The 144179-nt window shown below is 43.2% G+C and overlaps 1 protein-coding gene across 1 annotated transcript; it reads left to right on the top strand.

Moving 5' to 3' along the window:
• The first annotated feature begins 50970 nt into the window (after positions 1 to 50970).
• On the top strand, positions 50971 to 126793 carry ACER1 (alkaline ceramidase 1). The gene is made up of 7 exons (XM_073600093.1): positions 50971 to 51093; positions 54715 to 54811; positions 105101 to 105215; positions 105428 to 105566; positions 120445 to 120582; positions 122441 to 122578; positions 125407 to 126793. The coding sequence occupies exons 2-7, from the start codon at positions 54716 to 54718 to the stop codon at positions 125582 to 125584; spliced, it is 804 nt and encodes a 267-aa protein (XP_073456194.1). The 5' UTR covers positions 50971 to 51093; position 54715; the 3' UTR covers positions 125585 to 126793.
• Positions 126794 to 144179: the final 17386 nt, after the last annotated feature.

Here is a 144179-nt window from a genome sequence, read left to right as displayed (position 1 = left end):
CTGTGATCTGAGTGCACCAGGATTCAGTGCACCAACAAATGTGAGTTTTATGATTTTACTAGATTTATTTGTAATGGTTTTTAAAAGATTCAGCACTACTGTATGTTGGTCCTTTCCATTTTATTCTGAGCATTACTGCCCAGGATTACCATAGGACACATTGCAAGCATCTGCCAGGATTTATTAGTACTACAGATTGTTGCAAGCACCAACAGAGGATCCTAGAGGATTTATATACCCCTTAAAGAGGAAGGAGCGTGGTGACCTGCACGAGGTCTAGAGTGGAGGTGAGCGCATATGAGTGAAGGAGGAGGGACACTGGAGGTGTTTGCGTGCCTGCACAGTATCTACGAATTCCCTTCTGCTTTGGTTTTTTGGACTATATTTCATTATGCCATACCTACTCACCTGATAACGGCTCATTTATATTACGCTCTTTACTCGTAGACACTGATATTACACTGGTGGTTTATTGGTTTTTAATCATTACTATTATCTTCACGTTGCTTAAAGGGACACTTATGGAGTTGTTTTCATTGTTTTTAAAAGTGGTGTTATCCCCATTGGAGGATACACAGAGTATAGAGACCATTTATTTGTATAATCATTAGGGTAACGCTTTACCACTACTAGTGAAACACTCCATGGTATTTTTAAGAGGCATGGTGAGCATTTTGAAGATTTCATTTCTTGCCACAGGTGTTTGGAAAATGATATTCCCAACACGCAGTCTGGGCATACTTAGAATTTCACCCCAAAACACATTCTGCTACTCCTCCTGAGTATAGGCATACCACATACTGTATGTGAGATTTTTTAACAGCCTTGTTGCATAGTAGGGTTCAATATCCAAGAAGCATTTTCAGGCTTTCAAGGGACATAAATTACACATCTAATTTACTGACTACCCTATCACATGTGGCAGCACTCAGGAACACTTTTGCTGGCTTACACTGGTTTAGTGACAGTATGACTGTTTTGTCAGTGATCAAGAATAGGGATGTGCCGAATGGACCCCTGTTCGGTTCGCACCAGAACATTCGAACACCACAAGTTCGGACCCGAATAACGAACCCCATTAAAGTCAATGGAACCTGAATGTCAAAAATCAAAAGTGCCCATTTTGAAAGCTTATATGCAAGTAATTGAACATGCAATGGTTATAGGGGTCCGGGTCCTGCCCTGCGTGACATGTATCAATAAAAACAAGTTTGTGAAAAACGTAATTTTTAAATGAGCAGTGATTTTTAAATTTTTAAAGTGAAAGCATAAAAATGAAAAAATCCTTCCAATATAGTGCCTGAGGGGTCCCCTTAGTCTACCTGTAAAGTGGCAGATCTGTACCATGTCCAGAATCTGTTGCAGTAATAATTGCATTTATAAAGCAAAAAATAAATAAATAAATATCCCCTGCAAGCTGCCTTTATTTTGCTCAGCAACAGCTGGGAGCCAGTGTGTATGATGAGGCCACAATGTAGTGCACTGGGAACAAGATTAGAGATTTTTTGGATACATTCTGGTGTCACTTTGATTTTGGATAGAAGTAACGGGTGCGTAAAAATTGGTCTTTGGGTGTCAGTGGCGCCTTCCCATCGTAACCCTATAGAGGTAATCTTGATGAAAGCAAGAATTGGCTTTGCTGTAAAAATTGCAATCATATGCACCTGTCAAACAGGTGCAGAAAAACTGGTCTTTGGGTGTCGGTAGTGCCTTCCCACTGTAACCCTATAGAGCAGTGGTCTCAAACTGGCGGCCCTCCAGCTGTTGTGAAACTACAAGTCCCATGAGGCATTGCAAGGCTGACAGTTACAAGCATGACTCCCAAAGGCAGAGGCATGATGGGACTTGAAGTTCCACAACAGCTGGAGGGCCACCAGTTTGAGACCCCTGCTATAGAGGTACTCTTGATGAAAGCAAGAATTGGCCTTGCTGTAAAAAATTGCAATGATATGCACTTGTCAAACAGGTGCAGACAAATTGGTTTTTGTGTGTCGGGGACGCCTTCCCACCATAACCCTATAGAGGTGCTCTTGATGAAGGCAAAAAAAATTGCAATGATATGCACCTGTCAAACAGTGGCTGAAAAATTGGTCTTTGGGTGTTAATGGTGCTCAAGAAACCTATACCAAAAAAACATTCTTCCAGGTGAAATGATTGAACACCCTCAAAGCTAGCAACTTCGAAGTCCTGCTGAGATTCCACATCCCAAAAAGACTTATTCAGTGACATCGGAGCTTCATAGCTGGTAATCCAGTACTGATTAATTTTTATAAAAGTCATACGGTCCACAGAGTCTGTGGACAGATGTGTTCTATGATCAGTAATGAAACCTCCTGCAGCACTGAATGCCCATTCTGAAAGCACACTAGATGCAGGGCAGCCCAACAACTCAATAGCATATTGGGCAAGTTCTGGCCAGTGGTCTATTCTCATGACCCAGTAAGCTAGTGGATCGTCAGCTGGAAATCTCTCCATCTCTGTTTTGGCCCCGAGGTAATCATCCACAATGTGATGCAGACGCTGCCAATGGGATGTGGAAGCTGACAGCCCTGGGCGGCGAGGACTATAAAAATTCTGAAATGCCTCACTTAGGCGGACGACTTCTCCAATGCTCCTCTCTTGACTAACAGAAGACTCAAAACTACTTTTTCCATGACACTGTAACCTGCTGGAGTCAGGAAAAAATGTTCAATAAAATCCTCTTTAATGTGTCCTCAAGAGATTTTATCTTCTGCACTCTCTGTGGGGACGGGATGAGTTCTGAGACCTTCCCCTTATAATAGTGGTCAAGGAAGGTTGCCAACCAGTAAAAATTGAAATAACACTCCTAAAGCCACATCCGTATAAACTTGATTGGAAGAGAGAAAGGGCAAAGGGACACAGGGCCCGAATTCAGACTTTACAGGCAAAATGGACCATGGTATAGTACAAAAATATATTTTATTAACAATAAGTCATATCAAACAGGTCAAGTAAAAAAGAATTAAAAACATAAGATAGGCATATGATAGTAATCAGTATCTAGTGTAAACAAGAGAGTTAACACCAAATAAACGTCAGTGAACCCCTGTGCATCAACGTGTTTTGCTGGTTTGCGTCGTCAGGACACACTTGGGGGTAGTTGGAGGGAAGAGGTCTCACTATCCAAGATAAAATAAATCCATCAGACATTATATTACAAGATATGATAAAAAAAACTTTCAAACATTGCTATATCCAGAGGACATACGCACATCAGATACAAATAGCTACCTTGTCAGCATAGAAGTATCCCGACACAGAGAGCTCCCAGATGATCACCCAGGAATCACAGTGTAAAGCAGGAGGCAGTTTCTTACTAATACCAGCGACCGTGTACAGGGCTGCAATAATCAGCATGTTAATCCAAGTTACTATCCAAAGAGCAGCCAAATTGAACATTAAAATAGGTGATAGTATATAAAAGACACACCTGATGGCGTAAAGATATATAGATATGAATGTAAACTCATATGGTTCACCAGAGGAGGAAGGAGATACACCATAAGTATCCAGATAATTCAAGGGGGAGAATAATAGAGAGGAGAAGGATAGAACAAACACCCTTTCACCAGTTTTCAGTCCACAGTAACAGTGGCTTCAACAATAATCCATATAGACAAACATATATTCCTTCCAAACTGGATATATCGAACTCTCCTACTCACCTGCCCACAGTCAGTATAACTTTAAAGGCTCCATAGGTATATTTAAATAGGTTGCAAGGATAGAAATAAAAAGAAGAACAAAGAAGAAAAAGTCATCAGGATATTGCTCAAGCAGCTAATTAGATCAAAGCAATGCAGCACAAGATGCAAGTTGTCCAGCAGCTTACCCATAGTAGCATGAGGTTCAGTGCCTTCCCCCAGGAACAAACAAACCACACTGAAGGGGTTCCTGGGAACTATTTATATCTACCCCTGCTCATAGGCAGCTGTAGATCCCATCGGGCGCAACCCGACCACACAGGCACAGACAGAGAAGGGGAGAACCCTCCAGTCCGTACACGCCCAGGGGGAAGATACATGCTGGCCAAACATTAAAGAGGGAGTCCACCTGAAAAAAAATTATTAAAAGCCAGCAGCTACAAATACTGCAGCTGCTGACTTTTAATAAACGGACACTTACCTGTCCAGGAGTCCAGCGATGTCGGCAGCCGAAGCCGAGCAATAGCTCGGCTCTTGGCTGCTGCCGCCATTCTCGGTGAGGGAATAAGGAAGTGAAGCGTTGCGGCTTCACTTCCCGGTTCCCTACTGCGCATACGCGAGTCACGCTGCGCGTCCTAAGTGGTCCCCGCTATCTCATGGGACCTGTGTGTTTCCCAGGAGACAGCACGGGGGGATGTGGGAGGGGGTGTGACTCCCGCGGGAGTATATTCCCGGAAGTGGGTGCAGATACCTGTCTAATACAGGTATCTGCACCCCCTGAAAGGTGCCAATTGTGGCACCGGAGGGGGGGAGGAATCAGATGAGCAGAAGTTCCACTTTTGGGTGGAACTCCGCTTTAACCCACATACATGGGAAAAGATCCCATAGGGGAAAACAGTGTCAGCAATGCTTAAAACATCCCTATGACAGAGCAATAGAGCCTCGGTATATAAAGCCAAAAATTGCAGCCCATCACATAAAAAATGTTATAACACATAGACGCATACTGGTATATCTCTTGTCATTGCCCAGAGCATCAAATAACCAAATTGTTAAAGGATGGATAATTAAGAAAAAGAAAAATACCATCCCATATGAATGTGACAAGGCAGTAACGAAAAGAACGTATGTCCAATGGATATAGCAAATACCAATAAAAAATATACTTAACCCAATTATAACTATGTATTGTTCCACATACAGTTTTCATTATTGTCCATAATGTATACATACACATATATCATGTTACATATTTGTATACTGAATATATATTAAAAATAATTTTTATATACTGAGTACCTGATATTGGTACAGATCAAAAGACAGACTTATGCAGGCAACTAGAATGGCATGAAGGCTAGATAGGAGGGACGAAAAGAACAAGGATGCAAGACTTAAATATGCAACATCCACGTGGCACTGTTGCCTAAAAAGGCACACGAGAGCAATAGATTCAACACGCATCATATAGACATATAATCGTGCAACAACATATTTCCTTATCCGCTTATTATTAGAGAAATGATCTAAAGCTTAGAACATCATTTAGTCCCGGAAATGATGTGGCATGTAAGTCATACACCCATTTAGTTTCTTTCTGTAGGACCCGCTGATCAAAATTGCCTCCTCGTGCGTCCTCATAAATCCTATCGAGGGCGGCAAATTTGAATACATGGGGGTCATACTTATGTTTAAAGGCCACATGGTGGCCTATGGCTGTGTTTAAAATGCCATTCATGGCATAGTAAATATGGTCTTTCATTCTCTTCCAAAAGGGTCTGATTGTTTTTTCAGACCACTGTGTGGCCTTTAACCTCCCTGGCGGTATGATTATTTCGGATTTTAGGTGCTGAAAGCGGTACAATTATTTTGCATGGAAATTTAGCGTTTTATATTGTAGGCCTGTAATTCTTAACAATAACACACTTAAATCTGTCCACCAAGAGTCTAGTAGATATCCCCGGTATGATGAAGTTTGAAACACAAAAACATAAATTATAATATAATAAATAAATATAAATAATTAAAAGTAATAATAATATAATAATAATAAAATAAATGTCCCTACGATTCACTATCGCTCAATTCTGCAAGTGTTCTAATTTACTATCGCTGGTTTCTAGCTGGTCTAAAGCCACTTTTGACGTAAAGGGACACTTTTTGGTTGCTATGGACAATCTCAAGTTTCCAGGCAGAAAGAACAGTATATATAATATAAAACTGCATGCAGGGCATTGGACAAAGCACTGGGGACAAAAGGGATGTAAAATAATTTCATACAGTACTGTAATCTGTAAGATTACAGTACTGTATGTGTTATGATTTTTACTTTTTTTTAATTTGCCGTCAGGCTCCCTCCCCATGCATCGCGACGCTCGCAGGGAACGGAGCCTGGTACAGAGAGGCTTGGGAGGAGGACAGAGCCCGCAGACACCGCGGGGGGACATTGCGGGATCCTGGGGACAAGGTAAGTAACACCGCACCAGTGTGGCTCGGGGTTACCGCTAATGGTGCTGAAATTTAACCCCAAGCCACACTCGTGAAAACCGTCAGGGAGGTTAAACATAAATATGACCCCCATGTATTCAAATTTGCTGCCTTCGATAGTATTTATGAGGACCCACGAGGAGGCAATTTTGATCAGTGTGTCCTACAGAGAGAAACTAAATGGGTGTATGACCTACATGCCACATCATTTCCGGGACTAAATGATGTTCTAAGCTTTAGAGCATTCTTCAATAATAAGCGGATAAGGAAACATGTTGTTGCACGATTATATGTCTATATGATGCGTGTTGAATCTATTGCTCTCGTGTGCCTTTTTAGGCAACAGTGCCATGTGGATGTTGCATATTTAAGTCTTACATCCTTGTTCTTTTCGTCGCTCCCTTAATGTTTGGCCAGCATGTGTCCTCCCCCTGGACGTGTACCGACTGGAGGGTTCTCCCCTTCTCTGTCTGTGCCTGTGTGGTTGGGCAGCACCCAATGGGATCTACAGCTGCCTGTGAGCAGGGGTAGATATAAATAGTTCCCAGGAACACCTTCAGTGTGGTTTGTTTGTTCCTGGGGGGAGGCACTGAACCTCATGCTACTATGGGTAAGCTGCTGGACAACTTTCATCTTGTGCTGCATTGCTTTGATTTAATTAGCTGCTTGAGAAATATCCTGATGCCTTTTTCTTCTTTGTTCTTCTTTTTATTTCTATCCTTGCAGTCTGTTTAAATATACCTATGGAGCCTATATAGTTATACTGACTGTGGGCAGGTATAGGAGAGTTCGATATATCCAGTTTGGAAGAAATATATATCTGTCCATATGGATTATTGTTGAAGCCCCTGTTACTGTGGACTGAAAACAGGTGAAAGGGTGTTTGTTCTACCCTTCTCCTCTCTATTACTCTCCCCCTTGAATTATCTGGATACTTATGGTGGTCTCCTTCCTCCCCCGATGAACCATATGAGTTTACATTCATATCTATATATCTTTATGCCATCAGGTATGTCTTTTATATACTTTTGCCAATTTTAATGTTCAATTTGGCTGCTCTTTGGATAGTAACTTGGATTAACATGCTGATTATTGCAGCCCTGTACACGGTCGCTGGTATTAGTAAGAAACTGCCTCCTGCTTTACACTGTGATTCCTGGGTGATCATCTGGGAGCTCTCCATGTGGAGATACTTCTATGCTGACAAGGTAGCTATTTGTATCTAATGTGCGTATGTCCTCTGGATATAGCAATGTTTGAAAGTTTTTTTATCATATGTTGTAATATAATGTATGATGGATTTATTTTATCTTGGATAGTGAGACCTGTTCCTTCCAACTACCCCCAAGTGTGTCCTGACGAAGCAAAACAGCGAAACGCGTTGATGCACAGGGGCTCAATGACGTTTATTTGGTGTCAACTCTCTTGTTTACACTAGATACTCATTACTATCATATGCCTATTGTATGTTTTTAATTCTTTTTTACTTGACCTGATATGACTTATTGTTAATAAAATATATTTTTGTACTATATCATTGTCCATCTTGCCTGTAAAGTCTGAATTAGGGCCCTGTGGCCCTTTACCCTTTCTCTCGTTGCCAACCAGTAATCATCCTTCTCCTTTATGCCACGTATTCTTTGGTCCTTTCGCAGGCTTTGAAGCATGAGGTTGCCGTGCGCCTCAAATTTGCTGAGGCTTGAGAAGCAGACGCCTCGGTCACTCAGAATGACAGCATCTGGAACTTCCTCCTATCAGCCACGTACTACTCCCAAGAGTCCTGGGGTTGGAAAGCCATCGCTTACAGATTGACGCATCTTCGAAGCCTATGAAAGTGCCAGAATCCTCATCCTCCTCCCCTCTCTCCTCATGTGTGTTCTGTGACATAGGAATGATGGTGTCTGGATAAAGTGGGCTGTAGGTCTGTCACATGGGCCTTGAGAGGAAAAGAAGTCCTCTTCCTCCTTTCTGCCTCCAGTGCCCTGTCCATAATGCCATGCAGAGTCTGCTCCAGCAGGAACACAACAGGGATTGTGTCACTGATGCATGCACTGTCATGGCTCACCATCCTTGTGGCCTCCTCAAATGGTGACAATACAGTGCATGCATCCTTAATGATCAGCCAATTGGCGTGGGGAAAAAAAGCCGAGGCTGCCTGAGCCTGTCATCGTGCTGTACTCGCAAAGGTACTCGTTGACGGCCCTCTGTTGCATTTATAGCCGCTGCAGCATTGCCAAAGTCGGGTTTCACCTGGAGGACATGTCAGAAATCAGGCGGTTTACGGGCAGGTGGAATTCCCGCTGAATTTCAGCCAACCGAGCACTGGCTGTGTATGACCGCCTGAAATGGCTACAGACTTTTCTGGCCAGGTTTAGCACATCTTGCAACCCTGGGTACGTATTTAGGAAATGCTGCACCACCAAATTGAAGACATGTGCCAGGCATGGCACATATGTCAACTTTCCCTGTCTAAGGGGGGACAGGTGGTTTGAGCCATTATCTTACATCACCATTCCTGGCTCCGGCTGGCGTGGTGTGGACTACCTCTGGGCCTGTCCCTGCAGAGCTGCAAGATTCTCTGCTCCGGTGTGGTTCCTGTCCCCTAAACACACCAGCTGAAGCACTGCAGCACCTTTTAGCCTGACCCCTGGAATAGCCCTTTGAATGCTTAGGGGGTACCTGATGTTCATAGGACAATTCTGCAGGGGAGGGCATGGAGGTGGCGGAGGAGGAGGGGGTAGAGCTCACAGGTCTGGCATCATCATCACAGCTGTATGGAGACATGGGGGCCCAACAAGCTGCAGCACCGAGCCCTGTCCTGCATCCTTTCGAGTTGCAAGCAGCGTTACCCAGTGTGCTGTGAATGAAATATATCATCCCTGCCCATGCTTGCTGGACCATGTGTCAGCAGTAAGGTGGATTTTACGGCTGACTGCCTTGCTCAACGATGCCAGAACATTCCCGTCCACGTGATGGTAGAGGGATGGGAAGGCCTTGCATAAAAAAAGAAGTAGCGACTGGGAACCTGCCATTGTGGTACAGCACATTGCGTGAATTCACGGAAGGGGGCAGAATCCACCAGGCTGAATGGCAGAAGTTGGAAAGCCAACAAGCTTACATTTAGGGACTGTATTTTTTTTCCTGCTGCAGCAGATAGGGCAGAGAAATTTGCTACGGTCTACAGCTGGTGGTGTGCTGCTGGCAGATGTGCTGCTAGGACCTGGGACACCCTGTGCTATACCATCATCCCTGTCAGTGGAGGCTGCTGAGGGGTAATGACTCGGTATAGCAGGGGCAGACTGAAGTGGGTAAGGAAGAGGAGGAGGAGGGACAGATTTGTGCCCCTTTTTGTGTGGCTTTTAGGTGCTTTTGCCAACAGGCTGAATGGTTGGAAGTTAAATGCCTTGTTAAGCATGTGGTACCCAAATGGCTGGTGTTTTTGCTATGTTTGATGTGCCTGAGACAGTTTGCAGATAGCAACAGTGGGATCTGCTGCAGATGTGCTGAAGACAGCTGAGCTTTGGGGAGTGGGCCGGGAGATAACAGCTGCCGAATGTGATGGAATAGGGTGGCTGATGTCGGCCTCCTTGGGGTTGTACTGCCTCACCTTCCGTTTCCTCCTCTGCTCTGTCTGGCACCCAAGTCACATCAGTGACATCATCATCATCTTCATCTCCTCCATCATCATCATTACCACTGGAGACAACTTGGCAATACACTGTGGCTGGGGGACATGAATGCCAATTTGTCTACCAGTGTTCTCCCCTCTCTATAGGCTTATGTTCCTGTCATCCTCAACCTCAGAACCAACATTTGAATCCAGTAATGGCTGGGCATCCTCAAGGTGCAAGTGGCTGACGCTGTGGTCAAATAACTGAGCTACCTCCTCCATGGCTGATGTTGGGGCTATGGCAGGAATAGATGTAGACAAGGAGGCAGGTTTATCCACTCTGGCAACTGCAGGGGACTGCACACTTGTCTCTGCTTGCCTGACATATGATGAGGAAGGTTTAATAAGCCAGTGCACCACCTCCTCTGCATTCTGTGACTGGATAGCATGGGAAAACTCACTAAATAGAGGAAATGATGCCCTGCCTGAGGACTGACCACCACGTCCACCTGGACACATTTGTTTCTAGCCCCCTTACAGCCCAAGGGAACGTCTGCCTCTCCTTGTCCTCCCAGACATTATTGGGAGGGAGGGGCGGTGCTTAAAAGTAAACGTAAAGAAGAAGTGGAAATCTGTACATAGATTAATTAATGTAAAGTGGTGTTTGGTGCACTTTAATTTGAGTACTCACACTACACAGACACACTCCACGAATACGCTATAATATACTGCAATATAATGCGCCAAACGTACAGTGACGCACAGAACTATATGGCATTAAACTTGCAGTAACGCACACAGAAGTAAATGGCCTTAAACTTGTAGTAACGTACAAGACTATATGGTGTTAAACTGGCAGTAACGCACACAAAACTATATGGCGTTAAACTGGCAGTAACTCACACAGAACTATATAGCGTTAAACTGGCAGTAATGCACACAGAAGTAAATGGCGTTAAACTTGCAGTAACGCACAAAACTATATGGTGTTAAACTGGCAGTAACACACAAAAAACGATATGGCGTTAAACTGGCAGTAACGCACACAGGAATAAATGGCGTTAAACTGGCAGTAACGCAATCAAATAGACTGTGTTCAACCGTCACTACACTGGCGCTATCTGAACTGTCCCTACTCTAGCTATACACAAATGTAAAGGTTACTGACACGCTCTCACTACACTACAGTGAAACTATCTGACCTGTCCACACTCTAGCTGCACACTATGCAAAGCTGAATGATGGTCCTCCTTACTACACTCACACTATCCCTAGACTGATACTAAACTAATATTCTACACTGACAATTGAAGCAAAATAGTACAGTATAGCACACTAACTAATAGCACTGAACAGAGCCCTGTTCTATCTCTCTCCACGCTGAAATCACACTGAAAATGGCTGCAATTGAAAGAATATTTTTATACTGTGGGGTGAGAATGAGCCATGATTGGATAAAGTCATGATAACAGTGTCCAATCATGACTCTGACAGTGCTCTATGCCCTGATTGGCTGAAGCTTTCACTGCTTCAGCCAATCAGGGCTTGCAATGCACTGAACAGCCCTGCAATGCATTGTGGTCGGTTTGGGGGGCCGAACGGATGTTCGCCGAACTATGAAAGTTAAGCCCGAACTTATGCTGGGGCCGAACCGTTCACCCATCCCTAATCAAGAACACTGTTGCTGGCTTACACTGGTCCGGTGACACTGGCCCTGAGGTGGCAGCAATCAGGAAAATTGTTGCTAGCTTACACTGGTCTGGTGACATTGTACTTGTGTGGCAGCGATCAGGAACACTGTTTCTGGCTTACACTGGTCTGGTGACATTGAGACTTTGTGGTGGCAATTAGGAACATTGTTGCTGGCTTACTTTGGTGTGGTGATACTGGAACTGGTGTGGCAGTAATCAAAAACACTGTTTCTGGCTGCACTGGTCTGGTGTGGCAGTGATCAGGAACATTGTGGCTGGCAGCACTGGTCTGGCAACACTGAATGGTGTGGCGATGATCAGGGACACTGTGGCTGGCTGCGCTGTTATAATGACACTGGTCTGGTGGTGATCAGGAACACTGTTGCTGAATGAATTGGTCTGTTGACAGTGGGACTGATGTGATAGAGGTCAGAAACACTATTGTTGGCTGCACTGGTGTGGTGACACTGTACTGGAGTTGCTAGTGAACAGGGACACTGGCTGGCTGAAGTGGTGTCTCTGGCAACACTGGGACTGGTGTGGTTAGTGAACAGGAACAATATTGCTGGTTTACACTGGTCTGGCTATGCTGATCCTGATGTAGCGATGAATAAGAACCCTGTTACTGGCTTACACAGGTCTGGTGATGCTGTACTGGTGTGGTAGCAATTAAGACCACTGTTGCTGGCTTATGCTGGTCTGGTGACACTGGAACTGGTTTAACAGGGATCTGGAGCACCGTTTCTTGCTCCACTGGTAAGGCAGTGATCAGAAACACTGTTGCTGGTTGCACTGGTGTGGCGACACTATGACTGGTGTGACGATGATCAGGGACATTGTGGATGGTTTCACTGTTATGGTGATGTTGTACTGTTGCTGAGTGCACTAGTCTGTTGAGACTGGGACTCCAAACAGTACTGCTGGCTCCACTGGTGTGGTGACACTGCACAGGAGTTGCTATTGAACAGGGGCACTGGCTTGCTGCAGTTGTGTGCTGACACTGTCCAGGTGTGTTTAGTGATCAGGGACACTGGCTGGCTGCATTGATATAGGGGCACTGTACTAGTGTGGCTAGTGATCAGGTACACTGACTGACCTCACTGTTATAGTTACATAATTAGTCTGGCTGAAAAATACACAAGTCCATCTAGTTCAACCAATAAAAGGGGAAAAAAAATATGCAATCCTACATATACAATCCTATACACAGTTAATTCAGAAGAAGGCAAAAAACCCCAGCAAAGCATGATCCAATGTGTTCCAGCAGGGAGTTCCACATCCTTACCCCTCTGATAGTAAAGAACCCCTTATGCAGGGTTTAGGGTTAAGCCACTTCTCCTCCAACTTCATTGAGTGGTCACGTGTCTTCTTAAAGTGGAGGACCGCCCAAAAAAAAAAAAAAAAAAACAGCAGCTACACATACTGCAGCTGCTGGCTTTAATAATAGGACACTTACCTGTCCTGGAGTCCAGCGATGTCGGCACTGCAGCTGATGTTTCCATCAGCTGAAGGGTGCTGCCGCCGCCATTGCGGGTAAGGGTACCCGGGAGTGTAGCCTTTCGGCTTCACGCCGGGAACCCTACTGCGCATGCGCGAGGCCCTGCTCCTCTCTCCTGTACCTCCCAACTGCCACACCCCCTTAAAGGAGAATAACCCAAAAAAAAGGTTCATTAAATCCACAAGGGCTTTTTTTTACCACTACTATTCCTTTATATTGGCTTTTAAAAATTAACAAATGCAGCAATTTAGAAATTGGATGAAAGGTTTAGCACTGGGAAACACTTTTTTAAAGATAAAGAGCGCATTTTATATACAACTATATAGATCAGACCAAAATGAGGAGGAAAGTGGGACAGAGGGACATTGCTCCAAATCAGGGACAGTCCCTCAAAATCAGGGACAGTTGGGAGCTATGCTCTCTCCTACTGGTCCGGCAACAGGGGAAGGAGGAGGGAGCCCCAGCCATGATGTCAATAGCCGCGGCTGAGGCTCCTGGAAGTGGGAAAGGATACCTGTCAAAGACAGGTATCCTGTTCACCCCCCCCCCGAAAGGTGCCAATTATGGCACCAGAGGGGGGAGGAATCAGATGAGCGGAAGTTCCACTTTTGGAACTTCTCCGCTTTAAGCTCACTGAGACTGAATAGTTTTCTCCCTATGCTAGAATTACCATTGAGATATTTGTGTATCGCTGTCATTTCTAACCTTAAGCGATTTTTCTCCAGGGAGAATAAGTTCAATGCTTGTTGTTGCTCCTTGTAACTGAGGTCTTCCAGCCCCCTTATTAGCTTTGTTGCCCTTCTCTGGACACTCTCCAGTTCCAGCACATCCTTCCTGAGGACTAGTGACCAGAACTGGAAGGCATACTTAAGATGTGGCCAGACCATTGCTTACACTGGTCTGGTGACACTGTACTGATGTGGCAGCAATCAAGAACACTGTTGCTGACCCTGGTCTGGTGACACTTGGACTGGTGTGGCAAGGATCTGGAACACTGTTTCTTGCTCCACTGGTCTGGTATGGTGGTGATCAGGAACACTGTTGTTGGTTGCGCTGGTCTGGCGACACTGTGACTGGTGTAGCAAAGATCAGGGACACTGTGGCTGACTACACTGTTATGGTGACACTATACTGGTGTGGCGCTGGTCAGCAACAGTGTTGCTAAAAGCACTGGTCTGTTGACACTGGGACTGGTATGGCTGAGATCAGGTACACTTTTGCTGGCTGTACTGGTATGGTGACACAGTACTGGAGTGGCTAGCTATAAGGGACACTGGCCGACTGCACTGATGTGGTTACACTATGCTGCTAAGTGTGGGGGGGAAACAGAACACTGGCTTTAACATGCAGCCTTTGTTTAAATGTATGATCACTTTGATTGGTCAAAGCGATCGCATGGTACTTTGCCAATTTCCTTGGCAATGTACCCCGCTCTGTGATCTGCTGTGTCCTTCAGACACAGCAGATCAGAGCACACTGTTGCATGCGCTAGGGGGCTCAAACAAGCAGTGTAAAAGGGAAGCCATTTTAAATGCCCTTCCACCCTCAGGCAACAGCCATCCAGCTGTTTATGTACAACGGCTGGACTGCAAGTGGTTAAACAAGCAGTTAACCATTGCAGTGCTGCTACAGACCTCCTGCAATGGAGGATTTGTAAAATTTCCCAAAGCTGGGCTTTAAAGTTATTTATTAGGTCATAGACGACCCTAATAGAGAGGTATTTTTCAAATTCCTACTTTGTATAGGACATTTTCCAATACTGGACCTAACTTTCCCTGACTATTCACACAATCACCTTTTAATCCTGGTAAGATTCCTTATCTTTCAAAAATTTTCGTCAAGGTACTCACCAAGGCCGAGATACTGAGAGCGGCTCCCCTTGCAGCTGAGCATACTCTACCCCTGAAGGTGGTAGAGAGGGTATAGGGCACAGAGAGGCACAGTTTACCAGCAGGTAGGTGGGTCTTGAGTGAAAATCTCCCGTAGAGCTGAGATGCCGTGCAGGAGTAGACTTGACACCAAACTGGAGTAGGAAGTCCGGTTGGGGCTCAAACCCAACAGACCCAGGGTAGTGGCTGGGACTTTAGGAGGAGGCTGGGGTTCAAGCACAGGAAGTCCAGCAGAAGCAAGTTCTTAATACAAGCCGGGGTCATACACAGAAAGCAGGCCAGTAGAGTAGTCCTTTAAACAAGCCGGGGTCATGCACAAGAAGCAGGTAAGTAGAGGAATCCTTTAAACAAGCCAGGGTCATGCACAGGAAGCAGGTAAGTAGAGAAGTCCTTTAGGCAAGCTGGGATCAAAGTGCTGGAGAGGATCAGAGCAGGTCAGGGTCAATCCGGGTCACAACAGGTAAACACAGGTTAGCAGAACTTGAGACAGGAACACAGGAAGCTGAGAGACAAACCAGCAATTAGACAAGGGGCTGGTCAGCCTTTTATAGGCCAGCAAGGGGGTTGTCACGTTAATGCGTGCTTCAGTGTGAACGTGCCAGCGCCGTCACACTGTATCGCACACCCGTATGCGCCGTCCCACTGAATCGTGCACCCGCATGTGCCGGAGCGCTATTCTACCGCACAGGCGCAGGGAAAGTGCCGATACTGGCAAGTCCGGCTCCTGCTATTTCTCTGAGAGTTTTGTATACTTTTACTGGGATAAACCTTGGATTCCCTTATAGGTAAATAGTATGAACTCTCAAATTTATATTTTATATATCCAAATCAAATGTCATGCCTTTAGAATATCCCTAAAAGGGCCGGTTCACACCTGAATCGTACAGGAATGTAGACTGTGTGTTACTGGGGTACAGTGGAGGCTGGTGAAGTTTTAGGATGGGGGGGGGTGACCCTGCCCGTTTGACTCCTCCCACTTCCCATAAGCTCCACCCCTTATATAATCCACCAACTCTGTCCCCTGTATTCCACTTGCTTCCACCCATAGTGTCAGGAGCATAGAGCTCAACATCACAGGACAGAGTATACAGCCCCAGCATCACAGAACAGGAGTATACAGCCCCAGCATCACAGAACAGGAGTATACAGCCCCAGCATCACAGAACAGGAGTATATAGCTTGGCCTCACAGATCAGGGTATATAGCTCAGCTTCACAGATCAGGGTAAGTAGGTATACATCATCTGTCCTGTATACAGCTAGCTGGTAGTAGTAGCAGTAGTGATGATGGTGGTATTATTAGTAGCGATGGTGACTAGTAGTAGTGAGTCAGTGACACCTCCTGATTGGACATACATGGTACTGGCAGAAATCCCCAAAATGTCACCCATCCTCATGCTTCAGGCCATCCGAGTGATCATCCGCCCTGGCCTGGGCCTAGTTTGAGTGGAGAATGACTGAGAAGTGCAGGGAAGTGTGTGCAGAACGGAGGGGCGGCTAGACTGAGAGAGTATGAGTGCAGTGCAGAAGTCTGAGCCTGAGGCCCGCGGCGCTGGCATTTACCATTACAGGAATCACAGGCGCTGCTCAGGCCTTCCTCAATCCACCGCACACAGTCTCGCACGCACAGTCGACGCCACTACTGGGGTACCATGCAATCTGGTATAGGCAAATGCACATTTGGAGTGTGCTTCAGAATATATTTACACCTACAGCAGATCGCACAGGCAGTGCGTTTTAAAGTGACTGCTGATTCTAATGTTTTTCCCTCTCCAAAGAATCGCAATCTATCCTCAGCACGAACTGAATGAGGCAGGGACTGGATTTGAGACATCAGTCTTTATAGGATGTTTGATTTAATTAAATTAACTCACCTGCCTAAAGATACTGGCAACTCCTCCCATGCCTTTTAGTAGCTTTAGGCTGGGTTCACACCTATGCGAATTGGATGCTCTAATAGGCTTAAAAATATGTGGGATTGTGGCGCAGAGCATTGCGCCATGAGCCCACCCAGGTGTTACAACAGCGAATGAATATTCGCTGTTGTAACACTGATTCTCAATCCGGCCAACCAGAAGTGGGTGTGAGAGAGAACTCCCGATTGTCCGCCAAGAGCCATTGCCCGTGGAGAGCAGGAGAATGGGAGAGCCACCCCCACCGAGAGCCCGGGAGAAGCTTTGCATAGATGGGGTAAGTGCACCAGTCCGTCCCGCCAACCGTCTGACCCTGTTTGCTGCCCCCCATAAGAAAATTACCACCGGCCACCACTGCCTAGGTCGTTGCTAAGGATGTTGCTAAGAGAAGCCTAGCTGCTTTGAAATGAGTTCTGAAAAACTGAGCTCAGCGCTACTGTATCGGGAGAGAAAAAGTGTGAGTGGATCAGAGAAAGAGCACACTCCTGTGATGGTGAAGGTGAACATGGGTGTAATCTTTGTGAGAAACCTTGTGCTGCACATTACCCCTTTTCTCGGCTGTCTTATCTAGCTGTAGCTTCACATTCTGCCCCCTCAGCAAGTATGTAATTGCTTTCGGGGCTTTTAGATGATCTGAATAACTGCCACTTCTCAAAAGCATCCCACAAAGCTCCTCCACTCCTTCATCCTATGGCGCAGCCGGGTGCGTGATCTCAGGAGCTTGCTTCTGCTCCACACTGCACACAAATCGAAAGGAATTGGGCCTCACTCCAATGATGTTAAAGCATCCAGTATACATAATCATCATGCAAACTGCACAAGCTGCACACACATGAAACCTTCCTCTAGAGGCCACTCTCCCAATGTGTTTCACGATTAAGCCCTTCAACAGCAGTAGATCAAATGATTGACTTCTGTTGAGCAGGGACGGTCACACACTGATTATAGAAAAAAATTACACATTTTCAGGCATTCAGCGTTTCTTTATGTCTGTAAACGCTGCCCCGTGTTAGCCTACGTGCACATCAGGCATGTAGATCCATATTTCAAGAGATGTTTAGAGGCACACAAAAAAAAAATGCACCAACGCTATGTTCTGAGAGGAGCTTAGCATAATTTACATGTGCATAAATGTAACTTAATAACCAGAATAAATTAATATACTGATCAGTAAAATGCATTCACGGTCAATGCTATACATGCATAAACAAGTGTATATATGCATACTAAGGCTGGCCATACATTATACAATTTTCCTTTAGATTTACCAAAACCATATAATATGAGATCAAACCTAAAAACTTTCATTTTGTATGCAATCAGGCAGGCCCTTGTGCTACATAGTTGAAGGTAAATGTAAAGGAAACTGAATAAGAAAATTGTATAACATATGGCCAGCTTTAGAGGCATTTTTCCTGCCAAGTTCTGGCAGAAAAAGCCCAGCATATTTTGAGCATAAATTCATATTCCTGTGTGCATGGGGCCTCAAATTTGGCTTGTTCCTGCTGAACAGGCCGAATTTTGACCAGTGTATGGCCAGCATTGAGAAAGGTAGCCTTTGAGAAAGCCTTGACGGTGCAACGTGTGAGGCTAGTGGTGAGGTCATCACGGTGAGCGGAGTCTGGATGCCTTATATTGGAATATGGATATGACATGCCTTGTTTTATCTGCTGAAATGTGAGTGTTTTTTTGTTTTTTACCATTCTCTATAAAAATTGTGAGAACGATCTGCGCTATCAGTGTCTTTCTGCTTCCCACATATTATCTTCCCGTTGGGAGACAGCCTGTGAGTAAAGAGGAAGACTGGAGAAGAGTTACATTTGCACACATGTAAATATAGAGCAGTTGGTGTGCATGGTGTGGAAACTGGAGCTTTCTTGCACTGTCCGAAGATCGACCTAATTGCAATAGGAGTTTGAACAAAAATTGAATGTTGTATATAGGACTTATTTAATTTATAGACTTCTTTTTTTTATTTATTTATATAGATTTTTTATCACTGGGATATATGGATTGATTAGATTATGCTATTATTTATTTATTTAACGATTTACATGATTCATTGCACATTTTTTGCACATTTTTGAGGTTTATTGTAGATGTATTGAGGTTTGATCTACTCACTGATTTATCATATCTTAACAAATATATATATATATATATATATATATATATATATATATATATATATATATATATATATATACATTGCCTTGCAAAAGTATTCACCCCCTTGGCATTTTTGTTTTGTTGCCTCACAACCTGGAATTAACATGGATTGTTTGAGGATTTGCATCATTTCATTTACAGAACATGCCCACAACTTTAAAGGTTTTTTTTTTTTTTTTTTTATTGTGAAGCAAACAACAAATAGGACAAAATAACAGAAAAAGTCAATGTGCATAATTATTCACCCCCCTAAAGTCAATACTTTGTAGAGCGTTTTGTAGCTATCACAGCTCCAAGTCACTTTGGATAAGTCTCTATGAGCTTGCCACATCTTACCACTGGGATTTTTGCCCATTCCTCTTTGCAAAACTGCTCCAGCTCCTTCAAGTTGGATGGTTTGCGCTTGTGAACAGCAATCTTTAAGTCTGACCACAGATTTTCTATTGGATTGAGGTCGGGGCTTTGACTAGGCCATTCCAACACATTTACATGTTTCCTCGTAAAGCACTCAAGTGTTGCTTTAGCAGTGTGTTTGGGGTCATTGTCCTGCTGGAAGGTGAACCTCCGTCCTAGCCTCAAATCACACACACAGAGTGGTACAGGTTTTGCTCAAGAATATCCTTGTATTTAGCACGATCCATCTTTCCCTCAACTCTGACCAGTTTCCCAGTCCAGACTGCTGAAAAACATCCCCACAGCATGATGATGCCACCACCATGTTTCACTGTGGGGATGGTATTCTTTGGGTGATGTGATGTGTTGGGTTTGCGCCAGACATAGCGTTTTCTTTGATGGCCAAAAAGTTCAATTTTACTCTCATCAGACCAGAGCACCTTCCTTCATACATTTTGGGAGTCTCCCACATGCTTTTTTTGCAAACTCAAAACGTGCCATTTTGTTTTTTCTGAAAGTAATGGCTTTCTTCTGGCTACTCTGCCATAAAGCCCAACTCTATGGAGCGTACGGCTTATTGTCGTCCTATGTAAATATACTCCAGTCTCTGCTGTGGAACTCTGCAGCTCCTCCAGGGTTACCTTAGGTCTCTGTGCTGCCTCTCTGATTAATGCCCTCCTTACCCGGTCCGTGAGTTTTGGTGTGCGGCCGTCTCTTGACAGGTTTGCTGTTGTGCCATATACTTTCCATTTGGGTATGATCGATTTGATGGTGCTCCTAGGGATCATCAAAGATTTGGATATTTTTTTTATAACCTAACCCTGACTTGTACTTCTCAACAACATTGTCCCTTACTTGTTTGGAGAGTTCCTTGGTCTTGATGGCAGTGTTTGGTTAGTGGTGCCTCTTGCTTAGGTGTTGCAGCCTCTGGGGCCTTTCAGAAAGGTATATATGGTATAAAGGTGTATATGTAATGACAGATCATGTGACACTTAGATTACACACAGGTGGACATCATTTCACTAATTATGTGACTTCTGAAGGTAATTGGTTGCACCAGAGCTTTTTATGGGCTTCATAACAAAGGGGGTGAATACATACGCACATGCCAATTATCAGTCTTTTTTTTCTGAAAAATAGTTTTATGTATATATTTTTCTAATTTTACTTCGCCAACTTAGACTATTGTGTTCTGATCCATCACATATAATTCAGATAAAAACACATTGAACTAAAGGCTGTAATGTAACAAAATAGGTAAAAAGCCAAGGGGGCGAATACTTTTGCAAGGCACTGTACACACACCATATCACCAAAAGTATTGGGACACCTGCCTTTACACGCACATGAACTTTAATGGCATCCCAGTCTTAGTCCGTAGGGGTCAATATTGAGTTGGCCTACCCTTTGCAGCTATAACAGCTTCAACTCTTCCTGTGAAGGTTGTCCACAAGGTTTAGGAGTGTGTCTATGGGAATGTTTGACCATTCCTACAGAAGCGCATTTGTGAGGTCAGGCACTGATGTTGCACGAGAAGGCCTGGCTCGCAGTCTCTGCTCTAATTCATCCCAAAGGTGTTGAGGTCAGGACTCTGTGCAGGCCAGTCAAGTTCCTCCACCCCAAACTCGCTCATCCATGTCTTTATGGAACTTATGGGCTTTGTGCACTGGTGCGCAGTCATGTTGGAACAGGAAGGGGCCATTCCCAAACTGTTCCCACAAGAGAGGCAAGGCCTGACCTCACAAAAGCGCTTCTGGAAGAATGGTCAAACATTCCCATAGACACACTCCTAAACCTTGTGGACCGCCTTCCCAGAAGAGTTGAAGCTGTAAATTCACCCTGTCTTCTTTTTCTTCCACATCTCAGAAATACTAGCAAAAAATTACAAGAAGTTGCTCCTCTGCTACCTTTTTAATGCCTCTGATGCCACGTACACACAAGCGGACTTCTCGTCCTCCTGAACTCCGAAGGACTTTTCGACGGAGTTCTGACGGAGTTGTGATGGAGTTCCAACGAAACGGACTTGCTTACACACGATCACACCAAAGTCCGATTGTTTCGAATGTGATGACGTACGACCAGACTAGAATAAGGAAGTTCATAGCCAGTAGCCAATAGATGCCCCTGCGTCCGACAAACGGATTTTTCGATAGGAATCGAGTCCATCAGAAAGATTTGAAACATGTTCTATTTCTAGGTCCGTCGGAATTTTCTACAGAGAATGTCCGATGAAGGTCCGATGAAGCCCACACACGATCAGAATGTCCGACGGAATCGTTCCGTCAGACATGTGCCGACCAGTGTTGCCAACCGCCCGTAGATTTACGGGCAGCCCGTAAAAACAACCCGTTTTTCGGGGCGCCCGTGAATGCCCCTTACGGGCACCGGTGCCCGTAAAAATGATGGCCGCGAGCCGGCCACGCAACTGCGCATGCGCCGTTCCGAAGCCGGCCGGGCTCGGGAAAGCTCGTACGCGCTCGGCCGGGCGGCGCATGCGCAGTAACGTAATACCGCCGCCCGGCGCCATTTTCGAATCGATCGAGCGTGGCGGCAAGGCAAGCTGACAGCTGAGCTGAGCCAGGCGACGAGGCGACTCTGTCCTGTCATGCAGTGCATGACTTGGCTGGCTGCACACACAGGAGGTACGGAGAGTGAAGCTGTGGGGGGGATGGGATTGGGATCTAAAGGAGGACATTACTGGGACTGGAGCCGGGAGAAGTAATATGATGGTGAATAGAGCACATCAGTCTCTGTCCCTGGGCCCTGGCTGCATGGCATATGCAGGGGACAGAGACTGATGTGCTCTATTCACCATCATATTACTTCTCCAGTCCACATCAGATTCATCAGTGTGCTGTGTCCTCCTCCTGTACCCCTTTCACCTCTCCACAGGTCAGGGCAGAGGTGAAAGGGGTACAGGAGGAGGACACAGCACACTGATGAATCTGATGTGGACTGGAGAAGTAATATGATGGTGGACAGGGGAGGAGGCTGCTGTGAGGATGTGTCCTGTCCGCAGTCTTTGTCCACCTCCTGTAGTATGTCCGCAACCTCTGTCCCCCTCCTGTAGTATGTCTGCAGCCTCTGTCCCCCTCCTGTGGCATGTCCGCAGCCTCTGTCCCCCTCCTGTAGTATGTCCGCAGCCTCTGTCCCCCTCCTGTGGTATGTCCGCAGTCTTTGTCCACCTCCTGTGGTATGTCCGCAGCCTCTGTCCCCCTCCTGTAGTATGTCCGCAGCCTCTGTCCCCCTCCTGTAGTATGTCCGCAGCCTCTGTCCCCCTCCTGTAGTATGTCCGCAGCCTCTGTCCCCCTCCTGCAGTATGTCCGCAGCCTCTGTCCACCTCTTGTAGTATGTCCGCAGCCTCTGTCCCCCTCCTGTAGTATGGCCGCAGCCTCTGTCCCCCTCCTGTAGTATGTCCGCAGCCTCTGTCCCCCTCCTGTAGTATGTCCGCAGCCGCTGTCCCCCTCCTGCAGTATGTCCGCAGCCTCTGTCCACCTCTTGTAGTATGTCCGCAGCCTCTGTCCACCTCTTGTAGTATGTCCGCAGCCTCTGTCCACCTCTTGTAGTATGTCCGCAGCCTCTGTCCACCTCTTGTAGTATGTCCGCAGCCTCTGTCCACCTCTTGTAGTATGTCCGCAGCCTCTGTCCACCTCTTGTAGTATGTCCGCAGCCTCTGTCCACCTCTTGTAGTATGTCCGCAGCCTCTGTCCACCTCTTGTAGTATGTCCGCAGCCTCTGTCCACCTCTTGTAGTATGTCCGCAGCCTCTGTCCACCTCTTGTAGTATGCCCGCAACCTCTGCCCACCTCTTGTAGTATGCCCGCCGCCTCTGTCCACCTCTTGTAGTATGTCCGCAGCCTCTGTCCACCTCTTGTAGTATGCCCGCAACCTCTGTCCACCTCTTGTAGTATGTCCGCAGCCTCTGTCCACCTCTTGTTGTATGTCCGCAGCCTCTGTCCACCTCTTGTAGTATGTCCGCAGCCTCTGTCCACCTCCTGTAGCATGTCCGCAGCCTCTGTCCACCTCCTGTAGTATGTCCGCAACCTCTGTCCACCTCTTGTAGTATGTCTGCAGCCTCTGTCCACCTCTTGTAGTATGTCCACAGCCTCTGTCCACCTCTTGTAGTATGTCCGCAGCCTCTGTCCACCTCTTGTAGTATGCCCGCAACCTCTGTCCACCTCTTGTAGTATGTCCGCAGCCTCTGTCCACCTCTTGTAGTATGCCCGCAACCTCTGTCCACCACTTGTAGTATCCCCGCAGCCTCTGTCCACCTCTTGTAGTATGCCCGCAACCTCTGTCCACCTCTTGTAGTATGCCCGCAACCTCTGTCCACCTCTTGTAGTATGTCCGCAGCCTCTGTCCACCTCTTGTAGTATGTCCGCAGCCTCTGTCCACCTCTTGTAGTATGTCCGCAGCCTCTGTCCACCTCCTGTAGTATGTCCGCAACCTCTGTCCACCTCTTGTAGTATGACCGCAGCCTCTGTCCACCTCCTGTAGTATGTCCGCAGCCTCTGTCCACCTCCTGTAGTATGTCCGCAGCCTCTGTCCACCTCCTGTAGTATGTCCGCAGCCTCTGTCCTTCTCCTGTAGTATGTCCGCAGTCTCTGACCATCTCTTGTCTCTTATCATGTCTGCAGTCTTTGAGGGGATCCTAGAAAGGATTCAAGAGTGGGAGTGCTGCCGGGATGGGGGTTACGGGAAGAGACAGACACGTGTGGACTGTGGAGAGGAGACTATAGAATAGCCACCAAGCTGGAGCCATCTGACTGAGCCCTGCTGGGTGCACCTGAGAGGAGGTCAGTGACAGTCCTGCCAGGCCAGTCTGGGGGGGTCACTGATGTAAGGCGGAATTGAATACAATAATGTAAGGGGGCACTGATATAAAGGTTCCCCCCCTATATTAGTAATCCCCCTTACCTTAGTGTATTCACACTGCGGAAGGTGGTCTCTGGTCACCATCCTGCAGACTCTGATGTAAGGGAGAACTCTCTGCTGGCTGGGTTATAGTAACCTGACCTTCATGTAAATTGAGAAATATGTTTTTTGACTTTTGTTTAACTTAAACACATTGCTAATAGCACTAGCTATGTGTTTATAGTTCAAATATTAATATTTGCAATGTTTAGCACTAAAAACAGTAATTCTAGGTACTTTTTTTGCATTGTCAGTAAAAAATGTGGATCTGCCAGTAAATTTCATGGGTTTTTTTTGCCAGTAAAAAAATGGGCACCGTTTGTAAATTTTGACGTTCTGCCAGTAAATTTCACTTCGGGGGGTTGGCAACACTGTTGCCGACGTTTCTTCAGCTGCTGTGCTGTTAGCGGCGGCTCCCGCGCAAATGCGCAGGAGTGACATCATCGCGGTTCTGACCAATCACAGCGCCGGATCCCAGAATTAACTCCAGGACGACACATCGCCAGTCACAGTGGTGTGCCGGGACCACTGCAACAGCATCATTCTAAGGTAAGTAAATTAAAGCGGCATCGTTCTAAGATGGAAATTAAATTGTTGCTCCACCCAAAAGGGGAAGTTCCACTTGATGGCCTCCTCCCCTCCGCTGCCGCATGTAGTGTACCCACTCACACTTCCAGCTCAGTTCACCGCAGTGAATTGAAGTTGAGCCCCTCTTCTTCCCCCGCAGCCTTCTGGGACACTTCACAGGTCCCAGAACACTGCGGCCCATTCACAAAGCGCAGTGCTCTTCGCGCATGTGCAGTAAGAAACCTCACGGCCGGTTTCCCTTAGTCAAGATGGCGGCGCCAGGACCCGATAGCCAATTAAAGAATCGGCTCGGGTAAGGACACCTCCTGGATGCCTGGACAGGTAAGTGCCCTAATATTAGAAGTCAGCAGTTACAGTATTTAAAGCTCCTCTTTAAGTAGATGAGGCTGGGGTAGGTGTTATAGATAATATTTAAGTATCTACGATTGGGATAATATCAGAATATATAAGATATATTTCATAAATTACAGATCCCCACCTTTGTGATATTACCAGGGTCCATAGGTTTGGAAACTGCACTACATCCTGGAAGGGTAGATCTTAGCTTGAATGTGAATTTAATTTTGGGAGCAAAATGACTATGTGGTTTAAATATGGGGTGTTTTTTTTAGATATTTACAGGTTCCTCATTTTTGGGGGTCTATCAGTGTTAGACCCAACTAAAGACATTAAGGCCTCATGCACACTGGACATTAAAATAACGTTATAAAAAGGTCAGTAGCTTTGCAGTGAGTTTTTCCAACATTTTTGCGTTTTTTAGCATTTATTAGCGTTTTTTAGCGTATTTCCGCGTTAGCGTTTTAGCGTTTTATTTTTATTGAGGAAATTTTTTTTTATTTTTTTCAATGGATCAAAAACGTTAAACGCTGGTGAGTAATGGTTTTAAGCGTTTATCAGAGTTAGAGCGTTTTTACAGCTGAAAAACGTCTCTCAGAACCCACTAGTTTTGTTTTTTTTTTTACTGCTCAAAAAACGCCACTGCCCAAAATGCTGATAACAGCCTATGTGTGCATGGACACATAGGATAACATGATGGAGAGTTTAATGACTGTAGAAAAAAACGTCTACAGCCAAAAACAGCTGCTGTAAAAACGTCAAAAAACGTTAAGTGTGCATGAGGTCTAAATCATGGGAGAGTAGGTAACCTTAATACTAGAAAATAGATTGTTTATAGATCAGGCTATATAAAGATTGGGGACAAGGCCAGATTAACATAGGGGCTATTGGAGCTGCAGCCCCAGGCCCCTTACCTTAAGATAGGCCCATTTGCCCAAAAAAACAAAAAAAAATGATCGACTTCGAGGGTCGTAGCTCGGCCACCAGGGGTCACAGAGACTATTTTGGTAGTAGATAGCTGAAGACCTACCACACCACTGGTTAAAATTTGGGGCTCCTATCATCTATGGTTCTGGACACACGGCTCCTTGCGCAGCCAGTCAGAAGCTACATACAGAGCGGCCAGTTTAAATACAAGCTGGCACACTCTGTTTGCAGCAGACTGAGAGGATGAGCTCACAGTGCCTCTCCTCACTTCTTGTCAGAGGTACTGAGCTCAATGGACAGCTTGGAGCCTGCAAAGTTTGACAGGCAGCACCGCCTGTCAAACTCGCCTATTGATTTCAATGGGGCCACTCCGCAACTGCAAGCCAAACTCGCTCGCAGTAGCAGCATAGTCCAGCAATGTAAAAAAAAAAAAAAAAACAAGGAGGCGGCAGTAGCACCTCATGAATGCCTGTCAGCTGCTGCTATACCACTCGTTGAAACGCAATCCACCACAGATCACTTTTCAGAGGGCAGTAAGCATTACCACAAATGTGAAAGAAACTTGAAACACATCATCCATTTCACACTCACCACCAACCAGGTCACTCCCCAGCCACTGCCCATGTTAGCCACCTCTTTTGTATGACAGGTGACCATTTCCTAACCTGCCGATGACAGACCCCACTCCAAAAGATATCACTCCCAGTTACTCCCCTCACCCGCTGATTGATATCCCTCCATGACCACCTCACACCCCCCTGCTGACAGACCTCTCTCCCCAGCCTGTCCCCACACACCCTCTCACCTGCTGACCTGTGGATGGGGGAATCACTCCCGCAGTGTTATTGTGTTCTGCCAGTGGGTAGCCTTCCCTACCCACACAATACAATGATCAGTGTTGCTAACTATAGCTGGCCGCACTGATTGTTTTGGGAAAAACCTGACAGGCTGTTTGTACTCAAGTCGATTAATAGATTGACTTGTGTACAACCAACTATGGCTGGTCTCTGCTTAATTGGCTTAATTTTTAATCCATGTATGGCCCGCTTAACCACTACGCAGCCCCTTAACACCCTTCCACAAACCTTTACATTTTTCCTTCCCAGATTCCTTCATCCTCCTCACCTGTACATAGTGCCCGCTGTCATACCCTCCACACTCCTCTCCTGTACATAATGCTCACTGTCATACTCTCCACACTCCTCTCCTATACATTGTACCCACTGTCATACACTTCTCTCCTATACATAGTGCCCACTGTCATACCCTCCACACTTCTCTCTTATACATCGTGCCCCCTGTCATACCCCACACTTCTCTCCTATGCATAGTGCCCTCTGTCATACCCCCCACAATCCTCTCCTGTACATACTGCCCACTGTCATACACTTCTCTCCTGTACATAGTACCCACTGTCATACCCTCCACATTCCTCTCCTGTACATACTGCTCACTGTCATACCCTCCACGCTCCTCTCCTGTACACACTGCTCACTGTCATACCCTACACATTCCTCTCCTGTACATACTGCCCACTGTCTTACCCTCCACACTCCTCTCCTGTACATACTACCCTCTGTCATACCCCCCACACTCCTCTCCTGTACATATTGCCCACTGTCTTACCCTTGGCACTCTTCTCCTGTACATACTGCTCACTGTCATACCCTCTACATTCCTCTCCTGTGCATACTGTCCACTATCATACCGCCCACTGTGATACCCTCCACACTCCTCTCCTGTACATACTGCCCACTGTCTTACCCTCCATACTCTTCTCCTGTTGATACGGCTCACTGTCATACCCTCCACATTTCTCTCCTGTACGTACTGCTCACTGTCATACCCTCCACACTCCTCCTGTACACACTACCCTCTGTCATACCCCCCACACTTCTCTCATGTACATACTACCCACTGTCTTACCCCCCACACTCATCTCCTGTACATACTGCTCACTGTCATACCCTCCACATTCCTCTCCTGTGTATACTTCCCACTATCATACCATCCACACTCCTCTCCTTTACATACCGCTCACTGTGATACCCTCAACACTCCTCTCCTGTACATACTGCCCACTGTCATACCCTCCACACTCCTCTCCTGTACATACTGTCCACTGTCATATCCTCCACACTCATCTCCTGTACATATTGCTCATTGTCTTACCCACCACACTCGTCTCCTGTGCATACTGTCCACTATCATACCGCCCACTGTGATACCCTCCACACTCCTCTCCTGTACATACTGCCCACTGTCTTACCCTCCATACTCTTCTCCTGTTGATACGGTCACTGTCATACCCTCCACACTCCCCTCCTGTACATACTGCCCACTGTCACACACCCCTCTCCTGTACATACTGCCCACTGTCTTACCCTCCATACTCTTCTCCTGTTGATACGGCTCACTGTCATACCCTCCACACTTCTCTCCTGTGCATACTGCCCACTGTCATACCCTCCACATTCCTCTCCTGTACATACTGCTCACTGTCATACCCTCCACATTCCTCTCCTGTGCATACTGCTCACTGTCATACCCTCCATATTCCTCTCCTGTGCATACTGCCCACTATCATACCATCCACACTCCTCTCCTGTACATACCGCCCACTGTGATACCCTCCACACTCCTCTCCTGTACATACTGCCTCCATTATACCCTCCACACTCCTCTCCTGTACATACTGCCCACTGGCATAACCTCCACACTCCTCTCCTGTAAATAGAGCCCACGGTCAACCCTCCTCACTCCTCTGCTGTACATACTGCCCACTGTCATACCCCCGACACTCCTCTCCTGTACATAGTGCCCACTGCCATACCCTCCACACTCCTCTCCTGTACATAGTGCCCACTGTTATACCCTCCATGTTCCTCTCCCTCACCTGCACATACTTTCTACTTTTATACCATCCATACTCCTCCCCTATGCCTCTTACCCACAAAAACAGTTCTTTAAAATTATATTGAATATCCTCAATGTTACCAGCTCTAGAATGGGCACACTTTTGTTAGTTCAACTAAGATCCGCTATTTTTAGCACCGCTTTACCATGTTTTAGCAGCGCTATTCGGCCGCTAGGGGGGCAGTTTTAACCCCCCACTAGCGGCCGAAAAGGGATTAAATCTGCCCGCAAAACGCCACCGGAGCGGCATTTTGCCGGCGGTATCGCAGCGCTGCCCCACTGACTTCAATGGGGAGCAGCAGTGGAGGAGCGGTGAGTTCACCGCTCCTTCACCGCTCCAAAGAAGCTGCTGGCAGGACTTTTTCTGACGCCCTGCCAGCGCACCGCTCCAGTGTGAAAGCCCGAGGGCTTTCACACTGGCATGAATGGAGCAGCTGTTAGGGCGCTTTGCAGGCGCTATTTTTAACACTATAGCGCCTGTCAAACGCTCCAGTGTGAAAGGGGTCTAAAGGAAATCTTCTCAGTCCTCATATTTGTTTTGCCCATTATTAGTACTCATTTAATTTTTGTGATGTATAGAGGAACATAGGGGATGTCAGCTACTCTAAATATACCACTGGTAGCATAAAGTGTCTCTGAAAATATGTTTGAAATGTTGGCAACTATTCACTTGGGCACTGCCCAAGGGCCACCTGGTCAGTAGGGGGCCCCATGAGAGGCTCCTGGGATCCTGTGATATTAAAGCGGTAGAAAACTTTGCTAACATTACTATTTTTTAGAGTCCCTCAGGTAGGTTATGCCATAATGTACAAGTATGCACAGAATATTAGCACATTAGGGTACACTCACCTGTCATACTGAGCCCTCTAACTCTGCGCTGTGATCAGTCCAGCATGTCCTGGGCGCTTCCATCTTCACCCGGTCTTCCTTACGGGTTCTGTGCCTTCGGTCACTTGCCTTGGCCGGGCTGTGTTGATGTCACTTCCACGCATGCTCATGCGCATCCTCTCTCTCTCTCATCCCCCCTCTCTCTCTCATCCTCCCTCCCTTACCCCTCACCCCTCTCTCATCCCCTTTCTCTCTCTCTCATCCTCCCTCTCTCTATTTAATTTAATTTGTTATAACAAAAAATTGTTTGGATTTTTATTTATTTATTTTTCTAAAAAGCCCCACCAAAATCCTCAGCACCAGTCTCATGATGTTCTTAATTTGGCCCTGATTGGGGATACATTTATATATGTTTTCACAGAAGCAGTAAGTGGTTACCTCCATTAGCCTGTTTGGCTCACGGCGGACACTGCTTTGGCCTCCAGCCTGGGTATAATCATGATTTTAATGTATACTGTATTGGATCTATAGAGTGCTGTTTTATGTGTGTCTGTTAGGCTCTGCTCGGCTTTACTTTTGCTTTCAATATTTTTTCCAGCCAGCAGGTAGAGCTCTAGGCTTCTTTTCTGCTGATGGCAGGCAAATGTTAGAAGCAGATCAGGGCTGCCAACTGTTCAAGTTGTTTTTATGAATATATGCCACTGAGACTTTGATGTGGCATTAAAAAAAATGGGATATATATATACAGTATCTCACAAAAGTGAGTACACCCCTAACATTTTTGTAAATATTTTATTATACCTTTTCATGTGACAACACTGAAGAAATGACACTTTGCTACGATGTAGTGAATGTACAGCTTGTATAACAGTGTAAATTTGCTGTCCCCTCAAAATAACTCAACACACAGCCATTAATGTCTAAACCGCTGGCAACAAAAGTGAGTACACCCCTAAATAAAAATGTCCAAATTGGGCCCAATTAGCCATTTTCCCACCCCGATGTCATGTGACTCGTTAGTGTTACAAGGCCTCAGGTGTGAATGGGTAGCAGGTGTGTTAAATTTGGTGTTATCGCTCTCACTCTCTCATACTGGTCACTGGAAGTTCAATATGGCACCTCATGGCAAAGAACTCTCCGAGGATCTGAAAAAAAGAACTGCTGCTCTACATAAAGATGTCCTAGGTTATAAGAAGATTGTCAAGACCCTGAAACTGAGCTGTAGCACGGTGGCCAAGACCATACAGCGGTTTAACAGGACAGGTTCCACTCAGAACAGGCCTCGCCATGGTCAACCAAAGAAGTTGAGTGCATGTGCTTAGCGTCATATCCAGAGGTTATCTTTGGGAAATATACATATGAGTGCTGCCAGCATTGCTGCAGAGGTTGAAGGGGTGGGGAGTCAGTCTGTCAGTGCTCAGACCATACGCCGCACACTGCATCAAATTGGTCTGCATGGCTGTCATCCCAGAAGAAAGCTTCTTCTAAAGATGATGCACAAGAAAGCCTGCAAACAGTTTCCTGAAGACAAACAGAATAAGGTCATGGATTACTGGAACCATGTCCTGTGGTCTGATGAGACCAAGATAAACTTATTTGGTTCAGATGGTGTCAGGCGTGTGTGGCGGCAACCAGGTGAGGAGTACAAAGACAAGTGTGTCTTGTCTACAGTCAAGCATGGTGGTGGGAGTGTCATGGTCTGGGGCTGCATGAGTCCTGCTGGAAATGGGTAGCTACAGTTCATTGAGGGAACCATGAATGCCAACATGTACTGTGACATACTGAAGCAGAGCATGATCCCCTCCCTTCGGAGACTTGGCCGCAGGGCAGTATTCCAAAATGATAACGACCCCAAACACGACCTCCAAGATGACTACTGACTTGCTAAAGAAGCTGAGGATAAAAGTGATGGACTGGCCAAGCATGTCTCCAGACTCAAACCCTATTGAGCATCTGCGGGGCATCCTCAAACGGAAGGTGGAGGAGTGCAAGGTCTCTAACATCCACCAGCTCTGTGATGTCGTCATGGAGGAGTGGAAGAGGAGTCCAGTGGCAACCTGTGAAGCTCTGGTGAACTCCATGTACAAGAGGGTTAAGCCAGTGCTGGAAAATAATGGCAGCCACACAAAATATTGACACTTTGGGCCCAATTTGGATATTTTCACTTAGGTGTGTACTCACTTTTGTTGCCAGTGGTTTAGACATTAATGGCTGTGTGTTGAGTTATTTTGAGGGGACAGCAAATTTACACTGTTATACAAGCTGTACACTCACTACTTTACATTGTAACAAAGTGTCATTTCTTCAGTGTTGTCACATGAAAAGATATCATAAAATATTTACAAAAATTTCAGGGGTGTACTCGCTTTTGTGAGATACTGTATATATATATATATATATATATATATATATATATAGCCTGATACACTGATCTATGGGGTGCATCCGGTGAATGTGCCTTATAACTGCACAGGAGTTTTTAACAGGACCCCAGTGGGAAATAAGCAGATTTGACATTTCTGGATTGTGACCACATTTCTATGATTAACTGAAGGGATGTGTACATTGTTCTTGGTGCTGAGATTTAGGAGCAATTGAAATTAGTTTAGAGATTTTACCACCAATCTGGGCACAATTTTGCTTTACAATTTTGGGGTCCAATAAAGCAAGAATGGATGTGCAGGCATTTAGCATTCGGTGTTCTCTTAGCAGCGGTTTGACACAACCCCTGCTGAGTAGACATGTGCATGATGAAAAAATGTGTTTTAGTTTAGATTTGTTATTCTAGTTATTTCGTTTCGTTGATTCATTGAATCTGTATTTGGAATTCGTATTCGGAATGCATATTTGGAAATCGTTTTATGTCCTTTTTGAATTCTCTTTGAATTTACTGATTTTTTTTTCCGATTTGAAATTTTCGAATCAATAAATTTTGAATCGGCCAAAGCGAAAACTTTCATTTTGGTTTTTCGATTCGAATGTGGCAAAATGAACAAACAAAAGAAAAATATTCATGAAATGATTAAAATTACTCACCTTTGGCTTAACTAAAACAGCATTATTTCAAAATGGTAATAACACGCACAGTCTTTGAGTTCAGAAATATGTTTGCAGTTTGATTTCGACTGGAATTCGATGTAAAACTCGATTCAAATTTGAATCTGAATTTTGGAAATTCAAACGAATTTCATTTAGTCATTCTGAGCATTGAGTAAACTTCGTTTATACTGTAATTCGGGTATTCGGATATATCCAAATCTCCGAATAATGAAAAATTTGTCTGAATATTTATTCCGAGCGAAACAAACTGCACATGTCTACTGCTGAGTTAGAGCTTAAGTGCTATAGAAAGGAACATAAACTTTGCACATTCAGAAGCTCTGGTCTGACCCAGCAAGAGAACCTGTTGGACTTCCCTGTGAAAACTGCATGTGCATTCGTTTTGGGCGAAAGGGGGAAACATTACATTTTTTTAGACTTTTTATTTTCAGGTCTGAATGTTTTTTTATTTACAAGAATTGAGTGAATCTGAAAAATACTGCATTATGACCACTAGATGGAGCTAATGATCATAGTAAAAAGTAATTAAAGGCAAAGTATGGGCAACGCTTCTTTGGCTGTACGTCTCCTATGGATTACAGAAGTGCAGTTTGTTCTGCACTCCTGTGACCTGTTTTCAGCCGACAGCAGGCTAAAACCCTTTGTCGGCTAATGTCACAGAATCGGTCCTGGCTCTAGAAAGATCCTGGCCATATGGTCAGAATTGACCCAAAAGCCTGGACTGGCACCTGGATCAGCCTCTCAGCAATCTGCCAAGAGCCTGAGCTAGCCCCTCCTGCCCCCTCTATAGCCCAGCACTAAAGTGAGCCCTGGGGAGCAGGGAGCCAGAGATTGGCCGTCACCAGCTCTCTGCTCAGTGCGGAGGGGAGAACTGAGCGATCAACAGTGTTTGTCACTCATTTCTCACTGCAGACACAGCAGGGGGACAGATGCACCTGGATGAGTATAAATGTTTTTTTTAAAGTCCATACTTAACTGGTGCAGGGGTGAAATGCTATACAGAAAGTGATACAATGTTGCAGAGACCAAACTCAATCATTTAGCAAATTTCACAGATCATCTATTCTATTCTAAAGTAAACAAAAGAGCTTCTATTTCTGAAACATTGTATCAATTCTGTATAGCAGTTCCCTCTCTGCAGTAGCTGATTCTTATACTATCAGTGACAAGCACTGGAATCTCCTTACATTTAGCAGAGGCCTTCCTCATATTATTTCCTCTTCTGGGCAAATGCTCTAAAGGGCCGTACACATGGAGCAAATGTTGGGTGGCATTGGCCGATTCAATAGAAACCGGCTGACATTCGGCTCATGTGTACGGCTTCTGTCAAAGGGGCACAAACGAAAAAAGGTCTGCAGAACTACATCCGATCAGCACTCTCAGCCAATATCTGAGAGCGCTGACTGGTGTACTCTGGCAGGGGGGGCATCCCCTCTGTCAGAACAGAATAGCACAAGCAGGGGAGATTGCTGTACTAACATCACATCGTTAGTACAGAGCCTCCTCCCGAGCCGTCAGTTTTTCATTTTCATTCAGCCCGCTGGGTTGAACAAAAAAAAAACGAATAGTGTGTTCAGCTCTCTATTTTCTCCATTGGTCAAACATTCTTTACTTTTTTGTTTGATTGTTTTTTAGGCCCCTTTCACACATGCGAACCATTCATTTGATCAGTTCATTCACGTTTTTCATCAGTTTTTCATCCAATTTTACATCAGTTTATCAGTTTTTTTTTATATCTGCCAGCTAGAGTCCTTAACGTCTTAGGTCCTGAAGCCATTTTTTCATGCAAAAATAGACCATTTGTTCGTTTACATCCGATCTGTTTTTTTAAGGGAAGAAAAACAGGGTTTTGATCCGTTCCAAAAAACGGATGTTGACGGAAGTGGATGTAAATGGATGATCATCCATTTACATTCGTTTTTCCATAGAGATGTATTGATGTCCGTTTTTCATCTGTCAACGGATGGATGAAAAACGAACAAACGGTCCACATGTGTGAAAGGGGCCTAAGACTTTTCTCTCTTAGCAACAAATGTTTTAGAATGTTACATTCACCCCGCGAAAGGCAACAAATCAAAACTGACATTTCATATATATTACAAACATTAAGGCTGGGTTCACACTATTGCCGCATGCGGCTCACAGCAGGAATCTGATGCACCGTTTCAGGTTCGATTTCAGCCCGAATTCTGGGCTGAATTCGTACCTGAAACGGACCAAAAGTCACATAGGACTCCTATGCAAATTCGCAGTGTAGATATGTGAGCCATAGAGAGCCGGTCACAATCTCCTACCATGCGAATTGGATGCAGGGAAACCCGCATCCAATTCGCATAGGTCTGAACCCAGCCTTAAGGCATCATTTGTGACTGTAGGCCTTGTTCACACTGCTGCAACTTCAAAGTCGCACAACTTTGAATCTGACATCCCTGCGTGACTTCATTGCGGCTTGCATACGACTTCTTTAACCGCTTGCTGACCAGCCGCCATCATTATATGCACGATCCCACGAACCGTCGTAGCTAAACGTTGGCTCGCGGGATCGGGATAGAAGGCACGTGAGTGCTGCTGCACTGCGGGGGTGCCGATGCTCGTGGCCGACGGTCGCGATGACCGCCGGCCACGAGCGATCGCGGGCACGAGTGGCAGAACAGGGAAGTGTGTGTGTAAACACACAAATTCCTGTTCTGTTCTGTGAGGAGTGACAGATTGTGTGTTCCTAATAGCTAGGAACCACAATCTGTCATTTCCTCTAGTCAGTGCCCTCCCCCCACAGTTAGAAACACACAGTCAGGGAACACAGTTAACCCCTTGATCGCCCCCCTAGTGTTAACCCCTTCCCTGCCAGTGACGTTTTTACAGTAATCAGTGCATTTTTATAGCACTGATCACTGTATAAATGCCAGTGGTCCCAAAAATGTGTCAAAAGTGTCCGATGTGTCCGCCATAATGTCGCAGTCCCAATAAAAATCGCAGATCACTGCCATTACTAGTAAAAAAAATAATAATAATAAAAATGCTATAAATCTATCCCCTATTTTGTAGATGCTATAACTTTTGCACAAACCAATCAATATACGCTTATTGCGATTTTTTTTTACCAAAAATATTTTACCCTATAAAATACATATCAGCCTAAACTGAGAAAAAATTAGCTTTTTTTTAAAAAAAAAAAAAAAAAAAATAGGGATATTTATTATAGCAAAAAGTACAAAATATTTTGTTTTTTTTTTCAAAATTGTCACTCTTTTTTTGTTTATAGAGCAGAAAATAAAAACCGCAGAGGCTATCAAATACCACCAAAAGAAAGCTCTATTTGTGGGAAAAAAAGGATGTCAATTTTGTTTTGGTGCAACGTTGCACGACCGCGCAATTGTCAGTTAAAGTGATGCAAAAAATGGCCCGGTCATTCAGCAGCCAAATCTACCGGGGCTGAAGTGGTTAACAGAAGTCAATGAGAGTCGTGTTGAAGTCGCACCAATGTCGTGCAGGAACCTTTTTCTAAGTCAGAGCGACTTGCGTCTCACTGATTAGAATGCTTCCATTGCCGTTGATGGGGCGTGACTTGTCATGCGACTTTGAACTCTCAAGTAGCATTACAAGTCGCTGCAATAGCTTGTGGCTTAGTATGAATGCCAAAACATTAACACAGCAATATATTTTTTTTTAAATAGATCCCAAAATGTTTGTTTTTTTAATTAAAAAAAAAAAAAACTTCAATTGAACTTCAATTGCATCTGTTGAAAACTAAAAAAATCTGTTTTGGATAGACTGATCCATTGACAACATGAGTATACAGTATGTAAGAGTTTTTGATCTGTGACCTCCCCCTCTCCCCCCCTAAGAAAAGGAAGTGTATAAAAGAACAAATGGTCTGGCGGAATCAGAAGTTGACACTTTCCTCTAGACCAAGCCAGACTGTACAGTGCTAAGGAAGCCTTTCCACCTTTGAAGTTAGTTCTTACAAAGAAACTTCATTTTGGTCTAATTACCCCCAAGTGAGTGGAAGGATAGTCATTTCTTTTTGATAAAATAAGATTATGCAGATAAAACAAATGACGTGGATTGACTATGCACATTGAGTTTAATGGAAAACTATTTTAAAAAAAGAAATATGGAGGCTGACAATGCTGACATTTTTAAAATACTTCTTTATGGTCTAACTGCTGGTAAGAATTTTCACATATCCATAGGAACAATAGTGTATGAAGTGCGCACTGATATCAGATAACTTTAAAAAAAAAGGAGAAAAGAATGCAGGCGCCTCTGAGTGTAGACTGTTAAGTATATTTAAGACAAAATAGTAAAAACTCACCTTTAAATACTCAATGACAGGCACATCTTGGTAATGGTTAGTCCGGTGATGCATCCATGGCACTGGTCCGCAAAAAAGAGCTGTTCTGGCCGCTCTGACGGCTGCTGTAACTTTAAAAAAAAGCAGTAAAAAGCATAAAAAGCCATAGTAGAAGCTGTGCTGGGGACAGGGCTGTTGTTGGAGATCGTGGGACCCCATACAGCCTACCTTTTGGGGCCCCCTTTAACTCACCCTTGCCCCCTCCCCTGGCCCCTCCTCTGTCCCAGCTTCGAATATGTATTAGCATGAGCCATGACAGGTCCTCTATATAGATAGATTTATAGATCTCTCCTCTAGGCTCCAAAGCATCTTATCAAACTGAGAATGCTGCCTCTACAGGGCTTTAGAAAGCCCTGTTTTTTTATTTTGCAGAAATGAACTGTGAAGATGCTCGGGCCTCACTATTGAGCTGATAGGGCTGGGTCCGGTACAACAGGACTAGCTGTACTGCCGTATCAGCGGCCCTGGCTGGGGATATACACATTGTGACAATCCCAGGTCCATTAATTCATAAGCTGCTGCCTTCCAACAAGTTTGCAATGGAATACTGGTCAGCACAGTGGTGTAGTGAGTAGCACTTTCGCCTAGCAGTATAAGGGCTGCTGGTTCGGATACCGACCACAACACTACCTGCCTGGAGTTTGTTGCATGTTCTCTTTGTACCTGCGTGGATTTACTCTGGTTTCCTCCCACACTCCAAAGACATGCTGGTAGGTTAATTGGCCCTTGTATATATGAATGTGAATTTTTTTATTTATTTACCATTATACTAGAAAAACAAATGGTAGGTCAGGGAGCTCCTAACTAATAGTAGTCTTTTTTTGGCTGGTAGTATATTTAGATTTAACAACAATTAATCTAACAATTCCTCTGAATCAATACATACATAAAAAATTAACCAGGAGGGGGGAGACAGTGGAAAGAGACCAAAAGGTCTGGAAAATGATTCTTCAACGAGGAACACACAGGTAGTAGGATAATATAAATAGAATTCTTTATTTGTAAACAATTCCACCCACAGTAATTGATACATCAAAAACCTCCACCACTAATTCTAAAATGGTAACAAAGTAGACAAATAACAGACTCACACCACGTACACACACACCCCCCCCATACAAACCAACTCCCTAGGGTAGCCGGCTACAAGTTGAGATGAAAAAATCAGATGGGCCATAATTAGCAGCTGTAAAACATAAAGTGCCCAAAGAGTTTTTGAATTATCCTCAGTTTGGCCTCTTTCACACTGGGGTGGGGGCGGCGTCGGCGGTAAAACGCTGCTATTGTAAGCGGCGCTTTACCGTCGGTATTCGGCCGCTAGCGGGGCGGTTTTACCCCCGCTAGCGGCTGAGAAAGGGTTAAAAACCACCGCAAAGCGTCTCTGCAGAGGCGCTTTGCCGGCGGTATAGCTGCGCTGTCCCATTGATTTCAATGGGCAGGAGCGGTGAAGGAGCGGTATACACTCCGCTCCTTCATCGCTCCGAAGATGCTGCTAGCAGGACTTTTTTTCCCGTCCTGCTAGCGCACCGCTCCAGTGTGAAAGCCCTCGGGGCTTTCACACTGGAGACACAGCAGCGGCTGTTTCGGGTCGGTTTGCAGGCGCTATTATTAGCGCAATAGCACCTGCAAACCGCCCCAGTGTGAAAGGGCCCTTTAGGTAGCGGTCTCTATTCAAAAATAGTAAATGTCTGTCCTGCCAGTGTGCGGTGAGGAGAAGCGGGATACACTGATGAGAAGAGCAGCTGAGAGTATATTCAGATTAAGTCTCTGGAAAGTAGATGAAACATATAAGTGGGTAAAAATAGTAGTATTACCTGTGGTAAACTATCCCAGAAGTTTCCAAGGATAGGAATGATTCCACCAGTTGTTCCAGCTAACAGAAAACCGTTTTTTTAGGCCAAAAGAGTCCAGCTAAAGCCGTAGGCGGTCTTTACCAAGCCAAGCAAAATCTGCTCTGTACACGCTTCCTGCAGACAGGCCAGGCACGTCAGCCGTTCGGCGCTGAGAGCGGAGCCCGTGTGATTAGGCTCAAGGTGGAAGCTTGCCTCACAGTGGCCGTACGCCACTCTCCAGATATGTGAGAGTCTTTAAAGCGGGGGTCCACCTATCTATGTTTTTTTTTTTTTTTAGTTCATTCACAAACTTTTCTTCTCAGCATTACATACTCACATATTGTGTGTAATATGTCCGCCTGTGTCAGATTTCGTTGGAAAGAATAACTTATATTATTCACTGCAGGCGGTTTCCATCTTCATTGTGGGCATTTGAAGCCCACAAGCATTTATTTCCTGGATGTGGTGAATGCTGTGCTCCCAGCATTCACTGCTCGTTCCCGCACATGCTCAGTGGCATCCTGGGAAGCCAGAGACTAGCTCCCAGGAGTCTGGGAGAGGCTAGAATTACGCCTACTCCCACGGGAGGAGAACCAGGAAGTGCAAAGAAGAATAGAAAAATAAAAGGTAATTACGGCGATTTAAAATTTTTTAAACGGCATGTCAGCATCTAGGCAAGGAAGAGAATACATACAGATATTGTTCAAAATTTGGGTGGAACCCCGCTTTAAGGGCCCATGCAGGTCTTCTAAGGCTGTAATGAATATGAGTCCAAGAGGTCCGCAGTGTTCCCGAAAATTCATCTATTCACCGGGCTGGTGTAGGGAAGAGGGGGGGGGTGGTTCTGTGGTGGGTGCTGAGAATGTAGGGGCATCTAGCTGATGCGTTTCAATTGGCAGGCAATTTTCATCAGAGCCTTAAGCCTAATCACACGGGCTCCACTATCAGCGCCGAACGGCTGACGTGCCTGGCGTGTCTGCGGGAAGCGTATACAGAGCAGAGTGTGCTTGTCTTGGTGAAGACCGCCTACGTCTTTAGCTGGACTCTTTTGGCCTGAAAACCTGTTATTGTTTTGGAACAACTGATGGAATCATTCCTATCCTTGGAAACTTCTGGGAAAGTTTACCACAGGTAATACTACTATTTTTACCCACTTATATGTTTCATCTACTTTCCAGAGACTTAATCTGAATTATGGCCCATCTGATTTTTTAATCTCAACTGGTAGCCGGCTACCCTGGGGAGTTTGTTTTTATGGGGGGGTGTGCGTGGTGTGAGTCTGTAATTTGTCTACTTTGTTACCATTTTATTAGTGGTGGAGGTTTTTGATGTATCAATTACTGTGGGTGGAATTGTTTACAAATAAAGAATTCTATTTATATTATCCTACTACCTGTGTGTTCCTCGTTGAAGAATCCTTTTTCCAGACCTTTGGGTCTCTTTCCACTGTCTCCCCCCTCCTGGTTAATTTTTTATTTATTTGCCATTATAGTGTATTGCGGTGGTGTTTTTAAAATATCGTTGAGGCCGGCTGCTTAGATTTACGCAGTGATAGTCATGATATGTTTGAGTAAAAAACTTTTTTTTGGCTCCATTGATTACCTTCCCTAGCTTAGTTTTCACGTTTAATACCATCACCGATTTCTCTAATCTGCTTTCCAACTAGATATCTGATTTTTGATCTGATTTTTACCCTCTGTGGGGCTCCCATGCCCGCCAGGATAGACCTCCTTCACGGGTCGTGCACATGGTTGTGTCCTGAGTAAGATAGCCTGCTGGGATTACCACTACGCAAGACATATCATTATTATATTTATATGTGTAGCAATAACTCCTTTAGGAGCTGCTGATTTTGATCGGGCCTGTTCTCTGATCTCTTCACCCCTCTTTAACTTGTATAATCCCCTTGACACCACTGTAGTGCAGTGTTGTAGTGACACTAATACCAATTCTAGCTCATTATATATATATATATATATATATATATATATATATATATATATATATATATATATATATATATATAAAACACTTATATATATACCTCTACCTGGGTGCTTGTAGCTCCACCTGCAGGAGAAAAACAACACTGCACACACACTTCTGTGATAACCAATGTGACTTCTTTTACTGAAATGATATCTATATATAAAAGTTATTACAGTGACTACATTATCACACCAATGCAGTGTGACAGTACAGTAAATATTCACAACAGTCTTTGTACACATACACAGATATACATAAATATATTCACACACACAGAGCCTTTCTGAAAAGTCCCCTTATTGGTGCGTCTCCAGGTGGGACCAGTGTTCAAAGTGAAATCATCTTAACTCTGGACACTTTCCCACCTCCAGCACACTGTAGCAAGCGCAAAGACACAGGCAGGGGCGTAACTACCACCATAGCGACCCATGCGGGCGCTATGGGGCCCGCAGCCAAGTGGGGCCCAGTGAGGATGAGAGCACCGCCGGCACAGTCTCCCAGCCAGGGGAAGAGAGAGGAGAGGAAAAGGCAAGCTGTGACCTGTGCCCAATGCAGCGTGACCTGTGCCCAATACAGCGTTGCCTGTGCCCAATACAGCCTGGTCTGCCTGTGCCCCATACAGCCTCACCTGTGCAGAGGAAGAGGCAAGCCACCCGGATCAGCAGAGAACTGAATTGCCCGATGTAATAGCTTTCATTAGAACTTCCAGTGTTCCCGGGGCTCACGTCACATAGCTCCGCCTCTTGGACCGGCGCCTTTGATAGACAGAACGCCAATCCAATGCGGGACGTGTGACGTCATCCAAGGTGTCAGGCCAAGAGATGGGGCTATGTGACGATGAGCCCCGGGAAGGCGGGAAATTCAAATGAAAGCTATTACAGCGGGCAATCCCGCTCTCTGCTGATCCAGGTGGCTTGCCTCTTCCTCTGCACAGGTGAGGCTGTATGGGGCACAGGCAGACCAGGCTGTATTGGGCACAGGCAACGCTGTATTGGGCACAGATCACACTGCATTGGGCACAGGTCATGCTGTATGGGGGACAGGTCACGCTGTATGGGGCACAGGTCACGCTGCATTGGGCACAGGTCATGCTGCATTGGGCACAGGTAACGCTGTATGGGGCACAGGTCACGCTGCACTGGGCACAGGTCATGCTGCATTGGGCACAGGTCATGCTGCATTGGGCACAGGTCATGCTGCATTGGGCACAGGTCACGCTGTATGGGGCACAGGTCACGCTGTATAGGGGACAGGTCACATTGTATGGGGCACAGGTCACACTGCATTGGGCACAGGTCACGCTGCATTGGGCACAGGTCACGCTGTATGGGGCACAGGTCACGCTGTATGGGGCACAGGTCACGCTGTATGGGGCACAGGTCACGCTGCATTGGGCATAGGTCACGCTGTATGGGGCACAGGTCACGCTGCATTGGGCACAGGTCACGCTCCATTGGGCACAGGTCACGCTGCACTGGGCACAGGTCACGCTGCATTGGGTACAGGTCACGCTGTATGGGGCACAGGTCACGCTGCATTGGGCACAGGTCACGCTGCATTGGGCACAGGTCATGCTGCATTGGGCACAGGTCATGCTGTATGGGGCACAGGTCACGCTGCATTGGGCAGAGGTCACACTGCATTGTGCACAGGTCACGCTGCATTGGGCACAGGTCACTCTGCATTGTGCACAGGTCACGCTATATGTGGCACAGGTCACGCTGCATTGACACTAGGGCAGCTGTGGGGGGGGGGCTGTTTGCAGGGGGCCCCATACAACACTTTGCTATGGGGCCCTGCTATTTCTAGTTATGCCCCTGGACACAGGAATGTGAATATCCCACAATATAGATACTAGGGAGCTCCCAATGCTTTAAACAGTAAAGTCACTATCCTTTATGACTAAATGCAGGGCCCTGCAATAGAAGAGACAGTCCTGTCGTCTTCAATCTTCGGCTAGCTATAAATCAGTATTTGTAATCCACAAGAGAGTATTGAAGTATTGCGCAGTGCAAGGTGGTGCACAAAAGTAATTATAATCAGGCAAATTGATTGAGTGTTCTTACTTGAAGGAGACAGACATCTAGTATCAATCCCTGGATATTGAAGTCTGTGTAAATGTAATGCTTTCCAACTAAATTGTTCCGTGGGACTATCAGTCCCAGCAACACTCTGTAACAACTCTAATCGTGTGTAGTGTTGAACAAACTTCTGGGCGTTAACCCTCTCACTGCACCGGATCCGGCCAGATGGATGTCTCCATTTCAGCAGTTCTCAGTCCGTATGGAGCCACAACCACGATGTCACGCTGTTCCGTTTACTAACGACCAGGAGTCCTCGGTTACCTCCTCCACGGGTCTCCAGAATGATCACTTCTGCTGCTCTGGCACACTGTGATCAGTGGCAGGATCCTTGCTGCTGCTCTGCTCCTTCACAAGGTAGGCCGCATCCCTGTGGGACACACACAACCACAGAGTTCTGCTGGCAGGCCACGCGTCCCAGGAACAAGAGACCTAAGATGGCCGCTCACAGCCCTTTTATATCCTCCCCACAATGCAGTTCAGTTCTCCTCTGGTCCAAGAGCATTGTGGGTAGGTCATAGTTAATGTCCAGGAGTAAACAATCAATCACTTCCATGTCACTTCTCAAAATGATGAAAAATAAAAGTATTGTACCCTTATAGTTGGCCACTAGATGGCGCTATATCAACTTATTACCTTTACAACAACACATATGACTAGAAACAAAAGTTGTCAGCGCTACATATGTAATTAATATTTTTTGATGCTTATATAATATGATGACTAATGTGTTTTCTATCTTGATTTGTAGCTTGAGATTGATAATCGCTCTATAGATTTATATGTATACATGCAAAAAACCAAGCTCCTCAAGAAGCGGTAACTCCTTCGGCGAAACATGTCGAGCAAACTGTTTTCATATGGTATAACCATTCTAGTGTCACATCAATTGTGACCATATAGAGCCTTTTTGCTTTGTCCTTCTTTTAAGTCTATGTATTTTAAATTGTGATTGTAATAAAATGTAAAAAATGTTTATACCAATCTTTGTTATCCAAAGATTTTTGTATAGTACCATCAAAGTCCATTTCTCCCTTGAAAAAATGTCTTCTCTATATATGAATGTGAGTTAGGGACCTTAGATTGTAAGCTCATTGAGGGCAGGGACTGATGTGAATGTACAATGTATATGTAAAGCCCTGTGTAATTTGACAGCACTGTATAAGTACCTGAAATAAATACTAATTTATACTCTTTTTTTCTATAATAGCATGGTATATGGGTTTTTGACCAGGTGCTTTGCTTGGTGAGTATGCATTTAATTTCTTAGTGAGATTTTTTATTTAAAGTAAAATGTTGACATGCATGATTTGCTAGTGGATCATGTTCTCTATGAGCTGTCATGTGAGCAAGCAATGCAAGCCAAGCACAGAAATTTTACTGTGTTTATCCACCTAAAGCACTTCTATGGTCACAGTATACACTTGTATTCTATAACATCAGCATTGTAATAAATATACAAACAATAGTTATATTTGACAATCCAATATAAGATTATTTGAAAGATCAATTTTCATGTTGTGAGTTCTGCCTGTCTGATGGGTATCTCTTGCTGCAATTTTCTGGATTTCCTGCATGCCTTGCAGATTCTCCCCTGCTGTTTACTTTCAATTTCTAAGGACTACATATCCCATGGTACCTTGCTGCCTCTTGAAACGCCTCCTCTCAGCACCTCTGTAGTTCAGAAGGCAGGCTCTTTGCTCACAGGGCATAATGCATATTTGTCAAAGAATTCCAGGAAGTAAATGTGCGGGGATCTTCACAAAAGTTTACAAACTTCAAGATCATTTAGATTATTAGGTGTGGACTATAAATAATTAAAACACACTGTGGAAATGAATTTATGATTTTGACCAGAAATATGAAAGAGTGCAGAAATTACTGTTTAAAGTGATTGTAAACGATCACATTGTAAAACAACTGATTCAGTTTAAAATAGAAATGAAATGCAAAACATTTGTGTATATAAAAAAAAATATGAACACCTTGTTTCCCTTTTTTATAAGTGATCACATTCCCTCTGTTCTTAGCTGCATAAGAGCTGGGGGGGGGGGGGATCAGCAGTACGCTTCCCAGTAAATGGCTGTGAGGAGGGGGGGGGGGGGTCAGGACAAGTCTGGTCATTGGAGGTGAGCAGGCTGAGTTCCCAGTATAGCTAGAGAACAGACCACGGTGTGTTCTCATGTCTAGTGTGGTCAATTTTTAATAGGAAAGCAAAGTGACTGGCAGGAATACCAGGGATTTCACACAAAAGAAGCAATACAAAGAGAACGAGATAATTTTTCATACAAGTACATGGTACTACAGGCACATATCAGAAATATAAAATGCTGGGTTTTCATAGCAGCCTATCTATTGCATTGATGCTACATGAAACCAGACCACTCAATATGACACCTAGGCCTCATTCACAATGGATGTTTTTAATGTGGGTAATAGGTAAATCTGGCAGTTTTTTTTCTCTTACTTTAAAGTGGATGTAAACCCTCACATATACTCAGTGAAGTGAACAGCCTCAGATGATACACAGAGATGAAACAAATCTCCCTACATAAGTTTTACATGTATATCTGCTGTCTTCAGCTTTATATACTGTTTAGAAAGTTCAGATTGTGTAGGATATTTTTCTTCCTGTTCAACACTGCAGAGAAGTCTGGGCATACAGCCAAGACAGCTGATTGGAGGAAAGGCACACACCCCCTCTCCTCATAGGTAGAGAGTTTCAGAGCTGATAGTTGAATAGTTCAGGTTCAGGTCATTTATTTATAGCATCCTCTCCAACACAAAACTCAGGCTGCTTTTATCATAAGGGACAGAAAACTTGTCAGGAGTTATCAGGCTGATAATAGAAGAATGGAACAGGAGACAGCTACAGGACTTAGTGCTTTGAAGAGAGATAACAAAACACTGCAGATATTTGCCCAGCTCAAATTTCATGAATCTGGTTTACATCCACTTTAAGTGCCCTCTGCATGCGAGCTTATGGGGTTGATTTACTAAAGGCAACTAGATTGTGCACTATGCAAAGTGCGGTTGCTCCAGAGCTTAGTAAATGAGGTAAAGCTTCACTTTGCAAAGAATACCCAATCACATACAAGGACATTTAAAAAAAAAAAACAGCATTTTAGCTTGCACATGATTGGATCATGAAAGTCAGCAGATCTGCTCATTTACTAAGCTATGGAGCAAATGCTCTTGCAGAATGCAGCTGCTCAATGCAAAGTGCCTAGACTATATGCCTTTAGTAACGCAACCACTATGTGTCCATGGGGTAGATTTACTAAAACTGAAGAGTGCAAAATCTGGTGCAAATCTGCATAGGAGCCAATCAGCTTCCAGGTTTTATTGCCAAAGCTTAATTGAACACGCTGAAATTAGGAGCCGGTTGGCTACCATACACACCTGTATCAGATTCTGAGTGCACCAGTTTTAGTAAATCTACCCCAGAGGCATTTAGAGAAATTTAGAGGCAGAAAAAACCCACAGCCATCATGTCCAGAAGCAATGGCGTTTTGGCAGAAAAAAGCTTGACTCATCTAAACGCTTGTTAATGTTAGGATGTCCCCTCCCACTGCTTGTAATAACTGAGCGTTTGCCTAGCCGATCCGGTTGTTATTTCAAGAGAGCTGACCGGTGGCTCTAAACAACAGTACCAGGGTGATGCCCAAAGCTGCCGGCATCACTCCGGTACAAATATATAAAAAAGTGCAGCGCGGGATATTAAACCAATAGTATTACCAAGTGAACATAATATATACATTTACATAAAAGTGACATATGTATCATAATCAAAGATACCAAGTGAAATAAAAATAGGTTGAAAAATCAGGTGAAAATAAATGTAAAAGGGGAAAAACCATACATAAATTCATGTGTTAAAAAACTATGTGCATAAATGTGACAAACAAATGAAATGAATCATGGAAGTTTCTCCTGACTGATGCAAGTTGGTCACCTGGGAATCCCTAACAGTGTTCCTGCATTTTCTACTAAGCCTGTTTTGACCCCCCCCTGAGAAGGGCGGTCGCAGACTTTCCGGTAAGCCTCCATTGTTTACTATAAGGTGATGGGCAGCACAAGTGGAGAACATAGACCCTGGTTTCTGTATTGAAGTTTTTCCATTGGGACACCTTCACTCATGAACTTTGTTTGTCACATTTATGCACATAGTTTTTTAACACATGAATTTATGTATGGTTTTTCCCCTTTTACATTTATTTCTACCTGATTTTTCAACTTATTTTTATTTCACTTAGTATCTTTGATTATGATACATATGTCACTTTTATGTAAATTTATATATTATGTTCACTTGGTAATATTATTGGTTTATTATCCCACGCTGCACTTTTTTAATATATTTATCCCCTTTTGTGCCCCATATCAGGGTTATAGTGCTTAGCAGCAGGATATCCTTCACGGGTTTCAAAATTCAGTTATTTATATGTTTTTCATTTATCACACACCTAGCGCAATTTCTTTTCCTTATTTTTGTTACATCACTCCGGTACAACCACTTGAAGCCAAATGACGTACAGGTACGTGAGTTGGCAGAAAGTGGTTAAAGTTTGAGCATTAACTCAATTCAATGGCCAGAATAAATGATTATTCTGGCCACTGAAATGAATTGCTGCCCAAGCGTTGATGCGTCTAAAAGCGTTGCGCGCGCTTACAAGTGTCAGGTGTTTTTTTCCTGGCAAAATGCTGCTGCCAAGAGGAAAGGTATCTAGCAGAGATAGCAACACATTCTGTGTATATGAGGCTTTACATAATGTTCCGTGACTCAGAGCTGCAGACAGCATTGGGGCTGATTTACTAAAGGCAAATAGACTGTGTACTTTGCAAAGTGATGCTGCAAGTGCAGTTGCTCCAGAGCTTAGTAAATGAGGTAAAGCTTCACTTTGAAAAGAATACCCAATCACGTGCAAGGAAAATAAAAATAACATTACTTTTGCTTGCACATGATTGGATGATGGAAGTCAGCAGAGATTCTGCTCATTTACTTAGTCCTGAATCAACTGCTCTTGCAGAGTGCACAGTCTTTTTCCCTTTAGTAAATAAACCACATTGTTTCAGATCAGATTAAACCCCCCTGTTCACACCGGTGTGACTTGTCATGCGATTTGACAGTTTAAAATCGCATGACAATTCACACTCTATTTGTGCCTATGGAACTGTTCATATCATTGTGACTCTCACTTGCACCAATTTGAAAAAGGTTCCTGTGCTATTTTTGGCAATTTCATGTGCGATTTGCATAGACATCTGTGCATGAAGTTGCACAGATGTTGGCAAGCTGCACATGAAATCACACTGACCGGCAGCTTTAAAAACGCGATGAAATAGTGAGATTTTAAAGCCACATTCAGTGTGAACAAAGTGTAATACTACATTGTAACTTCAGGACACTAATATTACCTCTAATTGGTGCTTTGCTCAATGTCCAAGGGCCCATTCACACTTATGCATTGTGGCAATGCACATTTTAAAGCACATTTGTGGTGCGTTGGCAGTCCAATTACAAAGAACAGGCTGCCTTAAAGCAACGCACGGTAATGCTTGTCATAACTCACATAACTGATTGCTTAAAGCTGACAATTAAAGCTGACAAGAAAATTTGCAGGAGCAGGATGGAAACATTTTCTGGAACGAATGAATTTCTGACAGTGGGGGAGATTTACTAAAACTGGAGCAATCTGGTGCAGCTGTGTATGGTAACCAATCAGCCTGAAATGACATACGTTGCACCCAAACAAAATTGACGTCTTTTTTTCCCCACAAATAGAGCTTTCTTTTGGTGGTATTTGATCACCTCTGCAGTTTTTATTTTTTGTGCTATAAACAAAAAAGTGCGACAATTTTGAAAAAAAAAACAATATTTTGTACTTTTTGCTATAATAAATATCCCCATTTTTTAAAAAAAGCACATTTTTTCTCAGTTGAGGCCGATATGTATTCTTCTACACATTTTTGGTAAAAAAAAAATCGCAATAAGCGTATATTCATTGGTTTACGCAAAAGTTATAGCATCTACAAAATAGGGGATAGATTTATAGCATTTTTATTATTATTATTTTTTTTTTATTAGTAATGGTGGCAATCTGCGATTTTTATCAGGACTGCAACATTATGGCAGACACATCAGACACTTTTGACACATTTTTGGGACCATTGTCATTTTTACATTGATCAGTGCTATAAAAATGCACTGATTACTGTAAAAATGTCACTGGCAGGGAAGGGGTTAACACTAGGGGGCGATCAGGGGGTTAACTGTGTTCCCTAGGGAGTGATTCTAACTGAAGGGGGAGGGGACTGACCTAGAGGAAGTGACGGATCGTGGTTCCTAGCTAATAGGAACTCACGATCTGTCACGCCTCACAGAACAGAACAGGGATTTGTGTGTTTACACACACACTTCCGTTTCCTGCCTCTCGTGCCCGCAATCGCTCATGGCCAGCGGTCATTGCGACCGTTGGCCACGAACATTGGCACCCCCGCTGTGCAGCTATTCTGATCCCGCGAGCTGACGTATAGCTACGACCGTTCGCGGCATCGTGCCGACCTGCCGCAATAAAATGACGGCGGCTGATCGGCAAGTGGTTAAACTGGACGTAGATGATTCGAAATTTGTCCAGTTCTGCAGAGATCGGCTGAATTTCAAACCATCTATGGGCAGACTGGTTGCATTGAAATTGATCTACCAACTGACCAGCCTGTCGGGGGTTTTTTTGCCCAATCACTGCCGGCGGCTATGACAGCCAGCAGTGATTATTGTATTATGCTGGTGGGGAAGACTCCCCGCCAGCATACCACAATAGTGCTGCGGGAGGGATTCCACCCATCAACACAGTCAGTTGGTTGAAGGAAAGAAAATTGCATACTCTATGGCTTGCCTTATGCCTAGTACATATGGGCTAAATGTCAGGCGGCATCGGTCGGTTCAATAGAAACCAGTCGAAATTTGGCCCATGTGCACTGCAGCTCGTCCAACAGAAGCTGGCCGTTCAGGGCATGGCCAAAAAAGGTCTCCCGATCAGCGCTTTTAGGCAGGCCATCCACGGTTTGAATCTCAAGATTTGAACCATGTATGGGCAGGCCGAAAGTACCAAGTTGATCGATCGATACCTGTGATTATAGCAGCTGCTATAGCCTAGCAATTATAACTGTCTACTCCCGGCAGGAACGGCTTCCCCCCTCCCCCTGTCAGAACACAATAACACAGCAGGGGAGATCGCTATACTAACATCGCATAGTTAGTACAGCAGCTCCTCCTGAGCTTTCAGGTTTTTTTTTTTTCTTTCAGCCCTGCTGGGTTAAAACGAAAAAAAGATAACTTGTAGTGTGTACCAGGCTTTAGTGTGAATGACCCTAAGATATCTTTTACTGATGACCACACACAACTACATAGGTGTCATTCTTTAGGGATAAATTTTGCAAAGTTAGTAAAGATAAGACAAGATAAGGTTTCTGACTGTGCATTCATGCAGTCATCATATACCTTCCTAGATTATTCCCTTATTTACAGCTCTTTGTAATCTATATGCTCAGCTGTTAACTCTGTGAGCTCTTATCACACTTCATTCATTAAGGAAAAAAAGACTAGTATCCCAGCTTAGATCTAAGGATCACAACCACTAGTATGTCTTGACACATAAAGCTTTGTGCAGTATAGGCATTTCTGCTTATCAGTGGGATGCAATGCCTTCTATGACAACTGCATGGTGTACACAGTCTGTAGAACTAATACAACCAGTGTGACCTGTGGCACAGACAAACTGGGAAGCATATATACACCAGCCCTTTATCTCTTGTCACACCCTCTGTCATACCTCCTACGCAACCTGTTCACCATGTGTCACACTACACACTTCTCCCTCTATCTAAGTTGCTCACACATGATCAGTGCTCCTGCAGTGTCACATTGGGCTCAGAACTACCTTTGTCCCTCTTAGGTAAGTATGAATTTTTTCATGAGATGTTTTTATTCTTTGCTTTCCGATAACTCTTCTTTTTCTAATGTATCCTGAGCTGCCATATACCAAATACTGCATCAGGCTGGGTTCACACCATCGCCGTATGCGGCTCCCAGCAGGTGTCCGGTGTGTCACCGTTCACCATTTTAGGTCCAATTTTATCCCGAATTTTTGGCAGAATTCGGACCAAAAGACACACAGGGCTCCTATGCAAATTCGCACCGGAGCCGCAGCGGAGATATGTGAACCGACTCCATAGAGAGCTAGTCAAAGTCTCCTGCTATTGCAAATTGGATGCAGGGAATCTGCATCCAATTCACAATGTCCGGAGATCAAGATAGATATGTGAACCGACTCCATAGAGAGCTGGTCAAAATCTCCTGCTATTGCGAATTGGATGCAGGGAACCCGCATCCAATTTCGCAATGGTGTGAACCCAGCCTCAAGCAATTTAAAAGCAGTTCTTGGATGCCTGAAGAAGACTGTGATGTTGGGGACGGTTACATGACATCAGGATGCAATTGTGGATGCTACATGAATATTATTACACTTGGTGGCAATAAAGCACTCAATGCATTGGAAATCCCAACTGTAGAGGAAAGTCAAGTAGGTGCTGGTCTAGCATGTTTCCAACCCAATTTATACAGTAGCAATAAAAAGATGGAGATCACACTCTTTTCTTCTGCTTTCTAGAAATGATTGACGATTGAACCACAAGAATATCTGACACTTTTTTGTATGTTTAGCACTTAGTCATAGGGTGCTCCTTCCAAGAAAATCTTGGCTAGAAATGTAATAGGTAATATCTAGAGGTTTAATCAGCTGTGTACTAGCATAATATTCTTATTATTATTAGTATATGATCAGTCGTTAATGGACAGTGCTGACTGCTAGGTATACTAAGTCATACAAATATATTTTTTTTTTTTTTATTTGAGCATATATAAATGCAGTAAAAAGTTTTACGAAGCACCTTGTCTAATATTATTTTCCTAGAACTGATTGCACAATCACCTGGATAAATATAAAAAGGATCCACCCTTTTAATCGGTACTATATTTAGACGACAAATGAAATATTAAAATATCAGTAACTACCAGATTATCATTTTGTTGACATGAGTTGAGCAAAATTTCTGCTCAACTGTGTTACTGAAAATTTGTTAAAATGTTGTTCTTATTTTGGGCATAGAAGATTATTTTTATCTTACTGAAGAAGGATTGCTTACAAATTTTAAAGGTAGTCATATGATAGTCATATATTTGCCATAGGATATGTTTCTTTTAAAGCCAAAATATAGACTTGATTATTATTAAAGCTCACCTGTCGTGCACAGTCATTTGTGGGCTGAATCAATATTTGAGTAGGCTATTCGCTAAGAACAGAGATCAATGAAGCACTTCGTGAACATCCATTTATAAGTTTCTGGTTCCTGGTAAATTGATAGGCTGTATTTGCGACAGGAAACAGATTGGCTGTTACCCTTTGCACCAGATGACAGGTGCACTTGTGACCAGGTCATTTTACAAAGAACTGGCCTTTTCAGAATTCTAAATAAAGCACCGTGTATTATCCAATAACACTTTTTCTGACCAGGGCTGTTTTTTCTTAAAGCTGGTCAAAAGAAAATCATTAGGAAAAGACTTAGGAAAATGTGTACGAAAATTCTCAGAATATTCTCAGAATATTGAAAGGTCGTTCAAAATAATTAATTTGCTTATATATATATCTATCTAGATAGATAGAAAGATAGATAGATAGATAGATAGATAGATAGATAGATAGATAGATAGATAGATAGATAGATAGATAGATAGATAGATAGATGTATTTTTTTTCTTGCATTTTAGATTAGAAATTCACAAGAAGAGAAATAAAAAAAAGAAAAAATAAAACATTTGATTTTGCACTGAATGGACTTTAGCAAACAAAAGCTACATGTGCTGTAACACCGGCCATAGAAGGATTAAAATTTGGCCGATTCAGCAGATATTGGCTGAGTTACGATCCATCTATGGGCAGGTTGGTCCATCGATCGACTTTAGTGCAACCAACCTGTTGTTTTTTTTTTATCTATATTATAGCTTCTGGCAGTGATCCTTGTATTTTGCTGGCAGCAGAACACGATAGCGCTGCAGGAGGGATTCCCCCATCAACACTGACAGTGACGATGGAGGGTTCAAGCAATTTTCTTTCCTTTAACCCGGGGTTAAAGGAAAGAAAATTGCATAATATATGAACTGCATTCGAAATACATTCGTTCAGGCAAGATTTTCCATCCTGCTCCTTCAAATTTTTTCATCACTGCAGTCAAAAACGAATGTTGATTTGACCCACCAATGATTATAAAAACAAACTTTCTTTACAAAGGATGCCCATATGGATGGCTAGGTATAGCTCGCCCTATTAATTATAGTTTACAATACAACAAGATTTCTCCCAAGGGTTTTAATGCAGCAAAAAAGTCAAACCATTGTACAAAGAATGTAAAATATTTCTTTATAGGTACAAATATGAAAATTCAAATTCCAAATGGAACATACTGTTTAAAATATGAGCTCTGGCATCTGTGACTCCAAATACAATTACAAGGACTAATGTCCTTTAAACAAAGCACATAACAAACATTTTTGTGTGTGCTGGTAATCTTAAGGAGACCTACTTGCCCTGAGGGATGCTGGGTTTATTTGCTTTTTCTGGAAGTAGCCTGTAATATCTATAGTTTTGGATCCCTAAGGCTCGGTTCACACAGGTGCGATGCGGGAAATCCTGCAAATCCAGTGTGGGTTTCCGCATCGCACCGGACTTGCAGGCAGTGCACTGCAAATCACATGTGATATTTAGCATTGCACCAATGTGAACCGAGCCTAATACTGTTATTTTTACTGTGAGACATCGGCTGAAAACTTCATATTATATCCAGATGTCCTAATCCCCCTGAGGAAGATCTTGATTAGTGTAATCGAAACCTGTTGGAGCTTTCTGAGCAGGAATTTTGAATTGGAAATTCCCATATATAACATTTGTTACCTGCTACGTTTTGAGGACATCGTTCCTTGTAATTGTACTTGGGGTCACAGATACCAGAGCTCATATTTTAAACAGTATGTTCTTTTTGGAATTTTAATTTTAATTTTGTACCAATAAAGAAATATTCATTTTACATTCTTTGTGCAATAGTTTGACTTTTTTGCTGCATTAAAGCGCTTGGGAGAAATCGTGTTGTATTGTAAAACAAACTTAATACTTATGCCGCGTACACACGGTCGGACTTTTCAACAGCCCGTCCGACAGACTTTTGGTGGACTTTCTAACAATTTTTTCCTAAGAGTTTTTCATTCCAAAATCTACCCATTCAAAAATCTGCCCCCCCCCCGGTACAACAATAAGCTCTGAAATGAATGGGAGAGCCAGGTTCAGTATAAAAGAAAAGGGTTTGGGGGAGGGGGGGACATACACTATTTTATTATAAACTTTCACCCCCCTTTTAAAATACCGTAATCACATTTTGTTGCTTTGCAGCCTGAAATGAAGACAGACACAGTTTTTGTTTTTGATCTTGCTTTTCCACAAGAATTTTTTTTCGTTTTCTTCACTTAGAATGCCTCCAAATATATTTGCAAGACATAGCTCAGAGGTGGACTGGTGTGAAGCCAACTATCTGCATTCCGAATATGTGGCAGAATACTACAATACGGTATGTCATTGGGTGTATGGAATATTGTATTCTCACTGTTGGGGCAGACAAGTCTGAGCTGAACCGTAATTAATGAGATTTCAATGTGAACTGATCATATCTCTGGGGTGGTATATAGCATTTTAAAAGGCGTACCTTTTAAAATGATATGAATTAGTATACAGTAGACAAAATAAGAATGTTACTGCCAGTATTAGCCACCACCATTATATTATAATTCATTGTCTAGTATAAATAAAAAAGGTATGTACCTAATACATTATTTACATAACAGTTTTCTTATGAAAATAGTTTTTTTATCAGAATAAAATAACACTGCGGGGAGGATTCCTCCATCCGCTTCACTTGTGTGGATAGGGAAATCTGTTTTTTTCAATCAGTCTGCTGGCTGATTGAAAAAAAAATGGTTCATGTATGGTCAGTCTAACAGAGCAGATAGATGAACCTCCCCTTCCAACTTTTGCATTCACATAGGGTCACTTGCAACTGTCAGAATACCCGAACAATGGCTGTATCTGGTTAGATTCAGCAAAAATCTGTTGAAGTTTGAGCTGTGCATGGCAGCTTTTAGGCTTGGTTCACATCTATGCTGTGGTGCAAGCCACGTTTTGCCAGTGGCTACTGGTGCTCAAAATTTTTGGGGGGCGCAAACAAACTGAAAAATTCTAAAAATAAACCCATCAATTGCAGCCTCACTGTGCCCATCAAATGCTGCCACTGTGACCCCCCCCCCACCTGCTCGCTGTCTGCCCAGCACTTACCCTGTCTAGGTGGGGCAGCGGGCGAAAGCTTCGAGCGGTGTCCTCCATGCATCCCCTCCCGTTCTCTCCTCCCATCCTCTCCGCCTGATAGGTGTCCAATCACAGCGCCTGTCGGTAACAGACCCGAGCACCTGATTGGATGGAGAGGCGGTTCAGTGTTAGGAAAGCGAATAATAATTCGCTGTTCTAACACACTTGGGTGAACTCCGAGCCCCAAGCATAGCGCTCGCAGGTCACCTTATTTGACGCCTATTAGAGCCTTTGGCTCTTATCAGGTGCTTCAAAAACACACCCTAGCGCTGTAATTCAGGCGCCCGAAAAGGGGCTGGGCACCTGAATAGGGGGTGGCAGTGGCGGCCATGGATAGATTCAAGCTATGCATGAATCTATCCATTGGTCATAGAGGGGGTGGCTGGAGAGAGGGGGCTGCGCCCGTGTGCCCTTATGGACGCGCCACCACTGTGTTTTGCCCAGGCACGGCAGCTCATTCATGGAGGAAAAAGGTTCCTGCACCATTTGTAAACCACAGCAGGAAGGAAATCGCATGGTGCTTATGCAACATGCAATTTCCCGCAACCAACAATGTGCTGTGGTTTCAGATACGTGTGTGTGCCATTAAGAATGAATAGCATGGGTTAACATCTGCAAAGGAGCAGTGCGGTATGGCTGCGGGTGGTTGCGAGTGCGGGAACAGGTGCGATTTACCCACTGTCCTGCACCCACAACCACCCACTCCAGTGTGAACCTAGCCTAAGTTTGACAGCCAAATACCATTCTGTATCCAACACAAATTATGCTTTCTTCTTTTAGCTAATTTTCAGATATGTTTATTCATATTTATTCATTTTATTTGAACATATTTAAACATTCCTTTTTGTTCATTTGTTGTAGCTTGCATTAACAATAAAACACATTTAAAAAAAAAAAATTACCATGCTTTTTACAAGAAATTTAATTTTAGATTTATTACTATTATTATTATTATAATACAGGATTTATATAGCGCCAACAGTTTGTGCAATGCTTTACAACATGGGGGCAGACAGTACAATTACAATACAATTCAATACAGAGGGATCAAAGGGCCCTGCTCGTTAGAGCTTACAGTCCAGAAGGGAGGGTCAAGTGGAACAAAGGGTAGTAGCTGTGGGGGATGATCAGATGGAGAAAATGAAAATAAAGTTGTTAGGTGTGGGTAGGATAGGCTTCTCTGAAGAGAAGGGTTTTCAGAGATTGTCTAAAAGCTAATAGAGTAGGAGATAATCGGACAGATTGGGGTAAAGAGTGCCATAGGATTGGAGAGGCTCTGGAAAAGTCCTGGAGGCGAGTATGGGAGGAGGTGATGAGGGAGCTAGAGAGCAGGAGGTCTTGAGAAGAACGAAGAATGGATATAAACAGGACATATCACAGAATAAAATGTGCATTTTTTAACTACTGTAACACACAATGTTATAAAACCAACTCTAGTCAAACTAAAAAAATAAGCATGTTGTTTTGCTTTCTAACATCTTTAAAGTGTCACTAAACCCAAACCATAAAAAAAACTATCAATAAATGGTGTATTACATGCTGTTCATACTCACTCAGTCACTATGAGATTTATTTTCTGTGTTCTGCAAAACAAACCTGGTTGATCCTGCTGTTCTCTCTCTCCACCTTCTGTTCATGTCCCCAATTCAGCTAGGGTTTTTGCAGCTGTAGTGGTAACGCTGCACATGCTCAATTTTCAGTAAGTTTCTATGCTGAGCATTTCCTCCCTATCACATCTGAGCAGACCATGTGACTATAGAGTCACACATGTGGCGTTTACACAGTGGTAAATGACAGCACAATCCCTCCCTCTTCCTCCATGCCCACTAACCAGCTAAACACAATGGGGGTGGGATATCACATGTAGGTTAATGGAGGCTTTACCTCTTTCTTATTCTAAGATGCAGGCTGGAGGGGTGTGACACAGCCTGTGACTGGCAGAAATCGGCCCACACCATGCAGGGGTGTACCTAGAGCATTTGGCACCCCGGGCGGATCCTATATCTGGCACCCCCCCCAGGCGGGCAGGTGGCGCACCATGCGTCGACGTCGAGTGAGGTCAGGTGTAGCGCCAGACAGAAATACATGTAACTGGCAGTGGCACACTTACTGTGTGCTACTGCCAGTGGCATCACCAGGGTTGGCGTCACCTGGTGCAGTAAAACATGGTCACCCCCCCAAAAATATATCCTGTTTTCTGAAAGTGTGCCAAAGATGGAGCATGCAGAAGTTTTGGTGCGATTGCAGAAAAAAACACGCAACCTAATAGAAATCTATAGGCCTGCATCTATAACTGCAGGTAAAATGTAGGAAGACCGCCTTTACATTACACAGCCCCCATACCTCTGGACCCCTTTACATTACACAGCTCTCCGCACACCTCTGGACCCCTTTACATTACACAGCCCCCCACACACCTCTGGACCCCTTTACATTACACAGCTCTCCCCACACCTCTGGACCCCTTTACATTACACAGCCCCCCACACACCTCTGGACTCCTTTGCATTACACAGCCCCGCACACACTTATGGACTCCTTTACATTACACAGCCCCCCACACCTCTGGACCCCTTTGCATTACACAGCCTCCCACACACTTATGGACCCCTTTACATTACACAGCCCCCCACAGCTCTGGACCCCTTTACATTACACAACCCCCCACACCTCTGGACCCCTTTACATTACACAGCCCCCCACACCTCTGGACCCCTTTACATTACACAGCCCCTAACCCCCCCCCCCGCAGCTCTGCCTCTTCCTACCTTATTTGGGCATGCTGAGCGGGAGACACAGGAGAGCGAAGCAGGGGGCAGAATGGTAGAGAGACACAGCAAAGCTTAACAGACAGCAGGAGCTGCAGGAGTTAACAATTAGGGGATTGGTTTTGCTAGGTGGTCCTAGCAACCAATCACTAGCTTGTTATTATGAAAAATTAACGGGAGCTACCGCTGTCTATTAAGCTCTGCTGTGTCTCTCTCCTGTTCTGCCCCCTGCTCCACTCCCCTGTGTTAGTGAGTGGTGGAGACAATCCGGCGGCCGGCCCTGGGCGTCACCCCTCTGGTCAGGGTCACCTGGGTGCGGCCTGACTCCCTCCCCCAATGTGTGGCCCCTGGGCTGACCCGCTTTTCCCCACTCGCCACCCCGTTGATACGCCAGTGCCCCAAACACAAATCCTGCCTCCTTCTAGTACAAATCAATCAACAATACTTCCCAACTGTCCCACTTTTTGTGGGACATTCCTGAGATATGAAAAAAATCCCGCAAAGCCGGACTAAGGGCCAGTTCACACCAGTGCGCAGTGCGGGAAACCTGCGTTCCATGTGCGTTTCTCGCACTGCATGGAAAACACACTACAGTTGTGATCTGCAGTGGGTGTCGATGTCAACTTAATGACACCACAAACGCAGGTCCCAAATGCGTTTACCTGCATTGGATCGTATGGTACAGTAGTACGATGCGATCCATTTCCTTATAACTCTTGGTGCGGTCCGGCACAATTTCAGCTCACTCAAATGAATGGGCTGAAATTGTAATGCACCTGGAACGCATGTGAATCACACACTGTGTTATCCTGTGCAATTCATTGTGTAAACTGACCCTGAGTCCTGGAGTCCAGTGACAGAAAAAATTCCGCCATATGGCTTCACTAACTGGCCTGGCAGGGGTGCACTAGTGTGAGCACCTGGGGCGATTAGCATGCATCTCTAGCGGGGTGCCCAGGGTCCCAGATGCATGATTGTCCCCTGTGTAGCAGCCAGCATCTCTTTGAATCAGGGGTGGGGGAGAGGGTATTGCATGTGCTAGGGGGCACTTTGGGAGGAGAGAGGACTTGTGCGGGGGCAGATTTAATATCCAACAACATAGCCTAAAACGCCCCCTAGCACATGCAGTACCCTCTCCCCCACACCCAAATCACTGCAAATATTAAGTTATGTCAGCGCATCTATAGTGTGTGTAATGATCACAGACCTCAGGTGAGCAGCACAGGTACAGCGGCGTCTCTCCTCCTCCCCGGCTCCTCCTCCTGTTTGTGTACACAGAAGACATCAGAGCAGAGGAGGCGTGGTAGGGAGCAGGTTCATCTGCGTTGCACTTCTGTATTCACAGTAAGAAGGCAGCCGGCCGGGAGCGATGCCAGCTGCCATAGAGAGCTGATATTGTGTGGGACAGCAAAACACCGTGGGTGTGCGCCCACATTAGTGCGCCCTCCCGGGAAAGTCACTGCTCCAGCAGGATTTAGCCTGCATTCACTGGCAAGCAAGGGGCGAATATTTAATCAAGGAGGTATAGCTGACACCCCCCCTCCCCAATGTGTGGCACCCGGGGCAGACCGCCCCCCCGCCGGTACGCCACTGACACCATGTTATTGCTAAAACATAATAAAGATTTGATTTCAAATATATATTTGTATGCCAATTTAAAACAGTTTATTGATATTATTAATTCATTTTTACTCTGTATTCCAAAAGCTTTTTTTTTTTTTTTTTTATTTTGAACATGTGACCAGCAGCAGAGGACTATAAGCTCCTCCGGCTTATGTTTCGCTGTAGACAGGCCGGAAAAGGTCTGGGTCATGTGATAGCTGTATATCGATAAGGGAAAAGGGTACTTAGATTTTTTTTTTTTAAATAATTACAGTGCCATCAGCCACATACATAAAGAGAAGGTCCAATGTAAATTAAACAGTGTGTGTTTAGCATCACTTTTGTTAAAAGAAAGCCATGTTTATTCTAAAAAAAAAAAAAAAAAAAAAACATAGAATATGTGCACTATTTCAGCTACTTTTCCCAAAATCAATAGGCCCAAAGCTGAAATGTAAACATTGCTCTGGTCCATAAGGGATATATAAGTGCAGTGGCTAAGTGGTTAAAGAGATTACAATACAAAGATCTGTGCAGCTAAAAAAAAGTAAATGATTAGCGCAGATACTAAATATTTTTGCAGTAATCTTGTGCAGGTCATAGGTGTGCGCAGCCTATTGCATTAGGGTGTGCACACCAAAGCTGCGTGTGTGTGCTTGTGTGTGTGTATATATATATATATATATATATATATATATATATATATATATATATATAGCTCCCAACTGTCTGATTTCGAGGGACTGTCCCTGATTTGGAGCAATGTTCCTCTGTCCTTCATTCCTCCTCATTTGTCCCTAATTTTGGTCTGATCTATATAGTTGTATATAAAATTCACTTTTTATCTTTCAAAACGTGTTTCCCAGTGCTAAACCTTTCACCCAACAAATTCTAAATTGCTGCATATGTACATTTTAAAAGCCAATATAAAGGAATAGTAGTGGTAAAAAAAGCCCTTGTCGATTTAATTAACCTTTTTTTGGGGGTTAATTCTCCTTTAAGGGGGTGTGGCAGGGGGCGTGTCCTATGCCTGCATACGTTTGGTAGTAGGTGTCCCTCATTCCCATCTCAAAATGTTGGGATGTGCATATATATATATATATATATATATATATATATATATATATATATATATATACACAGACATGGGCGGTGTCAGTAGAGTAGAGGTTGGTGTCAGCAAGACAGTAGATGGGGTCAGTCAGTAGGGCACAGATTGGTGTCAGTAGTTATTTATTTGAATGATTTTATTTTTTTATTATTTTTTACAATTTTTTTTTTTTTTAAATTTTTGGGCAGCTTCGTTGGGGGGGATTTAGTGAAATATCAGCACCAGACAGTAGGGGGAATCTGCCTTACACAGGGTGATTAGGGTGTGCCCAGGCACACCCGGCACACCCCCTGCGCACGCCTATGGTGCAGGTACTTTAATTCTAGATACATTATATTGTCATTATTTGCCATATGCTATTGTAGGTGTGGTTTAATCATTATACAGCCAGACAGAGTAGATATCTGCTAAGTGTTTTTAGATCTCTGATTGAGGAAGATAATGTATGACAGACAGGGTTGACAGACATAGCACTTTTAAGACTTTTATTTATTATTACAGTCAGGGCTCGGAAAATAGGTACAGGAACTCATTTACAACCCCCCAACCCCCCCCCCCCACACACACACACCCTCCAAACCGCATCAAATAGTGGGTGTGGTCATTTCACTAACAGTGGGAGGGTCTTAACAGGGTCATTAAATACCAGGAGTGCAATATGTATAGAGTGCAGAATTCACAGAGGGGGTTACACACAGACTGCAGAGTTCAGGGTGTGCTACGTAAATAGTGCAGAGTTCAGGGGTGCGCTGCATACAGAGTGCAAAGTTTAGCGGTGCACTACACACAGAGCGCAGAATTCAGCTTTCTTCCACAGCTGCTTACCTCTGCATCCCCCATCCACATCTCACAGTTACCCCTTTTCAGCTCTGACCTCTGCATAAAACCCCCCTCTACCGCCCACCATCTTCTTAAAAGCTCCACCATCTTCCACATGTCTTATTTTTGTTGCTTTATTGAGCTGAAGCACCCAGCCAGCTCTAGTACCTCCCCGCATACTGTAGTTGGCTTCACCTCTCTCACTTGTGGGAGATCATCCAGTGGTGATGTTGGCATTTGCATTGCACCCCGTGTACCTGCATCTCCCTTGTTCCCATCCTTCACTCAGTGGGAGCCACTCCGGAGATCTGATCTGTGGGAGCTGTTGGGGAACAAGCTGTCACTTGTAAGCATAGAAGCCAGACTTTTGTGTTTTCAAGTAATAGTGGTCAGCAGGGAGAGGAGGGCCTGAGCCAGAGGTGGTAGAACTGAGTTCTACCAAGTTCCAGCTGAAAAAAAGCCCTGATTATAGTATATATAGTGGGGGCGGAAAGTATTCAGACCCCCTTAAATTTTTCACTCTTTGTTATATTGCAGCCATTTGCTAAAATCATTTAAGTTCATTTTTTTCCTCATTAATGTACACACAGCACCCCATATTGAGCAAAGGGTCTGAATACTTAGGACCATGTGATATTTCAGTTTTTCTTTTTTAATAAATCTGCAAAAATGTCAACAATTCTGTGTTTTTCTGTCAATATGGGGTGCTGTGTGTACATTAATGAGGGAAAAAAATGAACTTAAATGATTTTAACAAATGGCTGCAATATAACAAAGAGTGAAAAATTTAAGGGGGTCTGAATACTTTCCGTCCCCACTGTAAATGAAGAAAAAAAAATATACTATGGCCAAAAACCTTCACTCATCAAATAGGTTTTCTTCTGAGCCCACAAAGTTGTTTTTTTGGTTTCCCCATCTACAAAGCCAATGCAGTACAACTGCACAAGTTAGCATGGTCAGGCTTATAAAGGAAAACAATGTATACAATGCAGCAAACTTTAATCTTTTTACCTCTAGGCATTGCCTCTCGTTTTGTACCCCAGAAGGCTGTTATGCATAAAAGAGACTGGACAGCTTGAGCTATATCTCCTCAAACCATCTATTTTCTATAAGCGCAATTCCTATGGAATTAAAACATGGATGGTGTGGTTGATTTTGTATGGTTTTTTTTCATGGTAATTGCCCAAATGTATGTCAAAGGAACTTTTTTTATAAACATACAATAAATTCATTTTTTAACACACACAAACCACATGATCTTGAAAATCCAAATGCCACACTAAATATTCCCCCAGAGGTGCTGAGTGTTTCTTAGCTCATTCAAAGCTGGAATGAAAAAAGGGCAACATGAGTCCCGTGACACGACAGTCTCCATGCTCACCATCATGAGTTAAAAAGCAGAGATGAGACTTGCAATAGGAGTAATCACTGGTCACACCTCCAAACCTATGTCAGAAGTGTGTTAGTGTGTGTGGGGAAGGGCATAACTAATAAAAGTTTAAAAATTGCTATATTTATACTCACAATTTTCCCCTTGTATGTAATGTAAGGAGGGCACTGTCTGTACAATGCTGTCAGATCTCATATGAGTGGTAAACTAGATTTGAACATTGTCTGCCTTAACTTAATTGTGGGCCTTAACACTGAGCGGCCACATATATGCGTACCAGAATGTAAACAGAGCTATGCTGAAAGCGCGTGCCCTGCGTGCTCCCGGCACAGTTACCGTTGGCTAACGGGAAGCTCCCGATCTCTACTTGCAACCGGGAGTTTTCTGATCATGTGATCGCTGTGACAGCCAATCACAGCAGTCACATGATCAGAAACCCCACCTCCCAGCATCAGAAACCTCTTAAAGGGCTGGCAGGCACTGGCATTAAGGGGTTATTCCTCTGACTGCCATAGCATATTAAATGTAACATTGGCCACCTTTTCCACAACTTTGTAATACACCCTTGGCAGTCAAAGTATTAAAAGCTCTTATGATGTAAACTGTAAAAAGGTAAAATTTGATTAATTTTTGTACTATGCACGTTACACCCTCTCTTTTCACTTTCTAGGTATTTATTTCTGTATGTGACAGTTGTGTTTATTTACTAACAGCAAACAGGCTGTTTACTTTGCAAGGGAAGTTATACTTTACAAAGGAATTTTCTCCAGAGCTTCATGAATGAGGTAAAGCTCTGCTGACTTCCATCATTCAATCATGTACAAGCAAAAATGCTGTTTTTATTTATTTTCCTTGCACTTGATCCAGTATTTTCTGCAAGGTGAGATTTCACCATGTTCATTAAGCTCTAGGGAAAATTCCACTGCAAAGTGCAATTTTACTTGCACAGTAACAGGCCTATCTGACTTTAGTAAATCAAACTCTGCCACTCAAAACCTGCAACTGCTAGGGCATTGCACATATGCAGAGTTGCCTAACGAGCCTTTTTTTAACAAAGGTTAGGAACACAATAATAAAGTAAATGTGTATTATTATATAAGATGAGGAAAAACCATTGTACAGCCACTCCACTGACACAACCAAATGCCTTTGACAAATGTATCCCTTTGGTAAAACAAAGTTATGGGCATAGAGTCCACATACATGTTGGCACATTGGTTGTGGACAATGAAATCTTAACACCACATATTGCATTCTGTTTAACGTACATGTGCAAAAAACACATAAATTGGTAATTTTAGCAATTAAAGAAAGAAACAACAAAAGGTTAAAAAGAGGAAACAAGGCACATCATGTGCATAGTCTCCTTCTATTATAAGGAGACGTGTTAGACGAATATGAAATATTCTTATAAGTAATGGTAACGTGATTAGGCTTTGGTGTTAAGGTCTAGAGTATGATCCGTAAGTGTGCAATGAAAGAGTGAAAGGAGGACAGAGGGATGAGAATTGAGAGATATCGATGGAATAAGAGTGGGTAAAAAGAAGAGTGTTGCAGTCCCTTCATGTTACCTTCCTTTAGTGTTGCTCGCTAAAAACACGTTCAGTTACTGGTAGACAGGGAGGGATGAGCAGATTCAGTCCAAGGTCTCAATGTCTTGAGAAAAGAAACCATTTATGTGAATTGAAAAGTAGTCCTGTTAGCTTATCATTAATGAAAAACATTTTCTGTCTTAACTATGCAAACCATGTAAATAGATTTTTCAAGCGTGAGCTATAGCTTAGTTGCCTTAAAATATACTGTGGGTAGTCGATTTATGTTGGAGTTTAGTGAAGAGGTAAAATAGAAAATAAAAGAGCGCCATCCATGGGTCTCTGAGGATGTGGTTGTAGAATCAACTTTATAAAGGCTTAAATAGTTTAGTCCCTGCTTCCGGCAAGTCCACCATTAATGCACTTCTCCAACTACATTGCATCCTCTATTTATTTTTTTAATTTCAGGTACTTATATAGTGCTGTCAATTTACGCAGCGCTTTACATATTCATTGTACATTCACATCAGTCCCTACCCTCAAGGAGCTTACAATCTAAGGTCCCTAACTCACATTCATACATACTAGGGACAATTTAGACAGGATCCAATTAACCTACCAGCATGTCTTTGGAGTGTGGGAGGAAACCCACGCAGGCACAGGGAGAACATGCAAACTCCAGGCAGGTAGTGTCGTGGTTGGGATTCAAACCAGCAACCCTTCTAACTGCTAGGCGAGAGTGCTACCCACTAGACCACTGTGCCGCCCTAAATCATATCATGTATAATCTAATATTAGATTATACATGGTGGAGATGTGCCAGCCTTGAGGGTATCATGTACCAATGATTTAGGACTTTAAAGCCTGATTCTAAAAAAGTAATGGTTCTAGAGGTGACTGTGGACAAATTTTGCTGTCAGTTGGTAGTGTTTATATCTCTCTCCAATTTGTATAAAGGTATGAGCAGTATGGGTTGATAAATGAGTGAGGTATGAGTAGATGATTGAAATAAGTTTAGGGGTCAGGGGAGTGTGGTAGCAAATGCATCAAAAGTGTTAAGTTTAATGTCAAGCCTTTAATCTTTATGATTCAATGTCTGATTTGCATGTATCCAAAAATAATTTGTATTAGATGCTTGAAGTTTGTATTTAATATGTGACCAGCTACAAATAGATCCTTTGGCATTAGATTGTTAGATTTATCATTAGATTTCCGCAATCTATGGAAGGGAAAGACAACAGTCTTAAATCCCTGTGCCTGATACATGAGGCTAGAGAGAGTGGGGACCCGGTCGTACTACTGTCCATAGATGCCGAAAAGGCCTTCGACAGTCAACTGGGGCTTCATGATGGGAACACTGAGGCATTTGGGAATAAAGGAAAGGATGATGTGATGGATATCTGCATTTTACTATCACCCAACAGCTAAAATAAAAATAAATGGAAGTCTCTCTCCCGCCCTGGAACTTTTTAACGGTACAAGACAGGGCTGCCCCCTTTCACCAACTCTATTTGTACTGGCATTGGAACCCCTGCTAGCCGCAATCCGGGAAAATACCGACATAAGATGAGTAAGAGTAGGTGATAAGGAATATAAGGTAGCTGCATACGCAGATGATATACTATTTTATATCACAAACCCCAGGACAACAATACCAATCGTAATAAAGGAACTGAGAAGATATGAGAAGATGACAAATTTTAAAATGAATACATCAAAGTCAGAGATTCTAAACATAACTACGTCAAAAGAAGAACAGCAGGCAATTCAACCTACATTTGATTGGTGTAGAGAAAATCTTGGCTATTTAGGCGTAAAACTTACAGCATCATTGTCAACTCTCTATGCAGCTAACTATATCCCTATACTGAATAAGGTCAAAGACCAACTAAACTATCTGAGACACAAACCCCTCTCGTGGTTAGGGAGGATCAATGCTTTAAAAATGTTCACCCTGCCAAAATTAACATACATATTCCAAATGATCCCAATAAGAGTCCCACAAGATATCTTTGCAAAATGAAGAACTCTAGTAATAAAATATATATGGAGGCACAAACACCCTAGAATCTCATATGCAACACCTGTAAAGGGGAAACAATTAGGGGGATTAGCAGCACCAGATTTTAAAAAATATTATCAGGCAATTATTATTTCACGGATAACAGATTGGATACATGATAAAGACGGGAAAGGGTGGGTGAATATTGAAAAAGCCCAAAGCAAAGTAGACTTAGAGAAAAGGGTGTGGATCCCACATCAATATCGCAAATAGCACAAATCCACTAACAAAAAACACTTTTAGGATATGGGATGGTTTGAGTAGATTATATCACTGGCAATATAACTCCCCTTTAATTTCTTTACTAGACACAAATTATTTTAAACCTGGGAAAGATGAGCACATGTATTTTATTAGATGGGCAAAGAAGGATGACATAACTTTACAAGATGTAATGACAGGAAATAGATTATGCACTTTCTCTGAATTAACACAAAAATGGGGAAACAGACCACTAGATAGATGGAGATATGCACAAATACTGCACTTTTCACAAACACTCCCCCAGCCATTACGGGGAAGAGGTAATATAAGGCCTATGGAGAGGCTACTCTCTTCCCCGGGGTGCTTGGGCCAGAGTATATCTAAAATATATAAAATATTGGTAGAAGAAACAGAACCTAAATACCCACCCTATTTGGGGAAATGGGAAGAGGAAATAGGTGACCTGCGGGATGAGGAACATAGGTGTAAGATTCTTAGGGCACCGTGCTCTACCTCTAGGGATATTAAGACAATAGAAATGTGTTATAAACTGATGGCGAGATGGTATGTTGTCCCACAAAGGTCCCTGGGGACCTTTGCACACCTATGGTGAGACTGCGTGAAGATCCAGCCTTATTGGGAGAGGATCATAGATAACATTTACCAAATAACAGGAGAGCATGTTCGGAAAGAGCTGTGGATATGTCTGTTCCATGATACGGATAAAACAGTAGCTAAATACAAGAATACCTTGGTACCCCAGCTTTTGAATGCAGCCAAAATCCTGATCCCAAGAGTGTGGAGAACTCCTGATCCCCCCTCAATGAAAGAATGGATAGTAAAAATAGATTGGTTGAGATCAATAGAAGAAATAATATATAGAAGTGAAGACTCCATGGAAACATATAACAGTGTATGGGAGAGGTGGCTAGAGTTTAAAAAATCATCAGAATATATCATGATGGTGGTGTGTTAAGAGGAGTCATGAAGGTTGATGCATGGGGGGTGGGGGGGAGGGAGAGAGAGAGAGAAGGGGGGGGGGGGGTTTATGGGATTTATTTAATTATCTACTAAACTTTGAATTTTTCTTTTCAGGTTTTGTGATGAGGGATAGTATGTCTAATATAGATTAATGTATTGAAAATGTAAGGCGGAGATACCAACTTTTGTAAAAATGTAATAATTAACAAGGCTGTTTAACCTGAATAACCTATACCAATAAAAAGAGAAAAAAAAAAAGATTTCCACAATCTGAATGCCTGTTGTGACTAATGACTCTAGGCTCAAAATTTAGTGCTATCCATACCCTAAGGGTTTTATGGATAAAAGGGCTTAACTAGTTAAGAACCAAGCCTATTTTTCAGACTCGGTATTTACAAGTTTCACCGTATTTGCGCAGCGGTCTTACAAGCGCAATTTTTTTGGAAAAAAAATACACTTTTTTTAATTTAAAAATAAGAAAACAGTAAAGTTAGCCCATTTTTTTTTTTTTATATTGTGAAAGATAATGTTACACCGAGTAAAATGATACCTAGCATGTCACGATTCAAAATTGCACCCACTCGTGGAATGGCAACAAACTTTGACCCTTAAAAATCTCCATAGGCGACATTTAAAAATTTCTACAGGTTACAAGTTTTGAGTTGCAGAAGAGGTGTAGTGCTAGAATTATTGCTCTCACTCTAACTATCACAGCAATACCTCGCGAGTGGTTTGAACACCATTTTCACATGCGGGCACGACTTACGTATGTGTTTGCTTCTCTTAAATGTGAAATTTGGGGTCAAAAAGACCTCAGATCTCACATTTACGCTTAAATGCAATAAAAAAATAAATAAATGTCTTTTTTTTTGCCCAAATTTTTTCTTTCTCCTTTAAGACCATTTGGCGGAAGTGATGATTGACGTCGCTTCCGTCATTCAATGTTATGGAGCCGAGCGGGGGGCCATCTTTCCCTCCCTTGGCATCCAGTCTCACAGGGGAACGGACGCGATCATCTCTGCCGCTACTGACAGCTCCGGTAAGCGGCGGAGACGGCCAGAGCACAGAGCGCCCCTGATAAGTTATCTCGTGGTGAATCCGCTACGGAGACCACTTTTATCTGAAAGAGGACCGTCCGCCGTTGAAGAAGATACAAGGGTTATGGCAGCTATCTGCTGCCATAACAACGGTATTCCACTTCAAACAGTCGACATACAATGACAATGGGCGATCCGCAAGTAGTTAAAGGGTAACTCCATTTTTGTGGGGCAAATAAAGAAAAAATAATATAGCGTATACAATTGTGACACAAGTCATATTGTAATTGAATGTTATTAAAAATTACCTTTCCTTTTTCAATCTTCAGTTTTCTGAAAATGCAATGCAGTATGGCTCACCGATTTCCCCAGAAGTCTGCACTAAGATACAAGTCAGATTTCAGGCATTCCCTGGAACAAAAATTTCAATTTTGGTGAGATACTCCCAATAGAAACACATCTAAAGGGATGCAGGCCCAGCAGCTTTTCTCATTAGTGCCCTGCAGGTGCACAGATGATTGATAATTATGAAACCACTCAGATTCACTTTCCCACATGGGCACAGAAGAACAAACAGTGGTTTCTTCAGAATAACAAAAGGTATGAATCTGCTACAAAGATAGTTAAAAATCCTTGTAATGCACATAGATCACCCAGAGGGGAATGTTTTTTTCTTAACAAAAGTGGAATCACGCTTTAATGTAGGTTTTAAGTATGATGGAGTCCAAAGTTGAGCTTTGGCCTTAAATAGGGGTCAGTTCTGAACTTTTCTTTTCCCCTATAATGGTGCTTGATTAGAAGAATAGGTATCAGCGGGGCTATTTGTGTCCCTTGTCGTACTTGTAAATGTCCCTTTCACACTGGGGCGGTGCGGGCATTAGCGGTAAAGCGCCGCTAGTTTAAGCGGCGCTTTACCACTGTTATAGCGGCGCTATTCGGCTGCTAGCGGGGCGCTTTTAATCCCCGCTTGCGGCCGAAGAAAGAGTTAATTGCACCCGTGTTGCGGCGCTGCCGAAACACTTTGAAAAGCGTGAAAGGGGTCCTGGGGAGTAACATTCTACTTTTTTTTATTATTATTATTACATTCTACTTTCATTCATTATTTTCTTGTGCTTGCCACATAATTTTTTCCTCTGGAAGAGGAGGTGGAAGAGGAAGAATAATAGTTTGATATATTGAATACAGTTTGGTAAGCAAGTCTAACTCACGTTAAAGTGAAAATAAATAAGGTTTGTTAAAAAAGTGCTGTGAGATAGGCTTTTTCCTATGATGAAAGAAACTGTTTATGTCTATTCTATCACAGATGCTTCTAGCTGCCTGTCATCTATAAAATAGTAAATTATAGTACTGATTTAAACCCTAATCACTTTTAACACATTCTATTAAAAAAATAAAAATCTTCTTGCCTAGACCTATTGTAAGTACATTTGTAATATGACTGTCACATGAAAATGATAAAATGATGTTTAAAAAGTAAAATCAGTGTGTATTCAGGGCTGTAATGTGTCAGATCTAGAAGTAACTTAATGTGAATAGAGGCCTACATGTATAGCTTTGTTTGTTAATTTGGTATTGTTCCCTAGTAGACCTACAGAATTTTAGCAGATCATTTTTTTTCCAATTTTTTTATTTAAGATACAGGAGGTAGCCAATACAACATATTAAATCTGAACAGTAGAAAAGTAGTCAAGTAAAATAAGTGCATCAAGTAAATAATATCAAATCACCAGATGTACAGGTAATAGTACCACTACTATTGTACCTTCAGTAAGACTACTAAAATGAACATGAAGATGGGTACCCGGGTTTTTTGGTTAAGATAATAGCAGAGAGAAGGAACAAGAAAGCAGAGTAGGAAGGAAGAAAACAGAGACCAGTAAGGTGGGGGGGGTGGGGGTGGTGGTGAAGGAGCAAACTCGCTAGGCAGAATGGGATTGTGAAGGCGGTTGTGGAAGGTCGTCCAAAAGGGAACTGCCTTCATCGGAATATATGAACATATTCCAGGGAAGCAACGTTTTCTTAACGTAACGTTCATGTTTGTTTCGGGCAGTCAGTACCAGGTCTTCCATTCTATTGATATCCCCAACCAGTCTAAGCCACATTTGGATAGTCGGGGGCCAGGTTCCTCTAATCGTAAAGTAAAACAACGCTTGGCAGCATCAAGCAAGTGATGAAAAACCGCTTAAAACTGATAGGGTATAGTACCACCTGTTCAGTACCTTATAGTTGCATTCTTGGATACGCGTGCATATGGAGGATTTAAGGGCAAACCTAATTATTTGTCTATCCTGTTCAGGCGTAAAAGACTGCCTTAGATCCATTTCCCATTTAAAAAGACTGTTATGTCGGAATTCTTCAGGTGGAGATATCAGTATAGAGATAGGGATTCAAATGGGGTTGGGGTTTTTCTGTATTCTGTTGGGGGAACTAATGTCTGGAGGAAATGGTGGAGTTGGAGTGCCCTCCAAAAGTCTAAAGCAAATCGGCCATCAAGTTGCATCCGAGTCGGGATTGATGGCCAGCTGTCCGAATTGAGGAAATGTGACACTTAGAAACAGCCTGAGTCCAGCAGACTCTGAAACGGGCCTCCTCGTAGGCCTGAGGGAAAGTCGGGATTACCCAAGACTGGGTATAATGGTGACTTAGTGGTGGTAATGGCCAGGTTTTTGCACAAGTTATGGCAGACCCTAAGGGTTGGGCCTATGGTAGGGTGTGCTTTAAGTATCAAGGGCATAGCCCAAAAGCACCAGGGGGCCCTATGGAGGGAGATGGTGCTGAATTGTTGTTCAAGGTGGGTCCATAATTTTTAGTCACCGTGTCTGCACCAGTCAATCACTTGTGTAAGGTGAGCAGCTTGATGATAATTTTGGATATCTGGGACTGCCAGTCCTCCAAGCATTTTGGGAAGAGTCAAAAGACATCTCCTTATCCTGGGCCTCTTATTAGTCCATACAAATTTAGTGAAAAGGGCCTTCACTTGTTTGAAGTAGGTCGAAGGAATGTGCATAGGTAGAGCCTGGAAGACGTATAGGAACTCGGGTAGAACAGATCAATGTTTTTTATACCAGTATGGTTTGCTGTGCTACAGTATGAACTTCACTGGTAAATTTCACAGTTCTGTCAACTACTGACTATGAGAAACGCCCATATAATCCTAACTAATAGGTTATAAGGATCTACAATCCTAAAGTTGAAGATTTTTAGAAGCCATTTTGTCAGAAGCGTATATATGCTCCTGTTCCATGACAGCTGCTGGTCTCATTCCAGCATTATGGTTTTGGCTGTTATGCATTCTCCCTGTCTGCCTGTCCACCTGCAAGGTGATTGATGTAGCCAGTCTCTGGGTGGATACCAAACCTGATTTAAGCCAACCAGGCCTGCAGTCTCATACTTGTGATAGTGTGTGTAACACGTGGTTCAAGCCCCCTGTTTGTCTGCCCTGTTCCTGTGCCTGCTAGTTTGGATTCCCTTGTTGGCAATCTCAGATAAGATATCCACTATGCTTAGAACTCAGCCTGCCCTGAACCCGGACTATCACTGACCACTCTGTCTGTCTGCCAACCACAAATACCTGTTTGCTGAGCTCAGTTCATGCCAGCCTCGGTGTGGTAGCCATTCAAAATCAGGTGCCGTACTCATCTGACCACTCAGGGCTTAGTCTCGTTACTCTACTCTTCTCTTCTGGGTGCCTCTAACACTTCAGCCCCCTCTTACTGCGCAAGATGGGAATTGGATTTTGGTGCCCTTCAATCCCCTAAGGACTGGTCCAGGATGTGGGAGGCCCTTTTCTGCTCCTCTCGCAATGTCATAGCCCTAGAGAATTTGTGTAAAGTAATGTCTAGATGGTATTACACTCCAGTGAGAATTGCTAAATATCTCCCTATGTACTTGGCGCTGTGTTTTAGGGGCTGTCCTGATCAGGGCGATATGAAGCACATATGGTGGGCATGCCCCAAAGTTAAAAGGTTATGGATTCGGGTGTACTCTCTGGTCAATACGCTCTTTCATTCCAATATACGTAAGGATCCGTGGGAAGCGTTACTTCATTAGCCTATTTTGGCATTAACGAAAGGAGAGTGAGTCTTGGCAACACACATCTTCATGGCCACTAAACAAACCATTGCGAGGGAAAACACCCCTTCTCTTGTTTGAGGAGGTGAAGCGACGGGTCCATGGTACGTTGACAAACGAGAAGCTTACGGCGATACTTGTGGATGATAGGGACACATTTCGTAATATTTGGCAACCCTGGTTGGACCAGTTCCCAGCGACAAGCCCACCCTCTCGCTTTTTTTTTTCATAAATGGCGTTTATTTTTAAACATTTAAAATCAAGTCCTTAAATATTGTAGTTAACTCTGTATATGTCGCAAGGTGCCATATTGATAGGTGGAAGAGATGATGGCCCAACCCACTGGAAGAGGAGTCTGTAAAAAGCGCATACCAAGTCTCTAAATTGGCGCCTATTTGCTCAGTGGGGGTTGGGTGGGGGACAGTGGCCCCAAAATAAAACTTGCGGGGATGGGGGAGTAAATAGATCATTGAGAAGTGTGCAGAAAATCCCTCAGAGATCGAGAAGAAGAACGCGAGGATCTTCCACTGCCGACTTGATCTACTTGATTGCTTCTCTGCCGTCTATTAGTCGATGGTCATAAGTTAGAGCAACATACATCATTGGGCGCACTTCCACCTTTCCAGATATGGCCACAGGTCCATGCCTCCCGCTTTTTTGACATATAGGAAACTCTGAAAAGGCCACCAATACTGACCATGAATTTCCGGGGCTTACTTTCTACTTTCTTCTTTAAGATTCCAATTTCTTCGGATTCTTACTCTTATTCTCTCTTTTTGCTCTTCTCTCTCTTCAGCCTCTCTTCTTTATTTCTTACTTTGGGTCATTTTGTCACCAAATGCCAGTAGGCGGTATCTGTCAATTGTTTTCTGGTCACATTTCTAGGGGGTCCTCTGGAGGACCCCTGGCCCCCTTTTTATACATATATATACGAACATAAATCAAACTCAGGTATTGTATAAAGTTTTTTATATGATGGTCCTTACAATAATGCCTGATTAACGTATTTCTAGGCTTTTGATTGTAACGGGGTATCCTTACCTGGTTACCCCTTGTCTATGCTTGTAGTTATTAGCTATATCGCATAAACGGTCTATTTATCTGTGACATATAAATTATTCTTAATTTACTCTCCACTATTGACCCTGGCGTCTATTCGCTGTTTGGTGAGCTTCACTGTATTCAATACCATAATGTGTAAAAGAAAATAAGAAACATACCTAGAAGTGATGATTGACTATGCTCCCACCTGGACACAGTCTGTTCTCATTGGGGTGTCCCGTTGAGTGGGAGGCATACCCGTTATCACTATTGTGTTGCAGACCTATGGTTACGCACGGTTCAACCAACCTGGTTATATGTAGACTTTAGACGCATTGAATTCGATAAGTATTGCTACTATGCGGTTATTTTTTTTTTTTAAATCTGCATATATATTGTATACATTATTGATGGAAACCTGAAAATGTCTTATTTGATTCCTAGTAATCTCTCTTGTTTTGGAAAATCTTCAATAAAAATATGGTAAAAGAAAACTGCCTGCCATGATTTTGGCATAAGTTCAGGGACTGCGATTGATATGCACACTGACATCCTCATGCTAGGGAGACAGTTCCATAAAAGTGTAAATTGTATAGTGAGATATAGTGCAAAGAAAATTAAGCTCAAAGGATGTTGAACAGTGAAGTGTTTTTTTGCAAAGCTTAATCATAAAGCCAGGCCCCTGAAACTAATGGGCACGCTGATTGTACAGAAGTTGATCTACCAACAGAAGTACAGAAGTTGATCTACCAACTTCTGTACAACTAGCCTATCAGATTTTCCCTGTTCAATCAGCTCCCCATGCTATAGCCAGAAGCACTGATCAGTGTATTCTGACAGCGGAGAATCCCCCCCCCCCCCTGTCAGAATACAAAGGCTCAGTGTAGAGGGCCGCTATCCACATCAAGCATGTGGTTGGGGAAATCGAGTCATTTTTTTGTTCTTCAACCTGCTGGTTGAAAAAAAAATGGTTCATCTATGGCCTGCTTAACCAAATTGACTTAACCAGGTCAACTTCAGTACAACCAGCCTGTCCATTAATGGATTGAAATTCAGCTGGTCCCTGCTGAACCAGCTGAATTTTGCACGGCTGGCTTTAGGCAGCACTGTTACCTTTGAAACTGTATAATAGAGTATAAATTCACTTTAAGAAAAGCTTGCTAACAAATATCAATAATAAAAAAAAAGTCTATACAAGTCTTTGGGCTCTTGGTTGCATTATAGGGGGTCGTTATAGCACAGAATACATTAGTAAATGGGATCAGTCAAGTGTATTAAAAAGTTGCAATTCAATCTAGTACTCACAAACCAATTTAGATTTTTTTCTGTTCTTTTATGAATGTTGACTTAAGCACCACCTGCTATAATTCTGTTAATCAGGATACTGTGTAGGTTAAAGATCAAAAAAGGCAGAGTGGAAATTGTGCAAGAGAGTTGTATTAATTACATCCTCGTGACCCTGTAATGTGCATTGTACTTTGTATCTCTAACTGCGGTTCACACACATTGTGTCAGCTGACCAATGAATCAAATAGTCTCGTGATTGCTTTACGTTGTATGTGTACCTGTAGCTGAATGAGGCAGATTTAAATTTTACTATACTTTAAAGCGGTATTGAACCCAAAACCCAAAAAGTAATATATTGCAGCTTAGCTATCATTAGATGTGGTGGCTGCATTAACTTTCTTTTTTTAGGCTTTTTTCCCTCTGTTTTCCCAGATGTGTGCCAGTAAACACACCTTCTGTGTTAGAGTGCCCCCTCTCTGGATGAAGGAGCACAGAGGGCACCTTTGGACAGTAGCATTGTCAGTCTCAGGGGAGGAGAATGTTAGATCATATACTAGCAAATTTAAATACATTAACAAATGGAGGCCGAACTCCAGCTCACACTTTATAATCAGGCACAACAATAACTTTTTTTTCTTTTGGGATAAAAGTTTTACATAAATAGAAAAAAAGGTGATCGTTGTAAGCACCCCTGTCAGTGGTAAATCGTTTGCCTTATCCCTCTAACTGCTACATCTGCAGGACAGCTCGCACTTTTTAAAAACAACAGACTTACTGGCCATATCATCAGATGAAAGAAAGGTAAATAAAGCCTAAAAAAAATAAAACTAATGCAGCCATCACATCTAAGAATTGGTAAGCTGCAATATAATTGCTTACTTTTGGGTTTTAATACTGGTTTAAAGTGATACTAAACACACACTGTTTAATTTACATTGCCAATACTATTTCTGTAGGTGGATGATGGCACTGTAATTATCTTAATAATAAAAAATAAGAAAAAATCTAAGTACCTTTTTCCTAATCGATAAACAGCTGTCACATGACCCAGATATTTGCCAGCCTGTCTGCAGGGAAACATAAACAGGAGGAGATCCTAGTCCTCTGCTGCTGGTCACATGTTCAGAAAAAAAAACAGCCTTTGTAATACAGAATAAAAATATAAATAAATAATATCAATACATTGTTTTAAATTGGCATACAAATATGTATTTGAAATCAAATCTTTATTATTTTGTTTAAATAACATGGTGTGGGAGGATTTCTGACAGTCACAGGCTGTGTCAGGGAGGTTAAGCCTCCATTAATCTACATGTAATATCCTGCCCCTCTTGTGTTTAGCTGGTTAGTAGGCATGGAGGAGGAGGGAGGGGATGAGCTGTCAATTACCACTACATTAAAACTTCTTATATAAATAAGAATTAATAAAATAAAGGTAAGATTGTAGTATATTATGATAGATTATATAATAGATAATGCTTTGTGTTAGAATATTCGCATTGAAGAATAAAATAGAATGTACAAAATAGAAATTAGATTACAAATGTAAGAACATTAGTCAGGTATTGTTATAAATAACTAATGTTAGAGAGGGGTAATGATAAAATGATAATTTAAAGCAATATAAAACAATAATGGATTATAAACTACAATCAGGGCCAAGGTCTGTCATTGTGGCTTGGTATTCCCTGGGATAGTAGGTGAGCAAATGTTCTGCCCCTATTTGTACTATAAGAAGGGGGTAAGGCAAGGGAAGGGTTAGTAGTAGAAAGGGGATGAAGAAAAACCTTCCAGAGAGTAATATATTGTGGTATAGTGTAAAACATGCATCAAAGAGAATATAGTATTTATTTTTATTTTGTGTTTATATCAATGATTTATTTGTGCCTGGTGGGAGATAATGATCTATCCATGGTTTCCATATGGATTCAAATTTGGGGATTTTGTCTAGATAAATCGCTTCAGTCTTGCATGCATTCTAAAAGCGACGCAGCATGCACCAAATTAAATTACAAGTTCTAGAGTGGTACATGAATTTGGTGCATGATGCACCTTGCACCACTTTGAGAGATACTTTCACAACAGCTGTCTGGGCCAGTCTTTATGGATTCCAGGGAGAGTCTCTTCTACAATAAAAACCTTTTCTACCAGCAATGTTTTAGTAATAGGTTATAGTTCTGCTATAGATATAGATATAGATTATACTATGATGTTCATTTGCAAACATGAAAACCACATATATACATATATTAAAACTGGAAAGGCAAGTGAAGCTACAATGGTGGTTTTTGATTATTATTTGGCACCATTAAAATGATCACACAATCAACTAAGGGTGGCAATATAAAGAATCACTGTAAATGCCCTGGACCGGAGTTAGCATCTCTGAAGTTAAAATTTACCTTGGCCAATAGTGCTACCAACAAGATGAAACTAGGCTTTCACCAAATTACAGATCCTGAAAAATTCCTGTACTTCACCAGGGAATCTGGTGGTTGGGTTGGATTTATGCCAAGCACTGCCATTGCATAAGGTATGTAATGAAATGAGAATGCACCCGACAAAGGAGCAGCCTTCAAAAGCAGTGAAGCAAAAATGTATGTGGGAAATGGGATTTTAAAGATACACCCAATATAAGGAAGATCGCTGTCAGTTAAAAAATTATACCAATATTTATTAATACAGTTTTACACAAAAGAACAATAAAATGTGAAAACAGTTTTACATTCATAGTCAAAGGTAGACATCCTCAACCTAATATTGACAAATGAAGAGAAAGAACTCTAATCACAAAGAATTTTGATCATAACCACGTCCACAAATTTCAACATGTTTCGCCAGGAAGGCTTCATCAGGAAAATGGACGAGAATTTTTGATTATTCAATGACAGTACACATGATAAGAACAACCTTGGATGTATAGAGAAGAGAACAAAAAAATAAAGATGAATACATAGAAATAATACATGAAACATTTATGTTTATACAACTTGATAGCTCTTTAGCTTTGTATAACCATGACTCCACCAAAACCCCCCCAGGAAAATTCAACACCAACCCCCACCCGACCCCACCCCAGGCTTACACCCTTCCCCTCCATATACTCCCAACCGACACAACCCCTACGTCAACTCCATACCTCTAAAGAGAGTTCCGGGGAAGTCGCAGGACCCGAAGTGTCAAGTAAGAGGAAAGGGGAGGAGGGGGGATACCCCCAGAGTTCACTCCCCCCTGTAGTCCAGAAAAATGCCTGATCACCCGTAGAGAGGGATGTATGTTATTATCAATGAAGACCATCCAAAACAGAAGAGATGATCACAGTATCTGTAACATATATCATAGATAATAAAAATACACATATTGCGGGTGAGGGGAGAAAAAGTCCACAGCAGTATCTAATCAGTTGACCATACTCACCGACACCCCGTGATATGAGGAGATATTTATATTGGGAGCTCATGAGGACTAATGGCACAATACCAATTATGAAAAAGCATCTATGCGAGAATCAAAAGAGGGGACACGGCTACTTCATAGTTTCTGAAATGATATATAAATATGCATGTACCTGTATCAGAATCTTGCATAAAAAGAAACATGTATATGTGTATGCTGCGTCTCTAAATCTTCAAGAGCACATGCTCACCTTGAAGGGGTTTACAACGCTGTGTAGAAAACTACATCACGTTCCTATTGGTGCTACTGGGGAGACACCCAAGGATAATGAACCTCAAAGGGTAGTCACTTCCTATATTTCAAATGGAAAAAAAAAAAAAAAAGTTAAGAAAGAAATAAGGCACCCAAAGCAGTGCTTAGTTCTCAGTTGAATATATCGCAAAGTGCTAGACCAACTAACAGTCATTGTGGTTTTACCTGGTGCCGGCGTCCATATTCAGCATGAACTCCCAAACTGCTAACACAAGCATCAGAATGTGTGGGGTTTAAATATCCCTCCCCATGGTGCCAAAATGCTGCGTATGTCATCACGCTGCACTGGCGCCAAGTGGACGCAAGAGAGAGGTCCCAGGTCCATGGACTGATTGCCCGGAACCAGATACTGAAACTCGGAAGTGAAACGTACTTCCGGTTGCCAAAGATAGCACTGTAACTCACATTGGAGACAGTGCTGAGCCAAGGGGATGGAAAGGCTTGGACAGATGGTATATAGTGGCTGTTGGATACGGTTAAGCCGGGATGCCATGGATCAAATGGAAGCCTCAAGGCGGGCGTGGGCCGGGGTGGCACCCCCCCAGAAAGGAGAAACCCAAGGGGGATGTATACCCACACTAGTCCACACCCTTGGGCGTCCATACGGGGATCAAAAAGCACTGGACTGGGGGGTAAAAACAAGGGAACAAAAAAATAAAAATAAAAATAAACCCAAGGGGGAAAACCACAAAGTTTAGATGTGGTCATGATTATACATCACAATAATTGATTTACAATAATGCACCCATAATTTATATCTACATATAGGGGATTATACCGATGTACACACCATTATAACTAACTCAGTGTGTATTGCTTTCCCTATTCCGAAAGATATATTTAGAATAATAAAGGCAACCCTAGGCTAGACAGCCATCCGGGAATTGGTCGCAATAAAGACATACGTCTAACAATCCCATGGTGTTCAAGCGTGGTGAGTGATTCCAAAACGGAGAGTGGGGGGGAAGGAGAAAGAGGGGGATGGGTAATAACATGGGTGACCCAATCCCATGATCAGTATACCCGGGAAGATAGCCATATTCAGAAATCAATCCCTTGACCAATATGGCCAGATGGATCTCTCAATTTCGGGGACGTTCTCCCAAAAGGACATGAGTAGCATATCTCAATAAGGGATAAGGTTCACAGAAAGGGCTTGTAACTAATCCCCTCATTAAGGCCAGGGGACCGAGTAGCCTGTAAGCAATAAATCCATCTCGTCTCCAATTGGAGGAGTTTGTTATCAATATCACCACCTCGTTCATGTTCTGGAATGTGTTCAAGACTGAAAAAACCAATGACTTTTAAATCAAAATTGTGGTATAACCCCACATGACGGCTGATTGGTGTTTCCATCCTGTGTTTGGAGATAAGGGACACATGGTCCCTTATTCTGCAGAATAGTGGGCGCTTTGTTTTTCCCACATAAAATGCCCCGCAACAACATTTCATTAAGTATACAGAGCCAACCGATTGGCAGTTGGTTCTGTATTTAGGGGTCCAGATATTGTTATTGGGAAGAGTAACATTTTCCCTTTCAAAATGAAGGGGCAATAGTTGCACCTGCCACATGGGTAGGTACCTGGTGATTTAGATTTTAGGGTGTAGCCCCTAGCTAAGAGGTGATCGCGTAGCAAATTTGCCTCCTTTTGAAAGTCTGTATCCAATGTACAATTGCGTTTCAGTCGCAAGAATTGACTGAAAGGGATACTTTTGATTAATTTTTCAGGGTGCGAGCTACTGGCATGCAGTAAGCTGTTTCCTGCTGAGGGTTTTCTATATAATGTGGAACAGAGTGTCCCTGTTTCATTGATAAAGATCTCTATGTCTAGGAAAGTAATTCTTGACTGATCGAATGTATATGTAAACTTCAGATTGTATGTGTTTACTTGTAGACCAACCAGGAATTCTAATAGTTGTTCTCTTGATCCTGCCCACACCATAAAAACATCATCTATGTATCGATGCCATGATACAATCCTACCAATAGACTCTGATTTGGACTTATCAAAGAAAAGGTCTCGTTCCCACACCCCCGGTACAGGTTTGCGTAGGAGGGGGCACATTTCGCCCCCATTGCCACGCCCTGTACCTGGAGGTAGTGGGAACCCTTAAACACAAAAATATTGTGTGTAAGTATAAAATTGAGGATTTCAATCACAAATTCATTATACTTCCATGAATCAAGATCTCGTTCGTTCAAGAATTCTCGCAAAACCTCCACACCTCTCGTATGGTGTATGGAGTGTACAAGGCCTCTATATCGATCGCAACTAGCCAACATCCTTGGGGCAGCTGTAATCCATTCAATGTTTACAATAACTCAATGGTATCCTTGACAAATGAAAAGAGTCCCTTTACATGGGGGTATAAATACTCGTCCACTAGTTGGCTGGCCTTTTCTGTCAGAGATCCGCACCCCAAAATGATTGGTCAACCTGGAGGGTTCTGTAAGTTTTTGTGCACTTTAGGTAGTGCGTAGAACGTTGGAGTCACCGGATTGGTAGAATCCAAACATTTTAGTGTATTGGAGTCTATGACTCCCCTATAATGCGCCTTAGCCAGAATATCCTTGTAAAGCTTCATATAATAATTAACATGAGATTTCAGAACTGGTCTGTACCAATTGGTATTACGCACGATATCAAAACACATTTGTTCGTATTGTTTTACATCCATTAGAACAAGGTTGCCACCTTTATCAGATGGTTTTATTACGATGCTCTTATTGGATCTCAAGCCGCATAGTGCCTTTTTCAGATGTTTAGGTAAGTTACCCGGGGGGGTCCAGTTAGCCAATAAGTAGATTCAATCTCTTTAGTGACCTGGATCACCTCCATGTAAAGGGACTCTTTTCATTTGTCAAGGATACCATTGAGTTATTGAAAACATTGGATGGATTACAGCTGCCCCAAGGATGTTGGCTAGTTGCGATCGATATAGAGGCCTTGTACAACTCCATACCCCATACCAGAGGTGTGGAGGTTGTTCGAGAATTCTTGAACGAACAAGATCTTGATTCGTGGAAGTATAATGAATTCGTGATTGAAATCCTCAATTTTATACTTACACACAATATTTTTGTGTTTAAGGGTTCCCACTACCTCCAGATACAGGGCGTGGCAATGGGGGTGAAATGTGCCCCCTCCTACGCAAACCTGTACCTGGGGGTGGGAACGAGACCTTTTCTTTGATGAGCTCTGTATACTTAAAGAAATGTTGTTGCGGGGCATTTTATGTGGGAAAAACAAAGCGCCCACTATTCTGCAGAATAAGGGACCATGTGTCCCTTATCTCCAAAAACAGGATGGAAACACCAATCAGCCGTCATGTGGGGTTATACCACAATTTTGATTTTAAAGTCATTGTTTTTTTCAGTCTTGAACACATTCCAGAACATGAACGAGGTGGTGATATTGATAACAAACTCCTCCAATTGGAGACGAGATGGATTTATTGCTTACAGGCTACTCGGTCCCCTGGCCACAATGAGGGGATTAGTTACAAGCCCTTTCTGTGAACCTTATCCCTTATTGAGATATGCTACTCATGTCCTTTTGGGAGAACGTCCCCGAAATTGAGAGATCCATCTGGCCATATTGGTCAAGGGATTGATTTCTGAATATGGCTATCTTCCTGGGTATACTGATCATGGTATTGGGTCACCCATGTTATTACCCATCCCCCTCTTTCCCCTTCCCCCCCCACTCTCCGTTTTGGAATCACTCACCATGCTCGAACACCATGGGATTGTTAGACGTATGTCTTTATCGCGACCAATTCCCGGATGGCTGTCTAGCCTAGGGTTGCCTTTATTATTCTAAATATATCTTTCGGAATAGGGAAAGCAATACACACTGAGTTAGTTATAATGGTGTGTACATCGGTATAATCCCCTATATGTAGATATAAATTATGGGTGCATTATTGTAAATCAATTATTGTGATGTATAATCATGACCACATCTAAACTTTGTGGTTTTCCCCCTTGGGTTTTTTTTTTACCCCTCCCCGGGCTTATTTGTTCCCTCATTTTTACCCCCCCCAGTCCAGTGCTTTTTGATCCCCGTATGGACGCCCAAGGGTGTGAACTAGTGTGGGTATACATCCCCCTTAGGTTTCTCCTTTCTGGGGGGGTGCCACCCCGGCCCACGCCCGCCTTGAGGCTTCCATTTGATCCATGGCATCCCGGCTTAACCGTATCCAACAGCCACTATATACCATCTGTCCAAGCCTTTCCATCCCCTTGGCTCAGCACTGTCTCCAATGTGAGTTACAGTGCTGTCTTTGGCAACCGGAAGTACCTTTCACTTCCGGGTTTCTGTATCCGGTTCCGGGCAATCAGTCCATGGACCTGGGACCTCCCTCTTGCGTCCGATTTGCGCCGGTGCAGCGTGATGACATACGCAGCATTTTGGCGCCATGGGGAGGGATATTTAAACCCCACACATTCTGATGCTTGTGTTAGCAGCTTGGGAGCTCATGCTGAATATAGACGCCGGCACCAGGTAAAACCACAATGACTGTTAGTTGGTCTAGCACTTTTTTTTTTTTCCATTTGAAATATAGGAAGTGACTATCCTTTGAGGTTCATTATCCTTGGGTGTCTCCCCAGTAGCACCAATAGGAACGTGATGTAGTTTTCTACACAGTGTTGTAAACCCCTTCAAGGTGAGCATGTGCTCTTGAAGATTTAGAGACGCAGTATACACATATACATGTTTCTTTTTATACAAGATTCTGATACAGGTACATGCATATTTATATATCATTTCAGAAACTATGAAGTAGCCGTGTCCCCTCTTTTGATTCTCGCATAGATGCTTTTTCATAATTGGTATTGTGCCATTAGTCCTCATGAGCTCCCAATATAAATATCTCCTCATATCACGGGGTGTCGGTGAGTATGGTCCACTGATTAGATACTGCTGTGGACTTTTTCTCCCCTCACCCACAATATGTGTATTTTTATTATCTATGATATATGTTACAGATACTGTGATCATCCCTTCTGTTTTGGATGGTCTTCATTCATAATAACATACATCCCTGCCTACGGGTGATCAGGCATTTTTCTGGACTACAGGGGGGAGTGAACTCTGGGGGTATCCCCCCTCCTCCCCTTTCCTCTTACTTGACGCTTCGGGTCCTGCGACTTTCACTATGCCATCTATTTGTTAACTTCACATTTACAGCTCTGGAATTCAGGCACAGGTTAGTTAAAACATGTTTAGTATCTCTATATTCTATCATCACGAGTACTTTAAACACAATAGTGACGTGCCTGAAAACAACTTGGAAATGATCTCGCTACACACTGTGACACAGGGCCAAATCCGGTATTACAGTGTCCTTTTCAATTCGCTAATACTACACTATCGCCACACTGGTACCCACATTGTGATCCCGAATTTCACTGGTTAGTTAATTGGTGAAACCCGGACCTAGGACCATTTTTTTGTTAGCGTTGGATACACTGATTAAAACCCAACTGGACCAGGGCAGCAGGAAGATAGTATGAGCCGGAACACATCTAAAACTGGGAAAGGGGGACCACCGAAAACCCCAAAAGATAATCTATCAGGGAGCATGGCTGGAAGCACAATAAAGCAATACTTGGCTAAAGGGGGGAGCCCGGGGAGTGCCCATCAAGAGACTCAAAAATCAAATATGGCAGACAAAAAGAAGAAGGGATTAAATGTGAGGGAAGACCAGACCCCTGATCACTCAAGAGAGGAATTATTAGCCGATAACACGCTGGAAGCATCTAGGGTAGACGAACACAGACAGGACTTACATCTACCCTCGAAAAATGAACTGGCAGAAATGTTTAAAGCACTGGAGACCTCAATTAAAGCTGAGATTAGTATGTTCAGGTTAGATCTAGGCAACCTCCTGACCAGAGTGGAAGGGGCTGAAGACAAGTTAGATAAACAAGAGCGGGAGATATCCGAATTAAAAGAACAACTTAAAACATCCCAACAAAATCAGATTAAAACATGCTACAGGATGCAAGATCAGGAAAATAGAGACCGTAGACAAAATTTGAGACTTCGAGGGGTCCCGGAAAATAGGGGGGAGGATCTGAGGAGGACTGTGGCGACTATCTTCAGCCCACTTTTAGAGCTGGGAGGAGAAGACTTCCCAAAAATCGAACGGGTGCACAGGGTGGGTAGGCTAGACACTAGACGGGCAGAAAGAAGCCGTGACATAATCGTGAGGTTTAGATTTTATGAAGATAAGGAAAATATATGGGTTAAATTGAAGGGGCATATCCCATTGCAGTATGAAGAGGCAAGGATCCAAGTTTTTACGGATTTGGCCAAGGGCACATTGGCGAGAAGGCGACATCTGAAACCCCTATTGGAACAAATGATAAATCAAAATATAAAATACTCATGGGGATATCCAGCCTGCCTGGTAGGCAGTAAAGATGGGAGATCTGCAAGATTAAGATTCCCGGGAGAATTAGAGGAGTTCTGTGAGAAATTGGGCATGCAGGTGCCCCCGATGCTGGACTGGTCTATTGAACGTTGGATAGAATTGAGTGTGGGCCAGGTTTGAGGCTCAGTGGGGGTGGGGGGCTTGGGGGGGAGGCGGGGGGAGGGGGCAGGTCAAGGCCAATATTAAAAAGATAATAATGGAGAGGAAGTCCCGTCAAGAGTAGCCTAGCATACTCGGTCATTGAGGCAGTATCGACCGGAGGGAAGACACACCTAAAGCTCCACCTTTAGAGGAGGAGACCAATGGTGGGCCACAATATAGGTGATCCTCACTGGTCTAAGGGTCCTGAGGGGACCAATAAGGGGGAGGGAGGGACAGAGGGGGGCGGAGCTGGGGTGACGGGGAGGGATGGGGGAGGGGGGAGGGAGGGGGAGCAGGGGAAAGGGGTCCTGCCCAACCTCAATTTTAAGAAAGGGGGAAAACTCTCCAAGGTCTAAGGTAAAGGGAGAATCCAGGAGGATGGAAAAAGGGCTATGGCCACAATCAAATTTACAACATATAACGTCAAAGGCTTAAATACCCCCAAGAAAAGCCTTGACATCTTTAATGAGTTAAAATTATTGGGGCCAGACGTGGTGTTCCTGCAAGAGACACATATCTCACTCCAATCGAGACTTAGATTGTTCTCAAATGAATACCTGGTCTGGTTCCAAGGAGATACTATTTCTAGTAGGGCACGGGGAGTAGCTATTGTCTTTGCAAAGAAAACAAGGTTTGTGCTGGAGGAAAGATTAGTGGATCCAGAAGGTAGATACCTGTTCCTCAGAGGTAGATTAAATGAAGGGGAATATACGTTAGTTAATATCTACGCCCCTAACAAGAACCCGATGAAATACCTGGCAAATATTTTGGGGAAAATAATGGAGTTCACGAGAGGGCACCTGATATTAATGGGGGATCTTAATTTCTGTCTTAACCCGGGTATGGACAGTACGGCCCGAATGCAGGGGAAGAACAGCGCCCACTTGAAAGAGATAAAGCAAAAACTCTCCACCCACCAATTGGTGGATATATGGAGAGTCCAACATCCAACTAAAAGGGATTATACGTTTTATTCCCCTGTGCACGGGTCATACTCCCAGATCGATTGGGGTTTAGTCGAGCATAGGGCGATCGATAAGGTAGTGGAGTCCACGATAGGAAACATAACCTACTCAGACCATGCACCTATGACTATTGAAATGACAACAGGCAGAGGCCAGGCCGATATGGGGCAGTGGAGGCTAAACGAGGAGCTGATAAGGGAGGAGGAGGGGGTCAATGGAATCAGACAGGAACTAGAGAACTACTTTGAGGTAAATGACACTGGGGATGTATCAGGAGCTACACTTTGGGAGGCTCATAAAGCCTACATTAGAGGGGTCTTGATTGAAATGGGGGCGAGGAAGAAAAAAGATAGACGGGACAAAATCCATAACCTACTCAGACCATGCACCTATGACTATTGAAATGACAACAGGCAGAGGCCAGGCCGATATGGGGCAGTGGAGGCTAAACGAGGAGCTGATAAGGGAGGAGGAGGGGGTCAATGGAATCAGACAGGAACTAGAGAACTACTTTGAGGTAAATGACACTGGGGATGTATCAGGAGCTACACTTTGGGAGGGTCATAAAGCCTACATTAGAGGGGTCTTGATTGAAATGGGGGCGAGGAAGAAAAAAGATAGACGGGACAAAATCCAAAAATTAATGGTTGAACTCGTGGGGTTAGAACAAAAACACAAAAAACAAAAGTGTCAGCTACCCCAAGAGAAACACCATCAGATGGTTATTAAAAGATCTGAGCTGAAAACTGCAATGGAGCAGGAGTCCAGAGCTTCACTTAATAAGATAGCCTGGGAGAGATATAGATGGGGCAATAAACCCAGCAAACAGTTAGCAAAATTGGTACAAAAGAAGAAAGCTAGGAACTTCATAGAAAAAATCCAGACTAAAGAGGGCCATATGGAGTACTCAACCAGGAAGGTGGCGGATATTTTTAAGAACTACTATAAGGACCTATATTCAGTCCCCAAACAAGACACCTCTTTAAAAAATAGGACATTGAGATATAACAATTATTTTAAAAAGGCAGCGCTCCCCAAGATCTCTGAGGAAGGTAGAGAATTATTGGAAAGACCAATTTCTGAAGAAGAAATAAGGAAAGCATTAGCAGGAATGGCCCTTGGGAAAAGCCCCGGCCCGGACGGCCTAACAACACTTTATTACAAAACATTTAAAGAAATATTAGTACCTAGGCTGTGTCGTTATCTGAACGGGTTGGGAGACAGCTTTGAGATGAGCAGGGAGGCATTGAAAGCATCCATTACAATCATATTGAAAGAAGGTAAAGAGAAAACACTATGCTCAAGCTATCGTCCAATCTCTCTGCTGAATAACGACACAAAACTATATGCAAAAGTGCTGGCAGAAAGATTGAAGGAATTTATGAACTCACTAGTCAACCCAGACCAAGTAGGGTTTGTCCCTAACAGGGAGGGGAGGGACAACGGGGTTAGGACTCTTCTCTTATTGGGAAAAATGAAGGAGAGTGGGCCCCCAGGACTACTTCTGTCAATTGACGCCGAAAAGGCTTTTGACAGAGTAGACTGGGGGTTCATGATTCAGACCTTAGAGACTATGGGACTGGGACCTAAAATGATTCGGAGGATTAAAACTCTGTACCACCATCCAACTGCTGTAATAAAAATCAATGGGTTAACATCTCAACCATTTGAGATGGAAAACGGTACAAGACAGGGGTGCCCCCTGTCCCCGTTGCTTTTCATCTTGGCTATGGAACCCCTCTTGGCATCAATATGAAGAGATCCCGATATTAGAGGTGTTAAGGTAGGAGAGGAGGAACACAAAGTCGCAGCATTTGCGGACGACGTGTTGTTTTATGTAACGGACCCGGTCTCTACTATGCCCAACCTTGTAAAAGCAGTGAGGAAATATGGAGAGGTATCTAACTTTCAAATAAATATGAATAAATCAGAAATATTAAACATAAATGTAAGCAAGACAGAGGTAGAGACCTTGAAAAAAGAATTTAGTTTCAAATGGACCAAGGAACTAAAGTATCTGGGTATTAAACTAACTAACTCAATCAAGAATATGTTTACTATTAACTATATGCCCTTACTTGACTCGGTCAGACTGGACTGTAATAGATTCTCCTGTAAGGCCCTTTCATGGATAGGACGCATTAACGTCATTAAAATGGTCTTATTACTCAAAATTATGTATCACTTCCAGATGCTACCAGTGTCCCTCCCCCAGTACTACCTGAGGAAGTTAAGAAAAATAATTATGACCTTCATTTGGAAAAACAAAAGACTGAGAGTTTCCTGGCAGTGCCCGATGTGCAGATTTATTATAAAGCCGTAGTACTATCAAGGGTGGTAGAATGGGCGAGGAAGGAAAAGCTAAAAAAGTGGGGGAAAATAGAAGAAAATTTTAGTAAAGCACAATTAGGCACCATTATTTGGAATCCCCCACACTTTAGATTAATAGATAATAGTACGCATGTAATAACACGAAATGTCCTTAAAATATGGGATGGGATATATAAGAAAGTTAATGGGAAATACAACTCACCGTTGATTACACTAATAGATAATACATTTTTTACACCAGGAATTGAGAATATAAGAGGAAAAAGAAGCACTTTGGGGAAAAACACAATTAAGAGAAATTATGAAAGAAGGTAAAATTATGTCACTTCAGCAACTTACACACGGGAGGGAAACACGGGGATTGGAGAGATGGCGATATCTCCAATTAAGTCACTTTGTTAATAAATTACCACACCCGATCAGGTCTGGGGAACAATTGACAGACTTTGAAAGGTTGTGCGATAAGGAAGTTCCAAGAAATATAATTTCTCAGATATATAAAATCTTGATGACCTCAGAAAAATTGGAGATACCGCCATTTTTGGTTAAATAGGAAAGAGATTTAGGCACTAAGAAGGATATATACACAATTAAAATAATTTTGAAAATGAGCGCCAACTCAGCAATTGACACCCGAACGGCAGAAATGAATTACAAATGCATCAGTAGAAGCTACCTTACCCCAGAGATAACAAGTAAATACCAGAAAGGGTCATCCAATTGTTGGAGAGGCTGCCAAGAAGTAGGTACAATGGGACACCTGTGGTGGAGCTGCCCCAAAATTAAAAACTTCTGGAGAAAAATACTCGTCCTAATTAAGAAGATCACGGAAATAGAGGTAGTAGAAGACCCTTGGGAGGTCCTATTCCATGGGGGGGCGGGAGACTTAAATAACTACAAGCAGTCACTGGTCCCGCAGCTTTTGAACGCGGCAAAAAGAACGATACCGAGGAGTTGGCAGAGGAGAGAGAGCCCAGAGATATGGGAATGGTTTGACGCAATAGAGGAGATCTGTAATATGGAAATTCTGGGGAGTATGCTAGAGGAAATAAGAAGCGTGAATATGGGCAGGTGGGACTGCTGGAAAAAATTAAAAAAAACATGGAGCTATACCAAAGAATTGAAAGCCTTAGACTAAAGAAGGAGAGTAGAAGAAGAATAGACCTTGGAGAGGTGGGATGGGGAGGACCCGGGGAGGGGGAGGGAGGGGATGGGGGGGTGGAAACAGAAGTAAAAGGAAAAGGGAGTAAAAATTTAGAAACATGGGAGTGATTAAGTGTATTAGTGGAAGTTGTACGAAATAGTGCTTCTATACCATGTCTACACTATTTTTTTGATATGGCAAAAGTCCACGATGATGAGACATTGGAGGGTCTTTTAAACGAAAATGAACTGTAAAGTTGATTTAAGTCCCCCGAAAAGGTCGTCTGAAGTGGCAAGAAATCTCTACCCATCTTGCTCGTTCAAAAACAGTGGCGGCCAGTCCATAAGGGGCGCAGGGGCGCTGCCCCCCCCCAAAGTTCAGCAACGCTCCCCGCAAAGTTCACAGAATGATTTATTTTTAAATAAATTATAATATGACTAACTTTTTTGACATCTTAACCTACCTGGTGGTATGATTATTTCAGATTTTTGCGTCTCAAAGCGGTACAATTATTTTGCATAGAAATTTGGCGTTTTATATTGTAGGTCTGTAATTCTTAAATCTGTCCACCAAGAGTCTAGTAGACATCCCGGGTATGATGAAGTTTGAAACACAAAATCATAAATTATAATATAATAAATAAATATAAATAATTATAAAAAATGATAATATAATAATAATAAAATTAATTTCCCCACGATTCACTATCGCTCAATTCTGCAAGTGTTCGAATTTACTATCGCTGTTTTCTAGCTGGTCTAAAACCACTTTTGACATAAAGGCACACTTTTTGGTTGCTATGGACAATCTCAAGTTTCCAGGCAGAAAGAACAGTATATATCATATAAAACTGCATGCAGGGCATTGGACAAAGCATTGGGGACAAAAGGGATGTGAAATGATTTCATACAGTAATGTAATCTGTAAGATTACAGTGTACTGTATGTGTTATGAATTTTCACTTTTTTGAATTTGCCGCCAGGCTCTGCTCCCGTGCGTCGTGATGCTCGCAGGGAACGGAGTCTGGCACAGAGAGGCTTCGGGCGGAGGACAGAGCCCGCAGACACAGCGGGGGGGGCATCGCAGGATCCTAGGGACAAGGTAAGTATACCGCACCAGGATCCTCAAATGTAATCCCGAATGTGGCTCGGGGTTACCGATAATGGTGCTGAAATTTAACCCCGAGCCACACTCGGGAAAACCGCCAGGGAGGCTACAGATGAAAAATGTTAGTCATATTATAAATTATTTAAAAACAAATCGTTCCACTGTGCTGGGTGCCGGACTAATAGCAGTCTATTAGCTCTGTCAATTTGTCACAAGCACACAATTAGAGCCTGAGGCTCTAATTGGCTTGTGTGACGATGTCCTCGGGTCTAGAGCACTGCGTTTCGAACCCTCCCACTTTTTGTTTTTGGTAAATTTCGCCATTGCATCACTTCCAGTGGCCAATCAGGAGGCTGAAGATTTGGAACACGGAATCCGCTGGTATTGGGGAGCCGTGACAGCCCTGGCTGGAGGCTCCATTTACAGGTAAGGACCTGGAGGGGTTTGTGCCCACTCCCCAAGAAAAATTCATCGGCCGCCACTGTTCAAAAGCCATATGCCAGGTGGGTTGTGCGCATGCACTCTGTGCTATCCTACATAATGCATGCACTATAGCTTTTTTTTTCCCTACCAAGAACCCTTGTGGTGAGGTGCACACATCATGTTGTATTGTTCTTAAATAAAAATTGTGTGCAAAATCGCTAAAATCAGTAGGGAAACTTCCTATTCTAGGCATGTCAGTACTTTGCTGGTGTATGCTAAGACACCGGAGCATGTATTGCTTAGTGAATTATATTTGTTAGCGAATAAAGTACACTGTCACTGTTGTGCATATCTCTCTGCAAACCGTGCATATATAGTAAATATTTTTGGATACCAGTTGGTTGTTCATCCTGTTTTGCAGCCACATCAATGCAACAGCATATGTGAATCTACTTTAGTAAATCAGGCCCAGTAACTTTCTACATATACCACTCACATACAATCTCTTCAATCCAATCCTTATTGAAGATATAGACCTGTGGAGAACTGTAAAATTTCAATTGTTAGATATTTTTACTAAATAGGATTTTTTTAGTTTTACGAGTTTTCAAAAATACATATTACCCTGTTATTTCTGACCCTTTATTTATAAGTTAGGTCATTCATTTTGTATCTTTTGAAAACATATCGTTGAAAAAAGCCAATATATATTAAATAAAACAGCCATTTAATTATTTATCCTGATTTACTTGAAATGTTCCCACAACTGGTTTTGCAACATAGCTACTGGAAAATCTCTCTTATCTTTAATATACAGAATATATTGCTTTTCTTTTTAGACTGTTATCTCATTTGGGCAAGGCTGTCATTCTTAAGCAGCCCATGGATGATTCATTTATTTTTTCTTTTCAATCAGCAGGTTGAAACGTAAAAAAAGATTTTATTCCTCAAATCCTCCTGCTATGCCTTTGTATTCTGATAGTTGGGAGGAGCTGTGGAGCTGTTTGAGCGGCAAAAATCTGACAGGGCGGTTGTACAGAAGCTGGTCAGTAGATTGACTTCTGTACAACCACCCTTCCGATACATAAATCAAAATTTGGCCAGTCACTGCTAAACCAGCCAAATTTTGATTCACGTATGGCCGGTCTAGAGTTTCAAGTGTCAGTACATGTTGTAATGCTTTGTTGCAGCCTCTGTATGTATACAGTGCTCAGCATAAATGAGTACACACCAACAGATTTGTCAGAAAACCTTTTCCTTCCTTTCAGAATTAACATTTTCTATGGGACACTATCCTACAAAATACTCCCACAAATGCGAACCATTGATTGCAAGCAAGATTTATTAATTTGCACACATGAAAAAGTATTTTTCCTAACAAATTAGTTCAAGACCATGCTGCAAAAATGAATTACCCCAAGGAAAGTCTTAAGGCCCGTATACGCGTTCAGAAAATCTGCCGATATTCTGATCGTTAGTATGGTGCTTTCGACAGCTGATTCTGAATTTTTGGACGACAAAAACTAGATGTGCAGGCTAGAAAACTTTTGTCATATGTGAACTCAACATACGATTTTTGTTTAATTAGTACAGTTTTCATCCGAAAAAATCGTAAGAGCAAGACTACGCGTGCTAAGAAACAAAAGAACACATACAAAACAATTTAACACATTACATGAAGTTACATGAAGTTGAATTCTGTTGTACGAGAATTTTCGTATGTTGAGTAACCTCTTAACATTCGATGTGAGATTAGCATGCAACAAAAAAGAGATGAATATTCGTCTGATAATCTGATCGTGTGCACCGGGCTTAAGGAGCAAAGCTAAATTTTAAACAACAAAATTCTAATTAACAAGAATTCAACTACAGGTAAATCTACAGTGCCTTGAAAAAGTATTCACACCCCTTGATATTCTCCACATTTTGTCATATTACAACCAAAAACATAAATGTATTTTGTTGGGATTTTATGTGATAGACCAACATGAAGTGGCACATAATTGTGAAGTGGAAGGAAAATGATAAATGGTTTTCAAAATTTTATGCAAATAAATATGTGAAAAGTGTGGTGTGCATTTGTATTCAGCCCCCTTTACTCTGATACTCTTAAGTAAAATCTAGTGGAAGCAATTGCCTTCAGAAGTCACCGAAATAGTAAATAGAGTCCACCTGTGCATAATTTAATCTTAGTATAAATACAGCTGTTCTGTGAAGCCCTCAGGGGTTTGTTAGAGAACCTTAGTGAACAAATAGCATCATGAAGGCCAAGGAACACACCAGATAGGTCAGGGATAAAGGTGTGGAGAAGTTTAAAGCAGGGCTCATCAACATCTCGAGGAGCACTGTTCAATCCATCATCCGAAAATAGAAAGAGTATGAAACAACTGCAAACCTACCAAGACATGGCCATCCACCTAAACTAACAGGCCAGACAAGGAGAGCATTAATCAGAGAAGCAGCCAAGAGGCGAGCTGCAGAGATCCACAGCTCAGGTGGGAGAATCTGTTCACAGGACAACTATTAGTCGTGCACTCCACAAATCATGCCTTTATGGAAGAGTGGACAGAAGAAAGTCATTGTTTAAAGAAAGCCGTAAGAAGTCCTGTTTGCAGTTTGCGAGAAGCCATGTGGGGGACACAGCAAACATATGGAAGAAGGTGCTCTGGTCAGATGAGACCAAAATTAAACTTTTTGGACTAAAAGCAAAACACTATGTGTGGCGGAAAACTAACACTGCACATCACCCTGAACGCACCATCCCCAACGTGAAACATGGTGGTGGCAGCATCATGTTGTGGGGATGCTTTCCTTCAGCAGACACAGGGAAGCTGGTCAGTGTTGATGGGAAGGTGGATGGAGCGAAATACAGGGCAATTTTAGAAGAAAACCTGTTAGAGTTTGCAAAATACTTGAGACTGGGGCGGAGGTTCACCTTCCAGCAGGATAACGACCCTAAACATACACCTAGAGCTACAAAGGAATGGTTTAGATCAAAGCATATTCATATGTTAGAATGGCCCAGTCAAAGTCCAGACTTAAATCCAATTGAAAATCTGTGGCAAGACTTGAAAATTGCTGTTCACAGACGCTCTACATCCAATCTGACAGAGCTTGAACTATTTTGCAAAGAAGAATGAGCAAAAATGTCACTCTCTAGATGTGTAAAGCTGGTAGAGACATACCCAAAAAGACTTGCAGCTGTAATTGCAGCTAAAGGTATTGACTCAGGGAGGCTGAATACAAATGCACCCCACACATTTTTCACATATTTATTTGTAAAAAAAAATTGAAAACCATTTATAATTTTCCTTCTATTTCCCAATTATGTGCCACTTTGTGTTGGTCTATCAAAAAAAATCCCAATAAAATACATTTACATTGGAGGGGGCGTGTCCGGATGTGAGCGGAGACAGACGAGAGAGAGAGGAGCTCCAGGAATCCTGATCTAAATCCTTAGCCATCTGAGCACTAAAACACCTAAATCCAGCTAATTTACCTGCCAGCCTGTCCCTCTACTTACCCTGCTGCAGCCTGTGTCTGTATTGGGCAGGATCCGTCCGTGACCGGCCAGAGAGACACGGTTCCCGCACATTGGCGGCCGCCGCCATCTTCCCGGCCTACATCCTGATGGAGAGAGCTGTTTCCGGCCTAGTGTACCTGGTGGGGTCCGGTGATCCATGGGGCCACTGAGATCACCCATCGCAGTCGTGGCCTGGTCCGGCCTGATGCGGCAGAAGCCTGCCGCCCTATGCTGCTGGCCCGCGGAGGAGTGCCGCGGCCGACCTCACCTGTAATACAGGGCGCGGACGCTGTGGCCCTCAGCTACCCCACCATCCTGCCAAGACCAGATAAGTGCCAGGTGGAGTCAGCCTGTGAGGGCTGGAGGCAGAGTCCAGGGGCCCAGCAACATCCACATTCTCCTGCCTCCATCCCAGCTCTCTGGAGGTAGCCCTCAGTTACTCCATCATACTGCCAAGAACTGTTCAGTGCTAGGTGGAGACTGCCTGTGAGGGCTGGCAGCATTGTCCAGGGGCCCAGCATCATCTACATCCTCCTGCCTCCATCCCAGCTCTCTGGAAATAGCCCTCAGTTACCCCATCATCCAGCCATGAACGGTTCAGTGTTAGGTGAAGACTGCCTGTGAGGGTTGGCAGCCGTGTACAAGGGCCCAGCATCCTCCACATCCTCCTGCTTCCATCCTGGCTCTCTGTTCCGATCCCCTGCAACGAGTGGCATCCTAGCTGGTGGACGGCAGCAGTGTGATCGGGGGCACTACCTGATTCCTTAGATGCCATCCAAAAGGCGATCGACAAAGAAACAGCCGCCTCCCAAGACACAGAGCTCTCCAGCAGGGACACGTGCGACGGCCATCGCACCCATCGCAGTGTAGAGCGAGCCACGGCCATACAAACAGCCCTGCAGCTTCTAAGGGACATGGAGCAGAATGAAGGAGACCCGCAGTAGCCCTCTGGTATGGAGCAATCAGCAGCTACTGCCTCCACTGCAGCCATCCTGGCGGCCATTGAGGAGAGTAAAACCATGGCCATGGGGAGGATAGATACACCGGCCATGGAGTGTGGCCTTATCCGCCAGGACATGGACAAGTTTAGAGGCTGTGTCACTGCTGCTGAGAATCGCATTTCAGATATTGAGGATACTGCGGTTACCACCTCCCAGAATGTCGCTGACCTGCAACGCACAGAAAAGCCCTGATGGTGCGGTCTGAAAATAGACTGCGCTGCAATAATGTGCGCGTGGTGGCCCTTCCTGAGGGTGCGGAGGGCTCACATCCAGCCAGCTTTGCTGAAAACTTTAAAGAAATCCTTAATTTACAGCGAGTCTCCTCAGCATACATTGTGGAGCGCGCTTATAGGGTCCCCACCAGGCCAAGACTGCAAGGCGCCTTGCTCAGACCATTCCTGGTGAGGTTTCTAAATTACCAGGATAGAGATCTCATCCTTGCTGAAGCCCAGAAGAAACCACAGCTCTGGTTTGAGAATACGACCCTGCATTTTTTCCCGGATTTTTCCCGGGAGCTGCAGAGGCGCCGTCGCACGTTCGTGGAGCTTCGGAAGAGGCTCCGGGAAAAGGGACTCACATATAGTATGCTATACCCAAGCCAGCTCCGTGTTGAACACCGGGGCTCTGTGAAATTCTTTGAGGTCTCCTCAGATGTCTCAGATTGGCTGGATACCTTGGATTGAAGTGAATCATTATTTATTGTTTGTTACATTCTGTTTGGGCTGGGTTGTCACCCTCTTTTTTCCTGTTGCTGGAGATAAGGCCCTTTTTTTTTTTCTTTCTTTTTTGCTTTTTACCACAATCTGGTGCAGTGAAGGTTGATTGTACACTGGCGGGCACATATGCTTTGACTATAATCCTATCCCAGGTTATCCTTCATAGTGGGTTTAATGGTGGTGTGCCTTGCCAGGGGATGCATATGTACAGACCTTGTTTTTTCTGCACAAAACATTCCCTTCAAGATGTTGCAGCTGCTTGGTGCTTCATGGCTACAATATGCATGGAGCCGGATTCTCTCTCTGCAAAGAGTACTCGCAGAAGGCGTGTAGTGCCAGTACTCACCCTGTTGACATTTTTGTTCCTTCCTAAGGGACATATGGAATAACTCAATAAGACAATATTCCATTTTTGGTTTTTTTTGGTTTTGGGGATCAAGTCTGCTGGCTGATGCAGGGTTTGTGTTGGGTTTTTTTTTCTGTTTTCTCCCCCATTTTTTTAAGCTGGCAAGACAGGGAACTGTTCTGGAGTGAAGTTTGGTGGGGTTTTTTTGGTGGTCGTGGGGGACACTCAGAAACAGGCTCCACCAAAACGTAATGTTTGTAGGTGGGTAAATGATTTTCTTCAGCATACTGTGTGGCTCTGTGTGCCTCTGGACTTCACCTGTGCTCCTAGGCCTCCATCTTGTGGCAAATTTCTGAATTACAGTCATGTCCTTGAATATTAGAATCATCTCCTGGAATGTCAGGGGTTTGAATTCAAAATACAAGAGAGCTTTGGTGCTGAAATGTTTGCAGGCCCAACATCCCCACATAATGTTTTTACAGGAAACTCATTTACTAGGCAACAAAATTCTGGCCATGAAACGTCCCTGGATGCACAGAGCCATACATGCCACTTATTCGTCTTATGCTAGAGGTGTGTCTATCTTGTTGCATAAGTCCTTACTCTGCTCCATAGAAACAGTGATTACAGATCCTGGGGGCAGATACTTAGTAGTAATAATTGAAGTTTATTCCCACAGGTTGGCCCTGGTAAATGTATATATTCCCCCTCCTTTTACAGGGAATATCCTGTACGAGGTGTTGGAGAAATTGGCATCTCATGCTCTATTCCAGTTACTGGTGGCTGGAGATTTCAATAATATTCTTAACTATACATTGGACACGTCCAATCCACACAGGGCTCCAAACCATGACTTGTCGCATTGGGCGGAAGCTGTAGGTCTCACAGAGATCTGACGGTGGAAGCAACCCACGGACAGATGCTATTAATATTTGTCCTTGGTACATGCTTTGTTCTCCAGAATAGACCTGGCATTCTCCAGTGGGACATTATTGCCGCTGGTGGCTGGGGCGTCCTATCTTCCAGGGGGCTTATCGGATCACACCCCACTTCAGATTACCTTGCAATTAGGCTCCCAGAGCTCAAGGAGAGTTTGGCGTTTGTCTCCTAGATGGATTGGGGAAACCACTGTGGAGGAGATGCTGAAACTGCACATTGATACATTTTGGCAGATTAACGAAGGATCAGCTATGGTACACGCTGAGTGGGAGGCCTTCAAGGCCACCGCTTGAGGGGTATACATATCAGCCATAAGTGCAGAATAGTGTGGAAAAGCAACTTCAGGACAAGGAACAAGAATGCGCTAAGGCACATGCTGATTCACCTTCTCCTGACACGTTGACTCAGTTGCAGTTCGCATGGAGGAATTTGTCTCTCCATTATCAGGATATGACTACTTGCCAGCTGCAAAAGAGTGCAGTGAGAGTTTTTGAAAAAGGAGATAAAAATGGAAAACTATTAACTCTCCTGACGGCAGGGGACACATCCCCAACAGTGGTTCCCTGCATACTGTCTCTGTCCGGACAACTATTGAGAGACGGGGAGGATATAGTACGGGAGTTTGTATCCTTCTATAGGTCTTTGTACCCCCCTATAGATTCATATGACACTGGTGACCTTAGGGACACATTAGGGACCCTACAGTTGCCTGAGCTGCCGGAGGAATCTAGCAGTTTTCTGGATTCAGGGAGGAGGAGGTAGTCTCCACAATAGGGTCATTTCCTAGTGGTAAGGCTCCTGGACCTGACAGTCTGCAAATTGAGTGGTACCGCCCTTACTCAGAGACCTCCCCCTCTCCTTTTATGAGGCTCATATTGTATTATTGGCTAAGCCAGATAAAGACCCACTGCAGTGTTTGTCATATAGACCCATCTCTTTATTAAATATGGACTTCAAAATACTGACCAAACTGTTAGCTACTAGACTTATGTTGGTCCTGCAGTTGGGCCCAGATATTTCTAGCGGTGCAATACTGGTCTTTCTAGATCTGGAAAAGGCCTTTGATTCTGTGGATTGGAATTACATGAGGGTGGTACTGGAGGTATTAGGTTTCTGTCCTCAGTTCCGGAAATAGATCGACATTCTATATCATTGCCCCACAGCAGCCATGAAGTTAAACAATATGTTATCCAAATTTTTTCCAATATATGGGGCACTCACCAAGGATGCCCTTTATTCCCGGGTCTTTTCTCTATCATGGTCGAACTCTTGCCAGCTGCCTTGCGAGCCTCTGAGGAGGTACAAGGGATAACGGTGGGTAACTTGACCGAAAAAATGGCACTGTATGCGGATTATATGGTTCTTTTTTTTGCGAGACTCCAAAAATTCCCTGTCAGCAGCTTTAGACATCCTAAATTCCTTTGCTCACTTTTTGGGTCTGAAAGTCAACTGGGGAAAATCCCAGATTCTCTCACTCAGGACGCCATCCCCCAGATGTGAGATTCCCGCAGATTGTCCCTTGCAGAGGGTAGAGGTGATCAAATATCTGGGGTTACATATCTCCAACTCCATATCAGACTTTATTGCTTTGAATGTCGATCCACTTTTGACTAAACTAAAATCCAGACTGCAGGCATGGCAGAATCTACCTCTGACACTCATAGGTAGGGTAAACTTAGTGAAAATGAAATTTTTACCTCTGTTTTTATATATATTTCAGAATTCCCCTGTTTGGATACCGAGATATATATTCAAAAGAATAGATCAGCTCATAACGACTTTCCTGTGGCAGGGGCGACACCCCCGAATTAAACTCCGGGTGGTACAACTGCTGTGGAAACAAGGGGGATTGGCGGTCCCGGACTTTCACAGATATTTCTTAGCGGGTCAGCTAGTATTCGTACATAGGTGGTTTACTATAGCTGAGGATGACACTGCCAATACACTAGAGGCGGCTGTTGTTGGTTCATATGAGGCACTGACACATCTCCCGTATCGGGGTGTCAGGGCTCCGTATAGACTCATGATATCCATGCGTGCAACCAGTAGGGCATTGGTAGCAGTGACCAAGATGGGTATCGCTTCTGAGATTTCTCCTCACACACCACTTTGGAAGAATCCTAAATTAACACACTTCTACAAGCACCCTGATCCAATCATCTGGACTAAATTTGGTGGTATTAAGACGCTGAAAGACATAGTGGGTGGTGGGAAACTTCTACAGTTTGATGCCCTGAAAACTAAGTTTAATCTTCCCAACACTCAGTTGTTCCGTTATCTTCAGCTCAGATATGCATACAATGCCCAATTTGGAGATATTGGTATTACCCTGAAAATGAGTGATGTTGAGTCTTTACTGAGGGAGGACACTTTGGACAAGGCCCTGTCTACAATATATAAACAACTGTTCGGTGAGGGAGGAGATCTCCTTGCAAAGTGTAGGGCGGTGTGGGGTGAGGTGTTCCCCCAGATGAATGGGAATGACTGGGATGATGTATGGGACATTAATTTTACTAACTCATTCAATTTACTCATTCAATTTAAATTCCTGCATCGCATATATCTTACTCCAGCTAGATTGGCTAAGATGTTCCCTACCCGGTTGTTCTTGAAGAATGGAAAAAGATAGATGGTGCAATATGTTACATAGTACACAGTAGGTGAGGTTGAAAAAAGACACACGTCCATCAAGTCCAACCCATGTCACCAACTTGTTCATTCTAGAAGACTTTTTTGTTGTGGGGTGTATTCATGTAAAACTGAAGATTTTGTAATCTAAGTTACATTATTAACCTTACTTTCATGTAATGAGCTTAACAAATGTTCTATAAAAATCAGTTTTGTCAAAATTTTGAAAATTGTTCTCATGTTCATTGAGATATTGATTAAAATCTTATTTTTTTATGTAAAGTATATATAGTATAGTAGGCATCTACCTCTCCACCAGATGGGATTTCTATCGTTAATATGAACCTGTGCCCTGACAATGTGCATTAAAAGCCATATTACTTTTTTGAAATAGAGTTTACAAAAAATGATATGCTGACAAAACATTGTATTTTTGTTACTATTAATATTATTGTGTATCTCTGTTTATGTGTCTATAGCATTTACTCACAATTGTATAGCACATTCTGATCATATTCCTAATATTTACTTTCAATACTATAATTTGTTCAGATGATACATTTATAAATGATAAATTTAAACTGGAGGTTACCAACCAGTCAATTACAATCTACCTGTCAATCACAGCTATGCGATAGATAATCTGTGATCCTGCCTTGCTGCCAGCCCTCAGATCAGAGTGGCAATGTGAATACAGAGCCAAGAGAAATCCTAGGTTCCTACTCAGCTCTAAGGTGTGATATGACACAGCTAGGGGGAGACCTGAGAGGTCTCTGCAGTGTGCCACTGCATTTGAGGTCTGGTGAGTGAATTTCCACAGAGGGAGGGGGAAATTTGTGCTTTGTCTCTGACCCCTACATTTATTACTGACCCCCTGTTACTTACTATTGACCTCAGAACTCTGTATTATTTGCTACTGACCGCTGCACTCTACGTTACTTACTCCTGACCTTTGCACTGTGTGTTACTTACTACTGACCCTGAACTCAGCATCACTTATTACTAACCGTTAAACTCTGCATTATTTACTACTGACCCATGAACTCTGCCTTTCTACTTACCCCTGAACTCTTCAAATAGGCCTTCATTACATTTTTAATTGAGCCTTGCTAAAAAAGCTTGCTGTACCCTGGTGACATTTTGTTTTTCTTCCATGCTGTTCAGGTATATCTCCATCTTTCCAGGGTTGCCTACCCCCACTGTAGACTTTGCGCCTTTTTGGCAACTATTTTCAAAGTGGATGTGGGTTAGTTGAAGAATGACTGTCTTGTAATAGCCTTATTTAGGCAATCAATTCACTTGTCTATCACAGTCAGTGTCTTTTGTCAATCTGTCTATTCATCTCAGTCTAGGCCCGCCTTTTTCAACCAGGATGCCAAGGCACCCTGGAGTGCTGTCTGGACTCTTCAGGGATGCCTTGGCAAAATGCCTAAAAATTGCTCCAAATTGCCCAAAAATTGTGTACAAGCCAACAGGTGGATCAAAATTGCTTTTTTGTCATCCAAAGCCAAAGGTTTTTATTGTGCAACCTTACAACCTTGGTTACCAGGCTGGTCAGCCGCCAGCGTCCTAACTACCACTGACATCTTTGGTTGATAAGAAGGACATTGGGTACCTGCACAGACTCTGTTTGACCCCCCATCCCTCTCTGTCAGCACTGGGGTGATATTAGCTTTGTGAGGGGAAAAAAAAGAGGAAGAAATGCTGGAATAGTCAGCACCAGGGTGCAAAAGTATTTGCTTTAAAATAAAAAAATCACCTCCTAACGTTGGGTGTTTTACATGTGTGGACGCTGCTGCATTATGTAAAATTATTAGTTTTGTTATTTACATTTCAGAAGGGGGTGCCTCAAGATCGTCCATAATTTTAAAGGGTGCCCTGACTGGAAAGAGGTTGAGAAACCCTGGTCTAGGTTACAAGAAGGTCACAATTTGTTTCAGACTTGATCTATCATAATGACATAACAACATCAATAGTAGTAGTATGAGGGCTTTCCAAAAAAACATTCCACTTATATTAAGTCAGGTGTCCCCGCACTAAGCTGTTGTATTTTCTTTTTTATTTAGATCTGAAACAAAATCTCATTGTGTGTGCTATTTATGAGTGCTAACATTAGGAGAAATGTACCTGCTGCAGTAAATGATTCATTACATTAATATCTACCTTGGAGTCATATGATTTTCATAGATACACTTGACACAGAGCCTTTTCAATTTGTGGAAATCAAAGGACTCTAAGGTGAATCTAAAATCCCTATAACCTACACTGGATGAATTATACACATAGGTATAATAATATTATTATATTTTTATGTTATTTTATGCAAACTGTTGTACTTGCATAAAGCTATGGCCTTTCAGTGCTTAAAGAGGAGCTCCAGGCTCCTTCAGAAAAAAATTAAAAGTCAGTAGCTAAAAATACTGTAGCTGCTGACTTTTAATATTAGAGCACTTACCTGTCCAGGCATCCAGTGGTGTCCTCACCCATGGCGATTATTCAATCGGCTATCAGGTGCTGGCGCTGCCATATTGACTAAGGGGGAGTTGGCAAACCATCGAATGCGATCTACCCATCAACCGTGGACTGGTGATGAGTAGATCACATCCATTCCTTGCTGACCCCTGAAACCTGGACAGGAGCAGGGGCAGCATTTACTGGAACCGATCCCCTTTCATCCGGCAGCAGCTGAAAGCCTGCTTCTCCTCCTCTCCCCCCACCAACATTCAGCAGCTACCAGAGTAAAGGGGATTGTGTGCTCACTGCCCTGCTGACACCAACCTCTGCCCTACTGACACCATCCTTGGCCCTACTGACACCAACCTCTGCCCTACTGACACCATCCACTGCCCTACTGACACCATCCACTGCCCTACTGACACCAACCTCTGCCCTACTGACACCAACCTCTGCCCTACTGACACCATCCACTGCTCTACTGACACCAACCTCTGCCCTACTGACACCAACCTCTGCCCTACTGACACCATCCACTGCTCTACTGACACCAACCTCAGCCCTACTGACACCATCCACTGCTCTACTGACACCAACCTCTGCCCTACTGACACCATCCACTGCTCTACTGACACCATCCTTGGCCCTACTGACACCGTTCACTGCTCTATTGACTAACACCATCCACTGCCCTACTGACAACAACCTCTGTCCTACTGACACGTCCACTGCGCCTCTACTGACTGACACGGTCCACAAGGTACCAAGGTGACAAGGTAGGCTAAATGTATATTTTTACAGTGACATTTGTTTTATTATATTTATTTAAAAATGTCATTATTTAGTTAGGCTAGTTAAATTCCTAGATCACCACCTCTCAAAAGTTGCCTACCCCTGATCAGTGTATCAGAAGATACTGTTGGCTGTCCATAAATGTTATCTAACAACAGTAAAACCCTTCATATACAATATTTATACACAAAAGCACAGTTGCCCACTGTTCAGTTAGGATATTTAACCCATTAGAAGGGTTTACCTTTTTAACCACTTCCAGTCTGGGTCAATTCTGACATCCCTCTCTTATATGTAAACATTTTTTTTTTTTGCTAGAAAACTACTTAGAACGTCTAAACATTATATATACTTTTTAAGCAGAGACCCTAGAGAATAAAATGGTGGGTGTATTTTTATGTTACACAATATTGTTTGGTTAAATATAAAAAAATGTTACAATGAGTAAAGATACCAAACATGTCACGCTTTAAAATTGCGTCCGCCCATGGAACTTTTTTAAGCTACAGTAGCTAAAAATAGCGATAGGCGACACTTTAAAAGCCTTTACATGTAACCAGTTTAACATTACACAGGAGGTCTGGCTCTGAAATTATTTGTGAGGATACCTCAAATGTGTGGTGCTATCGGCATTTAAATAGGCGTGCGCCAACCTACATGCGTGTTCACATTTGCGTATGAGCACGGGGCAACGGAGGCACTAGAATTACTTTTACTTTGTAGGGAATCGCCAGCAGAAGAAAATAATACCTCTATCATTGCTGCAGTGATGACCGAGATATCACCCCTCCCATCCGAGGACATTTATATATGTACAGGAAGTGGTTAAAACCATATCTGTTTATTTACATTAAATATGCTAATAAACTGAAGAGTGAAAGAACATTGTGCATTTACCATTTAAGTATTTAATATTTTGTACAATTACTTGCAGGTCAGTAACATTTCCTTCCTGTTTGTGGGCCCCCTTATGATGTACCTGTTACACCCATATGCCTGCAGAAGGACACTGATGGTTCACGGAGTCTGGATCTTGTTCACCGTGATTGGTATGATTGCACACATGCTTGTTTATGTGTGTCTATATCGATATGTATGGAGTATATAAATCACATATTTTTTTTTGCTCTAGTATCTTTCAACCAAACAACCAAGAAGTTTATTGTTCCGACTGAGAATTTACTACTCACTGTATATTTTTAAATATGTTTTACCATCCTAGTAAGATAGGATTCAGTAATAACACGTTTTTCTACTTTAGGTCTCTTCTCCATGTACTACCACATGACCCTTAGTTTCTTCGGCCAGTTACTCGACGAGATCTCCATTTTGTGGGTTATTTGTCTTGGTTATTCTATATGGTTTCCCCAGACTCACTTCCCCAGATTCATCACAAACAGGTAGGACTAATGCAATGTTTATCCATGTACACCTCAGGTCTGTCTTTGTACTGGTAGTCAGTGGTGGCTGGTGATCAATTTTCTTGGGGGGGTGCAGCCTGCAGTGCTCTGCGTCCTGAGCCCACCCTTTTTAAAGCCAATTAGAGCCTCTGGCTCTAATCATGTGCTTCTAAAAAAAAAAAAAAACCCATTGGAATCCATGCATCCGGCACCCTGCATGTAGATTAGGGACCGGACGCATGGATTAGGGGGGCGGCGCCCCTGCGCCCTGCATGAGCGGCCACCACTGCTTGTAGTGTATTATTTCCCCTTTATACAGTATCTTTTACTGCTCCTCTTTCCTCCAAGGCTGTGTCTGTACCGTGTCCTCCCATGTGCGATGGTGTCTTCTGCAGCCTAAAGTCTTGTTTTCTTTTTCGTTTAAAATTAACAAACATGTGATACTTAGTGGTTTTGCACAGAGCAGCCCAGATCCTCCTCTTCTCGGGTCCCTTGCTGGTGCTCCTGGCCCCTCCCTCCTGCCAAGTGCCCCCACAGCAAGCAGCTTGTTATGGGGGCACCCGAGCCGATGCTCTGTGTGTCCATGCAGACAGGGAGCCACAGCTCAGCCCAGCCCCCTCTCTCCTCATTGGCTCACTAACTTTTATTGACAACAACGGGAGCCCATAGCGCCTCGCTGCTGTCTCAACCAATGAGGAGGGGAGTCCCAGACAGCTGAGACTCTCGTGCAACATCGCTGGATCGAGATGGGCTCAGGTAAGTATTAGGGGGGCTGAGAGGGGCTGCTGCACACAGATGGTATTTTATCTTAAAGCAAAGAATGCACTAGGATAAAAAACCTTCTGATTTTACAACCACTTTAACTGCTTTTGCCTCATGTGTGACTGAGTCTGGTGTCCTTTTATGAAAGTGCGGTAAAATACCGCTTTTCAGTTCTCAGGCATTCTCAGAGGAGATCGCTCTCCTCTGAGTGCCTGTTTATGAAAGTGTGTAGATCGCTTCTCATGTTGAGTTGAGGAGCGATCTACAAACGCCGGGAACTCCTGAGAATGGCTCATCTCACTGTAATCTCGTGTGATATAGCGGGATTACAGTATGAGGAACCATAAAATACAAAGTGTAACACAAATCAGCACACATTATTACCCAACATATTTATAAAATAATAAAGTTAAATTCCCCCTACACAATATACATTAACCTAATTATAAAAAAAACATTGTTTTTATCAATATTTAAAGATCATACATGTCCCTATTTAAATGTGAATGGTGTATAGTAAATGAATGTAATGCACATATGTAATGCAGCTATACACCATTCATATAAATGCAAAATACATTTATAATCATTAAAAAATAATTTTAATAAAGTATACAAGTATAAATATTTATTAATAAATTAAAACAAAATATATTTCATAATTGCTAAACATAAAAATTGATAAACTGGTGCGATGCGAGAACACTGCGAATCCACTGCGGGTTCCCGCATCGCACCGACTCGCATGTCAGTTCACACTGCCATATGCGAATCGCTGGGGAGTGTCAATACATTGTTAACGACACCCCCAGTTCAGCTTGCATATCGCACTGCGAACTGACAGTCCGGACATGCGATCCGATTCTGGTCCGAACAGAAAAAAGGGTCCTGTGCGTGTTTGCACCGAATGCGGTGTGATATCAGCCATACTATCTGTACAGCTGATATCGCAACGCACAGACATTGCATGTAATGTGAATGGCAGTGTGCTGCGAATTACATGCGATGCCTGTGCGATGTCCGGCATCGCACAAGTGTGAACTGGGCCTAAAAGTTAACACCCCCAAATCAGTTCGCATATCGCAGTGTGATCTGCAAACTCGGACAGTAATCGAATCGCATGGGTGTGAACACCCATGCGATCCGATTCTGCTGTGGACCAAAAAAAGGGTCCTGTAAGAGTTTGGTCCGAGTGCAATGCAAATTTAGCAATACTATCTGTATGGCTGAAATCGCATTGCACAGAGATCGGATGTGATTTTGCACTGCAGTGCGGTGCGAATCACGTCCGATCTCGGACACCGCAGCAGTGGGAACTGGCCCTAAATCATATTGCATTTGCACCAAAATGGTACAGGACCCTTTATTTGGTCCGCACTGGAATCGGATCGCATGGGTGTGAACACCCATGCGATCCGATTCCTGCACCATTACATAGTTCGCACTGCGATCTGTGAAATGATCTGGGGGTGTCATTAACTTTACATTGACGCCCGCAGTGGTGCGCAGATGTCAATGTAGGTGCGATGTGAAAACCCACTTAGGAATCACGCTGGTTCACGCATCGCACAAGTGTGAACCCAGCCAGAGACGTGAACATCTAAAAAAAATATATACATATATAGATATATATATCTATATATATATATATATATATAGATATATATATCTATATATCTATATATCTATCTATATCTATATATAGATTATATACTGTATATATATATATGTAAAAATATATATAATAGATGTATCTATATATAGATATATCTATAGATAGATATAGTCTATATATATCAATAAATATCTATTTATCTATATATATATATATATATATATATATATATAGATATATACATATCTATATCTATATCTATATCTATATATATCTATATCTATATAGATATATATACGTATATATATCTATATATCTATATATATCTATCTATATATATCTATCTATCTATATATATCTATCTATATATATATATATATATATATATATATATATATATATATATATATATATACATATATGTATATATATATATATTATATTATATATATATATATATATATATATATATATATATATATATATATATATATATATATATATACACACACACTATAAATTCCTATCTGCTGGTTTTGGGGTGTGTACTTTCTCCAGAATATCAGCCAGTTTCAGGCTTCTCACTCTGATTCTCCACTTCTGAAATGGTGAATCAGAAAGTGAGAATTCTGCCACAGATCGCCAGTGAGGTGCTGAGATGGCACCTTCATAAACTGGCCGTTTCTGTGAAGTCAGTTACAAATTCTCACTGTGCTGAGATAATCTGCGGAAAACATGTTCTCCGCTGATTATCTCAGTTTCATAAACTGGTAATGAGCTGAGATCAGCGGTGAGACTCGGGATCGCTGCTGATCTCAGTTTCATAAAAGGACACCTTTTTGCGGTCTCTTATCACCTCAACTCCTATGTGTGACTGGGTCCTCTGCAGCTTCTAAATCTAGATATACACTAGAAGAATTTTGTTTGACATTTTTCATTGTAGGAATATTGGTTAGTGGGGTCAAAACCACATTCGTTTTTGACTGTAGTGACAAGAAAATGTTAAAAAGCAGGATGGAAAATTTCTCTCCAATGTATGAAATTATGTATGTGTATGTGGTTTTCGTTCAATCTATTCATTCTAAAGTCGAACGTTAAAAGTAAACTTGAAATACTTTTGAACAAGGTACTAAGAATTTTTGTGACAGAGCATGATGGGACTTGTAGTTTTGCAACAGCTGGAGGTCCGCTAATTGCATATCCCTGATCTAAGCGCAAAAAAATGGGCCTGATCTACTAAAAAAAAAAGACTTGCCTAGCTGATCATACAGTAACGTTCAAAGCGTACAGTGTTGTAGATTGCTATGCATGTTACACATTGAAAAAACGCTGCTTTTATGCCGTCTGTTCCTATAAGGTATACTGTGAATATTTGAAATAAAATGTAAAAAAACAAAACAAATAACAATGAATGGAATCAGCTCACTAAGCAATAAAAACACAAGCTTAGCTGTTCCAAGCTAAGCGGAATGTCAACAAAACCGCATGCCTTGCTGCTGTAAGGAAAAGGGTAGCTTATGTATGGGTATTTATCACAGTGATCTCTATTCCAAGCACCAGTGTATGGAATCTCATATTATGGCTGGTGCTTCAGTTCCCACAGTTCAATTAAGTTATTTTACAAATGATGGTTTTTGCACTTTTCTTTAATATTAGCCATACATACTGCATATGTTTTATTCCTACATGGTATGCACAGGTAGACATATCATAAAACATCACATATCAGAAAATCACATTTATATTTTAAGTAGGTCATGGCTTAGCCAGGATACGCTGGATAATGGAGCATATATTTCATCATAGTTTCATAGTTGGTAAGGTTGAATAAAGTTACTAGTCCACCCAGTCCAATCTGTGTGATTGGTGTGAGGAAAGAAAAAGATCCTGGACGGCCGCACACCTTAGAAAGCATATTTATTGATATGAAGAAATAAAATCCAAATGAATCACCTCATGTACAGGGAGGAACAGGAAAAATAGCTAACATGTTTCACGCCCCATCCTGGCGCTTATTCATAGCTGTGATGTGTGATTGGTGTATGTGTGTTCATGTTGATAATAATTTCCCATATCCCTATATATTGTATTCACTAAGATGCATGTCTAGGAGCCTTTTAAAACTATCAATACTTCCTGCCGACCAGGCCCAGACTGGCGATAGGGCAGACCGGTCAGCTGCCCGGTGGGCCAGGGCCCCCAGCTCCTTGGCCTGTTGATGATCAGGCTGCACAGCGGGAGGTAAGCGGCGACTGCGGCCTAGACAGGGTTAACACAAGCCTCGGCCACCGCTCGCCAAGCCTGTGTCTTCTCCGGTGGAACTAGCAGGCTGCATGGGCTGAGCTGTGTGTTTCCCTCACACCCAGCTCATCCTCAAGAGCTGACGCTGACAGTTCCACTTTCCACTCCTGCTCCTCCAGCCCCTCTACTCCTGTGTCTACACTGCCCACACATCCCCGGTGAGATGTGAAAGAAGGTTGAACACAGAAGATAAAAGCTGAGCCTCCATCCTGGGATTAGTAAGCTCACTCTCTCTCCTGCCCCCCAGTGTATATATAAAACTAATTTAAGTGGCACTCTGTGGACTCTGATGCACAAGGGTGGGGCTTTGGTTAGCAGAGACCCCCTTTACACCAGATTCCACAGCATTCCCCCTTAAATCAGGGTTCTCAGAACAGCACTTAAATAAGGGTTGCCCTTTACATTAGAGTCCACAGAGCTCCCCCTTACAGTAAGTGGAAATTCTGCGTACTCTGATGTAAGGGGGGCTCTGAGGACTCTGATGTAAAGGGGGCCTGTGCGGACTCTGATGTAATGGGGGCCTGTGCGGACTCTGATGTAAGGGGGGGCCTGGGCGGACTCTGATGTAAGAGGGGTCTGTGCGGACTCTGATGTAAGGGGGGCCTGTGCGGACTCCGATGTAAGGGGACCTCTGCGGATTCTGATGTAAGGGGGGCCTGTGCGGACTCTGATGTAAGGGGGCTCTGTGCGGATTTCGATGTAGCTTGTGCTAAAGCATTGTAGGTGCATTGTAAATTCTGTGACCCTGGGATTTGCTTGTTCGATCAATGTGTTGGAGCACATGCATATCCATTAGTAAATCAGGCTTCCTGTCTTTCAGCCTCTGAGTATAAATAACAAGATCATATATTTGAGTTCTGTAGTTGTTTCCGGTCCTCTTAACCACTTAAAGACCAGGCCTCTTTTTCAGACTCAGTGTTTACAAGTTAAAAACAAGTTTTTTTGCTAGAAAATTACTTACAAACATTATACATTTTTTTCTAACACCCTAGAGAATAAAATGGCGGTCATTGCAATACTTTTTGTCACACTGTATTTGCGCAGCGGTCTTACAAGTGCACTTTTTTTAAAAAATCCACTTTTTGAATAAAAAAATAAGACAACAGTAAAGTTAGCCCAATTTGTTTTTATATTGTGAAAGATAATGTTACGCCGAGTAAATTGATACCCAACATGTCACGCTTCAAAATTGCGCTCGCTCGTGGAATGGCGTCAAACTTTTACCCTTAAAAATCTCCATAGGCGATGTTTAAAAAATTCTACAGGTTGCATGTTTTGAGTTACAGAGGAGGTCTAGGGCTAGAATTATTGCTCTCGCTCTAACGATTGCGGCGATACCTCACATGTGTGGTCTGACCACCGTTTTCATATGCGGGCGCTACTCACATATGCGTTCGCTTCTGAGTGCGAGCTCGTCGGGACGGGGCGCTTTAAACATTTTTTTTTCTTATTTTGTTTATTTATTTTTTCACTGTTTTTTTTTTTTTTTAAATTGGGTCACTTTTATTCCTATTACAAGAAATGTAACATCCCTTGTAATGGAAAAAAAGAATGACAGGTCCTCTTAAATATGAGATCTGGGGTCAAAAAGACTTCAGATCTCATATTTGGACTTAAATGCAATTAAAAAAAAAAAATTGTCATTTGAAAAAATGACAACAGAAAAATGGCCCTTTAAGACGTATGGGCGGAAGTGATGTTTTGACGTCGCTTCCGCCCTGCTATAATATGGAGACGGGTTGGGGCCTTCTTCCCCTTACTCGTCTCCATACCTAGCCACAGACAGGGCGCAGGAGAGCGGCGGGAGGGGGGGTGGCCCCTCTCCCACCGCCGATAACGGTGATCTCGTGGTAAATCCGCAGAGACCACCATTATCGTAAACAGGACCGCTGGCTCAAAAGATGAATACCTCAGCTGTGGCAGCAGCTGCTGTTGTTACTGAGATATCCATCTTTAAACTACCGACGTATATGTACAGGAGCCGGTCGGCAAGTGTTTTAAGAATAAAGTGGATTACAATGGATAAGGAGCTTGAAGCGCAACTCTGCACAACTAAAAATTATCCTTTGGAATGTGGATGTGACTGTACTGCAAAGATTCATTTCCAATTTGGGTCTAGGGGAACAAAAAATAAAAAAGAGGACCCACAGCTTCTTCTTCTTCTAGGGTCCTGACATCATTAAGACTAGAAAAGAGTCCATTGTCCTGCATTCGACATAATGATGCCAAGGCACAGACTATGACATTCCGGAACTTCTTTGGGCGACAGGTGTCCCACAATTTTGTTTGCGCAATTTTGCCACGATTTGTTGGGTGACAATCGTGGCAAAATCACACCACGATTGGGCTGCCATTGAAAGAAACAGGGTCGCAAGTGTGTCCTGTGTTTTGCAGCAGTTTGAGAATCGTGGGCACAATCAAGGTGATTCCGCCCGCGATCCGCAACGCCTAGCCTAAATGTCAAATCAAATGCTATCCAATCAGAGTTTAAAGGGGTTGTAAAGGTTTTTTTTTTTTTCTTTAAATAACAAACATGCCTACACTTACCTCCTCTGTGCAGGGGTTTTGCACAGTGGCCTCGATCCTCCTCTTCTGGGGTCCCCCAGTGGCACTCCTGGCTCCTCCTCTTCTCAAGTGCCCCCACAGAAAGCCGCATTCCATGGGGGGGCAATCGTGCGGGCACGCTCCCGAGTCCTGCTGCTGCGTAAATTGACACAGACAGCAGGACTCGGCCCCACCCTCCGGCTCCCATGTCACTGGATTTGGTTGACAGCAGCGGGAGCCAATGGCTCCTGCTGCTATGAATCTATCCAATGAGGACCGAAGACAGCAGCTGGAGCTGCTGTGTTCGTCCCCGTCGCTGGAACAATCGCGTTCAGGTAAGAAAAAGGGGGGCTCTGGGGGGCTGCTGCACTACAGAAGGTTTTTCACCTTAATACATAGAGGTGCATTAAGGTGAAAAACCTTGAGGGTATACAACCCCTTTACAACCCCTTTAAATATATCTAAAACATAGTGTTTGCAGTGCTTCCGGGGTTGTTTACAGCACTTGTCATTTGACTCTGGTCTGCTAATTCTCTGTTTCTTCCATAGAAATACAGAGGGTGGTCCTCAGAACTTTGTAGCATTTTCCTTACATAATTGCCAAATATTCTGAACATAAAGACAGCAACCATAGAGGACAGTTAGGATAGTCAGAGTTATGGCTAGGATGTGTCACCCAGATGAATTAGAATGCTGAACTTGTCTGACTTGAGTGTACCTGAAAGAGGATAAAGAGGAATCAGTCATGGCTGAGCATATGCAAGAATTTGGTCACATACCTATGGAAGATTTCATGATGAATTATCCCTTTTTTACATTATTCAATTCCTCTTAGGACAAGGTACATTTAGTACATTGTCCCATCTTCCTAGCTGGAATGTTAGACAAGATGCCACCCCTTTGGTGCACAGCTAACCAACAACATGGCTAGCATGGATATGGGAACTGAAAAGAAAATTGTTATAATTCTTCTTTAAATCTGAACTGCTACTTTACAAGGAAATAGGGGCCACATGGGAATCCTTGACAATGTGTTGGTTACGGTACAGTGAGTGTCCCCTGTCCCTGAATACAGTGTAAGCTGGCTAGCGAGAGGCTTTTGACTCGGCTACTGCAATTGGGAAGCCCACTCTGAGTGCCGAGAGAGAGAGCAGGAGGTTAACCAGGAGCAGAAAAGGTGTGTGGGTCCCAATAGCAACACTAGGGAGGTCAGGTCTACTGACAGGGAGCTGAAGATGTTACCCAAGCTGGAATATGGAGAGTCTAAACAAGGAGGAAAAAATAAGCCAGGAAGGAAGTGTCTATCTTCAATAGCAACCAGAGAGTGCGTGTAACCGGAGGAGATCCAAAACTTTGGGGGGAGCATTCCAAGAAGATGTATGTGCACTTTTGTCTGCCAGGAGTCACCAGGAGGGAAGGTCCTTCAGAAAAAGTCCTCCACTTCCTGGCCTGGTATGTGGCCAATGGAGTGGGGAAACTGGAATATTACTGGAAATAAAGCTGGATGTGAGGTGGTATCCGCACGCCTGCTATCGCCTCTTGCAACAGTGAACAAGTTTGGTTATGCCTGCAAGGGGTATCAGAGAGCCAGCGAATCCTGCTGTTGATTCACCTCATTGCGGCTTGGGTGAAATGGCTGGTCACAGAGTTGCACTAAGGCCAGCGCCCTTAAAGGAAGTTGGCAGCGGTCACTGCAGCAGTAGATAAGACTGTCTGAGTTCAATGCTGGGACTGCATTGTTCAATGTCGGCCCCGCCAGTCGTTGCAGTGAGACCCCATTCAGTTGAAAAGGGCTTATTTGGCAGGTGGTGCTACCGGTAGAACTTGACAGGGGGATCAATTTTGCCTGTTTACACTTTTGTTGCCTTTGCAATTAAGGGGGAGCAGCTGGGGCTCAATGTTTACCCCCCCCCAAACTTAAAATGTAAACATAGCAGGAGACAAAGCCCTTTACAGGTTCAAGATTGGGGTTTGGGGGAAGATTTCCCACAAGCCAGTAAACTCACAAGGCTGGTTCACATGTGTGTGGTGTGGTTTTGGCATGTCACTTTTTATGCACATTTTACACGTTTTCAGCAGCGCTACCATTAAATGCGTCTTTTGGTGAAAGACCATCAAAGAGGCTGCATGCAGGACTTTCTTCAAAATGCACATTCTCATAGAGTTCAATGGTAGTGCCGCTAAAAACCTGTGTAAAAACACCACGCACAAAAAACGCACAGCGCATATGTGAACCAGCCCATAGGGAGTAAAAGTGAGCTCCACAAGGGCTGAGGTAGATAGAAGAGAGCTTAATGAGTTGAAGTTAAAAGAGTCTGTACATTATGTTCTGAAAATGTTTATCTACTTAAAATCTGCACTTAAGGTAGTTTTACTGCTACAGGGTGGCACCTCTGCTCCGGACCATGTATATATATATATGTGATCCGACTCTTCTGGGTAGGGGGCGTGCATGCTCCACTGTGTTCACAGAGCGGGAGCTGATTGGCGGGTACCACAGACTTGATGTCCTCTGGCACCCACCAATCATCAGACAGAGAGACAGAACAGCGATCTGCTTATGTAAACAATCCCCTGATGATCGCCCCTGATGTTAACCCCTTTCCAGCCAGTGCCATTAGTACAGTGACAGTGCATATTTTTTAGCACTGATCACTGTTTTATTGTCACTGCTCCCCAAAAAGTGTCAAAAGTGACAGTCAGTGGCAGAATGTCCACCGCAATATCGCAAAAAATTATAATTAATAAATAAAAATATTCCATACTTTGTAGACGCTAGAACTTTTGCGCAAACCAATCAATATATGCTTATTGGGATTTTTTTTACCAAAAATATGTAGCAGAATGGCCTAAATTTTTGAAGAAATTTGATTATATTTCAGTTTTTTTTTTTATTGGATAGGTTTTATAGCAGAAAGTAAAAAATATTGTGTATGTTTCAAAATTGTCGGTCTTTTTTTTGTTTATAGCTCAAAAAATAAAAAACGCAGAGGTGATCAAATACCACCAAAAGAAAGCTCTATTTGTGGGAAAAAAAGGATATCAATTGTATTTGCGTACAGCATCGCACGACTGCGCAATTGTCAGTTAAAGTAACGCAGTGCCGTATCACAAAAAATAGCCTGATCATGAATGGGGTAAATCTTCCGGAGGTCAAGTGGCTAAAGATGTGAGCCCCCCTCCAAAGCAGAAGAGGCTCATTCACATGGACATATGTGTATATTCTGAGCAGAATGCAGGTTCTGGCTGGAAAAGCTAGTAGAAGATCCTGCACAAAATAAGCACACAAAATATTCCCAGTTTAGATGCATTTAGACACATACAATTCAAGCTCCTTTTCGGCCCCGTATACACTTGAGGGACGCTAACGTGTTACGTTTATATCGCTTTTCTGCGCCTTTTCGGCATGGCACAATTTATTTTAATGGGCCTCCCGCACCCCAAAAACTCGCTAAAGAAAATCATCGACCAAATTCTGGCACAGAGCCAAGCGCGTCTTGTGTCACAGGTTTTTGTGCACTTTTCATGTGTTTTGTTACATGAAAAATGTGTAGCAAAATGCGTGACTGCTACCCACGTTTGGGGTGCAATCAAGAAATAATGTCACTACATGTGCATTGCGCATTTTATCTTGCTTTTAGAATATTTACAGAATCACGAACAGAAAAACAAGAACAGAAACAAGTGCTTCTGCCCGTGTTTCCACAATGCCGAAGTGTGAATGGGGCCCACATGTGTATGCGTATACTGTACGTGTTTACATGCATACTCGTCTAAAGTCTACAGATATGTATGACCCTGAACGCAGCTGTGCTCTACATTTTTTGTAGACTGCTGAACACGGCGCACATTTTTGTGTGTAGACACAGCTATGTGCATGGCCCCACTGATTCCTATAATGCTGCACAGCTGATGCGGACTCTGATGGGGACTTCTGATGTAAGGGAGGACTCTGACGGGGACATTTGAAGTAAGAAGGACTCAGACGGGGATATTTGATACAAGGGGGCACTCTGATGGGGACATTTTATGTAAGAAGCAAGTCTAATGGGAGCAATTCATGTAAGAGGGACTCTGATGGAGATCTTTTATATAAGGAGGGACTCTGATATGGACATTTGATGTAAGGGAGGACTCTGATGTGGACATTTGATGTAAGGAGGGACTCCAATGGGAACATTTGATGTAAGGGAAGACTCTGATGGGGACATTTGATAGTAAGAGTGACTCTGATGGAGATAATTTGATGTAAAGGAAGACTCTGATGGGGACACTTAATGTAAGGGAAGACACTGATGGGGGCATTTGATGTAAGGGAAAACACTGATGGGGACATTTGATGTAAGAGGGAACTCTGATGGGGGCAATTGACGTAAGAGGGGACTTTGATGGGGGGGGCAATTGATATAAGGAAAGACTCTGATGGGGACAATTGATGTAAATGATGGGACTCTGATGAGGGCATTTGATGTAAAAGAAGACTCTGATGGTGACATTTGATTTAAGGGGGGACTCTATTGGAGGACATTTGATGTAAGAAAAAACCCCGATAGGGACATTTGATGTAAGGGAAGACTCTGATGGGGACAATTGATGTCAGGGGGGACTCTGATGAGGACATTTGATGTACAGTGGATATAGAAAAGAATCAACCCCCTTTAAAAAATCGAATTGTAATGCTTTGCAGCCTGAAATGAAGACAAACACATTTTTTGGTTTATCCAGCTGTGTTTACTCAATGTATAACATCCAAGTGAAAGATATAACACCAACAAGTCAGAAAACAAATAAAAAAACAGAATCACTGAGTTGGAAAAAGAATCACCCCCCAGTATTTTGTTGGACCACATTTTGCTTTAAATACAGCCTTAGTCTGTTGGGATACGTCTCTACTAACTTTGCAGAAATTCCATTTTAGTCTCATCTGACCACAACACTATTTCCATGTGGCTTCAGAATCTTCAAGGTGTGTTTTGGCAAAGCTCAGTCATGTCTGCATGTGGCCTTTCTTGAGGAGGGGATTTTTTCTTGCAACCCTCTGATACAAGCCATGTTTGTGGAAAATTTGTGATATTGTTTTCAAATGCACACAATGACCACTCTTTGTCATAAATTCCTGCAACTGCTTCAAAGTTGCTGTAGGCCTTTTGGTAGCCTCTCTGACCAGTTTCCTCCTGGCTCTTTCATCCAGTTTGGAGCGACGTCCTGATCCTGTTATACCAAATACCTTACACTTCTTAATAATAGACTTCATTGTGCTTCTAGGCATTGATAAAGCATTCTAAATGTTCGTGTTTCCATCTCCTGACATGTGCCTGTCCACAATTTTATCCAGGAGATCTTTTGACAGTGCCTTGCCACCCATAGTTGATTGTTTGCTTCAGTTGCACTTTCAGGAACTGAAATGCTTCTGGAAAGGAAGCATTTATCTTTTCATGCTAAGTTAATCAAAAGACCACAGCTGATAACAGTTGAAAGTCAAATGTAATCCCTCTCTGGCCAGTCCCTACTCCACTCTACTCTACTCTGCAACATGCAAAATACTTACTTGCTTGTATCACACTTCAGTAGATATAGTGTCAATATGGGGCAAATAGACACAAGCTGTAGGAGAATTACAGGTTCAGGTCTGGTCACTAACCCACTCTACACAATAGAAATAAGATATACCCATGCTCCAATCCAAATACTTTCTACATATATATATATAACCACACAGATGCTAAAGGTGTGTGACCGCATGTTACCACTAAAAATTTTGGATAAACCCTCTGCAGACTGCTATACGGTCTTTCTAGCAAACTTTCCATAAAAAAACAGCTTAATGCATGTGTAAGCTGGCCAACTGCGACAAAGTAATCCCTCTCTGGCCAGTCCCTATCTATCTATCTATCTATCTATCTATCTATCTATCTATCTATCTATCTATCTATCTATCTATCTATCTATCTATCTATCTATCTATCTATCTATCTATCATTCTTATCTATCTTATTCTATCTACAGTATCTATATTCATTTATTTTGCTAACTGCTTAGTTTTTAAATTATGTTGTCTATCTGTATATATATATATATATATATATATATATATAAAATCTATCTTATTCTATCTATCTATCTATCTATCTATCTATCTATCTATCTATCTATCTATCTATCTATCTATCTATCTATCTATCTATCTATCTATCTATCTATCTATCTATCTACCTGTGTACCCCAACCATCTACTATATGAGGGTGACAGTACAGTGCTGTGTGTATATACAAAGATCCCATCTGCATCACTACCTGTGTACCCAACCATCAACACTCTATAGATTGTATTGTATTTTGCTTACTCCTGACCACTGCAAATGATAAACTATGGTGTACAATACATAATTCTGACCAAAGTGTTTATGTTTCAATCATTGCTGATTTTGATGCAGTTCAACATTACGGAAGGCTCAGACAAAGTGATACTTTTTTTGTGTGCAGAAAGGCATATGTACAGTAATGGAAAGTTTAATTTGAAAAAAAAAGTCCCTTTGTCCTGAGGTTTATGTGCGTCAGTGAGACTGTCACCTGTTGCACAGTAATTTGGAGTATTTTTTAAAACAAGGGTTGCTGCATATGTGTGCAGTGTGTACAGTGAATACGCACAGGTTCTATTTGATTGTCCCCTTTAAACCACTCCCACCATAAGATGTAATCTGGCTATCCCAACCATATAACAACTTGTTTCTGGATTCTCTCCCAGGATGCCCTGAGTATTTCAGAATTCTAGTCATGTTCACATTATGTCACATTTTTTGATGTTTTAAGTTTAAAACCCACCAGATTGCCCTTATAGGCATTGTTAAAATGTACATATCGTTTATACAAGCTAAATATTAATTGAAATGGGGGGCATCATTTTGTGGGCTTGGATAAAAATGAGCATGGTCAGTAGGGTGTCCCCAGATTTCCTTCTTATCTCTTCACCTTATATTAGTGCAAACAGAAAAGTATTATGGACAGTTCCCAACTGTGTCGTTGCAAGTAAACTAATGCGTAATGTGTACACTAATTTACTACGATCACCTCCTGCTGTATTGAAACTTCAGAGACTTGCAAAGATGAAAATGCTGCTGTCCACAATATTAGGAAATTAAAGGATGCAAAGAAAAAAAGAGGAAAGAGTAGAATTAATAAGTGAAGTGCTGATTGTGTACAGCAAACATTGCATCTCAGAGAGTCCATTTAATGAGGGGAATTCAATAAAGCATTAACAACACTTTCCTGGTGATAGCTCCTTCCCTCCCTGGTCTCTGTGTTCATCATAGTGACAGGCACATGGCCGAGGAGTTTTGTAGCAGGGGTGGTCAATATCTGAAGAGGAACTGAGAGACTTGTTCCCCATCAGGTCCATTTTACTTTTGTTTGACAGCACATGGCAGTGGCCGGATTTGAAAGCCATTCTTGGGCCTTGTTGTTCATTAACAGTAAGGTGGACCTGATGGGTAACGTGTCCCAGACCCTATGTAATAGATAATAAAAGCCAATCATATTTCCTTTATACAGTACATGTATCTCCCAATTGTCATAGTTCATACTTACCAGTACGGATGCAATTGATTTAATTTGTTTATTGGCTGCAGTAACCAAGTAATATGTCTTATTATGTGACAGGGGTCAGTTTGGAGTTGTCATCTTCATCACAGCAGTAGTCAGTACACTGTTGTCATTTGTGAAGCCTACAATCAATGCCTATGTTTTGAACAGTATAACTATCCACATACTGTATGTTTTGGTGAAGGAGATAAGAAAGTAAGTTGCGCACTGAGTTTATATTTACTGTATATGCACAAATGCATGACAATGTGGATTTTTTGTTCCAGGATTAAAGCAGAACTAGGTTTAGGCAAGTCTATACTTCAATTACATGTAAGCCATGTCAGTTATGACCTGCTAGATGACCGTGATGACACCATTTATGTAATCCAGGAAGAGTGAGAGGAATATGCCTAGCAAATTTAGCTCCTGTAAATCTAGTTTAACGGATTGAGCCTAGGCACGGCCACATGTGTGTGAAGTGCTCTGCTGCTTCTAATCAAGAATTGTATGCAAATGGTGATTTTTTATTTTTTTTTTTACTGATTGCTTTGTCACAATAACGGGAGCCTGGATTTAAAAAGTGATAGTGTGCTGTTACACATCTAGAAATATTACTTTTACCTAAACAGTGCCCTAAACCTTTTGTCTGCAATTCCTCTTTTAAAAAACACTTATGTACTAATTGGCATGTGTGTCAAGGCACTTCTGTGCCTACAACCGCAGAGTTGCATTTCTCTATGGTGACTGCTGATCTCAGGAGACCTAGTAGTAGTAGTTACACACTAGTAGTTTATTTTTTTGTTCAACCCAGTGGGCTGAATGAAAAAAAAAAAACTGAAGAGCTGAGGAGGAGCCGCTGTACTAACTATGCGATGTTAGTATAGCGATCTCCCCCACTGAGCAATTCTGTTTTGACAGGGTGATGGCCCCCACCTGAACACACCGGTCAGTGCTCTCAGCCATTGGCTAAGAGCGCTGATCAGATGGCGATCAGACCTTTTTGGGTCATGCCACTTGGACAGACTCAGGACCGGCTGCCGTACACACGGGCCAAATGTTGTTCGCTTTCTATTAAACCGGCCGATGCGCTTAATATTCAGCCCACGTGTATGGGGCTTTAGAGTTATATTTAGAATTGGTGATGTCACAGCTGTGCTGCTCACTGTTCTCCTTGCTGGAGGCTCTGACATGAGAAAGCAAAGCTTTCCGCTGCACTTACCTCTGTGTGTGATACAGTTTCGCCATCCATGCTGTCATGAGTTTAAAATGCATGGACAGATCAGAACGGTTCTGAATGATCAGTATTCAGCACCTCTGCCATTCAGAATACGTGTTGTATGCTTCTTAGTTGATGCAAGGTGTTCTCTGATTGGACGGGGATATTGTGACATCATCAGCCCCTCCACTCCACCTCATTTTAATTTTTTATATCTCTGATTTAACCTATTAAAGTGTATTAAAAATCTTTTTCCGCTATTAACAAATAGTTAACTCTCAATCAGGGGCGGACTGACCATTGAGCCACTCGGGCACTGCCCGAGGGCCCTGGGCCACTAGGGGGCCCCATCAGGGTTGTCAGCCTCAGTAAAACCAGGGACAGTATGTAAAAATCTGTGTTTAATTTACATCTGTCTCTGAAATGTCCCTTACCGACATCCTTTTGGTCTAAAAATCCCGAGATTATAGCTGCCCCACCTCTCCAGTACCTTCTCAGCCAATAGAAACATGTCTGTGTATACTGTGTGTACATGTATGTGTATACTGTGTGATTGTATACTGTGTGTGTGTATACTGTGTGGCCTATTGCCCGGGGGCCCCATGAGTTGTCAGTCCGCCCCTGCTCTCAATTAAGACTCTTCTAATGCTGCAACATCGAGGGATCCACCTTACCAAACTACTCCCTAACCCGAGTAGTCATAACTCATGATAATACAAAATGTATTATTGTAGCATATCTATTGTGACAATAGGAAAGGAGTGGAGGAGTCCGAATTGGAGGTCTCTTTTTTGATGTAAAACCTCCTTAGCATTTAACTGGTCAAATAATATTTTTTTCACTTATTATACACAGGTGCACTGACAAGGACATCATTAATTTGGCATTCGTGTCTTTTTATTTGTGGCTATTGGCCATTTCTTGCTGGCTTAGTGATCGCTTCTTCTGTAATTTTTGGAAAAGGATCAACTTCTGTTACTTGCATAGCTTCTGGTAAGAACAGTTAATATATATGAGTTATGTATTGAATTATAGAGCAGTGGTCTCCAAATTAAGGCCCAGAGGCTAGATGCGGCCCTTTGCATGCCAGACACCTGAGGCACTATTCCTCCCACTGATATGAGATACTATTCTGCCATATGACACCAACAATGGGACACCATTTCTGCCACTGACACCAATAATGGGGCATAATTCCTCCCTATGATGCCTACGATGTGGCACTATTCCTCCGCCTAATACCAAATGTGGTAATGTTTATTCCCACTGAAGCCAGAAAAAATTCCACTCCTGCTGGCCACAGTCCAGCCCCCCAAAGTCTGAAGGACAATAAACCGGCCCTTTGTTTAGAAAGTTTGGAGACCCCTGTTATAGAGAATAAAATTTAAAAAGAAAAGTTTGGTTGGTTTACTGGATGCCTAGAGAATGTTCAATTTTCAAAGTGAATTTTACTTATCTTAAAGTGGTTCTAAAGTCATAACCTTCCAATAGCAGTATTACCCACTCACCTCCCTAAATACTTAGGGAGCCATTGTCTCCTGCTGCTGTCAATCAAATCCTGTTAAGAGAGAGTGGGGGGGTGGAGCCAAGTGGCACTGTGTGTGTCAATGGATGCACACAGCCTGACTCGGGAGCAAGCCTGGACGTCTGCCCCATAGCAGAGATCGACAATGGAGGACCCCATAAGAGGAGGTTTGAGGCTGCTCTGTGCAATTGTACAGAGCAGGTAAGTATAACATGTTTGTTATTTTGGGGGAAAAACAGCCTTTATAACAGCTTTAATTGTAGAGTTGACAGTAAGTGAAAATTCACGTTGCAAAGAATATTAAATCATGTGCAAGGAAAATAAACAAAAATGGATTTTTGCTTGTACTTGATTGGATAATGTAGCAAAGCTTCGCTTAATTCACTAAACTAAGTAAAAATGTAATGTTTCTTGCATTGATGGTTAGTGTGAGAAAAAATTACCCTGTACATTGGTGATCAGTAGAAGGAAAATTACCCCATTATGTGGGTGGTCAGGAGAAGGAAGAATGCTTGTTGGTGGTCAGAAGAAGGAAGAATTCTCCTTTAAGTAGTGGTCAGTAGAAGGAAGATGGCTCCCTCGTGTGTGTGTTCACTAGAAAGAAGAATGCTCCCTTGCCTGAGTGGTCAGTAGGAAAAAGAATGCTCCTTTATGTGGCTGGCCAATACAAGGAAGAATATCATCTTATGTGGATGGTCAGTAGGAATGCTCCTTAACATTGGTGGTCAGTAGAAGGAAGAATACCCACTTATGTTGGTTGCCAGTTGAAGGAAGAATGCTCCCTTGCACTGGTGGTCAGTAGGCAGAAAGATTCTCACCTGAGTTGGTGGTCCGTAGAAGAATGAAAGCTTCCTTAGGTGTGCAAGCATTATGAAGAATACTGTTTTCTTGGGTAGTGAATAGAAGGAAGAATGCCCCCTTACATTGGTAGTTAGTAGGAAGATAAATCCCTCTTGCATTGGAGGTCAGTGAGAGGAAGATTGCTCCCTTATATTTCTGGTTTGTAGGAGGAAAACTGCCCACTGACTATCCATTACCTGCCAGTGCAAGAACTATAAGGCAGCTGTCAAGAGGAAACCATTCCACTGAGCTCTGGGCTATAGGCAAAAAGGGAGCGCTGCCTGGTAGGTCGAAATGTCCAGTGACAAGATTATATGCAGAGCATAATAAATACTCACCTGGATCCAGGGGTCACTTCCTCGCTGGCAGGATTGGTGACATGTGACTTCCTGCAGTGTTTTCATCAATGATAAAGCAGTGGCAAATCTTAACAGTGAGGGAGAGAAGCTTGGCGCTAAGAATGTATTTCTTCTGATCTGCATAATAATCCTGTCCCTGGCAATTTGTCACTTGCATACAGTATCACTAGTGTGACCTGACCCTAACAAATGTACACATCAACATGCATACACTAAACACATAAACACTAACACACACTGTAAACACACATACACTATCACACATATTAGCACATATACATTAAAGGCTAATTCACACCAGCCGCTGTGTTACAATGCAGCAGCTGGTGTGCGGTGCAGTCTGGCGGGATCGCTGTAGTGCCAATGCATTGATCTTGGCACATTGCACAATTTACTTTTTTTTTTAAGAAAAGATCATTTCATAAAGTTAAAGTGGATGTAAACCCGAAATCTTTTTTTTTTTTATGTCATCATGTAGAGTGTAAGATCTCCTATCATTTTAGCCCAGTCCTGCCACAAAGAGTTAATCCAGCTTTGAGCAATCCCCTTTTATTGTTCAGTGAGATAAAACTTGACAAACAGAGAAAAATTTTGTCAAATCCTCCCCCTTGCTGTGAGTGACAGACGTTGGCTCAAACTTGTCTTGCATACACACGGTCACACAAATGTTGTCGGAAATTCCGAACGTCAAGAACGCGGTGACATACAACACGTACGACGAGCAGAGAAAAATGAAGTTCAATAGCCAGTGCGGCTCTTCTGCTTGATTCCGAGCATGCGTGGACTTTTGTGTGTCGGAACTGTCTACACACGCTTGGAATTTACGACAACGGATTTTGATGTCGGAAATTTTGAGAACCAGCTCTCAAATTTTGTTTGTCGGAAATTCCGACAAAAAATGTCCGATGGAGCATACACACGCTCGGAATTTCCGACAACAAGCGCACATTGAACATTTGTTGTCGGAAATTCCAATCGTCTGTACGCGTTGTTATTAATGTGATAGTATTTAATGCAAACCTCTTTTGAATGTATTTATTGCATATACAGTACATGTATCTGACTGTGATTTCTGTCTATTTTTTTGGTTCTCACAGGCACATCTTCATTTGTCTGACTGTATGCCACATTAATACCGTATTTGCCTACTTCGATGCTCAGTATGAGATTCCGGAGTGTACTCTGCAAGTTCAGTATTGGCCACTCAAGTCCACAAGATTTGGATTGCCCTATTTAGCCACCACCACAAGAAAAGACATTAAAAAGCACTGCTAACTCATAAGATTCCATCAAATATTGCAACACTAAAGTAGCCCAAATCAGAAATCTTCATCTGCATTTACTACTGCAGTTGAGATGATTAGCCTTATACGGGTTCAATTAAGGCTCTCATCAGACCCACTTCTGTGATAAATGGAACTTCAAATCCTGATGGACATCTAAATGTGCCTTTGGTATATGTCCGTTGTGTATCCTGGAACAAGAGCTATAACAGTAATAGAGGTTGTGGTTAAATTTTACCTGGGTGGGGATTAACGGCTAGATCTGTGACCATCACTACAGCACAAAATATTGATCCCTGGATGCCTTCCCATATCAACCTTGTCTGGGAGGGAAGTTACTGTTTTCTGCAATGATTGTATCCAGACTTTTGTGCATTGGGGAATGTTTGGGAAACACAATCAGGTGTTCTGTAATTACGTGTACATATTATGGACAGCACTGTTGAATTCAACATACATTACAATTGTGTGTAGATCAGTTGCTATCAAGATGTTTTGAAAAAAAATTTTTTTTTTTCAGTGTAAATAATGGGCAATCCATGCAGTGGATCCATGTTATCTCTCCTGAAGATCCTAACTTTTGTTTGGATTACAGCTATAAGGCCCCATTCACAATGGTGTACCTATCCGTATGGTATAGCCGCTAGCAATAATCACTGCATTCTCCCGGCGGAGACAGCTTCCACTGCCCACAGGTTTTTGGCTAAATAATTGCAAGAAAGGCACGGAGTGAATCTAATTAACATTCAAATTATTTCATATGTATTCCGTTTTAAAGAGATGTGATGACAAGATCTTTTTGTAGGATCACAGGTGAAACGATTATCATGTTTCATTTGAAATAAGTATGAGTATGTTTTATCTTAGCTTTGAACCCTTCCTTGACTTTCAGCAGGTATTTACCAAATATTTTAAAAGCTTTTGCAGAGCTTTACCGAAAACGTGTTAAATGCCAGATAACTACCTCCTGAAGTTCAATAATAACTGCAAAGGTCTACTTGATAAATAACAGACTGCTTCTCCTATTAAGAACAGTACTGAACATTTCCGAGGGTGGAGATGAATGGTGCTTACTAGTTCAAAAAAGCTGTTCAGTGCACCATGGATGCTTTGTAAATGCTTACGGAACCAAATGCCCTTCAGACTGGTGTTTATATACATTATACAATACATGTTTATATACATTATAAATGTGTACTTAACCAGAGACAACAATCCTTTGCAATTGCCTTGAAGCCTGGAAAATGTGACCTGTTGGTGGTCCTTGAGGACTGGAGTACTAATTGAAGTGCTTTTATATAAAGTGTATGTAAACCCATTAGATGTACTTATTGCATTAAAATGGAGTTCTGCCCCCCCCCCCCCCCAAAAAAAAAATAAAAGTCAGCAGCTACAAATACTGTAGCTGCAGACTTTTACTATTAGGGCACTTACCTGTCCAGGCATCCAGCGGTGTCCTCACCCGAGCCGATTCTCTGGTGCTGGCGCCACCATCTTGGCTAAGGGAAACCGACATTGAAGCCTTGCGGCTTCACGGACGGTTTCCTACTGCGCATGCACGAATCGCGCTGCGCTTTGTCAATGAGCCGGCTGCAAGGGGAAGGAGGAGGGGGCCAATTGTCCGGCTCACTTCGTCACAGTGAACTGAGCCAGAAGTGGAAGCGGGTACCTGTCAAAACCATGCACCTGCTCCCCCCTCCCCCCTAAAAGGTGCCAAAAAATGGCAGCAGAGGAGGGGGGAGGCAGACAAGCAGAGCTTCCCCTTTATGGTAAAGCTCTGCATTAAAAAGGGCCCTAACTTTAAATGGCTATACATTGCAACACTTACTAAACTCCGGTACCTTTTTTGCCGTTTTTATCCTGTGGTCATGTGATGTAGCCCATGTACCTTCACACCTTACTGTCCAATAGTGTTCCAGAGATTTGTTTCAGCATGTTACAAAGTTGAGAGCCTGAGTCTTTTATAAAAGAACACACCCCTTGCTGAAAAACCCCACTGATTTAGGGGGCACGGCGCTGCCAGACCACAACTTGTACTACTTAGCAGCACAGCTATCCCACTTCTTTCATATCGATAAAGGTGATAGGGAGCGGTTCATGCTTTTAATAGGCTCTCAAGCTGCAAAAATGCACACCCACCCCTTCCAGCTTATTCTTAGAGAGAATAGAGAACGCAGTGGGACAGACGGGTGTGGAGGCAGGGGATTACTATATAACTACTGTAAGATATGGGAGATTGTTGGACGCAAACTTAAAATTCCCTCAACACACAGTCAGACACCACTGTGGAACAATCCAGGCCTACCCGAACTATTACATTTACCTGATAATGAGCTGTGGATCTCTAGAGGGGTTGTTTATTTGGCAGACTTGTACACCGGGACCGTACTGAAATCATTCCAACAACTAAAAGACCAGTTTGGGCTCCCTAACTTTATGCATTTCCGATACCTCCAGCTTCGCCACGCTCTACAGACCCAATTTCAAAACTTTCCACCTAGCCTGGAACAATTGGATATTCTGGCTGTGATAAATGGCCCAGATCAACAAAAGCTAATATCCGTATTCTACTCATGCTTAATACGCCCTGGTGCGGTAACAATTGCCTATAAACTAAAGGAGCGCTGGGAGGAAGACGTGGGTGAGATGGAGGATGAGGAATGGGAAGAAGCCCTAGAAGCCAGCAAAAAAGTCTCACATAAACTATCAGACCGCCTTACGCAGCTATTTATCCTACACCGCACATACCTGACCCCCACACGACTGGCCAAATTTAAAACTAACCAGAGCTCACTTTGCCCTAGATGTGCAAGCCCTCAGGGAACATTTTTTCATCTCCTTTGGCTTTGTCCAATAATACAAAACTACTGGGCCCAAATAGTTAAATTTATTCATGATAACATGGGCTCCCCTCTAAGGCTCCATTCACACTAGCGCGTTTTTTGATGCATTTTGCATTTTGCAGAAATGCACGGGAATTTTTTAACATGGTTTCCTATGGAACATGTTCACATCAATGCCTTTTTGTTTCTCTGCATTTTTGGAAAGGGTCGGGGACTTTTTTTCATGCAAAATGCAGCGTTTTGCATGTAATAGAATTCAATGGACAAGCATCAAAAACGCAAGTGCACCGTTTTTGCAGCGTTTTTGCAGCGTTTTTGATGCGTTTTTTTTGTTTTTTTTTTGTTTTTTTTTTTTTATTTTTTTAAAATTTTTTTTTTAGACTGTAAAAAAGAACTGTAAAAAAAAAAAAAAAAAACGCAAAACGCGGCAAAAACGCCGCAAAAACGCCGCAAAAACGCTGCTCAAAAACGTGGCAAGCATGAAAAAAAAACCTCCAAAAACGCCCAAAAGCAACATGCATAGGTGTGAATCGAGCCTAACTCTATGCCCGAAACAGTGTCTACTGGGAGTATTCCCAGATCCTGAACCAGACAAATTTCATCATATTTTCCTTCAGGAAACATTGTTCATTGCCAGAGTGCTTATTGCAAAGAAATGGCTTAGAGCAATACCGCCCACTGTCAAGGAATGGGTTGCATTGACAAATGCTGTCCTGCCATATAAAAAAGAAATTTATGCTCACAGGGGATGCCCCACCAAATATAACAGGATATGGGATACTTGGCTAAACGAAGCCTCCACATGTGATGAACTAGATGAAACACCACCTGCCTAAATAAAAATAGAAAGATAACAACGCTAGAAAATTATAACAACTGAGATTACTGATGTGTAGCAAGTAAGCTTATATACAAAAATGTACCTGTTGCATATCCATCACCTTGCCTGGTTTCCAAAATTGTAAGGCCTTGACTCAACTGTTATCTATGATGTGCTGATTACGCCTGCTATATGTACCACAAAATTAATGCAATGTACACCTGCATACTGTTTCAATAAAGAACGCAAGTTTGTAAAAAAAAAAGAACACACCCCTGGCATCCAATGAGCATGCTCTTCCCTGCTGGTCACTGGATGGTGCAGACTTTAGCTGTGCCATTTGCTAATCAGTTGCTTGATTACACTCTGTCAGACCGGTTTCTGGAACAGACTGCACAGCTAATGACTGCAACACCCAATGGCCAACAAGGAGGAACATGCACATTTAAAGGGATGCTGGGAATGAGTTCTTTCATCTAACACTCGGGCTGAAAGCAGTGCACACCTTTTTCACAGGGGAAAACTGGAGCATGCACAGTGAGAATGGCAAAGCTAAAAGTTAGAGGATCTGCTTGAATAGCCTTGCCACTCTAAATAAGAAAGTAGAGGGAAATAACAGGATCAACCAGGTATTTGTTATCTAAGTATATAATAATGAAAGAAATGTTAAACACATTATGTAGGTCCAACCTGTCACTGATTGTGCAATTTCATGTTGCACTAGAAGGAGCACTTTGAAGGGGAATCAAAAGTCCAGCTGATAGATTTTGATTTTTCATCTGATCCCGCTACAAAGTGCTACATAAGAGAGCTTCTGCATTGTGTTTATAGAGAAAGAAATGTGATGTCACACAAAATTTCATAGCACTTCCTGTCAGTCTGAAGGCAAAAATAGATCTGATGCAGCTCTGTCCTGACTTCACCTGCAGCAACTGTCACTGCATCTCAGGATCTCACGGATTACCAAGTACCTTAAAGTTGTAAATCTAAGTCATGAAATCTGAACAAAACACATATCTCTGTAGTGTGTACTTACCTCTTTCCAAAGATCTAAGTATACATGTGCACTCCTGAAAAATTTGTTAGTTTTTGTTTCCTTAGTTTTCTGTTTTTTTTCGGAAATTCGGAAACCGGAAAATCTGAAAATTAGGAATTTGACAATTTGAAAATGAGAAAATTGGAAAATTCGAAAGGAAAATCAGAAAATTCTAAAGAACGAAAAATGAGAAAAATCCAGTAAAAATCAGTAAAGATCCAATAATTCGAAATAATAACTAACTAATAATAACTAATTATTAAATTATATGTATTAGAATTATCTTTCAAATTTGGCTGTTAGTGAACGTAACGAATACAAATTTATCTGAAGCTACGAATATTCGGAAATAACGAATGTCACATCTAAACAAATGAAACTGAAGGAAATAATAATATGTTTTTATTATTATTATTGTTAGTTATTATTATTAATTCGGTACGTTCCATTTGTTTAGATACAGCATTTGTTATTATGGATAATTCGTAATTTCGGACAAAATTCGTATTCGTTACGTTCACTAACAGCCAAATTTGAACGGAAATTCCAATACCTATAATTTAATAGTTACTAATAATTAACCACTAGACGACCAGCCGCCGCAGTTACACTGCAGCAGGTTGGCTCGCCTGGGCAAATCGCCGTAGGTATACGCCGGACAGAACCAATGCACGTGCCTGGCGGCCGCGATGTTCACTCAGGATGTCACTCCTGAGAGACACAGAACGGAGGTCTGTCAGTGTAAACAGACAGATCTCTGTTCTGTCAGGGGTGAGGAGACACATCTGTTGTTCATACTAAGTATGAACAGCAATCGGTCTCTTCCTTCAGGAAGTCTCATCCTCCCACAGTTAAGCCCCATACACACGATAGGACTTTGTACAAACGTTCCTGTGGATTTTTGTACAAAGGGCGTTGGCAATAAGTTTGTATTGCATACAGACGGCGCCCTGCGGCCCCCCCTCCCCCAAAGCACCTTGTCCCCATGTTGATGAGGACAAGGGCCTCTTCCGACAACCCTGGCCGTTGGTTGTCGGGGTCTACAGGCAGGGGGCTTATCGGAATCCAGGAGCCCCCTTTAATAAGGGGGCCCCCAGATCCCGGCCCCCCCACCCTATGTGAATGAGTATGGGGCACATCGTACCCCTACCCATTCACCTAGGGAAAAAAGTGTCAATAAAAAAACCACACTACACAGGTTTTTAAAGTAATTTATTAGGCAGCTCCGGGGTCTTCTTCCGACTTCGGGGGTCTTCTTCCGACTTCAGGGGTCTCTCCTGCGTCTTCTCCTGATGTTCGGTTCTTCTCCTGGTGTTCGGCCTCCTCTCCCGCTCTCCCGGTTCTTCTGCTCTTTTGCCGCTCTTTTGCTAGCGGTGGCCCGGACTTCTGCGTCGTCTTCTCCCCTCTTCTCTTCTTCCGATGTTGACACGATGCTCTCTCCGGCTGTAATGCTGTCTGGGCGCTCCGCTATGACTTATATAGGCGGTGACCCTGCCCCCCTATGACATCACAGTCCCGGGGCATGCTGGAACTGTGAGCTAATAGGGGGCGTGGCCATAGGATGACATGACCATACCCTTTACGACCTCACAGTCCCAGCATGCCCTGGGACTGTGATGTCATGGGGGGCGGGGTCACCGCCTATATAAGTCATAGCGGAGCGCTCAGACAGCATTACAGCCGGCGAGAGCGTCGTGTCAACATCGGAAGAAGAGAAGAGGAGAGAAGACGATGCAGAAGTCCGGGCCACCGCTAGCAAAAGAGCGGCAAAATAGCAGAAGATAGCAGAGGAGTCCGGCAGAAGAACCGGAGAGCGGGAGAAGAGGCCGAACACCGGGAGAAGAACCGAACATCGGGAGAAGACGCCGGAGAGACCCCCGTAGTCGGAAGAAGACCCCCGAAGTCGGAAGAAGACCCCGGAGCTGCCTAATAAATTACTTTAAAAACCTGTGTAGTGTGTTTTTTATTGACACTTTTTTCCCTAGGTGAATGGGTAGGGGTACGATGTGCCCCATACTCATTCACATAGGGTGGGGGGCCGGGATCTGGGGGCCCCCTTATTAAATCCTCATCATCATGGGGACAAGATCTGGGGGCCCCCTTATTAGATCCTCATCAACATGGGGACAAGGTGCTTTGGGGGGGGCCGCAGGGCCCCCCCTCCCCCAAAGCACCCACCCTCCCATGTTGAGGGCATGCGGCCTGGTATGGTTCAGGAGGGGGGGCGCTCGCTCGTCCTCACCCTTTTTCCTGACCGGCCGGGCTGCGTGCTCGGATAAGGGTCTGGTATGGATTTTGGGGGGCCCCACGCCGTTTTTTCGGCGTAGGGGGTTGCCCTTAAAATCCTTACCAGACCTAAGGGCCTGGTATGCCCCAGAGGGGAATTCCCTCTCGCGCTCGCTGCAATAGGAAAATGTGTTTTTCCTATTGCAGCCAGCACGAGATGTACAGTACCCTGTCGCCGAGAACCAGCGCGATGGGTTCGCGCTGGAAACATTCTCGCTGCTGCGTACTGTAGTTTCTAGAAAAATCTGATGGTTTTGTGTACACACGATCGGACTTTGCTCCATCGGACTTTTGTTGCTGGAACGTTTGTGCATTCGCACAGCCAACAAAAGTCACATGGAAACAGAAAAAGTTTGTCCGATGGAGCGTACACACGGTCGGATGTTGCTCCAAAACAGCTAATTTGCATGTTTGTTGTCAAAATGTCCGATCATGTGTACGGGCCTTTAGATTCACTCCCTAGGACACACATTTAACCCCTTGATCACCCCCTAGTCCCCCTTCCCTGCCAGTGACATTTATACAGTAATCAGTGACTATTTTTAGCTGTGATCTCTGTATGAATGTCAATGGTCCAAAAAAAGTGTCAAGTGTCCGATCTGTCCGTAGCAATGTCGCAGTCCCAATAAAAATCGCAGATCGCCACCATTACTGGTAAAAAAAAAAATGAATAACAAAAATTGGTTATTTTATTAGTTATTTCAGATTTTTGAATCTTCGGGTTTTTGAATCTTCGGATTTTCGTTCTTATTTTTGGATTTTTGTTCTTTTGAATTTTCAGATTTTCATTATTATTTATGGATTTCTGAATTTCCAATTTTCGAATTTCAAATTTTCGAATTTCCGAATATTCGGAACAATTCGAAAACTCGGAAATTTGAATATTTCTGAATTAACTAATTTGTCTAAATTCATTAAAAAAAACTAATTTGGAAACTAAACGAATTGCATTTGTCTAGATTAGGGTTGCATTGATACCGATACTAGTATTGGTATTGGTGCCGATACTAAGCATTTGCACGAGTATCGGTACTCGTGCAAATGCGCCAATACCTGAAACCGATACCTTCAGGTTTGGCTCTTTCATCTGTGCGATTCCCCCGATGACAGATGAAATGTATACAAAAGAATGCAGGCAGTCATTAGTTGTTAAGGAGCGGGGCCGCCGTGTCATTAACAACCAATGATGTTTCAGCTGTCAGTGGGGATTTCTGTTCCCCGCAGTGGACTGCCTTGGCTCCACCCCCTCCCGCGTCGGCTCAACCCCTCCCCCTTAGCGTCATTTTTTGTGTCCTCCGGCGATGTGCTTCTCCTCCTTGGGCAGCTGCAGGGTGACAGATCTGCCTGCCTGGTGAGTAGTGTGTCCTGCACTGAGCCAGGCTTTGCTGCAGCAGAACTTCTTGGAGGGGGAGGGCAGGTCTGCTGGGTGTTGTAGTGCAGTGATTGGGTTCTCAAATAACCCCCTTCCCCTCCCCCCTCTCCACCCAAAACAAAAACCCCTCTCTGCCCAAAACAATAACGCCCCTCCCCACCCTAAACTATAACCCCCCCTCCCCACCTCTCCACTCTAAACAATAACCCTCCTCCCCACCCTAAACAATAAGCTCCTCTCCACCAAAAAAAGTTAAAGTTATAAAAATGTAAATAAATAAAAAAATATAGGTATTGGTAATCAGTATCGGTACTCGTATCCGATCTTAAAAAAATGGTATTGGTGCAACCCCAGTCTAGATCTAAATGTTGTTTCTCTCTGGTGCTTAATTCCTCTGCTATCAGCATGAGTCACTTCTAGCATGTTTTCCTGACACATGAGATAAATTGGTGATGGGGTAGAGAGCTCAGCACGCAGCTTGTCTACTCACAGCTCTGTATCCTTCCTTTGTTCCTGTGCAGTGCGTAGAGGGGGGTGTGTCCCGTTCCTCCAATCAGCTCTCACACACTGTAACTGAAGCTCTTCACCCCCTCCTCTCTGCTCCTCAAAGATGAAGAAGGATTAGATCACAATTCTGCACTTTTAGAAGGATGTAGAGAATAGATGTCTGCAGATAAACAAGTAAAAGTTCTGTAGGGAGATTTGTTTAATCTCTGTGTATTATCTGAGGCTGTTCACTTCACTGGGTATATAAGAGGGTTTACATCCACTTTAAGGGCAAATTCAAACAGGAATGGACAGCTGCCGAAGCACGTTACCTATCCGGCAGTTGTCTGTTCCCGACGGCAGCAGGGGGCAGTGTGGTGCACAATTCAGCGAACCACACACAGTTCCCTTTTTTTTGTACAACCTTTTTTTTGAAGTGTACAAAAGTACACTTTATTAATGTCGCCGGACAGCAGTGCAATGCAGCAGTGTGATGCATTGCACTGATGTACAGGGCCAAATGTTTCTGTGCAGTGCACTGCCATAAAATGCAGCATATCTACATTTTAACGCAGCTTTGTACTGCGTTGCAGTGTGACTGGGACACACAGAAAACGTTCGTCTTGCAGTGACAGGCGTTTTACAATTCGGTAAATTCACCCTAAATCTCACAGATCATGCTCTTGCACTGTGTTTAAGCAATGAGATTTAGTCTATTCTCCAGGAGGTCACTAGAAGAACGATAACCCCGCCCCCCTGCAGTACAGAAGCTGGGAATAAGTATATTTTTTTTACTTTTTTCCTTACAGTTTTTTTTTAAATTATTTTATTAACTCCGTTATACACTGTCATGCTGAATGACACCCCAATGCACTACTGTTCACACATCTTTTTTTTTTGGTGCATTAGACAACCCACTCAAATAAATGGGCTGACTTGACCCAATGCAATGCGCATTACTGCATTTCAACGCATAACTTAACTTGCACTTTCTTAGGGAAATATTCCAGAGATCTGGTAGGTTCATATGCTTAACAATACCCCAGTTTGTGTTTGAATTGTCAGGATTTGTGTATACTTGTGTATCTACAGTCTATTGTCCTGTATATCCAATGTCATTTTTTAAGCCAATCCTTTGATTATGTTAATTGTATAAAATGGTGTCTTGTGATGTGTTAAAATAAAATATATATTCAAAGAAATGTAACATTTCAGAAGACTTTAAGTTGATCTCAAATATAGAAGCACCAAATTTTTGCAATCAAGGACAGGTTTAGGGTTAGTAAAAAAAACAAACGTACATACTCACCTCCATGCTGCATCAGTGTGACACAGTCCCATCCCAGCTCTATGCCCGGGAGTTGACAGATCACATGATCTCAGCCTGCTTGCTGCTTAGGTCACTGACTGTCAGTCGCTCCCCTCTGCTCTGCTCCTCCAGTACTTACTCACCAAGCTAATTAGGTTGCCAGCCATCAATTAGACAGCTGAGTGGATCCCAACAATATTGTCTGGATCCTTCCCAAACGTGGTGTTGTTCTGCCCTGTCAGCTGAAAAAGGGCAATAGTCCCCCATCAGCTGACACTGGGTCATAGCAGAACATTAGTAAACGTATTCCTGTGACCCAAAGTATAGCCAAATGAGGTTTGGCCATACTTCTCTTTTAATCTCCTGGAACAATTTCTGGCAACAGGCCAGCCACATAAAAGAGAACCCGTCAAAGGCGAGGGCGCTACTGTATGTCTTTTAATTAAAAACTGGAGAAATTGATTTTATGGTGAGTGCAGTGTTCACTGGAGGACACAGGGCTATATTCTTCAATGTGTAGGAATTCCAATATCAGTTCCTCAAAATTAGGGATAGAAAAGGACACCAACAAAACAAAACAATATAAATATACCCTATCAATCCTCAAACAGTTAAAGATGAGTTCCACACAAAAATGGAAGGTCCGCTTTAAGTACTGGTGACCCCCTGATGATATTTGGCATGTCATTTTTTTGGAGGGGGGAGCGGGTACCCAGTTTTGACAGGCATCTAGCTCCCACTTCCTCCCCTGGTGCCGCGGCGCCGGAAGGAAGTTCACCTCTCCTCCCTCCCTGCAATCTTCTGGGACAGATCACAGGTCCCAGAAGATTGCCTGGCCATTCATGAAGCCACAGTCGGGCGCCCACAGTTACAATGCCGACACCGCGGAGGGGGAGAGGAGCGAGGCTCTGTGTGGCCGCATTGCTGGACCGTGGGACAGGTGAGTATCTGTTTATTAAAAGTCAGCAGCTACACCTTTTGTAGCTGCTGACTATTAAATGGGTTTTAAAACGCCCCTGTATGTTAGCCTATGTATCCATGCACATATACATGTTTAGCGGAATTTAAAGCCAGGGGTGTTTAGAGGCAGAAAAAAACCCACCGCCAGTGCATCCAAAAACAGCAGCGTTTTGGCAGAAAAAAACGCCTGATGGGTGTAAACACGTAATTTTTTTTACCTTAATGCATTCCTTACATTAAGGTTAAATAATGTTTAGGTAGTAGTATCCCCCCCTATTACTTACCTGCTCCCTCATTTGATACAGTGCTGTGCCCGTCTTCAGTGGCTCTTCTCTCCTCACAACCTGGTCTCATGGGCTCCCGCTGCTGTCCACAGGGCACCCCTTACATCTGGGTCCCCCTTACCTTAGTTTACTCACTTGCTTGGAGACATGTGGGAGAAGGGAGGGAGAGGGGAGACTTCAGTTACAGACATTGGATGGTGAACTCACTCACCCGAGGATGGAGGCCCAGACACCTTTCTTTCATGATGTATCTGTCGGTTGCTGAGCTTCAAACTTTCAGCCCACATATCCCTTTCCTGAGGCCCATAACTCCAGACATTGGAGTGTGGGTGGGCAGACAGAGGGGTAGGTGTGAGAGTAGGAGGAGCAGATCAAGCCCTCTCTCCTCTCCTGTCCATGTATGGGGATGGGGCCCATGTGCACACCTATGCACTCGGTAGTTGTGGGACTTGGTTACTTGGGGAGACACAGTCCATTCTGAATATTGTGTCTGGTGGTCTGAAACCTGGACACATGATTCAAAACCCGGACTGTCCGGGTGAATCCCAGACAGGTGGCAACCCTAGGCACACTAGTGGTAGGGTAGGAATTTTCTAACATATTTACGCAATTTGTATATATTTATGCAGTTACCACTTGTAAGGCATTTCTATTTTTATGTCCTCTGAAGGTGAGTGGCTTTGTACTTCTATATCTTTTTACTACCTTGATTTCTCCTTTTTCATTCTTCTTCTTTCACCCATGCCAAGGTTCAGCATATGTTGTCATCTCCGGTCAGTTCATGCTGCTTCCCCCTTCTCTGCTGTAACCTTGGTAAGGGCAGAAGAAGAAGTCCGTGTCATTTCTGCTTAACCACTTCAATACATGGCACTTATCCCCCCCTCCTGCCCAGACCAATTTTCAGCTTTCAATGCTCTCATATTTTGAATAACAATTACTCAGTCATGCAACACTGTACCCAAACAAAATATTTATCATTTTTTTTCACACAAATACAGCTTTCTTTTGGTGGTATTAAATCACCGCTGGGTTTTGAATTTTTTTGCGACATAAGTGAAAAAAGAGCAAAAAATGTGAAGAAAACCCACTTTATTTTAGTTTCTATTTTAACATTTTGCAAATAAGTAATTTTTGTTCATAAATTTGGGCCAAAATTTATACTGCTACATATCTTTGGTAAAAATAACCCACATAAGTGTATATTATTTGGTCTGTGTGAAAGTTAGAGAGTCTACAAGGTATGGTGCCAATCATTGAAAATTGATCACACCTGATGTACTGACTGCATCTCATTTCTTGAGGCCCTGAAATGCCAGGAAAGTACAAATACCCCCCAAATGACCCCATTTTGAAAAGTAGACAGTCAAAGATATTTAGTAAGAGGCATGGCGAGTTTTTTTTTTTTTTTACACAGAATTATAGTCATAATAACAAGTTATTTCTCACACTTTATATGATATTTCTAACACACAGCAAGTACATAGCAAAAATGACATCCCAAAATACATTCTGCTACTCCTCCTGAGTATGGCAATACCACATGTGTGAGACTTTTACACAGCCTGGCCACATAGAGAGGTACAACATTGAAGTAGTACCTTCAGGCCTTCAGCATAAATAGTTCATTCCTACCTATTACACTTTTGAAGGTCGTGGAGCAACAGGACAGTGGAATTATCCACAAAATGACCCCATTTTGAAATGCAAACACCCCAACATATATTCTATGAGGCATGGGTTGCAGATAGGTACTCGGGTACACCGATGGGCTACAGATAGGTACTCAGGTACTCTGATGGGCTGGTGACAGGTACTCAGGTACTCAGATGGGCTGGTGACAGGTACTCAGATGGGCTGGCAACAGGTACTCGGATACTCAGATGGGCTGGTGACAGGTACTATGATAGGCTGGTGACAGGTCCTCTTTATTACTGGGGGGGCAATCAGTGTGTGTTGGTGTGCACTGTAAGCAGTAACGAGCTGTTACCGCAATCTCCTCCTCACACACGATCGGTGTGTGAGGAGATTAACCCGGTAACAGCTCATTACCGCGATTTGTTTACATTCTGTGACCGGCTGTGATCGGACACAGTCAGTCATGTGGTAAAGAGCCAATTTCATTGGCTCTTTACCGCAATCAGGGATGGGCTGTGTCAGGGTGACAAGCCTCATCACTGATTGCCGCTCAGGAGTGTGCATGTGACCGGCTGTGATTGGGCACAGTCGATCACGTGGTAAAGAGACATTTTTTTTGGCTGTTTACACTGATCTGGGATGGGCTGGGTGGGATGGGTGTCTGGGGGGCTAGCCTCATCCCCAATCACTGCACTACGAGCCCCTGGGGGCCCCCAGGAGCGGCGAGAACGGGAGGACGTCATATGACGCCTGCCAAGGATGGAAGAGTGTTCCTGCCGGCATCATTCTACTATGGCCCGGTATGGAAGTGGTTAAGATTTGGCACATGCGCTCTTCCTATTGCAAGCCACATTGAAGGTGTAAGTGGCATAACCTGCACCAGGATGAAGTAATTGCCAGCAGGTCTATGGTTAGGTCTGTGGCAAAGAGGCGGCCGCAATTCTGGTTCTGCTACTATTTCTCCTATTCTCTTGAGGATAAGTTCACTTTCATTCTTGGTATTTCTTAAGCTGGCCATACATTATACAATATTCGTATTAAATTTGTTTTAGATTTACCTTCAGCTATGTAGTGCAAGGACGTGCCTATTTGCATACTATTTGAAAGTGTTTTGGTTATACTTCATATTACAGTAGTACCTTGGATTACGAGCATAATCCATTTTAGAAGAATGTTTGTAATCAAAAGCACTCGTATATCAAAGCAAGTTTCCCCATAGGAATCAATGGAAACTCAGACAATTTGTTCCAGCGTCACTGCTAGTGTATGCAGTACTGCATGTGGCCAGAGGTGGGGGGGCCCTGGAGACACTCGGAAACACTCGGAGACCACTCAGAGATGCTCGGAGAGACTCGGGAACAGAGTGTTTCTGGGTGTCTCCGAGCGGCTCCGAGTGTCTCCAAGCATCACCGGCACCCCGCACCTCTGGCCACATGCGGTACTGCACACCCCAGAGGCTTGAATCCTGTTCGTCTTGCGACACAACGCTTGCAAATGGAGTCAGGATTTGTTTTTAAAACAGCTCGTATTACCAAACGCTCGTAAACCACGTTACTCGCAATCTGAGGTTTTACTGTATATGGTTTGGTGACATATGGGCATTTATAAGCTGAATTTATTTTGCATACCTTATTTGTAGCACCCTCTAGTGTGCCAATAGTGTGAGTGCAGGCAAATTTATGTTTTGGCTCATGGTAAAATGAGTCTTTAAATCTGGGTCAAAAAGTTTACTTCAGTTCAGAGCTGGATAACTCATAGAGGCAGGTCTCTGGTGCTTCCCCCTGGTTCTGGAAAGTTGGAGAATTTTTTGGAAACTGGAGGGCAGAGGCCAGGAGGGTGGATCTGCATACTTAGGGGAGCTCAGCCGATCCCCAGGCAGTGGGTCTGGCATGGTGTCTGAGCCACCCCTTAAATATGGATGAGTCATGCTGGCAGGGGGTCGGGTGGAAGATGGAGTGCTGAGGAGACTGTCGGTGGTCCTTGAGGAGAACCCCACGCTCGGACTGGCCTGGGAGGATTCTGGCAGCATCATGGTTTATAAGAAATCTTACCTAAGAGGCAGCGAGAGCAAAGAGGACAGTGTGATTACATCGGCATAGTGTACTTCATCAGTACATCAGCAGGAACTTACAAGGTGAAAGACACACATAGCAAACCTTTCTGTAAGACGGCATCGGGCTTAAATCTTTACCCTGAGCTGGGAAATCTTGAGTAGCAGCCAAGTGGGCTAATGAATGAGCAGCCAGTTGGGCTGGTAGTTCCTGCAGTCAGAACTGGAATCAGTGACTACAGTGGAGTTGGAGTCACTCCTGTATGCAATGATTATATCAGTGAAAGCATCCCTATAGGGTGTCACATCCAAATTAACTAGACAAAAAGGAGAATCTCCTAGGTGGACTTTTGAGGCACTGACATAATATGTAGAAAAAACATATTTATTTTATTAAACACAGTAAAAACAAAGTGCATTGGAATGGTTATAATAGCTGTGTGCTAGGTACAAAATCACCGCAATGATTGACTGTAAAATTCTCGTAATTCACCCAATGCGTTTAAGAGAATATATATGTCTCCTTCTTCAGGGATGTTTATAAGAAGGTCAATCATACATCTAAATTGTAGTAATAGCAAAAAGTCAAATACAGGATATACAAAGGTGTACAGTGAACAATGTCATTTATAACATGTATATTGCAATAATAATGAATAATGTATAAACTCACATATTTTGTGGCGATATTGTAAGTGAGGCATTCCAATAAAGCTAATTAACCACTTCCCACCCAGCCTATAGCAGAATGGCGGCTGGGCAGTGGTTCAGTTATCCTGACTGGGCGTCATATGACGTCCAGCAGGATAACAGCCTCCACGCGCCCGTGGGGGCGTGCATCGCCGCGATCGGTGGTGCGGTGTGTCAGCCTGATACACCGCTACACCGATCTCGGTAAAGAGCCTCTGACGGAGGCTCTTCACCACATGATCAGCCGTGTCCAATCACGGCTGATCACGATGTAAACAGGAAGAGCCATTGATCGGCTTTTCCTCACTTGCATCTGACAGACGTGAGTAGAGGAGAGCCGATCGGCTGCTCTCCTGACCCTTGGATGCCCGCCCAGGACCACCAGGACCAACAGGGATGGCCACCACACTGGACCACCAGGTATTCCACCCTACCAGCAGGGATATGTCAATCAGTGCCCAGGCAGCTGCCAATCAGTGGCAATTAAAAATGCCTGCCAGTGCCACCAGTGATGCCTATCAGTGCCAGCCATCAGTACCCATCAGTGCCACCTTTCTGTGCCCAGCAGTGCCGCCTATCAGTGCCCAGCAGTGCCGTCTATCAGTGCCACCCATAAGTACCCATCAGTGTAGCCTTTCAGTGCCCATCAGTTTTGCATATCAGTGTCACCCACCAGTCCCGCCTATCAGTGCCCATCAGTGCCACCTCATCAGTGCCATCTCATTGGTGCCACCTCATCAGTGCCGCCTTATCAGTGCCCATCAGTGCAGCTTCTCAGTGCCCATCAGTGAAGGAGGAAACTTACTTATTTACAAAATTTTATAACAGAAACCAAGAAAAACGTATTTTTTTTCAAAATTTTCGGTCTTTTTTTATTAATTTAGCAAAAAAGACAAATCACAGAGGTGATCAAATACCACGAAAAGAAAGCTCTATTTGTGGGAACAAAATGATAAGAATTTAGTCTGGGTACAGTGTGGCATGACCACGCAATTGTCATTTAAAAAGTGACAGCGCTGAAAGCTGAAAATTGGCTTGGGCAGGAAGGGGGTATAAGTGCCTGGTATTGAAGTGGTTAAAAACAAAGAGTATAACCGTAAGTGTGTCTCCAGAAATCTGCCTGTAATGATAGCTTGTCTTTCACAGCATATTTAAGTATACCATCAATTGAAGATTGAGTACAGCCTGGATAGCATGAGAGGCATTGGACAGCTGACAACACTGAAGCCGAAGGAGGGCATAGCCCTGTATGTAAAGAGTAATGAATTATAATGAGGGGTGTTATATGAGGAGCGAATTATAATGAGGAGTGTGCAGGCAAGATGTATACAGAGATGTTATTGTAATAATGAAAGAATATATATACACAATAAATGGGAATGATGTATATGTATCCTACCTGCACTCAATGAGAACAGATAATTGTTGAAAGGTTGATCTAGAGCACTGTATAGTTGGTATCAACTGAAAGATAATAAATACATGACATAAAGTTACTTAATGTCAAATCCCACAACTATGGTGGGACCATATATATAATGTATAAATCACCTATATAAGTAGCTTGCTAAGCAGTTAGTAAATCAAAATGATTGAGCCTGAATACTAATGAAGTGTATCAACAATTTATATCCTCAATAGAGGCAGAGATTGGCAAAACAGTTTTAGGCGTATACACACATAAATATATGATGCTTTTAAACATTTAACAGTGAAGATAAGTGGAATAAATGAAAAAGCTCTTTTTTAACAAATGAAACCACCAAGCTCCTCATTCACTCCCTTGTTATCTCACGCCTTGACTATTGCAACTCCCTTCTCATTGGCCTGCCTCTCCATAGGCTATCCCCTCTTCAGTCTATCATGAATGCTGCTGCCAGACTTATCCACCTTACCAACCGCTCAGTGTCTGCCAACCCTCTACTTCAATCCCTACACTGGCTCCCAATCACCCAGCAAATTAAATTCAAAATTGTAACCATAACATACAAAGCCATTCACAACTCTGCCCCAAGCTACATCACTAATCTTGTCTCCAAATATCACCCAAATCGACCTCTCCACTCTTCTCAAGACCTCCTGCTTTCAAGCTCTCTCATCTCCTCCTCCCATGCTCGTCTCCAGGATTTCTCCAGAGCCTCTCCCATCCTCTGGAACTCGCTACCTCCATCTATCCGGCTATCCCCTACTCTTGCTACCTTCAGGCGATCCCTGAAAACTCATCTCTTCAGGAAAGCCTATCACGTCTCCAACTAATCTCCTACCACTTCCACCAGCTCATTCTCCACAGTTACAACCTTTTGTACCACCTGCCCCACCCTATTAGATTGTAAGCTCTTCTGAGCAGGGCCCTCTTAATCCTATTGTATTGTATTGTATTATAACTGTATTGTCTCCCTTTTTATATTGTAAAGCGCTGCGTAAACTGTTGGCGCTATATAAATCCTGAATAATAATAATAATAAAAAGCAGTAATAGCCCATCAGGGATTTAACATGTAACACTGTCACTATAATGCAACATAGGTCAATCATACCTGGTATGTAAGAGGCAGCCGCATGAATGGAGACACATCCTGGCATCCAAACCCTCAGGTGGATGTCAGCCATGTCTCCAAGGTGTACCTGATATAGTTGTCTCCCTCCAATGACAGGCACAGCTGATGATCATCAGCTGCGCCTGAGATGGAAGGGGAGATCGAGAGCGTATCCCCTGCAGGCTTCCTGAACCCTGCATGCACGCCCCTGTCCCGACCGCGTATGTGCAACGTCAGCGCCACGGAAAGACGACGTGCACCTAGACCCACCGACGCAACA

The sequence above is a fragment of the Aquarana catesbeiana genome, linkage group LG01 (genome assembly GCF_042186555.1).
Source record: "Aquarana catesbeiana isolate 2022-GZ linkage group LG01, ASM4218655v1, whole genome shotgun sequence".
Classification (NCBI taxonomy): domain Eukaryota; kingdom Metazoa; phylum Chordata; class Amphibia; order Anura; family Ranidae; genus Aquarana; species Aquarana catesbeiana.
Note: the sequence above shows the minus strand (reverse complement) of the source record. Positions and strands in the feature narration are given on the sequence as shown.

Excerpts from the sequence above, each read along its gene's own strand:
- ACER1 (XM_073600093.1), top strand. The coding sequence starts at position 54,716 with ATGCCTCCAAATATATTTGCAAGACATAGCTCAGAGGTGGACTGGTGT. Across the intron at positions 54,812-105,100 it reads TGGCAGAATACTACAATACG|GTCAGTAACATTTCCTTCCT; the intron begins GTATGTCATTGG and ends AATTACTTGCAG. Across the intron at positions 120,583-122,440 it reads TTGGTGAAGGAGATAAGAAA|GTGCACTGACAAGGACATCA; the intron begins GTAAGTTGCGCA and ends TATTATACACAG.